The sequence below is a fragment of the Conger conger genome, chromosome 15, assembly GCF_963514075.1.
Source record: "Conger conger chromosome 15, fConCon1.1, whole genome shotgun sequence".
NCBI lineage: Eukaryota > Metazoa > Chordata > Actinopteri > Anguilliformes > Congridae > Conger > Conger conger.
Window position 1 is genome coordinate 18752847 of NC_083774.1, and position 144179 is coordinate 18897025.

At 41.1% G+C, this 144179-nt stretch overlaps 1 protein-coding gene across 3 annotated transcripts; it reads right to left on the minus strand.

Annotated features, from left to right (window-relative positions):
- Nucleotides 1-23722: 23722 nt before the first annotated feature.
- On the minus strand, nt 23723-83066 carry LOC133111367 (phosphorylase b kinase regulatory subunit beta-like). Of its 3 annotated transcripts, XM_061221648.1 has the most exons (32): nt 82834-83065; nt 80385-80491; nt 79181-79267; nt 75514-75652; nt 73805-73904; nt 66664-66771; nt 65992-66072; nt 63743-63858; nt 59897-59960; nt 56535-56630; nt 55534-55731; nt 52358-52415; nt 51821-51898; nt 51033-51191; nt 50664-50758; nt 40728-40783; nt 40193-40286; nt 36924-37007; nt 36141-36245; nt 35670-35752; nt 35237-35327; nt 33244-33305; nt 32953-33115; nt 32206-32287; nt 31471-31528; nt 30916-31006; nt 27909-28111; nt 26592-26726; nt 25851-25980; nt 25181-25288; nt 24905-25045; nt 23723-24471 (listed from the first exon to the last, which is right to left on the minus strand). In XM_061221648.1, the coding sequence occupies exons 2-32, from the start codon at nt 80437-80439 to the stop codon at nt 24337-24339; spliced, it is 3255 nt and encodes a 1084-aa protein (XP_061077632.1). In that variant the 5' UTR covers nt 80440-80491; nt 82834-83065; the 3' UTR covers nt 23723-24336. The 3 variants fall into 3 exon arrangements, with proteins under 3 accessions (XP_061077632.1, XP_061077633.1, XP_061077631.1); XM_061221649.1 differs by lacking the exons at nt 30916-31006; nt 80385-80491 and adding an exon at nt 29260-29350 and having other exon boundaries at nt 82834-83066; XM_061221647.1 differs by lacking the exon at nt 80385-80491 and having other exon boundaries at nt 82834-83064.
- Nucleotides 83067-144179: the final 61113 nt, after the last annotated feature.

The window sequence follows — 144179 nt, forward strand, 5'->3', positions numbered from 1 at the left end:
TACAATAGAGGAGCGTGAACTTCTGACCCCCGCATGAAGAAGGTCTGCACACAAGATTATTGGATTGTTGATTTTCCAGCTCGCCCCCATTGTTCCGGGGTCTATGTAAACCATGGGGCGAGGGGGAACTTTGCTTGTGAAACCTGACATGACATGATGGCTCAGCTCATCAGCGCTTCATTGACGGATTGGCCAAAGGAACGGTGAGATCATTCAGTGTCGCGGTGTGAACAGGGACATTGTCTCCACCTCCGCCCCACGCTCCCAGGGAAGGCCAAGTTTGGGCCTTGTGACCCTTTCTCCCCCCCGAGAGCAGGAAAGAGGATATTGAGACAGCATGTGGTCTTCTCACTTTGAATGGGGCCTTCATTAAGTCCACTTAAAATCTGATTATCTCCCTGCTCTCTTTATGGCAGCAGGTCACTGCAATGCTGTAGCACAATCACACAGGACAAAGAGGAAACAGGAAGCTATTGAGATGCAAGAGAGGAAGAGTTCACTGTGAAAGAGCACAAGGTTATCTTAACTGTTGTCTTTGACTTTTGAATGTTTTCACAAAGGCCAGTCTTCACACACGGGCATGGCCTCTTTGCTTATGCTATGGCTTTAATGACACAATGAATAAAAAACAATGGAAACAAATGTGAAAATACAATAATGTGATTTTATGAAACAGTAACTACTGAAACACGCTCATTATTTTACAGCGAGGTGAATTATTTTGATTATGGCTATTTAACCGTTTTGACTACTTACTTAATTATACTTTGATCAAACTATGCTCTAGCGCATGGTTACCTGCAACTATGTTAAGTGCTTTAAAGACCTTTCACACATACTCAGCTAAATGCACACCTGTAACTTACCCTATAATTAAAAAGAAGAGGTTACAATGAAGCTCATTCCAGTTCTTCTCTTTGCCAGGGCATGTTCCTCTCACACGATAGGCCTTCACCCAGATTTTTAATTAGAAGGGAATGCTACTTCTCAGGTGACAAATAATTAAAAATCAAAATCAAAATAATCACAAATGGTAAACACTGATATTCTACATTGGCAAGATTAATTATTTTATTGTGTGATCAATATTCCCAGTTTGTTTGCATGGAATAAACACAGGCCTTTCCCCAGATGAATGAAAGAGGAGTTCATGAGTATGTTTGATATAAATCTAGCTACTATGGTTTTATTTTTGTTTGCTCATTCAGAATAAGGATTTGCTTATATACCTGTAAAGGACTGCACTTCATTATGGATTTTCATTTCATCCATTTGACTGTTAGCCAAATTTTTTGTTCTGCAATACCACAGAATGTGAATTATCTGGTGAAGACATATATACAGTTTTAAAAGTATAAAAGGGATGGACTATAATTTTGAGTGGACATGTTTTTGGCTTCTAGTTGCATTTCCAGTGCTCGTTTTAGGCACATCTGCACAAAACACGTTGCTGCATGTTCCAAATGCAGGTAAAACCTAAGGCTTTGTCTGCTTTGCATTTCATTGTGTTCTTCTGTAAGCCATTCATTGTATTCTTAATCTCTTGTAATATTAAAATTATATGAATTTGTCAAGTACATACTGTACGTTCATTTGTCTTTGTATTGAGGAGGCTTGTAATGCTCAGTCTATACCTATTGTTTGTAAAAAAAAAAATACAGTACTGTGCAGAGGTCTTAGGCACCCTAGACTTTATTATATGTATGTTCATTTTTTTATGTGTGTTAGTATAAAAGAACACATTTGAGATTTCCAAACATTCATTTTCCAAAAGACATTTCACAGAGACATTTTTGTATTTAATTTAAAAAAGTAACATATTTATGTAAGCAATTGACTACTTTTTACATAACTTGATCAAGGCTGTCTGAGATCAGAAGCAAGGAGCCAACCAAAGTCTGCAGAAGAACTGTGGCAAGTTCTCCAATATGCTTGGAACAACCTCCCTGCTGATTGTCTTATAGAACTGCAGGACAGTGTTGGCTGTCTCAGAGAAGTGATGCCGTTTTAACGGGTGGTCACAAAAAATATTGATTTGATTCCGTTTTTAACTATTCTGCCAAATTACTGAAATGTAATGTAAAATGTATAGTATGTTTATTTAGGACCTCTCATTGAATTGTTTTTGAAAGAAACTTATATGTATAGAATGTTATGCAGGTGCCTAAGACTTTTGCACAGGACTGTATGTTTTCAGAAAAGTAATAAAATCAATATTTATAATATCAGTTCAGTGTGTTAGAGTTCATTGTGATTGTTTTTGTAGAGATCATGTGTGACTGGCATACACTCATGTTTAATGCATGTACATACACCCTTCTCCTCAGTGCCATCCACTGGCCACCCACAACTACTTGCATCGAATGAGAAAATCTGCTGATAGTCTATAGGGCTACTAAAGAGACTGCTCCTTTATACCTTTAGAAAATCATAACCATACACACCTGCCCGATCCCTCTACTCTGCAATCTCAAGATGTCTGACTCCTCCCCTGCCTTTCAGACACTGCACCTCTCAGTCAAAGCTGTCGTCTGCTCTGGCTTTTCACTTGCGGAATGAGGTTCCCACGGAAGTCAGATGGCCATTGTTTTGGAAATCTTTCAGCACAAGCTTCAGACCCACCTTGTCAGACTGTACCCTGGGTCCTCCACCATGACTCTCTCTAGCATATATACCAAGCCTCTAGTTGGGCGTCTTATTTTTATAGCCTGTGGTTTGTTGAAGGTAGATTAATGTTCATTAGGGAAGTTTTGTTCTTGTTAGTATGACTTGGTGAAAACACTTTTGTATAGCATATTTCCCCCTCTAGGGATTTGATTTGCACAAAAATAAAAAGATATATAAGATATATAAGCATATAAGATACATAAGATGCAAGACAATTTGTGTGGGAGAGGAATTAAACCGTAATAGGCTTATAAGAGTCCCCTATATTATTAACATATGCAAGAGGAGGGGGAAACAACAAATGGATTTGATCCACTGTTTGCTTTGCACTTGTGTTTACAGTGTTAAGTCACTGAGTACATGTAAGAGTGTCTACTGATATCAAGTAACGCTGCTACAGCACTGGAAATAAAATGGATTTTAGGCCAACTTGCATTGCTGAATTGGGAATCATCATTTCCATTCCATTCTGATTCTGTAGAAACTCCCCCCAGCCCACTGACTTATCCCAGCACATAGTATATGAAAAAGACAAGCTGTTCCATGATTACTAGGATGCTGTGTGTGGGAGTCTCTCTATGTTCCCAGCACAAAAGCAGAGACATGATTGCCTATGACAGCAGACAGCTCTAATACAGGAACATCTGCCCAAAGAACATTTGACCCTGATAATAGGACTCTGAGCCCCAGATTCATTTGGACAAAGATTTGGCTAATTCTCACATGGCAAATTTAAATAGATTATTTACCTTACGTTGTGCCATTTCTCATGTATATACTCTATGTATTAGGTCTTTGTCTTTAAAAGGGCAGCTGGCTTTACTTGCAAATGCTGACAAAGGAAAATAACAAAATAAAGATAAAGAAGATCAGACTACGGCTACAATACATTGCTATGTTTGTCTATTTCTCTCAGAATGCACTCCTTTGAAAATTATATCACCTTCTATTAAAGGTGTAAAATCGAAAACTAATCGAAACCTAAACGAAAACATGAAAACAAAATATGATATTTCAATTCTCTAGCATAATACATTCCATTGGTTAAACTAACCTTAAACTATTTCTCTTAAACTACACAATGAAACTTGCAACTTGAAATGTGACTTCACCCAAAATGTCAAACAGTATTTGCTCTTTTCACTATTTAATAATGAATATCAAAATTTTCTGAGAATTCTTAATCTCCTTCTATGTGAATACCATGTGATGATAGCTGTGCATGGCAGTGCCCTAGTCTAATTAATGACTGTTGAATGGTTATCGATCCTTCCAATCAAGACTGCATTCCCCACTCATCTCCAAATGTACAGAAGAAAGTTGTGTTTTTAACCATTTAATAGAGATGGAAAAGGCCTTCACTCTCACCCTTGTACTGTGTATGGTGAACAACACTTAGAATGGGGGAGATTGGTTTGGACCTCTGTGCTGTGGTTATGAACACATAACACGGTGATTGTGTGTTTTACACCGCTGTCGCTACACAATGCATATCACACAGTCACAATGAAGCAGATAAACAGCAGGACCGCAGGATGTCCAGCGTAGTTTGTTTTCCCATTGGTCGTGTAGCTACACGTACTTTCCCCCCACAAGTCAATGGCTTTATTGAACTGAAAGCGCATCTCTCCAGCCTCTCGTTGTGAAAATGCCGCCTTTGTTTCATCCCCGTACAGCGGGGCCCAGCTGCTCTACTCCAGCCTACCCTCGATGGTTGCGAGCGCAAATGTTTACAAGCCTTTCTGAGCGCAACACTTTCATGTCGGCACAATGAAAACGTCAAATTACCTCATTACACTCCCCCACCCCCTCCCCGGCATAAGCGCCGCAATTATTGATTTCAAAGAGATGACATTTGTGTCCGAATGATCCGTTACAATGGCCGCTGTTTGCTTTGAGCCACGTGGGCTCTTTCAAAGGCTTCCAAGGCAAGGGAAACAGTGAGCGCAGCAGGCCCACAGTCTGAAGGAAGTCCAGGGCAGGCCCTTGTCTGCGATTTTCCGCCCTGATTAGTGCCAATGAGCAGTAAGAGTGTTTGGATATGTCAGTTAAAGTCCACTGCTCTCTGTCTGGGCATAACTGATATGTTATAGCGAATGATTCAAATGATGCAAACGTACTGAATTAAAGATGTGACATGGTGTTACACACTAGCTACGTACGTGTGGAAAATGTATTATTTATTGTTAATGACTGTAACATCATTATCATTATATCATTCAAAAATACATTACGTGCGTGTGCATGCATGAATATGAGCATGCATGCCTGTGTGTTTGTGTGTGTGTGTGCACACAAAATGACAGATATGACTATTATCTTTGCTCAGAATATAATTTGCTTCCAGTTGCACCTATTGTGACAGCCATGGGCACATTGTTAGTAGGGGATAGGACTAACAGAAGAGGGGCTTGGAGTATTCCATTCCAAAAGGTAGTTTGCTAAACTTACACAAACTCTTGTCTTGTGAAAACATTTGAAGAACTGTACTCAGAGGGGGAATTAATCAATTTACTCTAATATTGGATGAGTTATTGATTACCATATTTACAATGTTCAGGAAAGCAATGCATACCACTAACCATGGGGCGACATGGCTCAGGCAGTAAGAGCAGTCGTCTGGCAGTCGGAGGGTTTGCCGGTTCGATCCCCCGCCCGGGCTGTGTCGAAGTGTCCCTGAGCAAGACACTTAACCCCCAAATGCTCCTGACGATCTGGTCGGTGCCTTGCATGGCAGCCGATCGCCGTCGGTGTGTGAGTGTGTGTATGAATGGGTGAATGAGAAGCATGAATTGTACAGCGCTTTGGATAAAGGCGCTATATAAATGCCAACCATTTACCATTTACTAACAGTGCAGCAGTGCAGCAGCATGGGAAGGGAACTCTCATGACTCTCAGGGTCCATGCCAAGCTGGGGCACTTCTGGTGTACCTAGAACAAATGACTCAACCTAAATTGTTCCAGTAAATATCTTGCAGCATACATGGATTGTATGTAGATACTGTAAGCTGTGTAAGGTCAGCTTAATACCCAAAAGCCAAATGTAATAGCATTTACTGTATGTACAGTACAAGTGAAGACAGAAACCCACAAGAGGTGGGGATATGAGGTTTTGCACAAAAGCCCTGGACTTGTCCAGCTTTGCAGAAAAAAAAACAAGTTGTTGAGGGATAAATTCAGCATGACATCACCATTACTAGTGTTAACGGCTACCACTAACTATCACGCTAACATCAGCAGACATGCAACTCCCTATTCAAAGCAAACACAAGAGAACAATGGACAAAAGAGCAAGCAATATCATTTTGCTATCACACACGGCCACCTGCATACATAATCACCTCCAAAAACTCCACAGTCCACATATACAATATCTACCAATATAATAGGATGTTATCTTTTTAGTGAGAACTTCCATTTCTACAAAAGCTACTACTATGACTATGGCTACTACTACTGATAAAAATAAAGTAGTAATACTGTATTTTAGTAGTAGTGTCAGTGGTAGTATCATCAATCAATTATTCAGAGGAGAACAAGATTTAAACATGGCCAGTTATCACATAACATGGGCAGCCTCATTACCCTCCAGTCAGAGGAAACTAAAGTATGAATCTGTATTTTTTGAAGGTTTGGCATACAAAAAAAAGTGAACCAAAGAGAACACAATCAGCATTCGCTGCAGAACTGAAAGGGAGCTACTTTCTGGAACATTCTCAAAGAGAGGTGGATTGACTGCCCAGGTTGAGAGATAGATATTCGGAAGGCTGATTCAACCGCAGCGAGTAGAGAAAAGGTAAAATCCTTCTCAATGATCCTCACACCATTCAGGGTGACTTAGCTTTTATTGTGAATAAAAGCACAGCTGTTCTATTCCTGCCATTAAATATGCCCTCCATTTACAGGTGATCTTGAAGACAGCACATTCTAAGGCTGAGTGTGCAGCTGTTCTCAGTATATTCACACCCATGGATAACTGAGATTAGCTGAGTTTTCCAAAAATAGGCAAATAGGCACCAATTATGTGTAACAGGGAATTGGATCTGAACCACCCCTAAATTGTATCTATAGTGAGAAACAGATGGATGCTTGAGAGTAAATGCTTTGCTACTGTCTGTAACACAGATTTTCCAACCGTGCATTATTTCCAACCTTGCATGCTGCCATAGCCACACACCAAACACATTTTCCAACAGAAGATATGTATAATTTAATAAGGCCTACATGTCCTCAATGCCCATACAGAATGTTCAGAAAGTACAGATATACACTCACTGAGCACTTTATTAGGAACACCTGTACACCTACATATTCATGCGATTACATGATCAGCCAATCACATGGCAGCAGTGCAATGCATAAAATGATGCAGATGTGGGTCAGGAGCTTCAGTTAATCTGCATCAGTGATTTCGATCAGTGATTTCAACCATGGCATGATTGTTGGTGCCAGACGGGCTGGTTTGAGTATTTCTGTAACTGCTGATCTCCTGGGATTTTCATGCACAACAGTTTGCAGAGAATGGTGCATAAAACAAAAAATATCCAGTGAGCAGCAGTTCTGTGGGCAGAAACACATTGTTAATGAGAGAGGTCAGAGGAGAAGGGCCAGGCTGGTTGAAACTGAGTGGAAGGTCACACATCAAACCTCTAAGTATTTATCCAACTGTGAATTTATAGCTTTATCTATTCAATCTTACAACAAATCTGCCAGGAACTGCAATACACATATGAAATAGAATCCGCAATGAATGTTAAAAGCAATGTTGTACCCAACCTCATGTTAACAGCTGCATTCCATGGCACACAAGCAGAAAACGTCTAAGATGCCTAACCTCAGATGAACTGCAACCAACTCTGACAGACCAGAGTAAACCATCTTCATTTAATTATTTCCATAATTCTGAATCGTGAGCCCTGCCACCACTTGCCTCCTCTCTCAGCACCGCCCCGCTCCAAAACATCTTAGGATGAGTTACAACTCATATCCTTCTCTGCGCACAGGAAAGGACAGGAAGTAAAGGACTTATTGGGACCCATGACCAGCAATTAAAAAAAAGAAAAGAAAATGAGTCAATTAAAAAAGATCCTTTAAGCTTATTGTCACCAGTCAGAAGAAAGAGGACACATTTGTAGTCACTCTTCTCCGCCTTCTTTGGTCCTGAAAGTCATTTATCTGAGGACATGAACTTTCTTTGCCAGGCAATCTCCAAAGATTTCATGGTGGGATGGAAGCAGCAGAAAGGAAGCTGACTCACATTAAATCAAAAACATTCAGAACTTTTTTTAAAATAAACATATATGTATGTTACTGTATATCTATAGCATATGTGTCTGTTTTTTCTTCGTCCCACCAGTTTTCCATATTCATGTCTCTCATTTTCACAGAACACATGGTAACTAATATGCAACTGACAGGGAATGTAGGCTGGGGGACTGCATGAGACGATTGCCATTTCTTTATTGATTCAGTATATGAAAACATGGACAGACGTGGTGGATTCCTGCGCTTCAAAGGGGGACAGAGTCAGATGTGTTACACTGTTAACACAGGAAGAAAACAGGAATGTGTCAAAAAAGACATTGTCCAGAACAGAAATTGTGAATCTAATTAAAAACCAATGTCTTAACAATATACAATTCCATCCCACAAAAAACGGCTATGCATTATAAAAAAGGAAAACAGATGACAGCAAACATGGTATACCCGAGTGTTACATCCTGGCCTAATTGTATTAGCAGCAATGGCATAAGCTAGTGTGGTTTGCAATCAACTGCAGCAACTGCACATTAAGACAATGTAATGAAAAAAGCCATTCGTGTCCTTAAGGCTAACATGGGATTGCATGCATTGGATGGCATTTATTACTGCACTGAATATGCTATGTGCACCTGTTTAGGCATATTGTTTTATTTTATTCATTAAAAAGCATAGTGAACTCAGTCTCACTGTATCTTATCCTATGTGTACAAAGATTACATTTTTTTTTAAAAACCATTTATGAAAATGAGTGTAGAAACAGACACATTCCATATATTTTGAGTATCTAAACAATGTAATTAAACCCAATAAGGCAACTGAGGTCATGGTGTATCTTGAATATGGGCACAGCTTGAGGGTTATGGTTACTTTTAGCTCCGCCTTATTTAGGTTTAGTTTCCCCATATACCAAACATTCATGACTTCAATATAGAGGTGAGTTTGTGAAGATGATTTCAAATGACCTGGCTCTTATTTACACACTAAATAAATGTTCAAAATCCGCTTTTACTAAATAGGCCTAGGTATCCATAGTTAAAAAAAAAAGTTGCTTTGGGGATATAAAGTTCAAAGTATTTCAGACCAAGAGCCATGAAGATAATTGTATTCTGTGTTTGACTAATCATTCAGTCTCCTCCAGTGCTTTGAGATAGTGGAGGGCAGACCATACAGAGTGGCTAGCTTGGACCATACAGAGTTACAGAGTGGCTAGCTTGGACCATACAGGGTTGCAGAGTGGATAGCTTGGACCATACTGGGTTGCAGAGTGGCTAGCTTGGACCATACAGGGTTGCAGAGTGGCTAGCTTGGACCATACAGGGTTGCAGAGTGGCTAGCTTGGACCATACAGGGTTGCAGAGTGGCTAGCTTGGACCATACAGAGTTACAGAGTGGCTAGCTTGGACCGTACAGAGTTACAGAGTGACTAGCTTGGACATCAGTAGTGCATCGTAATGGATTGATGCTGCTGAAGCAGTCTTGATTAGTTATGTTTCCTGGGCATTATATTGCATAATACATCCTAATTATTGTAGCTGAATTCATTGGTTCTTTCATTAGTTAGTATGTTTGTTTCTTCATATTTTCAAACCCAGTGATGCCATGAAATAATCTGCATCATACCAATAGGTCATCCGGAACCAATGTAAAGGAACTTTGCAAATGGTTGCTTGGCACTGCCATCTTGTGGTAGCTGACAGAATTGTTGCCAAGAACATGATTTTTAATGGACAGTCTGTCTAATGTTTTATATTACTTAGTAAGCTTAATATGGCCATACTTTTATTATCCGAGGGTAGGCCATGCCACGCAAGTGTAAGTAATGCCAGGAAAGGTTAATAGCCCATCTGAATGCTACAGTGCATTAATTTATATGATACAGCTAAGCTTTTAACACCTCAACTGGATTTAGATTTTAAAACTATCAGCCATTTTTCATCCCTTTCATATTACTACAGCCAGGTTGCTTTCACAAAGATTAGGGTATATTCACGCATATACATTTCTCGGTATAGTTCTGGTTTTATCAGGGCGAGTCCTATTTTTTCATGTGAAAAAGCACTTGAGCTCATATGATGAACGAAGTGGAGGAGGGAAAGGTCATGCTTTATCTGTCATATTTGGTGCTGTGGATACAGAACAGGGGGACGTCTCCCTCCTTTGTCTGTATTCCCATTATCCCTCTCCCCCCCACTCTTCTCATTCTGCTCACTCGTTCTTCTTCTCTGTCGGAGAAGGGGGGAGCTGGAGTGTGTAGTGTCAAGCTGCCAGCACCTCAGACAAGAGAATGGGGTGTCGGGTGTGGAGTCACTGGAAGACAGAGTGTTTCCAGACTGGCATGTCCTCCTCTGACCAGGAGAGGATAGACAAGGAGAAATAACACACACACCCACACATGCACAAGACCGCTCTTCCTTTTCCATGACGAAAACCATGTAAGAGCCTTTCCAAAGATGTCCCCGGTACTATGTGACGAAGCAGCCCAAAATGCCCTTCCTTACTCCCGCTGAGCAGGCCATCCGTCAGGCCTGGGGCCTCCAGGCTTCCTCCATCTCCCACGGTTTCCATGCCTCACACAACGGGATATTGGTATAAACATCAACAGGATCGCCCTCCCCCCAGCCCACATGTGCAGAAAATATTACCGGATTTCTCCACTACAAGGGCCAGAGGGGCCTGTTTGGGCAAATGTCAGATAGTGGTACAGTGCCTTCATCAACAAACATGAGAAACCTGCTTTCAGTGACTACAGTATGCCCTGAAGACATGGGATCTACTGTAAGTGCTAAGCATTTCTGAGCGACTCAGAGCTCTCAAACATGCTATAGAAATCAATATGCAAATGAAAACTGTAATTCTACCAAATAGATATCAGATTCCCAGCATCCTATAATGCATCACAAAATGGTTCCAGTTGACTACTTCCCTGCATTTCCTTGGACTTGAAACTATTGTATCCATTAGAAATAGACAAGAGACGACCTGTACAGTAGGTAACAAAGTGTAATAGCTAACAAGACTAAAATCCCCTCAGACAGTAACATACTGTGGTGATACAACAGGGGAGCTCTCCAAGTGGTTTACATCTAACCTGTCATTAAATGTGGCTGGCCGTGTTGTGGCAAGCATAAATTCAGACCTACCTGAAAGCAAACTATTGCTTTCACTTAGCACAGCAGTAATAGAACATTACCGCACCCAAATGCCTCTTCACCACAACACATCCTGTGGAAGAAGGTAGTGTACAGTATGTGTTCTGTTTACTTCCTGTGTGCAGTGCTTCTTTGATAGCACTAGTCCACTCCATCAGTAATTCCATTTGGTCCATCAGATGGATCTCAGCACACTGTGTAGATTGACCTGGCACTGTGCCATACAGTAGTTTACACCCTTTCTGTTGTTTTAAAACGTGACAGAACGGACACTACAAGAAATATGTCATATTGATCTGGGTGTAAGGAAGACAATTAACCTGAAATGTATTGAAGAAACCTTCAAGCAAAGTACATTATGCATGACACTTTCCTGCTGGCTCATGTATCCATACATGTGCTCCTCAAAGTCAAATAAGCAGGTTCCTACTGGTAAAAAAGTGTTGTAGAGAAACTAGTATCATTCTCCCGGAGTTACAGTATTTTACAGTCCTCGTTTGCATCAGTGCCCAGCAGCAGATAGTTCACAAATACAATGCGTATCTAATCTGTTTGCCTTTATCACTGTGTGTCTGTTCAAAGTCATTACGATGACATCAGCTCTGCTGTTATGCACAGTGCAGGGTTTAAAGAACATTAAGGCCTATTCAGCCTGCTAAACTGTGAGCAGGCTGTTTGAGTTATTTGTGATTCACATCAAAGAGTGCATGCTTGGGGTATAGGTGGGGTGGGGGTGGTAATTTCTGTTGTTTTCTGTAGTCTGTTGAATATTTTTCTCTGAACAAAAGTAAAAATTGTTTGAAAGCACGCTTCAATGGAAACATGGAAATTATACTCAATGGGCAGTGACCACTGAGATGTTGTCTGGTGCAAAAGGATGTCTACAGCTGTCCCACCACATATAAAGGCATTTTAATTGAGCATTGTATCGTATGGCCAGTTTTTTGGACAGCAGAGTTCAAGTAAAACAGCATGAAAGAACAGCATGAAAATGTGATTTTGTGGTGTCGGGAAACACACCACAAAATGGAGTGTATTTGTATTTTTTATTATTCCTGAATGTCTAAGATAGAATGCGAAATATAAAGCCTTTATGTAAGATGTGTCTATAAAATTGATGTGTCCTGACTGACTTTTAAGAGTGGAAACAGACTATGTGGTCTGTGGGGTACTAAGACAATCAGAAAACAATATGTTCCGCGAGTGCTTTTGATGTGTCGGTGTCCATGGTGCAATGTAAAATCCCAATCAAAGTAACTCCAAAAAGGCTGTTTCCAATTTCTAAACCGAAATGCAAAAAAAAAAAAAGAAGATAAATTGCTGTTGTGACATAAAAAACAAGCCTTATATTCTATATGTCATTCTATTTTTGGTAGGGTCTGCAATCAAACCATTTGATACCATTTTGATAAAGAAAAAAGTGTAGGCATGTGGATCTGTAGAAATAGTGGGCAACCACTGGTGATTCAGAAGTTCATTACAGGAAACTAAATACTATATATTACATTACATTAATGGCATTTGGCAGACGCTCTTATCCAGAGCGACATACAGTTGATTAGACTAAGGAGACAATCCTCCCATGGAGCAATGCAGGGTTGAAGGCCTTGCTCAAGGGCCCAACAGAACCACCGACCTTGTGGGTCCCAGTCATGTACCGTAACCATTACGCTACAGGCCGCCCGTAAATCATATTACTAAATCATATTCCGTGTCCCAGAGGCAGTAAAAACGATTTCACAAAAATGTATTGTTGGTTGAAGATGTAGGTTTCGCCATCATTGTGAAGTCAGTTGACTTGATATTGCACCAGCTTTGCTGAAAAAGATTTCAGTGAGCTAAATGTGTGCTCAATGAAAATGTGGTGCCATCACCTGGCACCTGTTATTCGGTGCTGATTTCATTGATGCAGGTATGAATTTGGTGCAGCCTCTTCCTTCTAAAGTTCATTGCAGCTTTGTGATACTCCAAAACTGAAGGATTACTACATTTATTTGACCCCTTTATCCACAGAGATGTGCAAAAGGTGCATGTGGAAGGTTGTTGGAACAACTACAGAACATAGATCAGACAAGGTACAATTCACATAAAATATCAGTTATCCATAGCCATGAACATCAAGCCTAGTTCAGTCAAAGTCAGTACATTTACATTTTTACATTTGTCATTTGGCAGACACTTATAATCCAAAGCGACTTACAAGTGCATAGGTTCTTCCACAAGTTAAAGCATCACATCCATAACTCGTAAAATACACATGAAGTGTTGTTCTAAACATACAGTCATCATAAGTGCAATTTTTTTTTTTTGGGGGGGGTTAGACAAGAGGGATAGCGATATCAGAAAGGGGGCGGGGGACATCAGGAGGGAGGACTAAGGTAGAGTTTGAAAAGGTGGGTTTTGAGTCTGTGTCAAAATAGGGGGAGGGATTCTGCTGTCCTGACAGTGGTAGGCAAGTCATTCCACCACTGAGGAACCAGAACGGAAAACAGGCGTGAACGTGCAGCTCGACCGCCAGGTGCACGTAGAGAGGGAACCGTAAGGCGACCAGAGCTGGCAGACCGGAGTGGTCTAGCTGGGGAGTAGGGAGTGATTAAGGATTGTATGTAAGGTAGGGCAATCCCCTTAGCAGCCTGAAATGCCAACACTAGGGCCTTGATTCGGATGCGTGCGGCAATAGGAAGCCAGTGGAGGCCAATGAGGAGCGGGGTGACATGAGCCGACCTGGGCTGACTGGTGATCAGGTGGGCTGCAGAATTCTGGACCAGCTGGAGGGGCTTGATGGCACAAGCTGAGAGACCGGCTAGGAGGGAGTTGCAGTAATCCAGGCAGGAAATGACGAGCGCATCAGACGCATCAGTGTAAGACGCATCAGATACCTATCCTACATCCTATTCAATGTATATATTAACTTCCTGTGCTATCTTTACATTGACATAATTATGTTTCTTCTTTCCTAGGGATTTCTCTAAATCTCTAATTCGCTAAATAGCATTCCAAAACAGAAGTTACACAGATGGACGGTCATGTACAGGAACACCAACAGCTCATCGGTCTACAGAGTGATTCATCATAAATGAGGACACATTTTAGATTCTAGATTTTTGTACCAAGACATGGAGCCAAACCAAACATTGGCTTCCTCACATTGTAACTGTACATTGTTTCCAGTACGATTATCTTGTGAAAGCAGGTCCTGTCTGGAGCATGTGCCAAGACATTATATTTATTTAGTGTCCCTATGAGTACAATAAATTAAAAAATAAAACAGACTGAATAGGGATCAGGCAGTTCCATATCCATTCACAGAAACACCAGTATGGATGTCAGTGCAGGTTACAAAGAGATAAAAATGAAGCTGTCCATTTGGTGGAGGGAATTTCTGGCATGAGTTGGCTGAGTAGACTCAAGTGCAAGACCAGGAGGGAGGACTGAGGAGGATTGACAAGGAGGACTGACAGGGGGCCTCAGTACTCCTGGGGCCACACTAACTGAGCCTAATACGCCTTCCTCCCAAAGGTAGCTTTCAGACAACCTGGAAATAAACAAAACTAAATGACTAATAGTCAATGAGAGCTGCATGCGAAAAGGGTGCAGTAAACACAAAACCCTAACACTCGGTTAAGACAGAAGCAAGCTGCTAAGGGGGTCTCATATCCCAGAGAAATCCCATCTTCCAACTGTCGTGTGTCTGACATTTGTGCGTAAAACAAAATGTGCGGGTGACTGTCCTCACTACCCCAAGGTAACAAAGGGGTCGCTGCGTGTTCAGCTCCCACACCCTCTAGCCACAACAGGTAAATGAGAACCGCCAGTGACAAACCTCACTCAGCATATGACTGCAAAGTAAAACAACGTGAAATGGAGAATTCAACAAACAAGCGCCAAGTCGTGGAAAGACTGGACTTATATAGAAAGACACAGCTGACCTCAATTGGTAATCAGACCACACGCGGAAGACAATTGAAATCAGTCATCAGCATGAGGGAATTGATTACCTAATCTCCATTCATTGCCAAAGTGAAGTTAATTACCAAATTGGCAGAAATGCGACAAGGGCAACAAGCGGAGCAAAAAGGTAGTGCCTAGAAATATATTAGAAAAGAGCTCAGAACCGTTACAGAAGGAGGTCATGAAACACAGATGCAAATAATGAACTACTAATCATGCAGCAAGCAAATAACAAACCAGGGGCCCTGTCAAGCAGAAAAAAAATGTGGTACATTTTCTGTGTGGAAAGATATGTTTCCTCCCCACGGTGTGCAATGTTTTGCAACAGCTTTGAAATATGTTCGCTCCCGTTTGTTGGGTGTGTTGGGGGTGTAGCCTGAATCAATAATGATGAAGACCTAAGCCTTAAAGCCTGCAGAACGCCTTCTCAGATGCCATAGGAGCAAACCATATGCTACTCTATGTTAGTCAGTCCGCCCACAGCAACAAGATGTTCAACATGCCACCATTTCCGTTCAAATAAATGTTCTGCTACATTTGTTTGGATTGAATCTGGCCCAGGTAAAAAATAAAACCAATTAGCAAATAAAACAATCAGGGAAAATAAACAGAAACAGGTGAACCAACTCCAAAGGTGAAAGTGAGGAAATTAAAAGAAGCAACATAAGCAAAACCAGAAACGGATTCTGATATGTACGTACACACACGCACACACAAGACAATAACCCATTATTCACCCATAGCCTCCACATGTCTCATGGGATTCTGGAGGTAGTAGCCACCACAGATTAAGGATATGGTGTAGTTGCTTGTAATAAAGTGGAGTTATGGGCTTATATCATATATTAAACTTGAAGAAAAGATCCATAGTACAGTAATGCTGTGGGGAAACGCTGGTGACCGCTGAGAAAAATGTTTGAGCTAAAAATCATATAAAATTATCCAGCTGGGATGTGAATCAGAATGAATCACTGATCTAAATCACTTCTCCATTATGCGTGCCTGTGCGTGTGTTTGTTAAAAATACACTTACTGAGCACTTTATCAGGAACACCTGTACACCTACTTTTGCATGAGATTATCTAATCAGCCAATCATGTGTCAGCAGCACAATCCAGAAAATCATGCGGATACGGGTCAGGAGCTTCAGTTAATGTTCACATCAACTTTCAGAAAGGGGAAAAAATTGTGAAAACATTTTCATGCAAAACAGTCTCTAGAGTTTACTCAGAATGGTGCAGAAAACAAAAAACTTCCAGTGAGCGGCAGTTCTGCAGGCAAAAACACGTTAATGAGAGGTCAGAGGAGAAGGGCCAGACTGGTCAAAGCTGACAGGAAGGTGACAGTAACACAAATAATCATGCATTACAACAGTGCTATGCAGAAGAGCATCTATGAACATGCAATGCATCATAACCCTAAGTGGATAGGCTACAGCAGTTGAAGTCTAATAAAAAAAAAGTCTAATACATACCTAAAAAAGTGCTCACTGAGTTTGTTTTGCCTAACAACTGGGAAACGTAAGGAAACTAAATAAAATATTTAAAAACATATATATATTTTTGATACTTTATTACTGCAGGTAGTAAAATAAAACCCATGGTGTCTTTCAACACTGTCTGTTACACTGACAGCGTTCATTCTCATTTTAATTATGTTTGCAGTCCTAGCCTTCCACACTCACTCTAGTGGGACTGCACTACGCAATGTGTAGCTGACTGAACATTTCCTAATACTCTCCCGAATGTCTGATGCTAAGAGAAAGAAGCAGAAATCATGGACATTTACCACCAAGGTTACGACAGGACACCGAAGAATGAAATGTCCTCTCCAATTCGTATTGTGTGTCAGATCCTCAAATCCTCAAAACTTCCAATAAGTGCATCTCAGGGTGTGATATGAAAACCCTCCATTTGGATCACAAAACCCTTTACATATGAAAATTTTAGTTTGCCTATATCTGGAATGTTCTTTGTTTTCTTAAAATCCTTTGAGAAATGTTTTGAATGGAACGAATATAATAAATTGTATAGCTCTTACTGGACGACTTTCAATGTTGGCATATGACAAATAGTGCTTCATCTTGGGAGATTAATGTGCTTACAACATCATAATACCTTTGTACTAATAGACACAATAGTAAGCTGTTGAACTGAGTGTTGAGAAATTCTGTCTCTGGTGTATATTTGGAGAAGCACAAGCATCAGCACATACTTTATACTCCGCATACATCATTATTATAAAAAAATAAACAGGATTTCGAAAAATGGTATTTATGTATACCCTTGGAGAGCCACAGGGTGTATATTTTATAACTGTACGTTTTAGCTGATCAGACACATAAAATTCCTTCTGATAGCTTTTTTTATTTGTTGGAAGGCAAGTTTCAGGAACAATTTTGTCCTTTAAAAACATTTACCTGAACGATAGATGGTTGATGTGGTTGAGTGGGAATGTCAAATTAACATTAAGAAAAGGACTAGAGATTAAGTTCTTGTCTGTATATCATCAAATAATATTCAGATATTCTTCATAGCTAATCTTTGCTGCCCTCTGATGGATAAGTAGTAGATCAACAATCTTCATTTAACCACTGATTTGTGGACATTTGTGAAACTACCATGAAATGCAAATAATAATGTTGGCCATTATTAAATGTTTACCAAAGCAGACACAATAAGCCAGAAAATAAATTCTTGTATCTGATATTAACATACTTATTTGGATTCACCAATGGATACATTTGAATTCCTTTCAATATATATAATTATTTTTGGCTATTTTAAACTGTTGCCAATTTAAAATACACTGCCAATGCATAGAGCTGCACATTGTTATTTTGAGTTCACATGCTAACAGAAAAACAAACTTTGCAAGAACAAAAAAGGTGCCCAGAAAGTAAATGCATCATTCTGGAGACATTTCAACCTATCAGAGCATTAGCAGCACAGCATTCACAAGCATTAAACAGAACAGACGTTAATGGGGTTAAATTGGCCTCACCTAAAAGGCAGCCATCAAGCAGGTGAGCACACTCCCAAGCACACAGGGTACAATTTAGCATCAATTAGTGACAAAAAACACAAATATGGTAAGAAAAGGTATCCATTATATTAAATTACCACATTACCAGTTAATTACAGAGCTGAGAACACAAGATAGCTCAAAATCTCAAAAGGAACAAGTGTCACAAATAATGTAAACAGGTAATCAGAATGGAAATGCCTTCAAAATCATTCAGCCACAAAGTGCCACAAACATCACAATCTAATCAACAATGCAAATCACTGTCTTGCCTGAAACATATTGTCAATGAGCATTAACAAGCATTACTATCCCCTTTTTGTTAAAAATATGTGAACCATATTCAGGTATTTGTATTTGAAAACCGCTCACGATGTTCAGATTTACATATAAAGTGTAATTACACTGCGTTTAGTTTCCTCTAGCTGTAATCAGCATTAGTAAAGCAATAAGATTAAAACTTAAGAACCATTCACTGCAGATGTGGCCAATTTTATTTTAATTTCAAGTATTTTTTTTGTGATTCTTGGTTATATATCACTTACAACATGCTTACCAAAATGCATTCAATGACATTACAGCCACACTTCCAATTGATTATGCTTGAGTAAGACCAAGATCACTGAGTTCATGTAGTCCAAAAGATGTCCACTGGATGACAGCAGAGAGCCTTGGGTATATTTTCCTAATAACATGACTCCATGACAGGAACAGCACACAGTTGTACATAAGTGAAGTAAGATGACATTAAACAGCAGATGACATTTACCATTAAACCTCTGCTACCCTGATCCTAGACAGCTGCAGGTTTAACATATGGGATTCTACAAATATGTGTCCTTACCTTTTACTAAAAATCATGTCATAATGACCTTACAACCTTCCCTTTCTAACAAATGCTGCAAAAGATTAATGAAAAAAAGCGAAAGAGAGGCTCAATAATTGAACTTGATTGTGTTTCTTGCTTCAGCTCGAGGGATTTGCTTACCATGTGAAATAAACTATTGGAATTACCTTTGGTTGAAAGTGTTAAAAGATTTATCCAGTTCACTTTCAGGGCAGCAGGCCAACATCAAAAGGGAGTTTTCTGAGTCTGCAGAGCTTCTCAACACAATCCTTCTGAAGCGCCGTCCAGAAATGAGTTGAGCCGTGTCAAAAACAGCACTGTGACTTTGTGAAAACACTGGTTGCGTGATGTCCACATGTATGCAATAGTCGTCCATATAAGATGTAATAATACTGCAAAAGAGTGAAATTGCCCCTCATCTACATGCAGGGATTACAGGCGGTGAATGGCTCATTGGTGAATGAAAGCGATATCATTCATTGGTTGATTGTTCAGCTGCAGTCTGCTTCCTTCCTTCCCAGGTGTTGCAGGCAAATATAATTTTATCTTTCGTAATTACTTCTTTGTTGAGCATTATTTTCTTGATTAGTTTAAAAAAAAAATCAACAGTATTTTTATTCAATCTTCATGGACACATTCGTGGTTATTATTCTTTATTTTCTTTAAATAAATTGTAATGAGCCTTTTGAAAGCTGGATTGAAAGAATGTTGGGTGACAAAAATAACATAGAAACACATTAAAATAGAAGCATATTTGGAACAAAAAGTGTAGAGCAAGCTATTTATTTGATGCATTCTACAGACTTAAATAAACAGACATCTAATTATGTGTTTCCTTACCATTTTTGTGTTTCTGTCCCCCTAAATTTGTATGTTATTAAACCTGTGATTTTAACTTTCTCGAAGGCATTAACCCCATAACACGCATACTATTTACAGAGAATATGAACTAAACATTTCTTGCAAGAAATATGCTACTTGTGATATTGCATAAAATAGCACAATTACATTAGCTAGTCAAGTTAAGTTGCTGCACTGTATCTAGTCCTGCTTAAGTGATTATTCTCGGCTGCTGTATTACGACTTGTCCTGAAGGGAGAAATATAATCTAAATTAGTTATTTAAACCCAAAAAAGTGGTCTTATATTTGGCAGATACAAATAGATGTAATAGATTAAACATATTCTGTTGCCAGGCAACCAGAACCTAATAATATTTCTCTCTTTTTCTTTTCTTTTCTGACCCTATCTGTGCCTTCTTGCTTCAAGTAAAATTCTCTCTCCTCCCTTTCCAGAATCTGATTGGAAGGTCAAGATTTCATTTCACTCATTTCTTTAACACTGACATCAGTAGACTCTAACACAGAAAATTGCCTTTTCCCTTCAATCTATAAAGTGCTAAATGTCTAATGTAGATGTCAAGATTTGTTAGCACTTGCGTACAGTATGTTACTGATTCAAAGGGGCAGATCATCTTTTTGAGTTCCAGTCCCTAGTCTTACATGTAGTCTTGCATTTAACATAAACTCTGATTGATCAGTTTTCAACAGGATTGAGGATTCAACAATCGACAGGCTTGTCCTTGTCACATTATTCAAGGCTGACTTCCGAACAATTGGGTGCTGTCTTTTTAATTTTACACAGTGATATGTTGTTAACTGAAAGCATGTCCTAGCAAATCAAGTATGGCATTTAGGCCACTGTTATACACATGAAGCCTAATATTTCACAATTGCAGTCTACCCATCCATCCATTATCTTAACCCACTTATCCTGAACAGGGTCGCGGGGGGGCTGGAGCCTATCCCAGCATACATTGGGCGAAAGGCAGGAATACACCCTGGACAGGTCGCCAGTCCATCGCAGGGCACACACACACCATTCACTCACACACTCATACTTATGGGCAATTTAGACTCCAATCAGCCTAACCTGCATGTCTTTGGACTGTGGGAGGAAACCGGAATACCCGGAGGAAACCCATGCAACATGGGGAGAACATGCAAACTCCACACAGAGAGGCCAGGACCTCCTTGCTGTGAGGCGGCAATGCTACACACTGCACCATCCGTGCCTCCCACAATCACAGTCTAATCTCTACAATATTATAACTGAATCACAATAAAAAACTGCAACAATTACTATTCAAAGAGGTCATGTCTGTATTACCAAAGTTAATTAACTTTTGTAGTGGCCTGATGCACAGTAGATCACTGTAGCAGCACATAATGCACTGTATTGTGGCATAAAAAAACATCCACCTCATTGCAACATGTTGAGACCAGAGTTTACGGAAGGGCAAAGATACATCAATCTTGGATCTTGGGGAATTCCTCCATGAGTAGAAATGATAAACACTGTAATTACTGTGTGACCAATTTCTTTTGTACTTCATGGATTTCATTGCTGAACTGGCAGAGCTGAACATAAGTCATTTGAAAGGATAATTGAAATGTTTATGATCAAAATCCATATCCACCTCCAAAATGTCTCCCTCCATGAATCAAAAAGGAGAGAGGACTGAGGCAGACAGATCAAATTTGCATGTGTGCTATGAATCTTAATATCATGAAAAGTTACTTGATTCTGCACCATTTATAGCCTTGGTAGCCATGTGTACACAAACCAGTAACACAAAAACTGACACATAAAACAGCTAAGTCCGTGGAGTTGGCCGTTAAAATACTTTTAAATTATGCTATAAGACAGTTTAAATATTAACAAGAAATGGTTAGTTATCAAGGAAGTGGGCTTCTTAGTTGTCCAGGACCCATGATATTGTATCTCAATTTATCTCCTCTTTAAAGTTTTCAAATGTAAGCCCATCCACACTAACCATACTAACTGGACAGATCAAAGCATGTCAGTTCTAGCGATGCACCCAGTATTCATCCAAGATAATAACAAAATAAATTATAATGATAAAGTAATAAATATTAATAGTTGCATGGACGCAGAACTGAGGCAGAGCTAACTTGATGATGGCACGTTGTCAAGACTGTTGTGACGGTATGAATTATGAAATGAAGTATCTATCTAGAAGGATTATGTGAAATACTTTGTCTCAATTAGAGACTAAAAAGACAGCTATGCATTTGCGGTCTTGTAGGAAATGTAATTTTGAGTCAACTGTGCTGTTCTGCAAAGCTGTTCACTCAGTGAGGGAGAGTACGTGACTGTGGTGGGAGCCAAGAGCAGTAAAACTTTCAATATGCAAAATGTCACGATACCCCTTTAAACAGCCTGATTAATGCTGAACAGGGAACATGTTTACAGCAGGGTCTACCCAGAAGATGCCCCCACAACCCTTTCCACTTGCCTTCAACCTGAGGACCCCTAGATCCAATGCTATTGCCCTAAAATTGATAACAGACTGGCAAAAAGTCTGTAATATTTATCTGCGGTGTGGTTGGAATATAAGAAATGTAATGTACTCTGAATTATGGGTGTTTTCTCCCCATTTTAATTTTCAGGGCATTAAGCTCTGACGCGAGGAGATTTGCAGTGGATTGGCACGCAGCTTTAGTCAGCTTTGTGCATGCTGTAAATCCTCGAGAAGCACTCAGCTCTCAGAACTTCTTCATTGCAGTATCCTTCAATATAAATATAAATGATTTTGGAGTTCAACTTGAATTACCTTGCCATTTGGTGTGGGCTGTTTCTGGTTGTCAGGCCGCCATGTTCTTCTGGCACAAGTGATTATCAGTGACTGGATTTAATATGTTGATGGTTCATTCACGGCCAAGCCGGCAGTTGTGAATAAATATGGCATTTGCAGTCATAAAAATGTAAATGTATTGTTATAGTACTGTCGGAAATGCCTTATTTATTACAGTATATTATAACCATATACATTTTATTCACAACCATCTGTTTGGCCCTGAATGAACCACCAGGGTGTTAAATCCAGTCACTGATAATCACTTGTGCCAGTAGAACCCTTATTTATTTCCACCATACAATTCACTGCCTGGTAAGAAATTAAATGAAGACAGCACTAGGATCTTTATCAATTATCTTTACGAATATTTTCCAATGTCCTATTAGGGTAAACGGTTCTTAAACGGGGGATTAATGGTGTCTAAGAAGCTTTTAAGAAACTTTGTTGATCAAATCTTCTGCAGAGTATCTTATTTCCCTATTGTTTGTTTGGATTTGAAAACATTCTGATTTCAAAGGCAAACTTTGATCTGTTCAAGTTGGCCTTTCAGACTTGCAATACAGGTAACTCAAGTGCTTTTGTTGCTACATTTAATTAAATAAAGAGGGCAAGACATAGAAACTTTGTCCCCTGTATACATAAATTCTTATTTGCTATACATTGTATGTACTGTACAACGTATGCTGTCAGTTTAGGCGAATATGCAATCAATATGAGTGAATCCTCATGTTACATAGCACTGGGAATATTTACATGCACATATATTCCAATATTATTCGGAATAAAACAATATGATAGGCGTCATATAAAGTCTATTCTGATTTAAAAAACCCAAAATACTGTGAGGTATTATTCTTATTGACATAATCCAATTAAGTATAGCATATGGTCATTTTATTTGGCTTATTAGAGCACTATTTGGGCATGTGTAGAGCTTATTCAGAATAGCCATCTCGATCTGGATTTTTTACGACAGTTTGCAACACGGCCTGAAGGTTGTGTACGGTAAGCACTGCTGTTGCTAGGCTACCCACTGTTTTCATATGAGCCAGACAGCTAGCAGCGCATATGTTACAAGGATGGAAAGCTCTGCAAGAAAGACACATTTTTGAATGGAGAGAGAAATCATCCTACTACATACATAAGAATACAAGGACACCAATTAGGTTGTAACAATTTCACATACTTTACTTTCATGCATTTCAGTCATGTGCAGCAAAACTACAGTGATTCCCTGCAAATAATAATTATCAAGGGGATATGGGGATGCAAAATAAAATAAAACATTTGTTTACTGAAAACTAGCCACTAGACAATCACAACAGGTGCCACTGCATCAAGCAATATGTAATACAGGCACACGGCTTGTAGATTTGTTGTATCAACAAATGAATCATTCTCAATAATAAAACTGAATCAAAACCACATCCAGAAAAAGGTAACCACTAAGCTTAAGAACAATCCCTTCTCAGCCCTACTTAAGGAGCTCAAAATTAAGGCGGAGGTGGATGCAGTACAAACATGCGGTTGCCAAGTCACCGGCAGAACCTCTTTAAAGCCGTGTTCATAAAGCTGAATATCCAAAGCACCAACAAACCTGTCTTAGCTTGCCTTTACTGGAATCACGCCGCAAACGGCCAACAAAGGTATAGTCTCGCCATGCAAAAATGCCCAGGTGTTATACAAAAGGATTTGTGAAGGGTGGGGTGTTCTGGGATTCAGCCTCTCCCAGTGTGACTGTGCTGCTCATGCCCAGGGCAGGGCTTAGCAAGGGGTTTAGCTGACGGAGCAGGGGTCATCCTTGAACTTCAGCTCTCCCTGCAGCAGTTGGATCATCACAGCCTTGGTGAGGTAACAGGAAGTCCCGCGCTTGCCCAGCGGTGGGCTGTTGTAGAACGCCTCCATGTCCTCCTGCAGAACACACGGCGGGGTGACCCGTTTGTAGGTTCTGTTATCATGCTTTCAAAGACCTTTTCCACTGCAATTCAGATGCATGAATGCAACAAGCCATATTTCAATGTAATAAATAGAATTATATTATGCAAAAATTTCAATATACAGAATCTACAATAAAAGGTTCACAACTCTAGTTACTATGGGAAATTATGGCTTATTGAAACAAATCACTCTCAATGGCAAACCCCTTCTCCACTCAAGTGGAGAGAAAAAAAAACCACAGACAAATAGATGCATGTGTTCTCTACAAATACATGCAAATGAAAGTGGTGAAAGATTAGTGATTAAAACATCCTGAATTCTGATACACACGCGGTGAAGCAGTACTAAACTCTTACTGTTCTGTCAGCTCCATTTTCAGAGGTGTAGCTCAGAGAGCAGTACTCACCGGTTGTTTAGACCCAGCTGGCCGGCCATGGTCCCTCTGGAAGTCATTAAAGGCCTCTTTCACCAGAAAGTCCAGGTTGACTTTCTCCTGGAACTCCAGCTCTGGGTTTCTCTCCAGGACAATGGACACCACCATTATGAGCTACAATCACATGGATGGAAAGTAAGCCTAAAGACCTGAACCATCCTCCTTCCTTTTTTCAGAGGCATTTTGTCTTCTGGAGTGGGGATATACAGTGTATCCCATTCTGAATGAGAGCACAAAATGGCGTCCTACCTCCACAATGATCTGCCTGTACTCCGGCTGGTCAATGTGCTTCAACATGTCCTCCACCAGCAGAGAGAAGTTCATCTCATACATGGTCATGTCCGACAGTGTGGGTTGCTGTATGCACATACAAGTGACAATATAAATTATATAAAACTATTTTATTTACCAAACAAAGTAATTGATGAGAACTAGCATCAACCAACTTGAAATGTTGACATTCAATGTCCATGGCCAATATGAGATTTCTGGAAGCATCTTTGACAATCTATGGATGTGATCTAAGCTTAACTTCTCTACCAACCTGCTTCCTCTCCAACCTGGCTTTAAAATGTGATTTTATTTCTGCTCACACCCTGCTCTTGGCAAGCAGCCTGGATTCAGCTCATTTTAAAAACTGGTCTGGCTGAGCGGTTGCCACCGCTACATTACAAAAATGATAACAGGCTGTTATGAGTATACAATGTCTTTCCAGGCACATATGGGATATGTTAATCGTCTGTGCGTCACCCCTAGAACACATTTATTTCATTAGAAACTAATGAAACCTTACACTCGGGCAGCTTGCTGCATTACAATCACATTGTATATTACTGGCTGACTATTTCATCAAGAATCTTATGCTAATGAATAAAAACGAACATAGTGAACAAGGAACCAGTATTATTATAATATGTACCTGTGGGAGGTGCACACCAGCAACTACGATACCATTGGGAGTCCTCTCCAAAATCTGCCACACCCGGTCATAGAATCCCTGGGGTGTTCGATTGAGAGAGCCGTCAATCTGGCGCCTGTTCAACCAGGACCTGCAGAAACCAGGCAGGAACAAAAGCTACTGACCCAGGCTCCTACCATCTACAGACACATGCATGTCTACTGTTTCATGTTGCTTGGCCAACCTTGTGTTTGAACATTGTCAGTCAGTCAGTATGAAGGCCAACCTTGTGTCTGAACGTGGTCAGTCAGTCAGTGCGATGGCCAGCCTTATGTCTGAACATTGTCAGTCAGTCAGTGTGACGGCCAGACTTGTGTCTGAACGTCGTCAGTCAGTAAGAAGGCCAACCTTGTGTCTGAACGTGGTCAGTCAGTCAGTGCGTTGGCCAACCTTGTGTCTGAACGTTGTCAGTCAGTCAGTATGAAGGCCAACCTTGTGTCTGAACGTGGTCAGTCAGTCAGTATGAAGGCCAACCTTGTGTCTGAACGTGGTCAGTCAGTCAGTATGAAGGCCAACCTTGTGTCTGAACGTTGTCAGTCAGTCAGTATGAAGGACAACCTTGTGTCTGAACATTGTCAGTCAGTATGAAGGCCAACCTTGTGTCTGAACATGGTCAGTCAGTCAGTGTGACGGCCAATCTTGTGTCTGAAGGTGTCAGTCAGTGCGGGTGTCCACAGTGACCGGTGACTGGCAGTGGCTCACCTCCCGCTTTGCTCTGGCTGAAGCACGTCCAGCAGCAGCTGCTTCACGTCGCTGGGGGACAGCTGGAACACGTCCTGAGGTGGCATGTTCCCGGCTCTAATCTTCAGCTCATGCTTCATAGCCTGAACAATCCAGCTACACCACAATCGATACGTTATTGAGTGAACATTAACACTGAACGTTTAACATTGATGAAACATTGAGAGTGTTGCGTGAGTTTTCGAATGATCCCAGCAGACTGCAGAGGTTCAGACTGTATTAAGAAGAGTGGAATAAGGAGCATGGCTAGAAAACCAAGCAACAATAAATACACATGAATTACAAATTAACATCAGACACATTCACACACACTTGCGCACACATAAGCACAGGCACTCTACGTTAGTGCAACTCAACTCCACGTCCTGCGGGCTGCAGTGTCTGCAGGCATTTGCTTCAACCGTGTGCTACACCAACTGACTTCACTAATTAGCTTATTCTCTGAACCAAGCAGGTAAAATAATTAGAGAAATCAGGCGGTGTAGTGCACGGTAGGTACAGAACACTGCGGACATGAAGTTCAGAACCACTGGTCTATGTGGAGAAATAGAAATACATATCTTTCCTTCCCACGCTCCCTCTCTCCCTCTCCCTCCCTCATCTCTCCCCTCCTCTTCTCTCCCCCTCTCCCTCCCTCCCTCTCTCCCTCCCTCATCTCTCCCCTCCTCTTCTCTCCCCCTCTCGCTCCCTCTCTCTCCCCCTCCTTCTCCCCTCTCTCCCTTTCTCCCTCCCTTTCTCTCAGCCTTTCTCTCTCCCTCCCTCTACCTCTCCCCCTCCTTCTCCCCCTCTCTCCCCCTTCCTCCCTCTCTCCCCCCTCCCTCCCTCTCCCTCCCCCCCTCCATCTCTCCCTCCCTCCCTCCCTCTCTCTCCCTCTCTCCCCCTCCCTCCCTCTCCCTCTCCCTCCCCCTCTCCCTCCCTCATCTCTCCCCTCCTCTTCTCTCCCCCTCTCGCTCCCTCTCTCTCCCCCTCCTTCTCCCCTCTCTCCCTTTCTCCCTCCCTTTCTCTCAGCCTTTCTCTCTCCCTCCCTCTACCTCTCCCCCTCCTTCTCCCCCTCTCCCTCCCTCCCTTTCTCTCTCCCTCCCCCCCTCCATCTCTCCCTCCCTCCCTCTCTCTCCCTCTCTCCCCCTCCCTCCCTCTCCCTCCCCCTCCCTCCCCCCTCCCTCTCCCTCTCCCTCCCCCCTCCATCTCTCCCTCCCCCTCCCCCCTCCATCTCTCCCTCCCTCCCTCCCTCTCTCTCCCTCTCTCTCCCTCTCCCTCCCTCTCCCTCCCCCTCCCTACCCGACGCGGATCTTGAGCATGCCGCTGAAGAGCTCGGGGCTGTTGGAGATGATCCAGCCGATGTGGATGACCAGCTCCTGCTGCAGCACGCCCTCGCGCTCCCCGTGCGGGCTGCACTGGCTGTAGATGATGTCTTTGATCACTCCCGGAGAGAGCGGGTTGGAGATCACCACCTCCTCCTGCCCGAATATCCCCAGGGTCACCTGGCAACGCACAGCCACGCCCAGCCTCCATCACCCGAGCTTCACCTCCCTTTTCATTTCACTCAGCAAAGTGTGTCTCACAGCTTTTACTTACAACAGGCTAAGCACTTACAGTTTGTTTCCCAGAGAAATGCAAATGTAAGGCCCGCAAGCATTGCTATAGCTGTAAGCTTTGCAGGGAGCTGACTTGTTGTTTAAAACGTTATTTTGCATTAAACATTGACAAAAGATCTTTAGAACATTTTCACCTGGAAGCTGATTCAACTGCTAACCTTTTTTCCCCTTTTTTAACACAGGGGTTTTTTATATTTGAAAGAATAAGTCATGAATGTTTGTACAGAAGATAAGTCCCAATTGTTGGCACATAAAGATGTGAAGAAGTCTAAAGATTTTGTCGATGCTTTTGCATTTTCAAAACGTATAGAGGAACGTACGTGGAATCCACAACATGGATTCTAATGTGCAATGAGAATTGGAGCGATGAAAGATCCTCACATAAATACACAAAGCAAACAGGCTGACTGCAAAACCTCACGTAAATGTGTTATTCAATGTTAAAAGGAAAATGATTTCCATTTTTAAAAAATATTCCTCATCTGCCCCATCTGATTGCACTGCCTGGGGATGCAATCTAAATGCAGATTCACATCTCCTGTAGGTACTCATCGCTAATGGCTCACTCCAAAGCTCTTCAAAAAATGAGGCCAATAGCCTTTGGAAGATCAGATGGCTATTAACCTTCATCAAGCCAAATCACGAGGATGAGGAGAGACTGCATTAGTTAAGAAGCGACATTGTGTTATTAAAACATTAAAAAAAAACAATGGGAAATGTAGAGGGTTAAAACGGATGGGTTACTGAATGGAGAAAACCAGCGTGAAAGAGACAGAAGCAGCTGAAGTTAGCAGGCAACGGAGGGCACATGCACAACTCCTACCAGATCTTTGTTTAATATGGTTAATCTCTCAGTTTCAATTGCAGAAACTGCAAAAAAAAATAATTATAAAGCGACTGATTTGATCTTTAGCATATTAGTGAACATTAAAATGACCACCCCGTCAAATTCTTTCCTTGGAATGAATTAAAATGGTTAAGAAAACCATTTATTGCGGTGATTTGTAAGTTTCGGTCTATAATTTTCAACTTACCTGTTTACCATGAACTAAAACACTAGTAATAGCGGGGGCGATGCTGTCCACCAGCTTAGTTAAGAGACTGGCAGCCAGTCGTACAACAGACCTGGTGGACAAGAAAAACAGTACATCCTCACAAAGATCCAAACACTTCCACCAGCCTGGAGAGACGCAGTGCACAGTGGAGCCAAGATCAACAGCATCAATCTCAACTGTATAACTGAGGTGTATAACTGAACTGTATTGCTGAACTGTACTACAGAACTGTATGGCTGAACTGTATAACTGAACTGTATTACTGAACTGTATAACTGAACTGTATTACAGAACTGTATAACTGCAGTGTATAACTGAACTGTATTACTGAACTGTGTAACTGAACTGTATTACAGAACTGCGTTACAGAGCTGTATAACTGAACTGCATTACAGAACTGTATAACTGAACTGTATACCTGAACTATATTACAGAACTGAACTGTATACCTGAACTATATTACAGAACTGATCTGTGTAACTGAAGTGTATAACTGAGGTGTATAACTTTAGTGCAAACACTTCAATTATACATATTCTGGACCTCTGACAACAAAACTATTTTTGTTTGTTTTTTAATCTTAATCTGAATCTGTAGAGATGGACTTCATACAGAGTATCAAATTATAGTCAATACTTTTATAAGATACTCAGAATTCTTCAAAAAGGTTACCGCCAACTTTAAGATTTTACATTATGTGTCATGTTAATTAAACTGAACCCTGAAACTGAGTGTGGCATATTTTAATATTAAATAATTTATCTGGTCTGATTACAAATATGGAAAAAATGCTATTTAAAAGCAAGTCTCCTGAGGGTGGCATTATAATTAGCAAGTCTAAAGACTTTTTATCCGAAAAGCCAGTGTCTCACATTCCAAAATCCTACAGTATGTCAGTTTAGTCTCCTCAAATTCATTTTCACAGTAATCAGAATATGCATGTACTGTTTGGTTTTTAATATGCATAATATGCAAAATATTTTAATGTTCACTAATGGATCATAAAAAAAGCAAGGATGACGGCATATTATGCATTGTTCTGTAGCTGCTTAATTCACACTTCAAATAAAGCAACAGTCATAAACAAAGAATCTGTGTTTTTTCAGTAGCATGAAGCTGATAGGGGCACAATGCTTCACATAGAAGAATAATAATAACACTGACACTAAAAATGTAATTTGGAGAATTGCCAAAGTAATGCAACATAGCTGGGTCAAGCAATAGATTCTAGAAAAAAGCATCCGGATTATACTTAACGTGTATTGATAAAATATCTCAATCTCCAGATATCCATGCTGAATTATAATTAAAATAAGCGGATTTACTGAATTGAACAGTGCCCATTCACACTAGAGGTTCCTTGTATCACACACTGGTTTGTGAAAGAACAGACATAACGATGAGGAAGTATGACAGTGGCACACAGAGGCGTAAAACACAACAGCAGTGCACAAGCTCAGAGTTAATGCTGCTGGCATCCAGCTGTTGCTTTGCTGAGTGTGAAACAGGAGCTACAAATGCTAAAGACCCATGACGACAGGGAAGTGCACTCTTGGTTAATGGGGATAGGGAGCAGTTGTGAATAAAATAATCACACCACACATGCTAACGCAGATGCTCACTCTCCTCCATTACCTGCTTGCCATGAACCACCAGTGTGGTAATATGAGGTGCAAGAGAACTGGCAACCTTCTTGGTTAATGCGGCAGCATAACGCACTGCCACCCTACGTGGGGTTTGGTATATTTTTAGGATAAATTGTTGATGGGTATTTAAACGTACAAAGACAAAAACAGCAAAAGAATGAGAAAAAAGGATTAGTACTGGAGCATTACACAACTATTCAACAAGCTAAAATATGAAGGAAATGCTGTGTTACTGAAAAATATGAAAGCATTTCACAGTCAACTTCAAAGATGTGGTCATGGTGAAGTCTTCAAACATGTGGACATGATCGATTCAGATTGATATACAGCATAATGTAATAAATACTACAACTACTACTAATAATCATGATAATAATTATAACTAATAATAATTAATACATTTATTGATATAATCATAATAATTATATGAGCAGACATGTTAATTCACAATTGCACATGATCAAGATGTATTTACTTTTACATGTAAGTGTGAATGGCGGTCAATCGGAATGAAATCGACACAGATAGGTTAAATGATTCTGACCAAAGTTTTCGGGTGCCAGCTCTTCTGTAGATACGCTCCAGTTCTTCTAAGAGGCTTACTGCAAACACAAACAAATAACATTACCCAAGGAACCTGAGTGTAGTGACTTTAACAGATGATCAACTCTTGTTTACAAAAGTTAAATTGGAAGGGTTCAAAGTTACATTCCCAAGCTTTCATCCAGAAAAAAATCCAGGCAGGATAAAATTTTAAATGCTATGATTTCACTGCCAAATTCAATTATCCTCTGAACTCAAGACATGCATCTGAAATGTCAGCTATCAAAAGAATTTCACAGCTTGAGCAAAGCAACAGTTTCACAACCCTTTAAATGTTAGAGCCCTCCCTGTAAAATCAGTGGATTATTAAAATGATTTCTGCCTGGCAAAATTGAATGGTCAAACCAATACACGGCCCTTTATGTTGGTTGCCCCGTTTTATTTTAAAAAGAGAGAAAAGCTATTCCAGTAACAATTGCAGAGCTGTATGGTGATAGATGTATTAAGTCCTGGTCATCTAATTTACAGTGGCTTTACTTGAAGTTGTTTCCATTCTGTGGAAGAAGATGTGGCCTTCATGCATTCAAAGTTTTGGGACCCAAACAGTTTGTGCTGTAGCCAAGGAAAATTGGTCAAATACAGTAAAAAGACCAAGTAGTTTTTTTGTCCCATTCTTCTAAATGGGGGCTTCTGTCTGACTAAAACATACAGCAATAACATTTCAAATTGTACACACCGTCGTTTTCAATAAAATCCGGTCCCTCTTTCTTTAGGAGAATGCGAGCCAGCTGGGCCTGGCTGACCAGGCAATTACAGTCCTGAAGGATAAGAACGTCAAAGCAAAAAGGAAATAAAAACAGTCATTTCCAGACATCTATTTGTTCTGTTTGGTAACACAAGGATGTATTCTGTGTTCTCTGAAGCTCTTCAGGCTTCTTATAATGCCTTTCCACTACAATTTTCAAAGGTCATAGGCTATAGAAATTTCACTGTAATGACCGAAATCTATAAGCTCAGACAGCACGGAAATTAAGCATGTTTTCAAAGAACCTGATGGTGACCAAGAACCAGTAAGAACAGGTTTGACAAAATGTCATGCTTATTAAATTTAATCAAAACAGATTTAAGCAATTTTGTTTGTTTTTAAGCGCAGCAAAGAAGAGTGAGACTTCAGCCTTCAAAGTCGCGCCTACAAAGACTTTGCAGTTGGACAGAATGAAGAGGCTCTCCTTCATATCCTGTGTGCATGGAGACTGGTTAGAGAAGGAGGCTCTCCTCCATATCCTCTGTACATGGAGACTGGTTAGAGAAGGAAGCTCTCCTCCATATCCTGTGTGCATGGAGACTGGTTAGAGAAGGAGGCTCTCCTCCATATCCTCTGTACATGGAGACTGGTTAGAGAAGGAGGCTCTCCTTCATATCCTGTGTGCATGGAGACTGGTGAGAGGCCCAGGCAGGCGTGCATGCCAGGCGTGCGGCTCACGTGAAACTTCTGCAGGACTTCGGCAGTGGTCTTCTGGACCCACTCATCCATGTCGATATCAGGCTGCTGTTCCAGGTCCGAAACGTTGGGCGTGCTGCTCTGCCTCTTCACCTTCGAGTGCCGGGGCAACTCCAGCTCCTCGAAGCTCCTAAACTCCGGGATCCTTCCAAAAGGGAGACAAATAACCTCAGCCGCACTCAGCATTTCCCTTTCCTCCACACGCACAAAGTTAATTTTCCAGTGATCACCCACGATAGCAAAAACAAAACAAAAACAGACAGGGTTGCTTACTCGTCGACTTCATTTATGCGAAGAAAGTCCAGCTGCTCCAACACCGCGCCAGATATGAGTGTCTGGAAGATTGATACAGAGAGTGAATGATCGTGACTCAAACACAGCAGCAAGAGACATTAAGGCTCCCAGTAACCAAGCCCTTTTCATATGCAAGGGTGTAAATTTGATGGATGCATAAATTATAACGAGCTAGGGCTGGTGCACTGAACCGTTTTACTTCTTTCGATTGAGAAAAAAGTATGTGGAGAAAATATTGTGCGTACGTGTTTGTTTCAGCCACAGGTGCACAGGACAATAACCTTGTTAATATCACACGCAATAAACTCTTGCGCACTGTTAGCTCTTGGAAAATGTATGTTTATTCACAGGATGCACCCTACCCTACACACCTATGTGTCTGTAATTTCACAGTTCTCACAAGTCGGAAGAGCCTTGGCCAGTAGAAGCGCAGGACTAGAAATACCTGGAGCAACGTGTGTCCTTTTTAGGGGGAATGGGATTGCTAAGCAATGTTATTGCTGTTATATATCATCCAAACACAGAGAGAGCAGGACAAAAAGGGAAGTCACGTGTTGCTACTCCTGCTTTCAGTTCATGCAGGCTATGTCCACATTGTTCAAACTGACTGCTGGATATCATTTCTCATTATTTTTCTTGTGATCACGTGTTTGTTCATATCTATATACCGTAAATGAAACACTGCAGATTGATTCTTATTCACAACCTGAGCTGAAGTCTTGTGCAACAGGTGCCAAATTCTGTGATTTGCTATATAATGGTGGATTGGTGGATGGGTACTGCACTGATCCGGAGTATTCAACAATGAAGTGAGAAGAATATCTAACAGTGGCCCATACAAGGAAGAACACTTTAAAGGTCATAGACTATGTCACTGTGAAAATGAGTCTCTTATGTGAAAATAAACGCTTTACCTCAATTAAATTTTCTACTATTTCTACTATATTCTATTTTTTATGCTTCCCCTTTCCCTTCCTCCAGGCACACTCAAAATGTATTTGGGATAATATATGGCAACCCAGAATGAGGTTGTCAATATTGCAGAGGAGCAAGTGTTCTGGGAGCCTGGCTCTTCCTGATTTGAGTCTGTACCTCTGCATTTCAGACTGGTGCATTGAAAACGAGGATGGACAATGAGTCGAAAGTCCCCTGCCACTCAAATGAAGCTGGCTGCATTAGTTCAACCTTATAGACTTCAGGACCTGCCCTACGCTGGCGTCAGTCGAGAGAATGTTAACCTTAGTTTGGCTCCATTCTTCCTCTCTGAGGGCATGGTGCGCCGCTGAGAAAATAATCGGTGGGCGCGTGAAAATTTAAAAACCTCGCCCATATGGCACAACTCCAATCTTTAATTGGGAGGGCAACCTTTTACACATCCACCTGGTGAGTTAAAGTCATATTCACCATGGGGAGTATATTTAATGATTCTGGTTTGTGTTCCTTTATGGATATGAAAGACAAATTCTCGCTCCCAGGTACATATTTTATTTATTTGAGACTCAGCAAAGCGAGCAATACCTGCTCATGGCAGAATGGATTGAACCGATGTTTAAAAAGCAAAGAATATGTATAATATGTTGGTAGATAGTTCTTGCAATTTGCTTCCTATAATATCACTGTGGGACAGAGAACAGGGGTTTGGTCCGAACTGGGAAAATATTTGGTCTAATTTGGATAGTACCTCAACTAACTTGGCTCACCGACTCATTCATTTCAAATTCATACACAGGATATATCCCACGCCATATATAAGATTTAAAATGGGAATTATTTCCAGTTCATGCTGTACTATTTATAATAACAATTTTGCTGTTTTGTTTTGGTTTTAACGTGATTTATTGGTAATTATTAATTATTAATAATTTGCTTTCAGAAAAAAACTTTGATCAAAAAAAAAGTTCATACGCTATGCGGGGATAAACACGTACTGTATGGTTTTTATAAATTGATAAATAAACGGCAAGAGAGGCACCTGCAGTCTGTCCACATGGACCTTCACCCCCCCGATGTTCCCCTTTTTAAACGAGGCCAACATGTCCAGGACCGGGTTGAAACGGCTACCCCTGCAGCGCAGAAACATTGCGTAGTGTGAGGTTTAGACAACAGACAGCCTATGCAAACATGCTTTACTCAACAGTACCAACAATGAAACATGAATTATAGCATTGGGCGAGTTTAATAAAAGCGTGCTTTCAACATGGCTACCCCCTTTGGTTTCAACACGCCCGTGTGTCTCCTTATTAATTCATGTATTCATTTATTCATTGACTTATTTATTCATTCATTTATTTCTAAAATTATATTCATTTAGAGGTGGTTTCAGTTGTTTAGTCGAATGCCTTATAGACCGCTTCAGTTGTTCAGTTGAATATCTTATATGATTGATTGAGCTTGACCAATCTTACTTGATGTTGTCTTCTCTAATGAGAACCAGGAATAATGGCCGCCCAGGCATTTTCCAGGAAAGTTTGATGAACTGCAAGGCATTCTGAAAACACAAAAATGGTAATATTGCACACAGCCCACACATCAAGACACCACGATGAAAGCACTGGTGGTGAAATTCAAATGTTTGTATTTCCATCACAAACACTTTAGAGAGTTCAGTGATCCCCAAAACTAACTTACCGAACAGAGAAGAAAAACAATCATATTTTTTGTAAACTCAAGTCGAGGAAATATTAGATGAAATCCTGTTCTTTTGCCATTTTATGCAAATATGTACAAATGCTTTTCCAAAACCCGTTGCCTTGAGTACCTCTGAGTGAATTTAACGTCTGAACAAGGCCAGCAGTGTAGCTGCTTAAAGTGAATTTTTGTTTTCTGAATAAAAATGATTGATGAAATCTGTAAAATAAGTATTAAAAATGGCTCACCTTGATGTCATCGATCAATAGCATAACGTCCTGAGACAAGTAGAAATCGCTCAAATCAAACACGATCGGGTAGCAAACGACAGTCTTCCCCAGGATCCTATAAATCTTTGGGGAACAGAACAGAGGCAGAATCTTGAAAAGCAAGATTAATGACACGACAAACAGAAATATGCATTCTAAGAGACCTAAACTATCGATTCTGACAGAGAACACACGGACGCACACCAACCACCACAAGCGCACAAAGGCAATGACCACATGTGTCCCTACAGACTTCTCCGTTATATTACAACAAATCAACAATTCTATCCGTTTTCCTTCTAGAATAGACCACTTTGGACTGCTTTCACAGGCTTGTATTTCCTCGTCTTTCACCTTGAAGAAATTCTGCTCATAGCCAACGGCCCTGTGAAGACCTTCACTGAAGACAGGTAAACATGCTCTCTATGTACTATGCGCATGGTCAAGCTTATGTGAACACGGGTCAGGATTAGCCCCATGTAACTATTACAATGCATGACATTTTTCATTCGCTTGGTTTTCCTAAGAGTATGGGTATCATTTACGCCAAAGTGATGTAGACGGTAAATTGGAAATGGATTTCAGAAGGGGAGAATTCATGAATAAACAACAGAAATGCACAGCAGCTGTGTATGCGCCCGGAAGGCACTGGCAAATAACCTGACAAGCTCACTCGCAAAGCTATACGAATGATTGCTGGAAAACAAGGGTGAGGATGATAGGATCCAAACAACCAGCCCCCCACCCCAAGAAAAAGCTTACCTTGCTGGTTCCTAGGCAGCCTATCGGCCTCTCTGGCCGGCCACTCAGTCCCAGTTTCGTGTTGGCTGCCAGGAAGCGGTAGGCCTGAAGGAGGAACACGAGCACTCAGTAATGTCCCTCTCTCTGTCTCCTGTCCTCCACAGTGACTCAGTAATGTCCCTCTCTCTGTCTCCAGCCCCCCACAGTGACTCAGTAATGTCCCTCTCTCTGTCTCCTGCCCCCCACAGTGACTCAGCAATGTCCCTCTCTCTGTCCCCCACAGTGACTCAGTAATGTCCCTTTCTCTGTCCTCCACAGTGACTCAGTGATGTCCCTCTCTGTGCCCTGTCCTCCACAGTGACTCAGTAATGTCCCTCTCTCTGTCTCCAGCCCCCCACAGTGACTCAGTAATGTCCCTCTCTCTGTCCCCCACAGTGACTCAGTAATGCCCCTCTCTCTGTCCCCTGTCCCCCACAGTGACTCAGTAATGTCCCTCTCTGTGCCCTGTCCTCCACAGTGACTCAGTAATGTCCCTCTCTGTGCCCTGTCCTCCACAGTGACTCAGTAATGTCCCTCTCTCTGTCCCCTGTCCCCCACAGTGACTCAGTAATGTCCCTCTCTCTGTCCCCTGTAACCCCCACAGTGACTCAGTAATGTCCCTCTCTGTGCCCTGTCCCCCACAGTGACTCAGTAATATCCCGCTCTCTGTCCCCTGTCCCCCACAGTGACTCAGTAATGTCCCTCTCTCTGTCTCTCAGCCCCCCACAGTGACTCAGTAATGTCCCTCTATCTGTCCCCAGCCCCCCACAGTGACTCAGTAATGCCTCTCTCTGTCCCCCACAGTGACTCAGTAATGCCTCTCTCTGTCCCCCACAGTGACTCAGTAATGTCCCTCTCTCTGTCTCCTGTCCCCCACAGTGACTCAGTAATGTCCCGCTCTCTGTCTCCTGTCCCCCACAGTGACTCCACTTTCAGCAAATGGTGGAATTCCCTTCTGCAGTCAACGGCAACTCGAGAAGAACGAGCTGGCCTACAAGCAAAAACCGACAGAAGCCTTCAAAAGATAGCATCTGTATTCACTGTTGTTCAGGAGGCTGCGATTTGTACTGTGGGAAAAACACACTGACAGCAGTGCGTTGGATTCTTTCGATAAACAAAAATGAGTCACTGCTGAAATGCAACTGAATAAAAATGAACTGGACTTTTTGGAGAACTTTTTCAGAGCTCAATAAACTACCCGCCCCCCCTCCACACCCCCATTGCTGAAAAGTCCAATATCAATTTGAGAAGTTACCCATTTGCAGCAATTGCCTAACTGCTGAGATGGTTACTGTGTTAGAGAAGTGCACAACTGATGCATGCCGACCACAGGCACATGATTAACCAGAGGTGTGTTTGTGAGTGTGTGTGTGTGTGTGTGTGTGTGTCTATGCGTGTGCTTGGGGCAGCTGGGGGGGATATCCTGTTGCCTTAAACCCTCCCTCCTTGATCCCTGCCATGGTCAAATAGGCACCACTCATCACTGTTTCTGTAAACAAGCTTGTGGCCACGTTCGCCGACAGCCCCGACGCGCTGACATTTTGATATTATTCCGATTGCAACCTTTCTCCCTCCGGGGAAGATGAAGGCGGCCTGTGAAACAGCCCCGCTGTTTGAGCGTAACAGTCGCTCTGAAGGTCAGCGGGGGAAGACGCACCGCGGGGCCACGGCGAAGCTCCAGGTGGTTGCTTCAGCGACTCTGCCCACAAATGATTCACTTTCATGTTTCACTCCTTTTGAAATGGTAACGGGCAGCAGCGCCAGTCTGCCTCTGGCTCAAGGCTGCTATTTCATCTCTCCATATTAAACACAAAGGTAAAGAACAGGGGGGAGAGCTGCAGTGCACTAATGCATGCACAGTTATCCAGTGAGCAGATGTAAAGGCTCCTCTAGAGGTTAGTCTAAACATGTTGGGTTTTAGTTTTGTGTTTGCATTTTCTGATAGGGAGGGACTTTCTGCATTGATTTCCTACAGTATGAAAGAGCGTATAGGCGCAGTGAATAGCCAAAGACTTCTTTGTAAACCATGCATGAAAACTACACCTCGAAAACTAGCCTCGAATCCCTTCTCCCAGGCAAAGCAACAGCATACAACACAGGTTCATAAAATTGAACATTAAATTGTGTAAGTTGAAAAAGGTTTTAGGAAGAGTAGTGTTCTCCCCTGTCTCACTGATGGCACGTTCCAGAGTGACAAGGTATAGCATTTCGACAGTAATCTCTCTCCCGCTCATCCACCATGTACAAATAACCAGTGTTTTTACTACGGAACGTCCTCTTTATCCTCTCCAACCTGAGTCCACAGCCCGCCAGTTCAGCAGCCCCACCCAGCCCCACGAAACACAGCCAGGTGAGTGATCGCACACCGCAGGCTAACCTGGCAGGAGGGAGAGATCAAGAGAGACCCGCCAGGCAGCGTGGGACAGGCAGGGGTAGGTAACAGACCACCGCTGACTTTATTGTAAACCACCCAGCGTGAGAGGTGGAGGGGAAAAGCAGGTCTTAACCAGTGAGGAGTCAGCAAAACATCCACCCACGGTCTGCCATTGACCACAGAACTAAAACAGAATGTGCAGCCCTAATTAATTAAGGCAGAACAGCCCCTGAATTATCAGGCAGGGGAAAAGTTGTAAATGTTAATTATGCTCGCACATCAATCAGTGAGGAAAAAACGTAAACGTGCGCTGATCGATAGGTGCAGGCCCCGGCTGGGTAAGGCAGGAGCCGAAAGATGCAAAACTCCATAATTCAAGAAATATTAATGCGGAGCTGAATCATGGCACTAGCGCAGGAATTCTGTGTCAAAAAATGTGTCTATTTCATTCAGACTGACACTAGGTGGCACCCTACACCCCACAGAAGCACTTCTCAGGAAGTCGGAAAGGTATTCCAGATAAGAAATGCAAATTCAAAAGTCGCCAAATAAGGCAATTAAAGTAGTGAAAATAAAAACTGAAACATTAATTCAGAATTAATCACATGTCAAATTACATTGCCAGTGGCACTGTGGAATGTTCGAAGATAAGTGTGTTTTGGAGCTGAACACCTTTCAAATGCTCCATGTGCAGAATACTAATAAGAATAAAAAAAAGGACCGGCACAACCTAGCGTTAGACCCTTTCATGGAGGAATATAAACATATAAGTGGTCTGCCAGCCACAGTGGGTGCTAGTGCAGTCGTACTGGTACAGCTCCTTAACACGATGAGCCACTGGTGGTGGATTAATTGAGTGATGTATCGATGGCATTACCTTCACCAGCTCCTTTTGGGCCCAGATCTGGATGGGCTCCACTTGCTGGGGCGTCTGGGTCTGGATGCCATAGGTGTTGAGGAAGACCTGCAGTCTAAATGAAGAGAGCAGCTGGTTAATAGGCTTCTCTTGGCCACGTGTGCACACAGGAAAATGAGGGAACCTATAAATCACGACTGAACACTGGGCCAACATTTAATGAGCTGCCTGAATTTATAGCACAAACTCTCCACAAAAAGAGAGTGGAAAAGACCTGCTTCATCACCTACTACTACTACTACTATTACTAACACAGTACTACTACTGCTACTGCTAGTACTGCTACTACTACTGCTGCTACTACTGCTACTGCTGCTACTACTACTGCTGCTATACTGCTACTACTACTGCTACAACTACTACTATGCACACATGCACAGTAAAACTATGAGCTGATAGGCTGGATATTTTAGGCAGCAAATATATTTTCCCAGCCTGAATATAGCCTGTTTACTGAAAACACATACTTGGGGGAATGAGATAAACCTGTACCTACCGCTGACTCTCAGCAACCAGTGCCACATGGACCACCACATCATTCTCAATGGGGCCCTGGAAACAAATAAAACACATACATAACCCTGAAAACAAATAACATACACACACACAACCCTGGAAACAAATAACATACACACACACAACCCTGGAAACAAATAAAACACACACATAACACTGGAAACAAATAACACATACACACACAACCCTGGAAACAAATAAAACACACACATAACCATGAAAACAAATAACACATACACACACAACCCCGGAAACACATCAAACACACACATGAACCTGGAAACAAATAACACACACACATAACCCTGGAAACAAATAAAGCACACACACATAACCCGTGGAAACAAATTAAACACACATATGAACCCAAATGAGTCCACCCTGTGCTCAGCTAAAGTCTGTAAAGGCGCCCTTAGTTAAATGTGGAAAAACAGGAAGAGACAGGACGTAAATCTAGTTTTGTAAGTTGCAGACGGGATTGCAGACATGCTCCCTTAGAAAGGTTTAAAAGAGCATTTAATCAGCCTGGATGTCCAGGCCGGATAACTGCGTGGCCAGGGACTGAACACTGTAAATCTGCTGCTGGACAGTGCATTCAGGCACCTTAAGGACAGAGAGGAAAGCTGGGTAAATGCTGCTCTGAGAAGGAAGAGAAAGAGAGAGATAAAGAAAGAGAGAGAGAGAGACAGAGAGAGAGAGAGAGAGAGAGAGAGAGAGAGAGAGAGAGAGAGAGAGACAGAGAGAGAGAGAGAGAAAGATGACAGACCAAGACAGATATATACATTCAGTAAGCACTTTAATAGTTATTTATTGGACATATTTGTTTAAGACTTCTACTGCTGTAGCCTATCCACTTAAGAGTTATGATGCATTTTCAGAAATGCATGTTTAGAAATGCTCTTCTGCATACCACTGTTGTAATGTGTGGTTATTTGGGTTACTGTCACCATCCTGTCAGTTTTGACCAGTCTGGCCATTCAAACTCTAGAGACTAGTGTGCATGAAAATCCCAGGAGATCAGTAGTTTCTGAGACAGCAAAACCACCAACGATCATTTCACAGTCAAAGTCACTTAGAGCACATTTTTTCCCCATTCTGATGGTTGATATGATCATTTACACTTTTACGTACTCAAAGTGTGTGTGTGTGGTACAGAAAATGTGAAATGTTTACATTTTATGTATTCAACTTAAAATAAAACTAATCTTAAATAATTGATTCTTTTAGCCTGTCGGAAAATAAATAAAAACCTTGGTTTTGGGATGTTGAGAGTGCCTTTTATACCAGTGTGATGCGAGTTTATCGCTCTGAACCGTGTCTTTAATTTCGCACAGTCGGGGCCTTGACGATGAATGGGGGGGAAGTGATTATATTTTGACAAAAAGAGAGGGTTTATCATCCTCGTTATAATCAGCACAGCTCAATGCCTGTAGAGGGGAGAGCCTCGCTCTTGATTAATTGCCAACAGAAGCCTTCAATGAAACAATGGAACAATGGAAAACTGCCATATTAATGTTCTGCTTTTAAAAACTCATTTTCAACAAAAACAATTTAAAAATGTGACACATGGGTGCATTGAGTTCTACTTTTGAACCAGTTATGTCTGAAACTGTAGATTCTAGAGCAGGAGTACATCAAACCTGACCCCAGACCAGGGCCCAAAAGTTTTTATTTCAGCTGCAAGTATAGATATATTCTGCCTTAAAAGAAGCAACTCATCCTGTCCTCCCTACACAGAGATGGTCAGCTCCCAGCAGGAGAGGCAGTGCAGACTTTCAGAAACCAGCCAAAAGCAAAGAGACCCTTAGCCCCAGTGGCAGTAGTGCTGTGGCACAGCTGGGCTGGTACAGGACACAGCGGGGGGAGGACAGCCCCACCATGCCCTGAACTTCTGACCATGATTAATAATAATATCCTCTGCCAAAGTTAACTTTGTAAGAGAGGACCAAGAAGACAAATTACACATGCAAAAAAAACAAAACAAAACCTTGCACACACACGTGTACACACACTCACTCCCTGCCTCTCTCTCTCTCTCTCGCTCTCTTTCACGCACACACACAGACACACATAAATACAGTATTTGCAGTCCACTACAAACAGACAGTAATTAATGATATTTTAACAAAACTACTGTCTATGTTTTAATCTGTATTTGTGTTTTCTTAGTAAGGACAATCTCCATGGCAGAGTTCCTCTCCATTGATAATGCCATTAAGAAATAGGGTATGGTGGCAACAGAAAAAACATCTCATAAATGTGAACAAAAATTGCTCCTACACTCCTTGCCAGAGAGAAAAAGCATAAATCAACAGTTGTGATGCCTTCACTGACTCAACCAATTTATATTAGCAATATTCCTAATTAAACTGTAAGGACAAAATAACAAAATATTTCCCATTTGCAAACAAGATGTGTCAAGAGTTATTAGAATTCAAAGCCGTTTTAGTTTGAATTTTCAAACGAATTGCATTAATACTGAGCTTGATTGATATGAAGACTGACTCATTGATCTGAAGACTCCAGGACAGCCTGGATTTCATCGAACAGCTCAATGCCTCAATGCTGTATTGACCTTGTACTATATGTTAGGTAATACATGTAAACGTATGCAATTCATAAGGAAGTACACGTAGAGCTGCTGTTGTGTCCTGCAGGGCACTTATTTTCCTTATGCTCGACCTTCAGCTAATTCCCAGTTACATAAACGGTGGTGTCAAATATAGTGCATCTGAATGGCCTAGCATATTAACCAAGGCATGACAATGTGCAGCTAGACACAATGAGCTGTTTACTGACAAGAACTGGTATCTGTGGGAAACATCAGTATTTCATTTCATTAACATTTTTAAAAAAGGCAATTTTTTCAATTTTGAAAAATAGTGACTGCTGACCACCTGAGCCTTTCTTTCAATTGACAGCTTACGATGTAATTACGATGTAACTGTCTTTGTTTCGGTGAGACTGAGGACCAGATATAATGAAGCTCTATGTGTGCTTTTCAAAAACAGGCAGTAATGGCAGCAGAACTATGGAATAGTCAATAATATGAAAAAGATTAAAAGCACTTTTTTTGACATTATTTTACATACTGTATGCGGCATGTACTGTATCTTAATTGTGCATATTTCTGTAAGCTGGGTTCACCAAGTACTGTACACAGTTGAATAAAATCTTATCTTCCTATTCTTAGTCTTATTCAGCACAATGCTCATACTTTGCATGTAGATGAAAACATCTGAGACATCACATCAATGAGGTGAAAGTATTTTACATGCATTACTTGCGTGGTAAAAAAATATGAAGCATCCTTTCATCCTGACAAACCAATTTACCATCCAGCGCAGCAAAATAATGGTGTATCATACTAGCAAATCAGACCTGGTTCAAAAACATAATTTGAAATAATGCATCCATGTATCTATTTAATGTATATCTAATGCTGGATTCCATTCTTGCATGGTATCCTATATGCACAGCTCAACATTTAAACAATTCCTCTGTTGTTCATATTGTTATTCCTACATAATACTATGACTGACAGAATTCCAAGTTTTCCTCTGATGCTGTGATGTTTCTTTTCCAACCCTCAAATGTTTTTGCATTGGATTATCATGCCTTTTGCCCTACTGCCCATTCTGTTTTAGCTGTATGCTGCAAAATACAGACAAAATTCAAAATTTTCAGACTGACTGTGCTATAAGCATTATAGGATGTGCTTCAATTAGAATGAGTCAAATTGCTATTGCATATTTTGGTTTTGTATCTAAACGTACGACTACAACAAGTATTTTCTGTCAACTACATATTTGATGCAAGTTTAAAATACAAAAATATGCTCCAGCTAAACAAAATGTAATATCAGGAGTGTGTGCATGTGTGAGTGCTTTTGAATGAGTGCATTTGTGTGTGTGCGTGCACGTGTTGGTGTGTGTAGGTTAGCACAGCTTTAAGTGAATGCTAAAATAAATAAAACTGCACATTGGACATTTCCCCTCTGGAATCACTGAATTATTGGGTATGGGCTTCGAGAATAAATCTGCATATATTTCATACAAGTGAGTACACTACGATTTTTTCCACCTACCCTAAAATGGCTTGCTTTCATTTAATGGCAATGCCATTTCAGAGCACAACTTCAATTACGTGTTAATGATAGTAAGAGTGGTGCTGTGGAATTAAAGTTCAAGGTTTATTAAATAAATGCACTTCATACCACGGACATTGAACTATCATATAGCAGCATTCAGATTACCATAGAAACCATTTTACGATAAACGTAATGGATGATGTGCAAAGCGAATGGTTTGTTAACATGCTTTTATGGAAATGTGTTCGGATCCTTCAGCGTCCAATTGTGTGAGTAATTATACTTTATAAAGCAACCAGTCAGTATTACTAATGTAGGGAATTGGAGTGCATATAACACAATATAGACATATACAAACACACTTCCACCAACCCATATGTATAACAAAGCATTAAGTGCAGATACTTGTGATATTACAGTAGCTGAATATGGAACGTGATTCAGGTCAACTGAAACCATTCTGGTTTAGTGTATGTGTAGTCAACTTCTCAGCATTAAAATATAAAATATATTTGGCAGTATACTGTAGGTACATAGTACTTTTTCTACAGTATGTGAAGTATGGCTGAAGAATTGAACCTTTATGACATAGGCCTAGTACGCATGAAGCATAAACAGCCGCTAATGCTAGCCTGTAAAACAATTTACCCTGAGCCATTTACAGAGAATAATGCTCCCATCAATACTCTCAATCTGATAGTGACAAAGGCAAGAACAAAAGATCAGGGTGAGGATTATAGCCACAAATGCACACAGGAAACAGAATGGCCTTTGAGTCAATTGAAAACCTTCACCTCACCGGGAACACCAATGTCTTGAGTTTCTCTGGTCATAATAATTTTGCAATAAGAACAGAAACAGAACATTACAACTGAACTAATTTGCCAATAAAATCTATTACTTATTTGGTTGGGCACATATACTATATCCCTATAGGATCAAGGTATTCATCTTCCCTTTAAAGACTCTTGAGATACAAAGACAAAATGGCAGTATATTGAAAATGGCTTTCAAAGCCCTCCATGACAGATGCTGTATACTCCAGAACTGAGCATTTTTATGATTCCAAAAATGAGTTTTCTCCCTCCTGGTACAAGTACTGTGTTCAGAGAGGTCAGCTGTGGTCTATTTGAATTGAGTGCTGAAAATGACAGCTTGTAAACAGTCGGCAGTTCAATTTGGGGATCAAGATCAGCACAGGCATTTTAGAAATACACTGGGAAAAAAAGCAAAGCTGAAATCTTGAAGAGCAGTGCTGTCTTGTAATGCAGCAATGAATTATACTGAACAGAGCATTAACATACTTTTAGCTGCAGTCTTGAGCTTGCTTGGAAGGGACAGGATTCAGCACCTTAACCAGCTCTTAATGCACACATTTTGTACCACATTCTTTTAGTCAATGATGGAAAAAATAAATATATTAAGGAAGGCCTAAATCAGATAGGTCTGAATTGACCTTTTCCAGTATTCTCTCTGCCACAGACTCTGATTGCATTGCCATCTAACACAGAACATTTCTGTTTTTATTCTCTAAAACGATATTGCACAAAAAAATCACACAAATCTACACAATTTCAATGACTTTTCCTGTATTCCTGTCAGATTAGTAGCTAACCCTGTTCAACTCTGGCCCTGTGAGGTACTGTATTCAACTCTCACTGAAACTAAATAAAAAGCAAGGCTCTATAAATTCAAAATGAAGCCACTGTTGCTGAAATTAATTGCGTCAAAATTGCAGGATGCCGCAATTAATGACATCATTAATTTCATGATTCAAAACTAACATATCAATTAGCAGACCACTTTTAACAGTCAAGCCTTTATGCGCCAAATATTTAATACAGCAAATACCAGTAGTAATGTTTCATAGCAAATATCAAATGAACCAGCAATCGATCCTGGAGAAACTGTCCATGGAATACTATAGGCCAATGTACTGTATTAAACCAGACTGGGGGAGGAGAGGGGACGAGCTCCACAGCTAATGCTTTAGGCAAAACCAAAAGGTTAAACAGGGACAATCTTTTTGGAAGAACGGAAGGAAATAAATGTGTGAAAATGCCTTTACTGAAAATGACCAGGGCATTTCAGCCAAGTACTTTACTCAGAGGTCTAACAGTACTGCCCATTCCACCATTTAGCCAAGTTCTCTGAACACTATGTCACTCTCGTTCTCATGACTCTCAGCAACTTTCCGAGCCTTCCACAACAATTTTTAACACCCCTGTCCATCCATCAGTTAGAATCCATTACTGCAGCTTTTGATTTGTGTTAGGGTCACGACACACTGCAGGTAAACGCTTTCATCCGTGTAAGTGGCGTGTATGAGCCGCCATTATCTTTATCTTTCCTACATAGAGTGATGCAGAGGGGTAGGAGAGACTCTTTCAGGTGGGCGAGGGTTGTGACGGGGAGCTCATCTCACCCACACACACACCTGCACAACGCCACACTCCACCGCTAAATGCGGCTTCCGGTGTCTCTTGCTTTGAAAGGGGCTGATTTATTGCTTTGCTCCCGGACAACCGATTCTTCGCTCCCGACTCGCAGCTGCAAAGCAAAATGCATGGGCGGGTGCCTGAACCTGGCACCTACAGCGCTCTGGAGTTTTTCCCATTAACCTTGTTGAAAAATCACTTGGTAATTGAAAGTATTCTTCAAAAGAGTGAAGAGCGGCAGGCTCGCCCACAAAGAAACGGAGCCGGCGCTGGTAATGTCAATGTAGCTATGTGTATGGCAGAGATTATTGTGTGTATCATCTCTCTGGCTCGGGCCGCTCCTGCGCTTTCAAATGGAGAATGTTTTGAAACCCTGTTACGTGAGGCTGGCCTGTGACCTCAGAGCTTTGGCTGTATATTGAATTTGGAACTTGCAGAAAAGCGGTTTACCGCTCAATACAAAGGCTTTCATTAAATATGCTATCAAATGATTGAAAGCTTGGATATTTACGTAGGAATCCAGACAAATATGTGAATACACCAAGTAGTACAAATTATTTTGGAATAGTTTTAGGATAGTTAATTTGACAATAATAAAAGATACACACATGCCTACAATCCTGACATACATTTAAAATGGAGGATAAAATACACAAAGGCTTACTATTGCCATTGTGGTCCTCTAGTATAAAGGTTTGAATGGGTATGCATTATGAAAGACATGAAAATATATAGTTTTACTATCTATGGGACTTATAAAAATGAACATACAGCAAATTACACAAAATCATTTGCATTACAAATATACATGTCTTTTGAAATGAAAGGGCACTCTACCACAAAGCCGTCTTCAAAATTCACATTCTGTTATGAGATTTCATCCCATTTTGAGATTTCATCACATTTTGAGATTTCACCATTATAAATTATAAGAGTCAAACTTCCCTGGTGAGCCCACACTCACATGCATACGCAGTTATACTTCATACTGGAGGAAAACAGATCAGAAATCACACACAATATAATATTATTTGTGACTACTGGACCATATTATATTTGAGCAAAATGCAATTTCAGCCAAGTGCTTTCGACAAGAGCTGCAGTTGCTCAAGCTGTGAAATCAAAAGGGATTTCAGCATGTTTCCTAACTCATTTGAAGATATGAATATACAGTGGTGTGAGGAAATTTGGCCACCCCTGGTCAAAAAGCCTTTTACAATTAGTATCTAAGTGGACAGAAGCCAACCTGACCTCTCAATGGCACAATGTTAAACACGACACATTTATTTTCAAATTTAAAAGCAAGATTACTATTTATACATTTTTTACAGGTTCAAAATATAAAAAAAAGGAAAAAGTTTGGGAACCTGGTCAGTTTGTACTTTGTAACTTTGTACGTCGCTCTGGATAAGAGCGTCTGCCAAATGCCAAAAATGTAATGTATATATGTAACTATAATTGAAAATTCTTCCTGGCAAAACACCTCCAACTCGGAAATATTCTTCAACCTCCTTGCACGTGCAACATGTTTGATATCTCTCCACAGATTTTCAATAATATTGAAGTCTGGAGACTGTGGTGGCCATTCCAAAACCTTCATCTGTCTTTTCTGGAGGTACTTCATGGTTGATTTCGCGGTATGTTTCGGATCATTGTCTAAATGGAATATCCAAGCTCTCTTAAACTTCAATATCTGGACTGTCTGACCTTCGAATATTAATCTCTAGAATTTATTGATATTTGGTGGAATCCATTCTTCCTTCCACTTGCACAATATTTCCTGTGCCCCCAGTTGCCACATAATCCCAAAGCATAATGGATCCACCTCCATGCTTCACAGTTGGCAAGGTGTTCTTCTCGACAAAGGCTTCTCTCTTTTTATCGAAAAAGTTCAATTTTGGTTTTGCCAGTCCAAAGCACATTCCAAGTTCCAAAAGGCTTCCCAATATTTTACAAATTACATGACTCATGTTGTTTAAAGTAAGTTGTATTGTTGTCTTGTGCACAGCTAGACCCAAATGTCTTACGAGCATTTCTCACCAGGTCTCGGGCCATTCTATCTGAAATCTTTTGTGGTCTGCCTTGACTTCAACTGTTCCATTTAACTTCCATTTTCTAATAATGTTCCTGACAGTGGGAAAGGGTAGTTTGAAACATTGGGAGTTTTTGTAGCTCCTTCTTGGTGGAAATGAACCATGCTCAAAACCTTGGACAACTGTTTAGAGGAACCCATGTTGTTAACACCATACAGTCACTGCAGGCGGATACTTTTGAAGGCATGGAGTTATTTCAGAATAAAAAGTTCAGCCCTGGAATTATATTTACCTGATTCACTGAAACCCTAATAAGTATATCACCTGGGTCTGGGCCTTAGTAATCATCTTTTTTTAAAGTAAGAATAATCCAAAAGGGTTCCCAAACTTTTGAACAGTAAAACATGTAAATAAAACAGTAAAAAATGAAAATAAAAAGCAATCTTGCTTTACAATTTGCAGAAAGGTCTCAAGATTAATGCAGTACCATTTAGAGTCCAGGTTTATTTTCGATCATGGGCGATCAGTCATTGTAACCGACATTTAAACCATGTGTGCCCGAACTGTTGCACCCCACTGTATGTAAGGTTGCACAAAGGGAAGACAATCTAGGCAATGAGCTGGCTACCATGATACTGTATGTACTGGATGCCTACATAGGTTTTACTACTGGCTGTTTTAACATCCTACTCAGATTACAACTGTTCAGTAGCTAGTAATTACTGTATGATTCATTCAGGACTTTGTTCTCCCATTTAAAATTTGTGTTTAAAAATCTACTCTACAGTACGTTGCCACAGAACATTTAATTAAGTTTGACACTTTAAGTGACCGTTGTTTTACTTATCTAAGAAGATTTGCCCTTGATTTGGGTTTCCGCCAAACACATTAATAATAGTAATATATTGTGTGCATTTCTACTGCTATAAATACTTTAAAAAGACTGCTTAAAGGCTGCTTTAAAAACTAGAAATCTACTCAACTGCAGGGATAAAAGCAGAAGAATCTGGCGCCAACAGTGAGTTAAAGCACCCATATCATATACTCACTGTGAAAATTCACAACCACACAACATTTGGGTATAAAATGAACCGATGTGAAGATGTTTGTAATGCAAAGGAGCAACCAGCTTGACTTAAAACACAAACACTTAAATGAAAACAAAATTGTGTACTGAAGAACAATGTATGGGTGTGTGCGCTAAACTGCCCAAAGCAACATTTCTACATCCAAATAGATGTTCTACTGTGTATGCTGTCTCTGTTTCTTCAGTGCCTGAATAGGAACTTACCCCACAAAAACTCAAATTTGTCCATGTACAGAATCTCGGAGTCACGTGACTGTAAACAGCGTACCTGATTGGAGTATCTCAGGCTGACATTCCTCTGCTCCTCACTCGGCACGTAGCGGCGAACAGGGTCAATCTCCATGGGGCTAATCAGGCCATCCACTGAAAACAAGACGTGCACACCAGCACACAACAGTCATTAAAACACAGGCAATCCGTGCTGTTCCTCCCCAGTTACCATTACTATTTCCAGCTCTGAAAAGCCTGCTACTGATATTTTATTCCATCCTTCAAGGATAAGATAATGTAGCACTCATTTATTTAAGTCAGAAAATCTGTATTTTTGCACTTAAATAACAAATTACAAAATAATGGTGGAGAAAGAAGATGCCAGTGGCTACTTAAACCTAGTATTGATTAAGTTTAGGGGGCTGACCCAGCAGCCTGGCGATGTTGTAGAGGGCTTGTCCCCAGAGGAAGAGTTTTCCATCTCGTCCCGAGTTGCTGGGGAAACGCTTCTGGCTCCCGTGCTTCCTCTGTTCCCCCTCCACGAAGTCGGCCGGCACGTAGTAGTACTTGGGGATGACCGCGTGTCCTGTCAACAGGTGTTAAACATCTCACAGAGGGTGGGTGCCGTGAATTTATTTTCTCCACGAAAGAACAAACAGTTCACACAAGGCACAGCCATGTGCTCCGTGTCTTACTCCGACAGAGAGAGCAGCGATGATCGACTGCTCTTACATCACTCATGGTGTCGTGGGATTTACGACGAGCCGTAACTCTAAAGGCTTACTGAGGCTAGCTGTTTTGCGGTTTATAGTGTGATAATATATGGTACTGTAGCTGCCTTTACGACATTTTGGTTTACTCTTTCCTGCACTGCCATCTTGAAATTGTAAGGCTGCTTGCTCCAAAGGTGAGTGAAAAGATTTTTTCCCACTTCAGCGGGAATGCCACTTCAAGGAGTAAAATGTGAAATTGCACTCCACTCCACAGAAACATTCACTGGATCAAGCAAGCGAAATGTTCTCTGTGAGTATTTGATTGCATCTCCAGAAGGCTTTATAACTACAAAGCAATGCTCTGATCAGGTGCATCTCAAAGACATGGGGACTGCAGACCACCTAAAGATGGGACTGTGACCTTGATTTGGGGGCTGAGGGGTGCTTTTGAAAATTAATGTAAACAAAAAACACAAACAGAGAACTACATATTAGCTCTTACCTTCAAATGACTGGAAAATGATAGGTTGTAATAAGGCTTCATACTCCTTGACTTGAGCTGAATTCCCTCTGAACACGCCTAGAATGGAAGAAAATGCAATGATGAGGCTGGCAATTATATTTATTCTGAATCCCGCTTTTTAGCACCACAACTGTTGCCATTAATTTTTTGAGTTTCCAGTATATTCCCCCCAAAAAGTACAGCGCCCATAAAAACAGAAAGAGAATGAGATTACAGTGATATCAATACATACATCCATGTGTAAATACAACCCATAGCATCAGTGAAAATAATTAGAGGCAGTGTATTTCAACTCCAGGGAGAAAAGATACATCACTGGCACAATTAATTGCTTGAAACAAACAGTTTAATTACTGAATCACTTCAGGGCTGAGGCACCAGAATCTAAATAAAGACAGACTCTGCCACATACTGCATGGCACTCTGAAAATTAAGCTGATGAGTCACTTTACAATGATTTTGATTAATCATTGCACTCGCTCAGATCGTACATCACAACCCGTCCATGTGACTTACCGTCAATCATCATGTAAATGAAAAATATGGGGAACTCGCATTCAATTCCGTCGAAAAGCTGAGAAAAAACAGAAGCACATCTTGAAAATGCTTAGCAGTGACAATATCTTCCAGGGCAAATTAATGCATAATAACATAATATAAGGCTTCTTTGTTGTTCAATTATATTCCTAGACAAACAGATTCAGCTGATTCTCTGGTGCATAATGAATCGCAGAGCACTTGAGTAATTAAGACAGCAGAGAGGCTGTTACACTGTATGAATAGCAGCCCTGAGATACTGACTTAAAATATATCACAAAGGAGAACTGAATATAGTAACAACCCACATCTTTAATCCCGTACCATTGACCAAGCTTCAATTCCATCCTCTGTGTCTCCACTACAAAGGCACACTTCCACAATTTGACCTATTGGAAATCATCACCGTACAAAATAAAATAGAACTAATTGTCTTAATAAATGAAGGTGAAGAAAGGTTAAAGTAAATTAATTATTCAGTCATCTGGGTTTTGTGCTTGTGCTCTACACAATAGAATATGGTTATGCTGAATAAAACAGTTAGAATGATCAGAATGTACATAGGTGCTCTGACAGAGGTTACACATAGGATTTGTGAAGTGACTGTAAACATATAATGTACTATAAAACCTGTATTAAACGCACCTCAAGTTGTTTTCAGGGTAAACATAACACATAATTAAATATTCATACTTTTCCCTGATGTAATATCTTGTAATAGGATTTATTCCTTCATGGTTATAATCAGGATTTATAAAATCCACCCAGAAAATAACAGATTTGATCAAATGTATCATAGCTCTGTGGCAATCTCAACTGTTAAAACATCTGTATGATGGGTTCACCGTAAACCTGTTTTAAATTCCAAGTGAGATAAAAAAAATTATTTGCGAAAATAATCTAATCGTGTGAATGGCAAATATTCACCTCGCCATACTAAAATGGAGTCAACATCTGGAATCAATTTATTAGCTGCATTTTCACAACTAGCGTTGAATGAAATGCCCCGTCTGCTTAGCTCTTCCGTGATAAACCGTAATGAGAAGCTGTGCTTTTGCTATAACTGATCTGAGCAGACAATCTGCACAGTAATGAGTGATAAATGAGAAATTAATGAAACAGTGCAATGTGCTATTAAAGGCTGACAGCTTTTCCCGTCTCGCGTCTTCACTGGAATTTTGTTATATTGAAGGCGAGGCATGCCCAGGCGTGTGAAATCTGGTCCAGAAGTGAAGCCATAGCCTCCGATCACAATGTATTAGCTGTGTGCCTAATGGAAACATGCCCATCATGACTATTCATGTTCGTCCCTCTAATTAAGAGCAGTCCAGCAGCTACCTCGGCAATACAGGAACCACAACAAGACACTGCTTAGCCCTCCGGTAAAATAAAGGATCACAAATCTTCTCTGGCTAGGTCATTAGATAAAGCAGCCAGTGGCAAGATCGATCCTGTTTACATCTGAGGCGTTCTAAAGATGCTGCTTCTTGAAAATCACTACATAGCAGGACAAACAGAAATTAAATAAACCAGTTAAACCTCTTCCATAGGTTAACAGTATCTCACAAAATACGTTTAATGCTGGAAAAGCACGTCTACTTTAACTGAACATTCAAGTTAATTAATTGATTAATTAATGTATCTATTTATTTATACATGTACACACTGAGCACTTTATTAGGAACACTACACTAATACTGGGTAGGGCCTCCCTTTGTTCTCAAAACAGCCTCAATTCTTTGTTGCATGGAAGCAGTCTGGCCATTCTCCGTTGATCTCTCTCATCAACAAGGTGTTTTCATCCACAGAACTGCCCCTCACTGGATGTTTTTTTGTTTTTCGCACCATTTGGAGGAAACTCTAGACTGATGTGTGTGAAATCCCAGGAGACTATCAGTCCCCAAAATACTTGGCACCAAAAAATCACCAAAAATCAACATTTTTTCCACATTCTGATGGTTGATGTGAACATTACCTGAAGCTCCTGCCCGTATCTGCATGATGTTATGCAATGCACTGCTGCCACACAATTGGCTGATTAGATAATCGCATGAATTAGTAGGTGTACAGGCGTTCCTAACAAAGTGCTCAGTGAGGGTATGTATTTATTCATTTAAATGGCGCTCACACAGAAAGAATGCCTGCCTTTCCAGTGAGCACCACAGATGCCCTGTGGGTTTTATTCAACAAGGACTAAACAGCTTTCATCAGTGTATCATCACAAACCATACTTCTACTCTAGATCAGTTATTAAATCATTTGCTAAAAAAAACATCAACAAGCTTATCACTTTTTTAATCAAAGACATCAGTAAATAATTGAATTAAATAATAGCAATTGTATGCATTTGCCCCACAGATGCCTCTTATCCAGGGTAACTTACATATAATACATTGTATATATGATCTGTTTACAATAGAATATTTACTGAAGCATTTCCAGTCAAAGTGGGCTCCACACTCAGGGGTAGAATACCAACAACCAGCCTTTTTCTAACATGTACATTTCCTATGCCTGCGCATGAATATTCATAAATTCTCATCAATAGTAATGTAGCACTTATGAATATGCTCTAGATACATTCAACCTAAATAAAACTGCTTCCAGGAAAGGGACACCAGAAATATCATAACCTGTATTGTGAAAAATGTTTATGTATTCATGTGAGTCTGAGGTTCTAAAGGCTATTTTCTTAGCCTATACGTCTTATTTGCAAACAAGGGTGCATTAACAACTTCATGTTACATTTATATCAAACCAAGGCTCATTAATTTTGAATAGCACAGCTAAAACAACCTTTCGCTGAGTGCAAATAGCTGTCCTGGCCTGAATTAAGAATGAGAGCATAGAGTACCACCAAAGATCATATCCAATAAGTGTGTGGGATCAAGTGGGATATACTAGCAGAGGGCAGAGTCTTAGCGCTCCAGTCAGCAAAAATGACGGAATTAAATCTTCACAGAAAACTATATAACAAAGTACACCTGCTAATGTAAAGAAAAAAGAGACTACATGTATTCTCTCTATGATACAGACAACTTGCCACTTGGCTTTAAATTCAGAATTTGAGCGACAGAGCTGAATAAGGGTAAGCAGATTAGAACGAATTACGGCTTTGGCTAAGCGTGTTTAAAAGGGCAAGGCTTACGGCCTACCTTCATTTCCGCCGGTTTGTAGTATCTCCTCTCCTTGTCCTCGTTGGCGGTCCTGTAGCCGTCTCGCAGGTAACGCTTGAACCCGTACTTCCCCTTCAGCTTGCGGACGATCTTGTCCAGGGTCTGGCCGTAGAGGGCGTCGTCGTCCACCGCAAAGGCCGGGTAGCTGATACACGGCAGGAGGGCAGCGTCCGTGTTCTACAGGGCAGGAGGACAAAATGTCCGCCGCGACCGTGCGGAGACGTCACTACGCACTCAGCGATGGTTAATCCGGTTCGGTAACAGTTAATCAAACTTCCTGTTCGTAAACAGCATCACTCTGCACACAAACCGTCACTTACAGTTAATATTACAAAATAATGATCTCAGTATGGTGAAACTATTTTCTAAAAGCAATATGGCACTGAGGGCCTTGCTGTATTGTGACTACAGTCGATGCTACAGTTAGAAAATTGAATGAATAAGCATGATGAATGCTTTTTGTCAAATGCCCCTTCATCTCAGGACATTGGACCCTCATGTTCAACAGTACATTAGTTACATGCTCACATATAATTACTTACGTACGTAAGACCCCCCGCCCCCCAACCCCCTACCCCATGGTGTAATTACATAGGAAGGAAAGCTATTCAAAATGATTTCATTTAATCATTCCTAATTAAACTAATTTACTACCTCTTGACAGACATCTCTCTACCCTAGTTGTTCACAGTGGGAAGTCATAGAGGTTATTTTATTTTCAGGAAAGTTTGAAGCATTTTCAGGTGCATATGCTCTGCGTTGGGTATATTTGTAACTTTTGAAAGGGAAGGGATTCACTACGCACAACAGATTCAAGTTGATTTATAAATGTTGTTAGGTTGCTGAAGTGAGAGAAGAAGGGCATAAATTAAAGAAAGCCCAGGACTTTCAGTTCTTTGTAGGTAAATAGCTGCTCATTTTCTTTTCGAGAAACAGCAGTCTCTGCGATAAATAAACCATTGGTTCACGCGGTCACTTACGTGGGATCTCGACTCTCTCGGAAGCAAGGAGAAGAACGTTTGTCGGTTTCGGTTGTGAGCGTCGATGTCCACGAAAATGACTGACCAAGAGCAACCCTACAGAGAAGTGACAAAGACATACACAACTCAGCACTTATTATCAATATTTTTAAATAAAGTCCTTCAACACCATGATTAACATTGTACTGTATGTACAGTAATTACCATCAATGAATGGATACAAATATAGACGAACAATGAATGTCAAATCTGTAAAATTCCATAAATGTTGATAATAATGGTATGAATTAATCAGTGTCATCTAAAAAAAACATAAAAAGCACATAAAATGGCCATTTAATCTTGCTATTCTTTCATCTAGGTATTGTGATTATTAAGTGGGGCTTAGTAAAGCTGCCATGACCCCTTGGTGTCGGGAAATGGCAGCAGCTTGGTGTGACTCTGCACCAGACACACAAGCCTTCCACCTCCAGCAGCTGTCACAATGATTTCAAGTCACTTTCACAACTAAATGCCGTGCAGGCAAAAGGAAGTGCAAACATTGCACTCCTCTCTACACACGCTCAGCAGGTCCTGTTAACTGAGCTAATGGGATTTCGCCCCACTTTTTTATCCCTCTCTTTTTTCTTTTTTCTGTTCGGATATTCATCCGGAGAGTTGTCTTCTGAGCTGGTCTGGACAGATCTTAGTGATATGTTCAGGGCTATCCTTATACAGCAGGATAAAACAACAATATAAGAGTTATATTTTGCTGCAGAATTTTATTACAGCGGCTTTATTTTTTTAACACTCAGCCTTGCTATCGTCATACATTCCAGAACAGGAGAGTAGGGAATTAATCAACTGCAATATCACACAAAAACTGTCAGAAATGCCAACCCATAATGATTAGCAATTCTAATACTGTTCCATCAGTTGTCAATGAGCAGCTGTTTTATGATATGACGGTGCTGGTGTCTTAAAGGCATTCACTCCCACGCAGTAACACCGCTTTCCTGGTTATTAATGGTCATGATACTGGGCTTGCTTTGACATATTAATTGCACCTTCCTGATACATGGGACAAGCTGGCAATACAATCAAAGGTAGATAGCTAGGTGCAACATATAGAAACAATTCAATGATGACACAATATTATTTTCTAATATTATTTGTAAGTTTGTGTGCAGCATGATACTTTTTACAAACTGATTACTGTATCAGATTTACAATCACCGTACTGTGGTCTCAGCCAACTGGCATCCAGGATTGAAACAACTCATTTTGTAATATCCATTTTGTTATACATTACATGACTGACATTTAGCAGACACTCTAGTCCAGAGTGATTTAGACAACCTTTTGCATTTATTCAAGTACCTTTCTCAAGGTTACAAGAGTGTCCTACACGGGAATAAAACCTGCATCCTTTAGGCTCCCTACCCATTTTACTATACTGCTGTTTAAGCAGTGTTTTCCATGAAGTAATTTCAGAATTACATAGTTGAATTTTGTCTAATGTTGAAGTACAGTTCACCAGTAACATATGTTTTATTTATAGATTCATATTTGTTGACCTAGTTATTCAACCTAGACAAATGTGTCAGCGGATATAATTTTTTGTTCACAGTAATTTGCATACGGCAGGAGTTTGGGCTGTAATGAAATCAGCTGTGACTTGCGTCGGACCCTGTGGAGTGAGCCTTGTGTGTGCCTTCCACACTTCACAGTGATTCCCTTCCGCTCTCGAATGGAGTGGAGTAAAAGTCACTCAGGAAATTAAGCCAGGAATAGCTCATTAATAAACCCATCTGAGTCACAGAAATGGAGTCCTTACAGCAAAAACACAGACCTCCCATTAACAAATAAAGGAACAGTATCATAATTCAGTTTTCAGTCCAAAGTATTTTATGCACCACAAACAGATTTAATAGTTTACACACGTCCTTATTTTAAAAAATGGCAAAATAATTCCCAAATTGTTAGCAATAGTATGTCTAATCAAATGACATGACAATGTAGGATCAAAACAAATGAAGTCATTAATGTTTGTTCTTTTCCCATTTTATATTCGCAAAATTACCTTCTTGAGTAAATTCCACAACATGTACAGTAAGATTAAAGGTACAATAGGTAAGATTATTGTGTTAAAACATTACAAGACCATTCCCTTCCCTCCCTATCATTGAAAAAGGCTCACTGACATGTTGACTCACCCTCTGCCTGTGTTTATAGTCCTTAAATTCAGGTTTCAAAGTGTACATTTGTCGAGCTGTCACTCTGTATCAATACATTGTACAGCTGTGCAGCAATTCAAGCTTATTGGTTGAAAATTGCCACAGCCAATGCCGTGGGGGCTTATTCTGATTGTTTGTGTAGCTGCAGAAATTGCACTCCAGAAAAGTGATCGCTGAAACTCTGTATACTATTGCTAATTATCCAAGTGAAGACTAAATATCTAATTATAAAACCATACCAGTTTGTTATTGGGAGCAACAAGCAAATTAGTTCTATTTAGCTTTACGAATTTACAAATATCCACTTACGATAAAATATAGGCAATACGAACATAGAAGCAATTGCACAAGCCTTGTGCTTCAGGTGGATATTTTTAAATTCGGGAAGCTAACTAGTAATAGCTCATTTGCTTGTTGTTACTGATAGCGAACTGGTATTGTTTTCTAACTGTATAAGAAATAGTATACAGTTTCAGTGATCATTGTCTGGAGTCTAATTTGGGCAGCTACACATTCCTTTTATCTCTTTACGTGTTCAATCATCCTTGTTTAGCTAAACCTTTATTTCTCTGAAACTGTAAGTAACAGTTGCATCGTTTATGGTGGACTATCATATCTTAGTTATATAGCCAGCTAGTTACGTAGCCAAACTTGCTTGGTCACAATATATTTGGTTAGCTAAACTGAAAACTGCAAAAAGACAAAAAATATGAATAGTGTTGTGTAGCACACCAAAGTAAAAATTTCATAAAGTCACCTTTTCTCATGAAAACACCACAAAAAGACGGCAGGCTCTGTTGCGTTTGTCACTAACAGCTTTCCAAAACAGTTCACGAGAGCACTGATCTGTATAGTAAAGCCATATATTATGTATTGTATTTATAGACTGTGGGAAGCTTAAACAGTGTTGTGGTGTGAGGTTGTTTGTTGTTGCAATTCCTCTCTTGACCGTTAGGAGTACGAAATTACCTATTGTGCCTTTAAGTGTCTGCCCAAAAACAGGAACTAAGTGGCCTTCTCAGGGTCTGTGAGGTTTTTTTGCTCATAGTCATCTGTCACCTTCAGAACAATCACCATGGTGATTAGAATAAGAATGAGAGTGCTTCAGACATGAAATATGAATGCGGAAGTAGGGCAAGTACCTACCTGGTTTCCAAACAGGTTGAATCCATTGATAGCTTCAAGTGCTGCTTTGGCAAGCCCGACAGAACTGTTGGGGAGAAGAAAAAGCAATAGTCATCTTAAATGCTGCAATTACCAGACTGTAAGTAACTTCCCGTTTGAGCTACAATTGTAGAGTCATGGACTACTTCATTCAACATACGATATTACCTTCTAAAAGCAACTAATTTATCAAATTGAATTGCATCCAACTCCATAAGGAAAAAAAGTCTATTACTGACTGCTGGGTTTTGTACAGAATATGTCTACTCACTACTGTAGCCATACCTGACCTAGTGTAATGCCATTGTATCTAGTATGTTGTGAATTTTGCTGTCACACTACATAGCCCTGTATTATCTGATCATTTCTTTATTATGGTTGTACAGGCAACCAACCCTTAAAATGGAACTATACATTATTATGGGTGATTAATTCATTCCATGGTTTATAAATATGCTCCCAGAGTCTCCAGTAAAGAAAAGGCTGACAAAATAGACTTTGAGCCTGGGAGGGGGTCCCAGCAAAGAAAGTCCCAGCACGAAACTGAACTGAAGTGAACAAAATAACCCCCCCAAAAACCCAAAAGTTTAGAACTGTGGATAAATTGACTAAAAAAACAATCATTAGAATGATCCATTTATCCCTCTGATTAAAATAGCAATGATTTAATGATTTTTTGTAATCAGAAGATTGAAGCTATTAGAGAACAGATCTCCAAAATTTCTCCAGGCATCACTCCTGCCAAGAACAGCCCAGCACTTAGAAGATATGCCAAATGTTTACAACCACTGATATGGATGAGCTGTCTAAACTAGCCCTCTAACTAACCGACTATCTGTCAGCTCAATCAGTGGACAGCACATACTAAAAAATAATTAACACATCAGAGTAACAGGGTATGTCCCAGACCCAGATTTAAAAATGGTTATTTAGCCATTATTTTAAAAACATATCACAAATCTGACAATGTGGAAAACTATCACTATCTCAAATTAGATTTTTAAAAATCAAAATTATTAGAGAAAGCTCTTAAAACCAACCTTAGCTGGAACCATATGAAATATTACAGTCACAAGTTAGACCCTGCTGTGAGACTGCACAAAAGGTTCTAACCAATTTAATATTGTGAGCAGACTGTAAGAGAAGTGTCCATCTACTCAGAGGTGAAATATGATATTCCACAAGGATCAGTGCTAGGACCAGTATCTTTTCCCATGGTGTAAAATGCGTCCTGGTGATTTAATTCAGATACATTGTATAGAATCCTCTTGATTTGTGGACAATACACATATACATTTAACTGAAACCTGGTGAAGCATTACCACTTTCTCTGTCAGTGGCTATTGCAGATATTAAGGTTTGGCTGTTGCTCTTGGTTTTAGGTCAGAATCCGTCAACACTTATTCTACATTTTGATGGTTGTTTAGTTGCATCAGTTATGCCACTGAAAGACTACCTAAATCCAACTCCACACATAAAAACATATCCAGTGTGGGTCTCCATTACAGAAGATAGCTAAAACAACATTTCTTATCATTACTTAATGCAGATAAATCGATTAATGCATGTGTCACATCTAGGCCAGACTACTGTAATGCCCTATCTGGCTGCCCTAATACCTCGCTGAAAAATCTCCAGCTTGTTCATAATACTGCCGCACAAATCTGGATGAGAAGCAAGAAGTATGAGCATATTATCTCAGAGCTAGCATCGCTTCGCTGGCTACTGATTAAGTGTAGGATAGATTTAAAGAAGGCGCTTCTGATTTTTAAAGCTTTGCATGGGCTTGTGCCAGGCAACATAACTAAAATGTGTCTTCCCTATAAGCCCACAAGGTGACTTCATTCTCAAGATGCAGGCTATGTAGTAGTCACAGGAATACCCCAAAGCCTGATGGACAGTAGAGCTTGCTCCTGCAGAGCTCCACTACTGTGGAACACCCTTCACAAATTTAGAAGGGAGTGACACGCAGAGTCAATATTTAAGTCTAGATAAAAAATGCACCTTTATGATCCGTTATAGTGTGGAGACAGGGCAGGAGAAACCTGCAGCCATAGAGCATTGTGGGGCTGGCCTCCTTGGCTGACTATCACCTGTCAACAGCTCTAATCCTACTTTTCCTGGGCTAACTCTTGATGGGTAAGGTTGTTTCTCTTGCATGACTGCATCCAGAACGGGAGGACAGGCAGCAGAGGAAGAGGAGGCTGCTACAATGTATATATTTCTCAGTACTGTATTGCTGTTTACTGTGTAATAAAGAGGCAATTTATTGAAGTAAATATGCTGTGCGTTTCATGCGCTCAGATGGACCACAGTGGAAATAAGTGACATTCTGTGCTATCCTTGATGATTTTAAGATGCATGCATTGAGAACTGTGAAATTAACTAAAGGTTCTCAAACTCTATTCTAGTAGCTCTGCAGGTATATAAAACTCTTGGCAGGGTCACTTATGTGGAGTATTGCATTCACCTCCCGCATTCTCTCTGAAATGCAATTATTACAGCTTTTAACACTTTTAATATGAATAAAAATACTCATGTCACTACTTCCCATAAATCAAATTGTGCATTTAACTTTCACCTTATAATGAAAACTCTCTCTTTTATCTCTTTTAATCAGGATACTTGCATGTTCTCATTTACTTTTATTGCCAGACCTGAGTATCATTATTTTGCCATTTGTGAACTGACACAGATATAGAACGCAGGCTAGAGACTGCCAGGCATTTTATTTTTTTGTTGGTTGGCAGTGGGACTAAACATTAAGTGCTTACATTACTAATGCTCTTGCATTGGAATTGTAACATTGCTTACTTTAATGTAGGCTGTTTCTGTTTCACATATATTCTTATTTTAAATCAGATTACCTAGACTTCATATCTGTCAAATAAAAATATAGATAAAAACACTGAAAAACAACCTTAACCTTTGGTCACAACAGAATGCAATGCATTTTATTTTGAAAGGCAATATTCTTTGTTGTTTAGCCATGTTAAAGTAAGGGTCAGAGTTCACAGTGATTTCTGTCAGCTGTAAAGGTGATATAAGAGAATCTTGAGCTCACATCATGGCATGCCACTCAGACACTGCAATGCTTCTCTTCCCTTCCAACAGAGAGGCTGTGCCAAGATGCTGCCAAGATGAAACGCTCTCAGAAATGCAAGGTTTTCAGAGAGAGCGCAGAGCTTCAGGTGAAGGAAAATCATTATGCGCCCGACGTGGAGGATAAGGTAGAGCCACTGTTCAAACGACTGGACATCGATACATTCTCTAAAAAAGATCAGTCTCGAAGAGCGCCCTTAAATCCCAGCGTCTCTCCGATCCGTCCTGTGTGCTCTGAATGACGTCGCCCTGGAAGAATATCACTCCCGACATTGACTTTCCTGTCTGTCACTCCCAGATAGTGGCCTCTCTCATAGCCTGCCAATCATATGCGACCATTTGCCGAATCGATCCACCATAATGCAGAAGAAAATCCTCAACATGGCCCTTTAAGGACCTCCTCCCTCCCCTCCCCTTCCTTCCATCCATTTTTTTGCTATTTGCTATGCACATATTTGTATTATTGTATCTCACTTGCGTTATGTCCTCCACATTACTTATGGTTCATTTAAAAAATAAAAATAAAAATGCATGTCCTTTCAGATTCCAAATAGTATATATCAGTTTGCTCATGCACTGTGAGCCTTAATGACATAACCTACAAATAATACTACTAATAATAAGCATAATGATAATAATAATAATCATAATCATAATAATAAGAATAATACGAATAATAATCATCATCATCATCATCTTCATCACCATCGGCAATAACCTTATTACCTCGAATGCAGCTCAGTGCTCCCGTTATTATATTTGCTCCCTCTTTCCCACATGCCAAAGTCAGGCACTCTGTATGCCCTCTCCACGCAGAAGACCAGGTTCTGTATGAACGACACCTTCGAACAAAAAGAGAAAATGTCTTCAGTTTCTCGTGTTCAAGTGAAGTGATGCCCTGCCTCTCTTTACCAATCCAAATAACTTTATAATACACACACTACTCTGTTCATGTTGCCTGACTTGGACCAATCAGTTTACCATACATAATAGGTACATACATAATCAGAGGTTCGTAACTGATCTTTAGTTACCTATATACTGTATGAATTCAAAAAGCAAGAACTACAGCACAGTTTATACAAGTCATGGCAGACAGGACCAGGTATAAACAGCAACATATGAAATTCAATAACAATAACAAAACAATGATGGAGAAGATTTGGAAATGTATGTAATTTTACCGTTTCTTGACGGAAGACAGGTATATACCCACATGCATGTGCACACATAATTTGGGTGCTTTTGGATTTACTTTCACTTACACAAAAATGTCTGAATTAATTGTCACAATATTTGTGAAATATCCACATTTTTATAACAAATAGGTTTTAGTTTAGAAATCAGGAACTGTATATCACAGATAATCCACACATTTTCAACATGTGTATTATGTACTGCTAATCAGCATTAACTGCAAGTAATATCAACTCTTATAAAATGTGCAAATAAACCGTTTCCCAGAGAATCAAACAGCTCATTTCACACAATGCAATGTAATGGTGTCTCCTGACTTGGATAAGTAGTCTTATCCTGCATGTCCCAATAAATTAAAAGAAAAGCAACCAAGGAAACCAGAGAAATGCCAACATTTCATCCTCCTGCTTTGCCTTAGTTCATTTGTGCAGCCTTTTTGCAGTGCACATACAGGAGAAAAGGAGATCTAACCGTATACGGTAGGATAAAGTACGCTGCATTTGAACACTAAGCACTCATGCTCTGCGGATGAGCAAATTGGTGAGCATCAAGGGAAAGATGAGAGACAGTGTGTTTAATCTAACATGGAGAAACAGCCCACGAGTGTGTTCAGCTGGGGTGGAGAGGAGGAGGAGAGGAGGCAGCTGGGCTCATTTTGGGGTAGATGAATAACACCAGCCACTTTACCATGCCTTAAACACTGCTAATGGCCCTCGACCACGTGTCAAACTCCAGTCCTGGAGGGCCGCAGTGTCAGCTGGTTTTCAGGTCGTTCCTGTCACCCGCGGTTCATTTAAGTCACTGACTGACTAAATAACCGACACACCTTGTTCTCAAGGCTTTAATTGACAGCTGATTGAAAGGAAACCACAAAAACACTACAGACACTGCGGCACCCTGGGAATTCAGTTTGACACCCCTGCCCTCGGTGATACCATGGTTTTTGTTGTCCTCTCTGTGTCTGGGTAGGTTGCGAGAGTCAGTTTACAGGAGATAGAATACATAACAGCTCAGAGACAGTCCTTTTTGCCCACTTTCAATGCACTGTGAAGTGTGACCCAACCGGAATCATCCGTCAGCGTTACACTGTGAGAGGCGAGTCTCCCAGGTGTGTGGAGAGGTGATTTTCCCTCACTGTTGGTTCACAAATAAATCCATGGAGGGGGTAGGAAAGATTAAACTTTTTACCAAAGTGCCACAGCTGGGGTAATGAGATAAGGAGACGGTGGGCGGAAATAACACAAATAATGACTCCTATTTCCTGCCCATTTGTTATGGCTTACGTTAATAAAAGGATAAACATTGTCATGTTCATGCTCTTTAATTGTGTTAGGCAGTCCAATAAGCAGGGTTTTAAAATGCAAATGAAGGATGCTTTTCTAGTAATCACTATGCCAGAAAAGCCACACAGGCACCACAGAAGAATAACTTGTCATTGGGGAAAAATAGCTGGCAAGATTCATTAACTGTTGTCTCAGTAAACAAAATAAATATATGCCCCCGGACCATCTATGGAAATTTACTGTTACTGTTTAATAACAGGATTTCCTATTACATGGTTTTACAGATAAGCTTAAAAACCCAAGGCAAATAAACATGCATGAGAACACATTTCAGAAGGCTATTATTCCACATCAGTGTTTCTATCACAGAATAAAACTGTAAAAAAAGAATATTGTTTATCTATAGTTCCGTTGCATAACTGAATATGTAAAGGCACAGATATGCTGATTCCAGCTTGAGTGTGGCCTATGCAGGGTCATGTGATCCGCTTTTACCTCATCTGTGTTGTAGATGATCTGAAGGCCAGAAGAGATCATCTCCACGAGGTAGAGCAGGAAGAGGGAGACCGCATCAATCTGCAGGGCGAGAGAGAGAGGAAGGTGTCAGGTCTTTGAGCTAAGGAAGACCCTTATAGCCACTGAGATTCTAGAAGCATCTACAGGGTCCTCCCAGTGGATGCTAAATTACTGGTGCAAGGAGTGTCTGAATTATCACACGTTAGAGGACTAAATTATAATCTGTACATGAAGGCTCCAAAACAGGAAACCGTGCAGAACGAGCAAACACCAATCTGCAATTAACCATCCAGGGGTTGCATATTTAAGACCATCATAATAACACAATAGAGAATGCAAATGTCATTTTCTTCTTTTCCGCAGGTGGCTGATAATGCTGCCATGACATAAACACACTCATTACATTCAAATTGGAAGAACTCCCACAAGGACTACAAGAACTACAAAACAGAAATAAGTGCAGCAGTTGTGATAAAACAGCAGGTGACGGTAATAAAACATGCAATATAACATTTCCCTTTAGAGCTATTGGCACAAGTCAATTCTCAACTAAATCTGGTGAAATAAATGCATTAAAATAACATCATCAAATCTGAAACCAATTCCTGAAATTCGCCTCCACATTTCATTCAAATTGAGTAGCGTTATTACCTGGAGGTGACTGTAGTCCTCATAGGTGTGTACCTCATCCCCTGTGTGAACATCGAATACTGAATGCAGGCATTTCAATGGACTGGGGTCCTGCTTAAACTGCTCCACCTTAGAAAGAGAGCGAGTATCAGTGAGTGAGTATGAGTGAGAGAGTATGAGTGAGTATGAGAGTGAGAGTGTATGAGTGAGTATGAGAGTGAGAGAGAGAGAGAGAATGAGTGAGTATGAGAGTGAGTGAGTATGAGTATGAGAGTGAGAGTGTATGAGTGAGTATGAGAGTGAGAGTGAGAGAGTATGAGTGAGTATGAGAGTGAGAGTGTATGAGTGAGTATGAGAGTGAGAGAGTATGAGTGAGTATGAATGAGAGTGTATGAGAGAGTATGAGAGTGAGAGTGTATGAGTATGAGAGAGTGAGTGAGTATGAGTGATTATGAGAGTGAGAGTATGAGTGAGAGTATGAGTGAGAGAGTATGAGTATGAGTGAGAGTATGAGTGAGTATGAGTGAGTGAGAGTATGAGAGAGTATGAGTGAGAGAGTGAGAGTATGAGTGAGAGAGAGTATGCGTGAGTATGAGAGTGAGAGATTGTGAGTATGAGAATGTATCTGTATTATCTGTGTGAATGTCATAATAATTATGCCATTTACATTTACATATGTTAAGTTATAACATTTACTTGCGTGTAAATGTGTATGTGTATGAGTGAAAAAGAAACAGGTTAACATTGCTGTTCTCTGTCACAACTTGGGAGTAAGAGACTGCACGGAAAGACATGTTCACTGGAATGCCACATAACATTCTCCACATTTCCTGTTCTATGCACACAAACTGGCATATAAGGATCCCTCCAAGGTAGAAAGAGCTTACATGTGTTGCATAGCACATTACTGTAATTTAACTATGAAACGTGCCGGCCTGCTTACTACACAAAGTGCATCACTGGGCAAATCTGTGCAAAGCGTTAGCAGGATGTTATAAATACGTGGCCTACTTTTTCGTTTTTTTGGCCCAGTCTTGGTAATTCATCAGGTCAATGCATCTGCCCTTCTGTCCCAGATTCACACTGTGCTTAACTATTAGCCTGTCTGCTAACTGCATAACAAGAGGGCTGGGAGTCAGGCTGAGCGCAGGGCTGGGGCTCAGAGACTTGTAGTGCTTCTGGGCATAGCGTTTCACACATTTGTGAATCTCTTCTGGCTTCAGTATTAAACAAAACAACCAGCGCGCGCGTGTCTACGGGGAATCCCTCATTACGCGTGTCGTGGAGAAAGAAGATCAGCCTTCATAGAGAGAAATGATTTCCTCTTTTGTTTCTTAAAAAAAAAAACACTCTATTTGCACACATCCACTGAACACAACAAATATCACAAGGAAACAAATTGTGCTCACAGTGTAAATATATGGTTGTGTTAAATTATTTTAGAGGAGTGCTTTATCCGTTTTTTCAGATTGAATGTAATGGAAAACATATTTTTTTGGAAATGCAGAATTATTCAATGTATATTTTTCTCTTTCTGTTTCTGAGAATATGAGCTTGCACAATGAGTGCTTTCTCTATTGCACTCAAAAATGGAGACCATACTAAGACAAAAATTGCACTGTTGTCTAGGAAACTGGTGCAGTGGAGAAAATAATATAATTGATCATTCTCAGCCTTGTGAAGGTTGGAAATAAATACTGTAATTCCAATATAAAAACTGCTTTATGCAACTGAACATGTAAGGTATGAGGCCCTGCATATGAAGAAATGCAATGCATTCGTAAACTAAAATGCAAGTGCAACTATCTATGTTGTTGATTTTTCAAGACACTCTTTTGTGAAAAATATTTGATGTACAGGATGATGTCTAATTTCTGGGAAGACAAATATGTATTAATGTATACTGTATATTGTAGATGTAAGGAGAAAATTGCAGGATAAGCAGTTCTAACAAATTAAGCACAAATTAAGTGTCCGAGTCTGAGCTGGGAATGTGTGTGTGTGTATGTGGCTATGTGTGCGTGTGCGTGGGTGTGTGTGTGTGTGTGTGTGTGTGTGTGTGCATGGGTGAGTGTGTGTGTGTGGCTGTGTGTGGATGGGTGAGTATGTGTGTGTGTGTATATGGCTGTGTGTGCGTGGGTGTGTGTGTGTATGTGGCTATGTGTGTGTGTGTGGGTGTGTGTGTGTGTGTATGTGGCTGTTTGTGCATGGATGAGTGTGTGTGTGTATATGGCTGTGTGACTGTGTGTGCATGGGTGTGGGTGTGTGTGTGGCTATGAGTACATGGGTGTGTGTGTGTGTGTGTGTGTGTGTGTCTATGTGTGCATGGGTGCGTGGGTGCGTGGGTGTGTGTGTTTGTGCAGGGGAGAGGGAGGGGGGAGGGAAGGACAGTGTGATACCCCTAATGTCTGGAGTTCCCTTCCTGGAATGAACACACAATGCTCTCATTAATCATCGCACTTAACAGTGCGTTTGTTTTTCTGCCTGATATTTATAAGGAGCATTCAATTCCTGTCAGGAAAATGTGCAGACTCTGTTCCACCGCCGTCCCCTTGCTCTTCATCACATGCTCTTCTGATAGCCTCTCAGCACGGTGTGCACATTAAAACAGCTTGTTCTTCTTTAGCACTTTATAATTAACAACACATGAAAGACCCTAAATTAGGCCTGTGAGGTCATGAGTAAATTAAACAGAGCAACTTTAAGCCAAAAAAAAGACTTAATTAAAGAACAGAATAAAAAGCAGGACTGTTGAGGTAGGTTGTTAGAACGGTTGCCTTCAGGAAAGAGAGGGCGAAGATAAATTATATTGAGCGCAGCATCAGACTGAAGACTGATGCTTCCATATTTTCCCTAGTGACAAAATAATCCATCTAGCCTAGATATGGTCTCTGAAGAGCACACAAAGTACAAAGTTGTGGATTCATCAGAATACAAAACAAAGAAATCTATCACATTTTTGTTTTCAGTTGAGCATGGTTTATCTGAGGAAAAAAGGAAACAACAGAAAGAAAAAAGAAAAGGAAGACAACACACCACATCCACAAACCCAAGCAACCATGTAAACCAGGCAGAACTAACAACGCTGTTCAGAACACAAGTTGTCCATTCTGCAAGAATCCCTAAAAGGGATGCTAAATGAACCAGCTTTCATTGTAGTAGGACCAGTAGTATTTGGAACCAGCTTGTGGTGTAGGAACAAAAAACGATCCCTGTAACTGTTACTAAAGCATAAACTCTAGAATCAACACATCATCACAGCAACAATGTCTGCTCTAATAGCAACAGACTCACTATCTCAATCTTACACATCTGCACAAGCAAATTACAGGCTGGAGAACATTCTGGCAAAACACCAAGCCATCTCAGCTCCGCCTGTGTGCCTCCCAGTGGACACGGGTCCAGCCATTTGTCACAGCACATTACCTCCGATGCGCTTCCATTTAACACCACAGCTAATTAATAACGCACTGTGTGGGAGAGCAGAGCTATGCTACAGCACATCCATCCATCCATCCATTATCCTAACCTGCTTATCCTTAACAGGGTCGCAGGGGGGCTGGAGCCTATCCTAGCATACATTGGGCGAAAGGCAGGAATACACCCTGGACAGGTCGCCAGTCCATCGCAGGGCACACACACCATTCACTCACACACTCATACCTACAGGGCAATTTAGACTCTCCAATCAGCCTAACCTGCATGTCTTTGGACTGTGGGAGGAAACCGGAGTACCCGGAGGAAACCCACGCAGACACGGGGAGAATATGCAAACTCCGTACAGAGAGGTCCCGGCCGACGGGGATTCGAACCTAGGACCTCCTTGCTGCTACAGCGCAGTCCAGCCCATATATTTTTACCCCACAAAAAAATCACCTCCAAGTATCGCCCATTTTCTTAACACAAGCTTGAAAATTACTTACCCAAAATCAAACGGTTACTATTCTTTAACCGCTTTCACTGCGGGCATAATCCTGGTCTCTGAAAGGTAACCCTTTTGGGATTGTTTTCCAAGAGTCAGAATTACTCTAAATATGAATAAAAAAAGTTATAGAAGCTCAAACACAGTAAAAGTGGAAGCTATTTTGAGCAGATACAGATTATTGTGGCTGTGGCTGATGTGCTTAGAAACAGCCATCACGAGGCGCGGTGGTGCATGGCTAAAGTAACGGACCTTGATGCTGGCATCAGTTCGTTACAGTGGTACACGGAGGACTGGGGTTCATGTCCTGGTCCTGCCAAAGCCGTGTTTTGCTGGCTCACTTGGAGTATAATTGGCTCGCCAGTCCGAGGGAGGGATTCGACAGGGGTTAGTAGGATCGCTGCATACAACAGTGCTCCTTTAAGAAGGCGTGTCGCACTCTGGATCACCAGATCTCTCCGGGCCACCAAGGTTCAGGGTCGTAAGTGGTGCATCCCCAGCTAACGCAAATAATTGGAATAGATAGGGTACAACTGACTACCAAATTGGGGGAAAATGGGAAAAATTTGTAACAAATTTATTTAAACAGGCTTACTTCAATATCATATCATATCCCATATCCATGACATTCTATTAAGGTTTCTCTGAGTTATCACATTTTTAGAATTATAAACTATTATGCATTTGATTCCCTGGACTCGCATTTGCTGTGAAAATGACACTGACATGACCTTATTTCTTGTAGTCTCTGCAGAGAAGGTGAGGTCCCCCCACGCTTGCTTTTCCACCCACATGATTCAAAATAAGGAACTGTTGTCGCTAAAGCGATGGTATCTTAAAATAGGTTATACAAATATAACCATGAGTTTTAACGCTTTCAAATGGCATACACCCATTGAGCACTAAGTACTTTAAGTATACATTAAGTATTTATTAGCCTATCCACTTTAGTTACGATACGTTGTGAGTTCAGAGACGCTCTTCTGCATACCACCGTTGTAATGTGTGGTTATTTAAGTTATTGTCACTTTCCTGTCAGCTTTGACAAGTTTGGCCATTCTCCTCTGACGTCTCTCATTAACAAGATGTTTCTGTCTGCAGGACTGCTGCTCACTGGATTTTCTTCTTGTTTTTTGCACCATTATTTGCAAACTCTAGAGACTAGTGTGTGTGAAAATCCCAGAATATCCTGTCTGCCGCTAACAATCTTTCCAAAGTCACATTTTTTCCCCATTCTGGTGGTTGATGTGAACATTACCTGAAGCTCCTGACCCGTATCTACATGATTGCATTCATTGCACCACTGCCACACAATTGGCTGATTAGATAATCACATCAATAAGTAGGTGTAATAAAGTAAAAATGTTACATTCACCTAATAGTGCTCGGTGAGTGTATCTCGTTACCATAGTGATTGAAAATCGCACCATGAAAAAAGGAATGAATGCAAAAAAAGCCCACACTGGCCCAGCCCTCAGTTAAAATGAACTTGGGATTCACAAAGCAAACACAGTGGATAGAAAGCACGTAAAACTGCACTGCCAGAGGAACAGAATTGCATATTTTAACTGTGTTATCTGCATAGATTTCTATTTCACATTTTTTTACGGAAATGGTGCTCAATAAAGAGCCTGTTTGACTCACAAAGAACCCAAATTGCCACTTGCAATAAGCATGGGTATTTAAAGATGTCATGGATGCGGGCTTTTATTTAAATGGAATGCAATATGTAAACTTGTCAGTGACCACAGCAACTGTCATAGCTGCAAGAGGAAGTCTCCGCTGTCGTGCAAGAAACTTCATCTTCCTTACAAGTGTATTCCTCCTGAGGTTGACAGAGACAGACATTATTAATCATTAGAGGCGCACTAGAATCGTTTGACGTCAAAGATGACAATGAACTTAGGCCCGCGATTTTCTTTCCAATATAATTTAAGGAGGCCATTTCATTACACGGAGACAAATATTTATGACAGCCTGTAGCCTCATGGTTAAGGTACAAGACTGGGACAGGCAAAGTTGGTGGTGCACTCTCCGTTGTAGCCATGATAAGATCCGCACAGCTGTTGGGCCCTTGAGCAAGGCCCTTAACCCCACATTGCTCCAGGAGCATTCTCTCCTTAGTCTAATCAACTGTAAGTCTCTTTGGATAAAAGCGTCAGATGGTAAATGGTAAATGGTTGGCATTTATATAGCGCCTTTATCCAAAGCACTGTACAATTGATGCTTCTCATTCACCCATTCATAGACACACTCACACACCAACGGCGATTGGCTGCCATGCAAGGCACCGACCAGCTCATCAGGAACATTTGGGGGTTAGGTGTCAATGCCTCACTCAGAATACAAAATGAACGCTGATCTGATGGCTGAAATGTCCTATTCTGAAACTAAAAAATACATATTATTGTACTAGTGACCTGGGTTCACAAACTATTTGAATGTGCCTGCATGGCTAGTTGATTCTTATGCCTACTTTTGTGGATCAGGTGAGGATAGTATCCATAGCTGCTCAATCTTTTTTTATGAATCTACCCATCGGTCTTCACACACAACTATTAAAATTCAAGAAATGTAATAAATAAATGGTATTAAGATTTTACTACTAAGTTTCAAACCCAACATTTTCTAATAGCCTTTGGTTGAAAACTTGTTCCAAACAAGTTCAAAACTCATCTCTGGCAACAAAGGTCTCCAAATACTGTCATTCTTTCACAATCTATAATTGACTTTGCTCAAAATAATATAAACTGAGAAAATGTAATTGCTGAAACTAAATCATTATGCAAGTCATTCGGTCCCCCAAGTCATTTGGTTTATAGAATAGAATAATTCAATACTGTTATGATCCATCAAATCTTGAAACACAATATGTGGCATCTATTAAACAAAAAAAAAACCAGTAAGACAATAAGTGTTCATGAAAGAAATGCTATGTCATTCTGTAACATTGAGCTGTGGAAGTGAACAGTGGTATTCAACCTGTGGTTCACAAGCCACACAAGTTTGCATAATTGTGGAGCCCCACATACAAGCTGATGAAGGCACTTCATTAACCTGCCAACTTGTGCTTAAAAGAAACAACACAAGCAAACAAATCAGACACCATCTGGACCTTTTTTTTTCCGCTTTGAAAAATTTACAGGAGAAATATTCAACATTGTGCAAATCAGACTAACCCACGTGTGAAAGTGTGTGGGCTGTGAACAGCCGGTGAATACTGTAGTGCGCGGTCCTCACCTTGTCCGACTGACGCATGTAGCAGTACAGGATGCCCCTCATGCACTTTATGGCGGAGTGCTCCAGCTCGTGAGTGCGCCCCATGTCGTCATCGATACGCCTGCGCCAGTCAGAAAACAGGCAGGGGATGGGGAGAAGGGCCAAATGACACCACAAACACCCGGCAGACATTATAAAGGCTAACTGCCTGCTGGGTCTACATGCCAGTACATAAACCACACCTCAGGCTGCAGTCTAAAATGCTAGAGACTTTAATGCATCCTACTCTCATTCATCTTTAATGTGATACTACTTTTGTACTATGTAATATGATTTTCCTTAACGGACCCCAAGGAAATGTATCCAGTACGTAACAAATCAAGGCTGTTTACTTGTAATTTTTTTATTTGGCATGTCCAAACAGACACTTTCCTTCTGTTTTCTGTTACACCTGATACCAGAAATCATAAAGGTAATTTTTTCAACAAAGACTGAAATAGCATGCTTTCTTCTGTCTACTTGAAATTAATTATTATTTTGAATTGTTATTCAAATGTTTTGTCTGAGGCGACCTGAGCAAGATCCACAATGTGTCACGCACTCACAATAACAGAAGGATTTATCAAGATCAAGTGTCCTTGAAAACATTTAAGAACCAAGCTACCACAGAAAGATGAGACACACAGAGCAAAAAACAGCAAGGTTCCTCACTGGCTTGATTTATGAATCACACTACCAAGAAATGTGTTGAAAAATGATTTGCACATACACTGGAGTGAATAAAATTGATTGGCAGACAGAAGGTACAAATGTGAAATGAATCAGAAATCTTACATCCATAACTTACATATCCTTAATGCTTGTTTTTGGGTTAGATAAATGGGTAAACTGCAGACATTTGTAAGACAGATAGTAGTAGTATTCATGAATGTCCATTTGGACTTGACTCCAGTATGCCCATATGACTTGAGTAATGGAAGTGGAGAATGAGTACTGTTTTAGAATCATGCAAATTAGATTCCACCGCCGATGCTAACCATGACTGATAACAGGCTCCTGTGTTTTACTCTCACACTGCACAACTAGTGTTTTCACCTCACACCTGGCTGAAGGGCGATCTGTAGCATAGTGGTTAAGGTACATGACTGGGACACACAAGGTTGTTGGTTCGATCCCTGGTGTAGCCAGGTCCGCACAGCCATTGGGCCCGTGAGCAAGGCCCTTAACCCTGCATTGCTCCAGGGGAGGAGTGTCTCCTGCTCAGTCTAATCAACTGTACATCGCTCTAGATTAGAACGTCTGCCAAATGCCTCTAATGTAATGTAATGAAGGCAACTTCTGAGTCTGTGGAAACATCAATAGAGTGGAGCACAGTGGCTTGCTAATATATATTTTTTCCCAATGTAATATTCAGAAGCATACTTAGATGGTAGCACACACTAATAAGGTAGCAGAATTGTGCAATGGCAGCAGTTTATATTTGAATAATTTAAAATTCCACCTGACTGTTGAGGGGTTATATATTTAATGACATACAGTACAGGTGATGTGTTTCGAAGGCTATGATGTAAGGCTGTGACTTACTTGTGCACGGAAGTGCAGATGACCCAAATGTAATGGCAACAGGGAGACATTTGCAGATGTCAATTTTAGATGAAGCAGAAGAAACAGAACATGGCTTTAAGATAGCAAGAGGAGCTTGTGCACATTTAATGTGAACTGAGGCTGACCTGTATGCCAGAGCCAAGGCCCAGGCACTGGCTGCACAGTAGAGGGAGTCTCGCACTTTTGCCTCTTTGCAGTCGGAGTAAGTCTTTACCGGGAACAGACCGGTCGTCGGGCTCTGGTAATTAAGGATGGTTGCCTTCACTGGGTTGAGGGGGTGGTGGGGCGGGTAGTGAGAGGAAGAGATAACACAGGAAAGGCAATTTATAACTTGAATAAAAAGTGCCAACTGAATTGCAAGGGTTAGCCTGAACTGCATTCTTATACAGAACATTCTGGAAAAAGATGCAAATGAATAAATAAACATGCGCACCCACACACAGTAAAGAAATAATGAATGTTTATCATGTCTATTCACAGTTCAGTTTAAAGAGTGATCAAAAAAGATACTGTATATTATTAATGGGCGGCACGGATGGTGCAGTGGGTAGCACTGCCGCCTCACAGCAAGGAGGTCCTGGGTTCGAATCCCCGTCGGCCGGGGCCTCTCTGTGTGGAGTTTGCATGTTCTCCCCGTGTCTGCGTGGGTTTCCTCCGGGTACTCCGGTTTCCTCCCACAGTCCAAAGACATGCACGTTAGGCTGATTGGAGAGTCTAAATTGCCCGTAGGCATGAGTGTGAGTGTGTGAGTGAATGGTGTGTGTGCCCTGCGATAAACTGGCGACCTGTCCAGGGTGTATTCCTGCCTTTCGCCCAATGTATGCTGGGATAGGCTCCAGCCCCCCTGCGACCCTGATCAGGATAAGCGGGTTCAGATAATGGATGGATGGATGGATGGATATTATTAATGGAGGAGCTTACATATTCCTCATGAGAAATATAATGAATGTCTGGGAGATAATATGACCAACTACATGATGTCTTTTGATCCAAGAAAAAACTATGTGATTTCTCCTGAAACCATTTATTACTGCATATTATTATATTTATCAAAGTACATTTAGTTTTGGCAGACAACATTTAATTTCATCTCATTTAATAAATTATCACAACAGAAGAAACCATGGTCAGTTATACAGCACTGCAGCAATCTCTCCCATGGCCAGCACCATTAGTAATGCATAATCTGCCTGAATGATGCAGTACATTTGTCATCGCCATATTATGTCACCACAAATGAAAGAGATGTTTGTTTCCAGCCCTGGTCAATTCAGAGAGGCAAAGGCAGGAGCACTTGTACAATGTCAGAACGTGGGAGAATCCATCAGAATATTAGAAAATGTATTCACATTCCACAGATATGACACTTGAGAAATATTCTCAGCCAATATCCCTCCAGAGGGTGGGGGGTGGGGTGAGGTGGGCACTAGGGGGCTGATGGCATCAGACTCTATCTATCTATACATGAGAACATTTCAAACTTTTATGGGCCAGTGATGCAGTGTGGTTGAGTGACTCCATGTGAGATTCTGTTGGGCGTACACATGTGTGATTAGCATCTATGGTTGCTGCATACCATCTACCAGAAGCAGAAGCAGAGGATGCATATGTTCTTACTACCAAAAAATGGATTGGTTGGATGTTGACTTAAACCACTCCCAGTCATCGACAATCACAATGAGTATTTATCAGCCCTTCATCACCTTCATGAAAACATAAAGATCGCAATTTTACTATTTTTGCTGGTTTCCAGATATTTAAAAAATCATAAACTTTACCATAGTCTCTGAAACATGTTTGGGTAGGAAAGAAGGCACACAGTAACAATATCAATTATGCATGTAATATCTGGCGGTGGAATTATTTTGATGGTTACCTCAACTGGGAGATGAGAGGGTCATGTAAAAGTCAACTTAAGTTCACAACCAAGCACCACAGGTAATAAGCCAAGAGACACAACCATGTTCAGCCTAATTGTGTTACGTTAAGAAATTTAATCAGATTTTTGCACATTTAGTGTGGTGTGCTACTCCAATGGTCTGAGGGAAACTGCACCATAATAGTAGTGGACGACACCCTGTGACAAATGATGCGATCTTAACAAGGTCCGGTTGACCTTGGTCCCACTTATGACGGCCATTTTCTGTAGTCTTTGCAGCACATTTCTATTCAATATGCTACACTGAACTTATCTGACATTGCCTGTGTCGCAGAGATATGGGTAATGACAAAGACAACAATAATTATAATAGAAATGGAAAATTCTGTGATTCAGTTTTTGTCATTGTGCAACTATGAATCGGCCTTATTCATTCCCAGGTTTCATCTACTTGACTTTTCTTAGCCTTCTCATTACAACCTTGGCAACCTACATAATTTCAGATGCTTTTTGGGAATAGCTTTTCTGAAGTATTTAAGTATGAACAGTGAATTTAGTTCAGTCAAATTAATGTTTTTCTTCTTGTCATCCTCAGGAAAATAACGTAAACTCACCGTGTTCCGAACACCAAGTTAAGTCACCTTGTTCCGAACAGTGCAACTTTCATGACGAATAACGAAAAAAAAAAAACTTCCAGATCAGCTTTGGTTTTTGTGTGTGTGTGTGTGTGTGTGTGTAAAGTATAATTCCATTTTTATAATTTCCGTTTTCATAAAAATACAATGACATGGTAATAGTGCTCCACTGTGACACTGTGGTGGGAACAACCTGGGCAGCTTATACAGACCATCGTGAGCTAACACGGTCTTCCGAACATAGGGACGTTGTGCAGTTATATACTATTTTCTCTATAATTATTGCTCCAATTTACATCAAAGTGTTTTAGTGTCTGAGATAGTCAATAAGCAACCATAATCATAAACCACATTCCTCAGGTGAAAAAACTACCATTAAACGGACATTAACTTCCCTTCCCTGTGTTCTGTTATGGTGAGTTTACGTTACACTTTATCGAGAAGAGCAGACAGAGCTTTATGAACTTCTCAAAGAAAGCAGACAAATGAATTGTTTCTGCCAAAAAAATCAAAGCAAAGCATATTCAAACACAATAATATGTATATTCACTCCATATTATATATTCAAATAACCACTGCTAATATTCTATACTTTTTGACAAAAACGTAATTATTTTACAACTGACATACAGTATGTGTAGTTTTAAAACAAGATGTGCAACTTTTTGGAGTTTAAAAGCAAAACTATTAACTTGTTTGTATTCGGGGCTGCCACAGGATAATTCAACAGAGGACAAAAAGGCATTCAGCATTTCAGTTTCGGGCAAAGCTTTAATAGCTTTGAAACAATCCATTTTATGACATAATTAATTGATTATATGAAACAGGAGACATTAAAAACTGCTGAGCGAGGACAGACTGCCATTAATGACATAAAGCAGACATAATTCACAGCATATAACTGACCGAAACAGGGCTCTCGGGTGAATTCTACTTACAAGCTGCCATCAGTGTAAAACTACAGAGAGAGCAGCAGCCTTTGAACAAAGTGAGTCAAAACCATTTGCAATGTCACCCACAGATGACGCTCCTGCCTTTCCTCCCTGACATGAAAGGTCACAAAGGTGAATTGTCCTTCCATCAAGCAGTTAAGCGAGAGGTTGAACTAAAAAACTGTTGGGATGAGAAAGTTTGGGGTAAAAAAAAAAAAGCACGCAAGCAGAACACAGAGACATGGGTTCGAAGCGTAATAATATCTTTGATTTACACTACTGCGATTTATTTGCTTTTTAAATAAGGCCAGTACCCTAGCATTACGCCACACTGCCGACTGCTTACCCGCACTGTAGTAGCGGTCCAGCTTCTCCCACAAGGGCTCATCTTCCCGATGGAGGAAGGAGAGTTTGAGCGGTTCATAGATGGAGCCTGTAGAAATAAAAACATAATTAATTTCTCTCTCCAGTCATCTGACTGGGAGATTATCACACACAGCAGGTTTCAGGTTGCTCCTCTGCCAGTTGTTATATTGCAGCCTTATGTAGAAGACATTTAAATGAAATGTATCAACAACTGCCACTGCTGCAAAGTTACATTCATTACTGTGTTTTTCCCTATTCTGGAGACCATGCAATTTGAGCCAGTTTTGGGGTTGAAATGAAACGTAAAAGAAAACATGCACATGACTCCGGAATTTTTTTTAGAATTGTAAATATACACTTATATTATTCAAACATGAGCACTAGATTCGAAAGGCACGGTTCTCTAAGTGCAGGGCAGATTGAGTCAATCAGACAACAGCAAAATCTTACACCTTCAAGAATGGGGGAGAAAAGTAATTTTCCCACCATTCACAGTGGAAAATTACAGGCATGTGATGTTGACATTCAGTGAAATGAGTAAAAAAATGAGGTGGGATCAAAAGCAACCAACAACAAAGCATGAGGCACAGCAAGCCATTGCCCAAAATGCAATGCTTCATCAAAGCAAACATTGCAGACAGAGCATTGTACTGACTGTGATTACAAATAAAGGAAGGGAACAGTGACTCCAAATAATCAAAACCGCCACCAGCTAATTCACCCCTTATTCTTGGCAAAGCAAATTTCAGCAGAAAAAAAATATAGACTATAATTTGTTGAACCAAATTTATTTCAGAGACATGTAAGTTTGGAGCAATTTGCATTTTAATGGAATCGACCGTAGCGCAACACTTTAGGCGGTGGAACTCATGTAAGGACAAGAAAATCATCATTTTCATCAGCTCTTCAAGCAGGCACAAAAGCATCACTTTTAAGGTAGCGATGTAATGCAATGTGCCTGGAGGACTGAAAATAAAGGCTTGTCCTTTTATTCTGCGTGTAGCCTACCTTGTTTTGATGGGAATCTCATACACCTACAATTCAACTACAATTCAATGAAATGGTTGATAATGGTTGATGTAAATAATATAAATCATATATATGGCAAAATATATGGTCCAATCAGATATTACAGATGATTTAAGATGATAAAAATACATTTTGCAATATATATAACCACTTACCATATCTTTGAAGTTTATGACGGACTCCGGACACCTTATTTTCTGAGCAGGCCATTTTCAAAAGGTGTAGTATAGGGCAATGATCTTTCAGCTAAACTACAAAACTACTGCAATTCAAATGGTTAGTAAGGCGTTATAGGAAATCAACAAGGAATTACATAGCAAGCACATTCAGCACGGTTAATTTGGAGATGGTCATTTAATGCATCACACAGCAGTTGAATGCATGTTTTCAGTTTTTACATTAGGTTCTCATTTTAGGCTCAAAGGCACGGGGCATTGCAAACTGTGAAGGCAGAAGGAGATGCAAGTCTGTTTCTCTGAATATTATGATCATTATAACGGTCTTGGTTTTCATGAAAATATGTCTGGATCTTTAAAGTGACCTGTACATAAGTCAGCCTAATTAAAACCCCAGGGTACACGAGACACACACATACGGACACGTACACTGTACATATGGACGCACAAGGTTTATTTGTAACAGCCTGATACAACACATCCAACAGTTTCCCTGAATTCTACTTTCCCATAAAACCAACTTAATTCATTGTCTTAAACTTCTTCAATTTCAACATCCAAGCATATTATCTGTTGAAATTAGCCTGCCTTTTTAATTGGATTAGCTAAATATTAGGTTGACCAGCAGTTCCCTGTCAAGTCAGACATGAGACATCCTTCAAAATAATTAGATATAATAATTATATTATTATTATGGTACTCTCTAGACATGGTTCTAGTATAGTCTTTTGTGTCATCTATTCTTATTTTTCATGGAAAACAAATTGTGGAGATGATATGATCGCACTGCATTAATACAGACATGGATATACATGGAAAGAGTATTGCTATATGCTGATGTACACACTCAAGTATGCCTGCATTACTAGCAGAGCATTCTAGCTACAGCCTTGCAATATTTAAGTTTGTCATCCATCTGAACTGCTTTAGGCCAAAGTGACAGGCTCAATCTCAGAAATAGCCACTGGAAAAATTAGTCATACAGGATACAAAGGTTACAAAGGTGATAGCTAACTCTTATTTACCGTAACATCAACAGACTCCAGAGCAAATCATTATTAACTCCAGCTGATTGAATGAAGGATTTTATTTTCTTGAAGAGGCAGAGGTGTTGCATCCTAAGTTCTGAATATATTTATTAGAAAGGGCTCCAAAATGAAGGGCTGTAAATCCAGTGATAAATCCCAGGAATTCTGAACTTTAGTACTCCTCAGAGTACAACTTTTTTCACAAGAACACAAAACTGCATGGAGACTAGTAGGCTAGTCACTGTTGAAACTGCATCTGCCTTTTTTTTTTTTTTTAAATACCTCCAGGCAGAAAATGCATTGTGGACTTGAATACACATTGCAGTGCAATAGGAAAAGTGTAATTTGTGATCATTCATGATCAATTGTCATTTCACATTTTTTCTCTCTCTTTCTCTAATCTTGTTCAAGCAACTTGATTGCCCTAAAAGGTCCCCTGGCCTCAATGTGAAATCAGATCCTCATAATTGATACCACTGTCACAAACTTTGGAGATACAGATGGAGTCAACCACAAATTAATAGATCACAGGAAAACAGATATTTTTATTTAAAAAATAAGAGTACTGAAGAAAAAGCACCTGACAACTCTTCAACCAGTGGTTCTCAAGTTTGGTTCTGGGGGACCCCTGTGTATGCTGTTTTTTGTTCCAACCACAACTGCAATCCCAGAATTTGAACAAGCTGTTGTTTTTCTTACGGTTCATTATGTCAGAAATAGGCATGCCATGATAAATAAAAGTCCCATATTCACACTGATCTATATTGCAATTACATAGAGGTAATCATAATAATAATAATAATAATAATAATAATAATAATAATAATAATTCCATGGCTCTGAACTGACATGGCATGTGGATACACGGCCAATAGATTGGTTGGAAAGAAACCCAGCATACAGAGGGTTCCCCAGGAGGAAACTTGAGAACCAACTACTGCTAAACACAATCTAACTCAGCAGCCGAACTAACAAAGGGACGTCCTGGGAACATTAAGCGACGTCCCCATACGTGGATTTATAGAACCTTATTGAAAGTCCTACCCATGGTTGATACATATAACGGTTCGGTAAGTTTCAACCACTGTCAACAAGTCATTGCTAGCTAGATAGTTAGTATTTGAATATCTGTTACATTTGATTGTGAAATACATTTTGCTCAACTGTAGTGGAGGCAAAATGCAGCTAGGCAAAAGCTACTATGGAGCGCTAAAAATAGGGCCTGAACTTTATAGGACTGACCTTTACGTGATCAGCCCCTATCTGCGAGTAGCCAGGCCAGCTTATTTCTTATTTATTATAGGGCTCACGCAAAATTTAAACAGTGACTTGCATCACACATGCAATACACGCGTAAAGGAAGAAGTACAACACCATGCAATTTAGCTAATAATTCCAACCTGAACGTTTTGATCTGGTTTTGAACTCCAACAGCTTCCAGCCAACATCCGCCAAGTTAGCCATATTTACTGAAGCGACTGATAATAATAACAACACAGCGCGACATATCGTACAGTAGAATGCGCTGTGATGTCACCAGGGACTATGCAGGAGCTCGTTGATGTCGCTTCAGCTGAACTATGTTGGATTGTTCGCCGTCTATATTTCTAACACGTGTCAAACCTACTCCGCTTTACAGTATTATGCGTGTACTCTGCCATGTCATCTGTTGCTTAATAATGGAACGCAGACCTTTTTAGTCCCGTTCCTCGCTGCCGTAAAGCATTTCGTGTTACATCGCTTGTACAACATGCACATTCAGCTTAGCACAAGCGTTAGGATGTGAGGAAATATGTTTTGTTTTAATTTCTTTCGCAGTATTTTCATTTGGACCCCGTTCTGTTATCGCTGTTCAGCAAGTAACCGCTGATTTGTTCCGGTCTGGATATCATGGCACAGTTGCTGAATTTGATAACTGTAATAATGACTAGCAAACCGATTTTTTCATCATTAGAGAACGGTAGTAACTTATAATGCTGTGGGCGTTGGTGATGCAGAAGGATAACGATGCATTTAAGTAACATTGTGTGATTGATGGATAGTTTTTGATACTGTTTCTGGTCGTAATTATTGGTAATTCGTTGTCAGCAAAATAATTTACATAGCCTATTACCCTGAATGTGGAAAAATGTTGGACTGAGTAACTTTAAAATTCCAATTTTCTGGTTCCTGCTTTTTCAACAGTTGACACATTTGTGATATTCCTGGCAGATTTGAAAGCCCATACTTCAAGCCAAAAGTCTAGGATACATTTATGGTAGGGTATATTTAGGTGTAGGTGACAGGTTGCACATGGATCTTTGATGTTTTGTTTTTGTGATGCTGTCATCAGTAGTGTGGTTCCTGGTGACCACAATGGAGATTCCCAGATGGATGTCACAACTCATACCAGGAGCAAGGGCTATGTAAAGACAATCATCCATGTTATTTGGGGAAATAATTAAGCCTTAGGTCAATACAAATATACATTCTAGTTTTGTGGCCCTTTTCATGGCATTTATAATAGACATTATTATTTTAAATGCACATGAATATACATGTTGATGCTGTAGTAGAGACAGTGAATGATGAACCTCTTGTAATTTGGAGAAGAAAGCTGAGGAGGGTCTTTAGTTCCTATAGTAGTACCTATAGTAGTCCTTTAGTTCATCAACAAATTAAGTTGTGTGCCTTGCATGTTTATGACCATGAAGTGTCTTTGCTCAAACACACTGACATTCACCCCGTGAGCCTAATGTTTTAAAGTCTCACTATTTTGCTTTGCAATGTTGCAAATAAAATAGCTGTATTTATATTTTAAATAATTCCAGGAACACAGTGGTATAGTTCTAAATGTAGCCATAATGATCAATTGCATAGCAGGGATATTTGCAACAACAACAACAATAATCATGGCAAATTATATAATCTTAGATCTTTGCGGTTTCACATGCGGTTTCAATGGTGACATGATTCCGGATATTTTTGGTGTCACCAGCACAGATTCTTCAGGCCAAGTCTGCTATCTCAAAGGAAGATATGTGTGGTGTAGCTGCATTTGTGATTAAAGAATGTTTATTTCATCATTGTGCTCTAAAATATGAAGAATAATGGTGAAATGGGACCTCAAATGTTTTCATTATTTTAAGCATGGTGTATTACTTTAATTGCCTGCATTTATTTAATGCTGAATACAGTATATTACTGTATATGTATTAATAATACATAATAATAAAATATGAAATATTAATAGTACATTTTTTTCATTTAAATAATAAAATTGTTCAATTACACTGTACCTGTGATTACCTCAATAACCAAAAATATGTTTTGGAACTACTGCATAATGAAATATCCTTTTTTATTTGGTTATTTCATTTTCCAATGGAAATAATTTGTTTATCCATTTATGTGAATTTTCCAATGCAAATAATTAGTTTTTCCATTTCTTTGTCACTGGTAATACTTTATTATGGCTAATACTGTGGCTTCTCAGTTCAAAATATTTGTGTGATTTTATTGTTACTTTTTAGACATTTAATGTAACAGTACATTAGTACATTACAGTGCCCCCAGTGTTTCTGCCTGTTGTAATATGTAACATTGTGAGCAATTAGGTATTGCATACTTGAATTGTGAAGACAAGGTAACAGTCTGTTTAATGGACCATATTGCTGATTTAAATGTGAGGTGTATGCACTAAGCACTGCCATTAAGCAGTGTGGGATTAACAGACAGACACTATTCATGTAGCATATTTTTCCCAGTAAAATAAAACCCAAGATTTCGATTTCCTTCTTCTGAACATGTTAATATATGGCATGAATGCTTGAGTTTAGTGATGATATCTAGCCATGCCATCCTATGATTTAACAGATATCTTGGTTGATGTATTTGTCTTCTCTTCCTACTTTTTGTGGAAGTGAGTTTTGGAGAGATGGAAAATGTGAAAAGAAAATGTGCAAGCTCCTGCACCCATGTGAGCACTCTGAACACACACTCACAAATGCAATAAAACATCTGAGGATGTCAAATAAATGCCAAGGTACTGTATTATGCACATTAACAAACATGTCACACAGCTTGATTTTTATGATTTGTGCAATGAAAATAATTGCACCTTTGGGAAAGCTATCTTTAAAAAATATTTTCAGAGTGGAGAAACTTGCGTGTGGAATGTACAATTGCACACAATTCATTCGATCGTTGGTTGGGCTGTCTATGGGTCCCTAAGTGTTCTTCAAGACCCTTACAATCGGATGATATTGTAACAATTTTCAAGTTGAGAGAGTTTCCTATTTTCTTAACCAGTGAATAAATCTCTTTCATCCTCTGGATTGTAACCTTATTGCTTTCGTTAAATGTCACTCCCTTACCTGCTGCTTAGAACGGATTCAGCTCTCCTCACCAAAATGTGAAAATGGGATATTTTAACAACATCCGCGACCATTGTGCTGTGACCTGTGGGATAATCCTCCTATAACTCCAGGCCACTGGTCTATGTGTACAAATGAGCATAAATACACAAGATGCTGGGGAAAAAGTAATAAAACAATATTTATTGTCTGCATGCCTTGTCTGAATCAGGACGTTCACATTCATAAACGCGATTGTATCAGGACTATTTCGGATGCAGGATTCTACCAGAGCAAGGAAAATGAACGTCGTGCCCCCCTGCTCACTGTACGCCCTCACTCGTGAGATGATTTTGGGATGCGATAATGTTTGATGCGATCCGGTGTGACTCGAGGTGTTCCTTTTCCTTATCTAATGACCAAGGCTGCACGGGAACAGCTTTCCCTGGATTTCAGTCACAGCAGGCCCCAGCTACCATATCCGCTTGGCACCTTCAATGCGCTGCCTTTACTTATGGAGACAGCGTCGCCTTGTGACCTCCCAACATGAAAATTATGACAACTGCATGCATTAACTGGGATCTGTTTTTATCTGTGGCAAAACACAGCTGCCAGTTCCTGAGTCAGGCTAAGCAGGGCTCAGAAATGATCTGGAAAGCGTCCTGATTCTGTGGAAAACAGGCCGCTGCTCTCCAGTTGGCAGCACCGAAGAATAGAGCTTTCTAAATCTGTGCAGCTGGAGAGAAATTGCTATAGATTAACAAAACTGAAGGCTGCTCTGCAATTATAGCTGTCTGTGCAGAGCTTTTTTTATGGGTATGTGGATTTTGTGGGTTTGGGGGGATGGTCGGAGGGTGGGGATTGCAATTTTAACAAATTAGTTTTTTAATGTTATTTTATTTTTATTTTTTTCTCCATCTGTGAAACTAGCTTACCATGTCCAGATTGGTAGAAGACAATTAGGTATATTTGCTTTTGCTTTTGAAGGTGACACTACAGGCTACAATACTTATTAAAATAAACCCCAGGCTTTGATATATGCATATGTCAGATGATAACCTATTAGTAATGTTTAAGAGAACATCTTCTTCTGCTTTGTTATGAACTTAACAGGCTTTTCATTTGCGAATGCTTGAGTATGAAGAGATGGCAGATTCCATTGTACCTTCATTACATTCTCTGGAGGATGTGTTAGTTCCCAAAACAAAAACTGAAGGGGCTTTGAGCAAAGGTCCAGCCAAAAGTCGTGCGTTCAATGTCAGTCATGTGGGAACATTTGTGCAAACATCTTGGCTGTGCTTATCAACTGCTGATAAAGTATGTGAAATTGGTTCCCCTCTTGTGTCAAGGCCTCATTTTAGTTCTAAATTGTAGAATACACTTCCTTCCTGTCACTGTGTTAGAGACTTTTCCTTTCATGATTCACATACAGGTGCAGGGCTAATGTCAGTAGAATGACTAGTGGATAAAAGCTGTTCAGCTTTCAGAATGGGCTAATGTGTTTTTGTATGAGTGAGACATAGCTGAGTGACATTGTACTGCTAAGTCCATATCACTTACACTGAAGGAGTAAAGTAAACTTGGGAAGAAAGTTAGTTTGCATCATCTAACTTAGAAAATGACCCAGTGGAAAATTAGATTTTTCAGCTGGAAGCCCACAAAGCTACTCTAAAATGTTTATTTGCACCGTGATAAGTTCCACTCAGCCTTGGTAAAAAGAAAAAATGTTGTCCAAAGTAATTTGCTTATATAATGTGGTTATAGCCAAGCAATTATAGAAAAAAAATCATTGTTACATATTACAAATGTGCACGTAGATAATGATAATACAGTGGGACTAGTTGCTAAGCAGCACGACTACTTTGCTCTTTGTGGCAACTGTTTAAACAGTCTATTTTGTGGGAATGACAAGATAATTGTTATGTCTTATGTGTTGTAAGGAAAATAGATGTGCCATATTAAGAGGTTACTGGAGGGGGAGTTCATTAAAGGATTTATGGCAGATGGAAATTACAGCTCAGAAAGTTGTGGAAACTGTCTCAAAGTCCACAATCTTGCAAAACTGAGGACAATCAGTTTCAGGTGAGAAGAAAATAGTCTCTAGACATGTGGCATCCTTCCTGTGAGGATTATTATTATTATTGTTATTGTCAGACAGTGAGAGGGTCACTGATCGAGAGCAAGAGAAGGATGTCAGACAGTGAGAGGGTCACTGATCGAGAGCAAGAGAAGGATGTCAGACAGTGAGAGGGTCACTGATCGAGAGCAAGAGAAGGATGTCAGACAGTGAGAGGGTCACTGATCGAGAGCAAGAGAAGAATGTCAGACAGGCAGTGAGAAGGTCACTGATTGTGAGAGAGAGAAAGACACCACATGTGCCAAATAGTGTGCTGTGTTGATGAAGGGATGAGTCTGGAACTCACAGATATACAGTGAACAAATTGCAAAAAAAAGTTACATTATCTATTTTTGACAATATAGTAAATGTTTGTATCAGAGTCAATAATAATAACACAATAAAGCTATATATCCATGAGCTCCAGACTTATTGCTCCATTTCAGAAGGAGAAGGACATCATTATTAAGAATTAAGTATGAATTAAGGCTTATTAAGCTGACAGTAGATGAATATATACCCAACACAAGACATGGCATTTAGACACCCCCGGATGTACCGGTCAAAGCTTTGGACAGGGAGCTGATCTCAACTAGAGTTTCAGTGCTAGCATCAACCCTACCTGGAATGCTGTCAAACACCTGTCAATATTTTAAGTATCCTTCAGCAGATAGAAAGATGACTGCTTGGGCCAATGACAAAATATATGTGAAAACTTAAATAATATAAAAAAAATATCTATTCTAAAGCACTTTTGTAGGCATGCGATGAGTCAGGATGGGCTGAAGTGCCAGTTCTTATGAACATAAGCTTCATAAGAAATATGTGCTTACAAAGTGTTCTAATGAAGCTCTAGACTAGACTTCAGTCCGTGAGCAGGAAGGTTTGTCATGCTTCTTTTGTCACAAAGTGTGGAGAGAAATAGGCGGGGAATATCAATAGCACATCAATTGCTCACAGAAGAAATAGGAAATAAATGAGAACACAAAGTACAGGGATGTGGTCCAGGTCCAAGATGGTGTTGAATGTCAATCAATGTTTGGTTCCCGTTTTACGATGTGTATATGCTGCCAGTTGAACTAATTATCCAGAAACTTTTCCTTTCACTTCAATGCAAATGAAACTCAATTATACCTGTCTGTCAAGCCTGGTGACTCTTGTATAATAGCTGTTCTTTATTATTGCTTTACCAGAAAAAAATAGATAACATAGAACTCCTCTCCTGCAAAATTCAGATAAAACTGAAGTCCTTAAATGCCCACAAAGCTGAGTTTTGAGAAATACATGCAGAACACATGACAGGTTGGGTCCAACCAAATAAGAATATACTCCATTCTAAGCCACTTGATTAGTTTTTGAATACATTTTGATATTTTATTGATTACATGTAAAGCCTTAAACAGACAAGGCCCTGCGTAGTTACTTACTCCCTGCCAACTGACAGATCCTCAGATATTCAGGAAAGGCTTTTTTTTATGTCCCCACTACACAATTACAAACCAATGGTGATCACCTGGTCCAGGTCCAGGCCTTGTATGAGATGTTCTGTAAATTGTTTTCTTATTATTAGTAATCGTAGTAGTATTATGAGTCATATATTTTATTCTTATTATTGTTGTTGGTCTGGGCATTACATTACATTACATTAATGGCATTTGGCAGATGCTCTTATCCAGAGCGACGTACAGTTGATTAGACCAAGCAGGAGACAATCCTCCCCTGGAGCAATGCTGGGTTAAGGGCCTTGCTCAAGGGCCCAACATTACATTAATGGCATTTGGCAGACGCTCTTATCCAGAGCGACGTGCAGTTGATTAGGCTAAGCAGGTGACAATCTTCCCCTTGAGGAATGCAGGATTAAGGGCCTTGCTCAAGGGCCCAACATTACATTACATTACATTAATGACATTTGACAGAGGTTCTTATCCAGAGCGACGTGCAGTCGATTAGACTAAGCAGGTGACAATCTTCCCCTGGAGGAATGCAGGGTTAAGGACCTTTTAGCCACAATAAGAACCTGCGGATCTCGCGGCTCCCAGTCATGTACCTCAACCACTACGCTACAAGCTGCCCATGGTATGCGGAATGTTGTGTATGAAATAACTTTAAGTTTTTCTCTCCTGATGGAATTCAAAGCATTCTTTCATACTTAATCAGGGACTTGGTAGTACTATTTTAACCATTTTCAGAATCGTTCATGATGGTGTTGTTGAAGCCATGAACAAATAATGGCGTCACAGTCACGTGACACCTTTGTTTCAAAATCAGAAATCAGGTTAGTATATCGGTTAAACCGGGGAAAAAATGAATAATTACAATACAATTCTGTCTTAATGCTGCTTTACATCTGTAAACATAAATGCCTAGATTTGAAATTTAAATTTCTGTGTTTATGTTTGTACTAAAAATGCACAGAATGTTCTGGCAAAGGACCAACCATAGACTTGATTTTTAAACAGCAGGCCAAGTGCTGGCAGAGAATTGTATAATTAACAATGATAAACACTTGTTTCTTTTTTATTTTATTTTTTATGAACCCAGTATAATACTGATAAAATACTGTCTTCTAGCTACTTTTATTTATATTTCTTTATCTATTTACCAGGGACAGTGCACATTAATCAACATTTCAGTTTCCACATCAATGTAAATGAGTTAGCTAATGGGCTCATTTTCATCTATAGTCCCTGGGCAGGTTATTACAAATTAGTGGCCTAATGTTATCAATACAATGCTTCAACAAGCACTACAACACAACACAATACAATACAATAAAATACAATACAATACGTAAATATATAATGCAAAAGTAACAGATATACTGTATACAAAAACAATGAGAGTATGTCGAGGCAGTGTGAGAGATGAGGTAGTATGAGGTAGTATTCATGATTGCAAGTTTGGTATGCTTTAAGCCATCTCTTAAGTTTATGTTTAAAGGTTAGGTAATTAGTGCTCTCTCTTAATTTAATAGAATGACTATTCCAGTAGTGGGTGTGTGGTATTTTACAACACAGTCCCCTCTGCTAGTTGCACTTGTTGCCCTGCTGCTGCTATCTTTCTGCATTATGAACTGACTCAGTGGGGCAGGTGCAAGCCCATGTAAAACCTTAAAGATGAGGCAAGCATCTGCAAAACTATAAAAAAAGTAATAAATTGTTTTATTTTGTTAAATTGTTAAATCTTTTTAAATCTTTGTTAAATCTTTTGTACTGTATGGCAGTGGTGATAGCTCTTGGCTTTTCAGTCAAGTGTTTTTAGGTTCTATTTGTAAAGGGACTCAATTTGTTTTAGAGTTGTCATGCTTGCTTGTGACCAGCTTGTAAAACACTATGTTATGTGGGAAAAGACCATTGCGTGCATAAAGAGGTTAGCTGCCTCTGTTGTTTGGTATGGTCTTATATGCCTAAAGTTTGCCAGGTTGAATTTAATAATATTGCCCACCTTTTTAACATAGATTTGGAGACTCAGGTTGGTGAGTCTCTGTGGGATTCTGTGAGAAAAAAACATTCAGACAGTTGTATTCATGTTCAGGTGGAAACATGAATTGTTTAACCAATCAGATACATGGACCACGGCTGCAGTTAGTTTGTTTTCAGCTTGTTGCTTGTTTTTAGCATGTACATGAAGAATGGTGTGATCAGCATACATTTGTATATTGACAGACTAATGGCAGGTCATTAACATATAAGCTGAGCAAAATAGGGCCTAGTATTGATCCTTGAGGAACACCAATGTTACAGTTAATGTAAGGTGATTGAGTATTGCCAATATGTACACTTTGCTTCCTGTTTGTTAGATATGAGTTCATCCATTTAATGGCATCAGTAGAAAAAAAAAAAAAGATAGTTTTGACAGGAGTACCTCATGATTCACAGTATCAAAAGCCTCCATTCAACCCAAAAAAACGCACCTATTTCACCTTTTACTATGTGAATTATCTAGTTCCTGGTCTCCACACCCTGTTATCCTCCCCAGAACAGAACACACAGTCCAATGCAAAATTATAGGGACAGTTACACATTTTTTTTGTTGTTTTGCCTCTGTTCTCCCAATGCATTTGATTTGAAATAAAGCAATGAATATGAAATTAAAATGCATCAGAGCATTTGAATATTTACACTATTTCATTAGTTTATCAAATTTATTCATATTATGCCATTTTTATTTTTCATTTTGGTCACTAACAAGTAATTCCACAATGACTTTAGATTGAAGTAAGGCTTGGATGTAAATCAATACATTATTATTATTATGTTTTTTATTTTTTTTTGCGAATGTGCACACAATGCACAACAAAAATCTCCTCAAACTTAACGGATGCCAATTGCATCAATATTTTTTTATTCCATCAAAGACCTACAGTTAGATCAGTAATGCAATCTGCAATCCCTTTTTTGGGGTAATTTATTTTACAGATTTACATTATAGAACTTCAGTCTTCTATGGTATCTAAAACCATACCTGAGGACAAGATGACTTGTTGACAAAGTCCTGATCCTTTACATGCATAGGCTCTGAAAATATGTGTCTCTCATCTGATAAAGCCATGTTAGTGTTGCCCAGGGCGCACAAATGATTTTAAGCCTCAGTTGTGCGTAAGGGGAAAGCTGTTCCACTCTCAGAGGGATATTAATTCCCTATTATCAGTAAGCTTGCCATAGAAAAAATATGAATAGATGTAGAAATGTGTAACCTCCCTTTTGTAATGGCACAACATCAGACAGTTTCTGTTGTTCCAAGGAAAATGCATTTTACTATTAAGTAAATTAATTCATTTTTTTCTCCCATTCCATTGTTAATTTTCACCCCAGTTCTCTCCAATGGACTTAGATTTGACCTCATTTACCAATACATTTATACAGTTGGAAGTTTACATTGGCATTTGGTAGACGCTCTTATCCAGAGCGACGTACAGTTGATTAGACTAAGCAGGAGACAATCCTCCCCTGGAGCAATGCGGAGTTAAGAGACTTGCTCAACGGCTGTGTGGATTGTGGCTACACTGGGGATCCAACCACCGACCTTGCAGGTCCCATTCATGTACCTTCACCACTACGCTATAGGCCACGCTTTGCATTTCTCAAGGCTTGGAGAGATGTGCCCTATCCAGTATTTGAATGCTGTTCCACACTACTACTGTAAGCTAAGTCTCAGCACCCTGCTGGCTGTGATATAGAGTCCAGTCATCTGGAAGATCTGCTCTGCGTGTTTCTCCCAGTGTCCCATATGTTTTACTCTAGTCCAAACCTCATAACAGAGTGCATATCCCATACAGATATGTTTTTTTTTTTTTTAAACAATACTGAATTGCTTAACTTCTGCAATCATCGCCTTTTGCATACAGTACATATGGATCTGGTTTAACTCAGAGCTCAGTTTGGCTCAGAGGACATGGGGATTTGCTAGACCCCCTATGGGGAAAAGTGCATTCATTAAATGGAGATGGGCACAGATTCCAGGGATGTCTCTCATATTCTGCATTTAATTTTGGATGCTGAAACTCTCACTCTGTTCATGTTCCAGTTGGTACCAGTGCCCCTGTTATGGAATATATTCACTTTTGGAATTTACAGTATGTCACTGAAAGTAAGTTTGTTTCACTTGATAGACATGTTGATCAAAATAATAATATAATAATAATTTGTTATTTAGCCAACACTTTTATCCAAAGCAAGTTGATTAGGCTAAGCAGGGGACAATCCCTCCTTGAGCAATGCGGGGTTAAGGGCCTTGCTCAAGGGCCCAACATAGTTATTATGACATAGTAGTTGACGGTAGCAATTATGTCCAGCAGCTCGGCACAATCAAATTAATTCTACTCGCTACTTGAGTTTATTTTTTTATGGGAAATTTTTTGTAAGACATTTCAAGTGAAATGCAGAATACTTTTGTTGTAATTTGGTCTCAGTCCCTGGATGAAACTATGAATAGTGAATCGGGTCCGTTGTCGTTCTCATTGACTGCGTGCTTTTCCTGCATCTGATCTCATCTGCATGGGACTTCCACACTCATCGTGCTGAGGGCAAACGTCTCCCGAGAGTAATCTTTCAATGACATCAGAAATTATAGTTCAGTGTTATGTTCATGTAGAAGGTAAATTGACCTTTTTAAGTACAGGTGTATGTGGATTTATCATTTAATGGGAAGGAAAATAGAAACATGGCCATGTTTGAAGTAAAACATTGTCGCCTCCCTACTCTCTATTAACACTCTCTCGTAGTGCATGTGCATGTACACACACTCCTGTCGTGGTTTATTTTAATTATTGATTTATTGATTTAAATCTTTATTTAACCAGGGGAGGTTAATTGAGAACGTGTTTCTCTTTTACAAGGCTGCAATGGGAGAAATGCCAGAGAGGGCAGTTGGGGTGACAGAGAGGGAGTGTAGGGGTAAAGCCCTGGAGCAGTTTTTGGCTTAATGTGCCCTTATTTGCGTTCAGTTACTCTGGCCCTCTTGAGTAAAAAGGTTGACTCACAAGTGCTGTCAGGACAGGAAGTATTGCAAATGTAACATTTATGACCTTTGAATAAATTAAAGGATTGATTATTAAATCTGTTTGATGACCTCAGTTTCTTTGTTCCTGTGCCAATTTATTTATGAAATGCACTACAATGTCTTGTCTTCTGAAAAAATGACTGGAAGTTTCTTGAATTTCCTGCGTGTATAGACCACTATGAGTGTCTTTATGTTATTCGAAGATTAGTAAAACTGTTCATCTTGTCCCCTTCGTCCCATTTTATAAATTATTAATGCGATGTTACTTTACCAACCAAAATTAGCCTAAGGAAGCCCAAATTTAGCCCAAATAAACATCTTAAAATGCATTTTACTGGCAACAGTACATTTCTTTAGTTACCACTGTGGCAACACCAGGTTGTAAATTAATGATCAGCACAAAATACACCTGTCCTCATATCTTGAGAAAGTGTTAGCTGCTACTGTAATAGCTTATGATTTAACAGCTCCTGAGTCACGGCAGAATGTGCAGGGGAGTGACACAGCAGATGCCGTTCCCTATCTGGAAGAAAGAAAAGAGAAACCGTGGAAAAAAAAAACTAATTGGACCAGTGTTTTTTTGTTGTTGTTCATTGATTTTTATGCCCCTGTAGAGGGCTGAGACCCTGAGGCTGTAGACTTGCGTTGTTTATGACAACAGAGCTTGAAGTCGATACAAGAGGGAAGTTGAGAGTATAGTGGGTGGAGGTGTCCTGCTATCACACTAAGGGCGAAACCACACATCCTCTGACGAGAAGCAAATTCCTCAGCCGATGACATCGCCTCGATTCCTTTTCAATGAAAGGTGATTGTTTGCGTCTGCAAGGCATGCTAGGATAGCTGACAAAGTGAGGCACGCCAGATTAAGGATCCGACTCGTGAATTGTCCCCCGTGTCGAATTTCATCACGCCCACAAGCAACCGAACCGATTGTGGGAGGTAAGAGCAATGTCAGGCGATTTGATCTGAGGATGTATGGCTTCACCCTACTGGTGTGGTGTGTTCAGTATCAACTCAGCAAACAATGAAAACACACACACTCACATACACGCACACACACACACAGAGCTTTTGTCTCAAAGGCCTCCTGGTCTTTGTCTCTGTGCTGTCCTTCTTACACTGTCCAGTGCAAACAGGAAAAAAACAATGGAGACCCGCTCAGTTTTAGAGGTAACAATGAAACTCAATGCAAATTGCCTCATTTCTGATCCTATCACCACACCAGGGTAATACACATTCATTCTGTAATTTGTCACTGTCTGGGATTAGACGCTGCAGCCTGTCAGTTATGCGAAGGCCTAACAAATTAGTCCACTCAAAGACACGAGACTGGGGAGAAGAGAACGCAAGCCTGTCCTCTTCTCGGCGAATAGACTGAGGCGTGAGGAGATGGGCGGGGTGGTATCTGCAGACAGGTGGAATGAGTAGGACCCCGCGTCTCGATACACGCTAATGCGGATTTTCAGCAGGGAACGCCAAGACCAGTTCATGTATCTGTCCTAGTGACAGCCTTGCATTCATTGGTTTGTGTAATTGTTTGTTTGTTTTTTGGGGGGTTAATAGTGTCATCTGAATACCCCCACAGTGTTTTCACAGCTGCAAGGTACAGAAAAATGGATAGAGATAGTGTCGTATTTTTGACTGGTGACTAATTGCTAGTTAGAAGTGGCACAGGTACTCTTTATATTATTAATCTGGGCTCCATGCCTATATGAATGAATGATTTCCTGATATGTCTCAAGCTTACAGCACTCCATCTTGTTTTGTGGCAGCACAGATTGTGCAGTGGGTAGCACTGCTGCCTCACAGCAAGGAGGTCCTGGGTTCGAATCCCGGTCGGCCGGGGCCTCTCTGTGTGGAGTTTGCATGTTCTCCCCGTGTTTGCGTGGGTTTCCTCCGGGTACTCCGGTTTCCTCCCACAGTCCAAAGACATGCAGGTTAGGGTGATTGGAGAGTCAGGTATGAGTGTGTGAGTGAATGGTGTGTGTGCCCTGCAATGGACTGGCAACCTGTCCAGGGTGTATTCCTGCCTTTCGCCCACTGTCTGCTGGGATAGGCTCCTGCGACCCTGTTCAGGATAAACGGGTTAAGATAATGGATGGATGGGTTTGTTGTTTGATACAGAAACATCAGACACAGAGATTTGCTGGCTCCATGTGAGCTCCCATTAAGGAAACTCATTTTGGGTAGAACGTGTTTAAGAGCAGTGTCTTTATGAAGAAATCAAACAGCATGCTACTCGGGAAAGGATGAGATTGTTTAGCACTGATGTGTCAGTATTGTCTGATAATGATCCAGAGAGAAATCTGAATGCACTAATTAAGCCCTGGAGCATGCCTCTACTCTACCAAATTTGTCATTGTGTGGTCATTAGGAGACCCTGTTTATTTTCATTTATTTGTAGAGAATATGGTAAATTGCAATGTCATACCATTTAAAGCAAATAAGAGAAGAAATATTATTTGTTTACAGCAAGGCTAACGTGTACTTTTTTAACTCGGGTCTTGAGTTGTGTGCCTCAGAACTCTCTGGGTTTGCAGCTTCCCAGTCAGAAAGGCCTGGAGAGCAGTTAGCAGATAGCTTATATCCAGCATCCCAGAGATGGGCAACTCATTACAGTGTTTCAAACCGGAGTGAGGGGCTGACAGCTGGTCCTGCCAACATAATTCTCCTAAATGAGTTGCTGCCCTGCACCGATAGAGAGATTAGAATGCGGCAGTGGGAGACTGCGTTCTGCCCACTCCTGACAGCTCAGAACCAGCGAGAGCAGCTCACGTAACCGCTATCTCATGCCAGTGTGGCAGTTCAGGTTTATCGGGAGGGACGTTGGGGGTTGTCTGCTGGTACAGAGGTAGTTTCCATGATACTTGATTGACACGAAAGAGATATAAAGATATTTTTAATGCGGTTTGATTCAACTCCATCGCTGAGGCTGAAGCAGAAGAGAGGAACAGCCATGTTTAAGCCATGTTTTTGTTTCCCCTTAAACCGATGTTCAACAATAAGTTTTCGTGAATTATTTTGAAAATGCAGAGCTAGACTGTGCTTGGAAGACTGTTGTATGAATTACGCCAAGGATATGGTTACAGTGGAGTAAAAGGTCCTTTAAACAGATAGTCTATGAAGATATTTGCTAGAGTAAGACTGACTCTCTTCTCATATCAAAGTCTGTATGATGTGCTTCAAGGATGGAATTGGTCACAGGAAATTAAATGAACATTGGCAGCCAAGGAAAACAGAAAATAAATATCGGCCATCGATGAAAGTCTGCTTGAGTGTGCATATGGGTTTATCTGTATAGCCAATTTGTCATTCGTTGCAGATATATGCATTTTTAGTCTTGTCTTGTGGCACACAATATTATTCAAGCTTCAATCATTTATCAAGTCGATCCTTAAGCATGTATTAAGCTACCGAAAACAATTTAATTGATGCAGATGCAGCACCTTAGAAGTTGAGACGAATTACAAATAACTAAATAAGCAAAAAAGCCTCTTAAAACTCTTAAAAAGAAGTATTGAACCATGCTGACCATCTGTCTGTTCCTCAGAATGACCGGAATGCATTGGCAATGATTTCAGTCCTCAGTTATTCAAGACAGAACTTTTTGTTCCATCTGTTCCAGGCTGATTCACCCTTTACCGGAATAATCCCATCAAATCATTCTCTCTGTCGAGCTGCGGTGGACAGCGTTAATTTCTGATGCTCTTCAGCACAGACACGGTTAATGCAGAGAGAACTGCTGTTTTAGTGCCGTTGAGATTCCTGTGATTCACTGCCTTCCCTTGGCTCTGTTATTCCACGGCACACAGGAGGCCCTGCTTCAAGCCGCAGCGAGAGAGTGTGCAAACGCATATGAGCATCTAATGCCATGGGCACTGACAGCCTCTGCTGCAGTTTGTCTCTGTTAAATGCTCTCATTAAACTCGTTAGAAAGTCTCCAGGGTAACAGTGGCACACGGAGGAAAAGTTTGCTTTAACAACAGAGGATTCTGCCTAACTGCATTGTGCATTTTGACATTGCACATGTTATTTAGGTGATGTCTTTTCCAAAGCAACTTGCAGGTTATTAGACTAAGCAAGGTACAAACCCCCCTGGAGCAATGTGGGGTTAAGAGCCTTGCTCAAGGGCCCAACAGCTGTATAGATCTTATTGTGGTTTCACCAGGGCTTGAACCACCAACATTCTGCGTCCCAGTCATGTACCTTAGCCGCTATGCTACAGGCCGCAGGACACCAAAGATGCCGTTCAGGCGGGGAGAAAGTAGAGCGGGTCATGCTTAGAGAAAGGATTAAAAGGTGGCATGTGGGGGACTGAACCCCCCAACCATGCAGGAGGGACTGGTACAGCATATGGGCTTGAGAGATAGCAGCCCTGCAGACTGTGTGACATGTCTCCCTGTTATTTATTTATTTATAACGTGGATAAAACTTGGATTCTAACGCAATAAAGTTTATTTAGTTCAACTTTATTGCCCAATACTGAATTCCCAGTCATACTGCATGCTCTCCCCATGTTCTAGAATAGTCGGGTGCACAATACCACGGATAGTGGGGCGACATGGCTCAGGCAGTAAGAGCAGTCGTTTGGCAGTCGGAGGGTTGCCGGTTCGATCCCCCGCCTGGGCTGTGTCGAAGTGTCCCTGAGCAAGACGCCTAACCCCTAAATGCTCCTGACGAGCTGGTCGGTGCCTTGCATGGCAGCCAATCGCCGTCGGTATGTGACTGTGTGTATGAATGGGTGAATGAGAAGCATCAATTGTACAGTGCTTTGGATAAAAGGCGCTATATAAAAGTCAACCATTTACCATTTACCATGTCCTCCCGAACACAGGCGTCCTCTAGAACACGGACGTACTCTAGAACACAGGTGTCCTTTCAAACACAGGGGTCCTTTCAAACACAGGGGTCTTCCGGAACACAGGCATCCTCTGGAACACAGGCTTTCTCCGACACGGTGAGGCGCTGCTTCTTTCCCCTCTGCCATCCCCCAGAGCACTGCCTGCACAGCAACATCAGACTGACAGCAGGCATTCTTTTGCCCAAAAGTACTGAGACTGAATGATTAGGCAGGATTACCCTGCAAAACTGCAAACCTGTAATGTAATGTAATATGTCACAGTGGGCATTGACAATGGTCTGGTTTTATTAATTTAACTTTACTTTTCATTATGCCTCCATTTATTTAAGCCAATGACCACCACACTAATCATGTACTGTTAGCACTGACAGAAAAATAGGACTCTTAGCAAACTAACCTTGTAAAAAATACAAGCCATATTTTTATGGGCCATAAACCAACAGGCAGTGTGCTATATTGTGAGGATGCTGATATTTTTAACAGCCATTTTAATGAGCCCACTTTTAAGGCCACATTATGCACAACGATTGAAATTCTGTGCAGTAGAATAGCGTTGTTCCAGAGTACAGTAGACCTTCTGTTCCGTCTTACGTGATATTTTGAAAGAAATTAGATTTCTGAGTTGCATTTATTTTCCTGGGATGGGAGTTGTGTAATTGCTTCCATTCACTTTACTACATGACCTTTTGTGATTTGAAATGTTCAAAGATTTTATACTACTGCGAAAGGAAAAATAAATGCTGCACTTACAGTACGTATATAGAACAGTAACGTATGCATGTTTATGGCACTTTCTGCGTCATCCATCTTGCCATGCCATTTCTGTAAAAACAGAGCTTGTAAATATTTGGCCTATTTCTTTTCTTTCCCATAGCCTTTCTTCAAAAAAGCTTGTATCCTTAATTCACTTTATGTCTAAATGCTAGGAGAAAGAACAGATACACAGTAAAAGAGCAAATTAGTCTGACACCGTACAGAGCCTATATATATATTTCTTATTCTCTCTTTCACGGATTGTGAGTTTATTTTATTATAATTCTGTTTAGGTTTCCCACTCAGATGAATGTAAAATTGCGTTGTATTTTGCTCAAAGATATATCTATCTTCTATTACATGAATAATTGCACTATGAGTGCATTTTCAGATGGAGAACCTTCTGTGCCTTTGATTTTTAGATTTTTTCAGATATACTGTAAATGTGCGCATTAATATTTTAATCCCAGGGTTCATTTATAAATATTAATGTTGTAAAGGATGTAGCATACTAAGCAGACCCCTTACCACACCAAAAACCAAACACTGAGCTATTCTCAGGTGTTTATACCTCTGAGAATGCGTCAAATTATGAGGTATAATCCTGTAACACGGTACAGTTTTATAAAATTTTAATCGGATCATAAATTTGTTAATACCTTTATATATAAACAACAGCTTCATGGTGAATTTGTTTATTGAAATGTGTTTATTATGTATTGGAAATAAACCGCTGTCTCTCAACATGCAGTATACTCGCACCTGGGGTAATGGTTCAGTCCAAGGCAAAGCCATGGGCCATTACAATCATTACCATTATACAGTTTATAAATAAATATAATTAAATAAAATGTTTCATAAATGCATTGTAAATGGTAATGCTGTCAATAAAGTGCTTTGTGATAATCGGATTTTTAAAATATTGAAACATAAATGCAATGTATGTTTGCAACAAGTATTTATGTGTATTTTTTCATTTTGCCTAATTTAACTTGGTGTTCTCTGAATTTGACAGTTATAAACAAACATACATTTTATCTTCTGTATGAATATTTACATATTATAACTATGTTTACTATGTTTAGTGTAAATATATGTATGCATGTTTTAATGTTGTGATTACCATGAGTGAGGTAGAATATGTCCTTTCAGAGACGCTTAATGTGATTGTGAACAGCCCTCTAGGTTGTCATCATCATGTCACATTCTGTAACATTTCTAAACTTCTGATCTTGTGGGCTGAGGATAACCTTGGCAGAAATCTTGCCCACAAGCGTTTAGGATTCATGGGAGGAGGGTGACAGATCATGTCAGTTTAATTCTGGGGCATTCTTTTATTTCTGAATGAATCACCTGCAGGATGCCCTCTCCATAACGTCTACAGCCTGACTGCAAATCATCTCCTTTGTAACAAAAATGTCGCTGGTTACTGGTATAGGATCATTCCTGCAGAATGATCAAGTGCATTACTTTCTTCAGTAACATATACAGTACATGGATGGTATTTATACTGGGTAAAGAGAAGCAAAACAGTACTGATGTGAGCCTGGGAGGACTATGTACAAACAGGGATGTAATTCCTACTCAGAATAATCACCTGATATGGATGCAAATGCTTTTAACTTAAAGCTAACAGTCTGCACTTTAATTAACCTCATATTAATTTTATTTAAAGTTATTCAACACCAGAATAACAAAAATGTTATCCCTCCCAATACTTTAGCATTTAACTGCATATACTATAGTGCGACTGCAGGGTGGACACAATTTCACTAATTGAGGGCACAATCAAAACATGTTAGAGATGCTGTTATTGTATAGCTGCCCCATGTAGGATCCACCTCTGGATTGTTTTAGTGACATGCAGTCTATATTTTATAACATTTTTTTTTCATTTGGCGCATTTGACAGATGTTTTGTGAAATGGTTTATATGCTGTACGTACATTTTGATTTGATCCCTGAAATGCAAGAGAAAAAGATTACTTTTACAAATGACTTTTTTTCCATTAAGACTTATGTTATGGCAATGCAGTCAGATTGCAGATAGCATCTTAAATCTGGAAGAAGGCACCAGACATGTACTTCAACTACAATAGAAATGACCAAATAGCTTCAATCATACTGTTCACAAATGCAGACCTAATGTTTTCACTTATCAATCACATTAGTTTATTTTGCTCATACTGCAAGTACACTGGGCAAACTATATGGACACTTGCAATTATTTTGAAATTGAATGTTGAAACCAGGACTATGTTTCCTTCTGGACAAGTTACGGCAGATACAGTTTCTCAATGGTGGTTCAAGGTAACCGCTTCAACATGTTGATTCAGCGGCTGATGAATACGTCAATTTTTGCGAGCTGTGTGAGGATGCATGAAATGCTTACCTGCTGAGACATGTTCTTAAGACTGATGCTTACTGTGGCAACAGAGTTTATGGAGAATCCTGATTGGCATGGATCAAGCTCTGTAACAAACAGATTGCATCTCGTCAGGGAAGGTTCACTCTGCCTTTTTCATTTCAGCTGTGAAGAATACAAAGTGCGTATACGTGATGAATGCATTCGTTTCCTTGGTCTGGCCACAATCTGTATCCTGCTGAGACCGGAAACTGTGAAATGGAGTTATTGCTGTTAAATATGTAATTACACGCTTCGAAATGAAAACGCCCTTCAGTGGACAGTTCACCCACAGCAGGATACAAAGCTGAACAATTCAGTCCGTCGCTGGACGGCACATAAATTATCCAGTATGCTTTTATATGGGACTACTGACATTTTTGCTGCTCATCAGTTTTTGCATTGTGAAATGGATGCTGAACAGAATCAAATTAATGTATTATCCCTTAAAACAGAGCATCTGTCTTGTCTGGCTTGATGATGTGTAAACCATTATTAGTCCATTAAACAAGTATTTGCCTGCTGATGCACATGCCAAATTTCCAAAGCAGTTATTGCTGAGTTGGTCGCAACTTTGTATTGTGATAGTTTGATCAGTTTTGATAACTATTTCCATGCTACCTAGTAGTTGTGTGTTTGCGTGTGTGTATGTGTATCTGCATGCACATGCATATTCCTCCATATAACAACAACATCACAACAGTATAAAAGCTCAAATTAGATAAAGTTGCTGATTTCTTTTCATTATTTTTACGATTATTATTATTATTATTATTATTATTATCTTTGGCTCTTGAGCTGATGCATTTCAAAACTGAATCTGAAAAACTGTAATATGTCCCTGATATAAGGGGTCAAAGTATGAAGAGATATTTGAGAGTCTCTCGCTCTCCCTGTTACAAGTTTGTTCCTCACGACTGTGGACTGAGCTGTGAGCTGTTGATAATATGCACATTCAAAACATGGTAAATCACATCTAAGACAGTTTAGAAAGAAGTTAACAAAGAAAGCTTCTAGTAGCCATTTTGAATTTCCTACAAGATTGATGTGGGTATTATTGTGGTGTTTGCCTGGTGCTCATGAACATTAGCAATGGGCTTGGCACACCATAGCTGATAATATGTTATTGAATTTCTAGTTCCACCAAATCACATCCAGTGGTTGACTTTAGGAGCCAAGAGGGTCTGGCAACATCCAAAGAAATGTAATCATGCAATAATGCAAGTTGCCAACCAGTAGCAGCTGTTTCCTGTAGAAACATGGCAGAGCTCAGGAGGAGAACTGTGGGGAAATAGGTACACTTCCTGAAAAAGAATGGGCCCATGCCAAAAACAGTAATGGGTGATCAGGAACTCACTAAACTGTGGTGACAATGTAAGGGATTATCAGATGTGCCCACAGACACCTGGAGAACTGAGACAAATGGGGGTAAAAACATGCTAAGTAGAACAGTGAAGTCGCCTTGCTGCTGGCTGAACATGATCTTGGAGTTGTATTCAGTCTAACCTTCTTACAGGGAGGACTCAATGACAAGTGATTGACACTGTTTTGAAATCTGAGATTCCAGAGCCCTTGATTTGAGTCATAAATGGTTTGAAATTGAAATATCGCCTGCTTTTCAGTCTCTGCCATTTGCTTTTGCGAGACAACCTACACACGGGCGAACAAAAGCCTTTTGCTTTTAACTAGATGACATTCTAGTCCGTGAAACAGTCACATCCTGCAGACAGGCCACTGCATCTGGCCTTGTTGCTACATTTGGGGCCTGTGTCATTAATGCTGTCTGTGACTTGTAAAGGAAGTACCCCAAGGATCAAACAGAAATGAGAGGAGAGAGCTCTCTCGGGCACTGTGCTGTAAGGACTTCCATTAGTACAGAGAAAGGTCAGGGGAACTTGTAGAATACTTGTCCCTCCTTGTGATCTCCCGGCTGTCTGCTCGTCTTTGAAGCACAGCGAAAATGACTCCTGCCGTCTGTGAAGTCAGTAATCTCCACTCTGATGTCTTCAAGGTGAAAGCAGCTTTGCTCCAGTCTGCCAGGTAAATTTGGAGATTTTAATCCAGGGGATTGGTGAGCAAAGAATGGAATCTATGACACTGTCAAGGACTGGCAAATAATTTGTCTGCTTGACCTGATTTTTAAACATTTTTAAAAACCTGCTGGAGGGGGGGTTTGGGGGGGGTGTAGTGTCCCCACGGCACCCTGGAGCAGATGACCCTGCAGCACGTAGGACTTATTTCAGTGTCGCGCTGCAGTCCGACCACAGTAATCCCCGCTTCCTGACGCATTGGGCACTCTCCTTTAAGCGTGGCTCGTTGTGCTCTGCCGCACACCCTCTTCTCCCTACTTAATTTTAATTGCGTTTCACTAAAACCCACGCGACCATCATTCTGGGCCCGATTACAGAGACAAGCCTCTTGTAATCGTCGTCTAAATTAAAAGCCAGGAAAAAACAACAGGCAGAGCCAGCGTATGCTGAAGATGAGCTAGCCTCCAGCCACTATCACGCATGAAGATATCATCTGTCATTTCCAGACCATTTCAAAGCATTCATTTCCACAAAATAAACAGCAAAGCAAAGTTTAGGCCTCCTGACTGCAGGTATCTATTGTTTATAACGGTGCAAATGAAGACGGTGCATCAAAGTAAAGGAAAACGTGTCTTTGCCAATGAACTGCACATTTTGTTAAGAAATCCCACTTGTGAGCACAGTCTTGACCTCTGCCTGTAAATATTGATGGCCGCAGACTATTGATGAAGCTGTCAGAGCAGACAAATGATCCGTGATCCAGAATCAGACAGAGGAATCAACAAATCAATGCAAACGGCTGAGAATACCTCGTTGTGGTTTTTTTATTCCTATTATCTGACAGCTGTATTAATTTTGGTATCTAATAAACAGCAGCAGCGAGATGGTTCAGTGTCGTTTTATCTTTCTCTCTTCCCTCCCCCTGAGATTGCCATAAATCACTAATGGCCTCATCCAGAGGCTCCCTCCTGACCGCTTGGCTCCTCAGCTTCTGCATCTGCTCCTCTAGAAGGGAAGTGGTGATAACAGGAAATGGCAGACATTTCTTTACACTGAAATTACTCTCAATTTGTGCTTTGTGGAATATTCAAAACCGAGCTTTCCAAATTTGCATTTTGCAGAGGAGGATGAACCCTCCTGGCACTGCTATTTCTCATACCGTGGCGATGCAAATGACATGTAGAATAGTAACACTGCTATAATTATGCGATGCACTGCTGTACGTTTTACGAACAATCTCCGCCTTTAGATTCAGATTCACCGGTAGTTCAAATGTATCCACACCACGGAGACCTATGTTGTGTGACTCCTCATGTTTTGCAGTAGGTGAGGTGAATGTTTGCATTACGCTCTCACATTAATGCTATGTCACAGATGTATGGGGAACAGCAGCTGAGGTTTGTGTAGAGGTCTGTAATTCCCTTGTCTGAAAGCTGTTTTCTGCAGTAATATCCACGAGACACAACAGGACAGCCGTGTCTAGGGGAGAGCGCATCTTTTGCTAACACAGTAGGTACTGTAGCTTGTATGTACCTGGTGAGTAGCTAGGGGGTGCTGATAAAGTGTAACCTGAGGATCCTGGACCAGTCTAATCCCACTATAATCCAGCACTCTAATCCAAAAAAAAAGGGCACTCCAGGTCACCGTTTGACAATGTCATAATGTCAATCCAGACTCGATCTGATGATGTTTTGGCGATAGGGCTAAGCCAAGCTATGCGGCTAGCACCTTTACTAACAGAAGCAGTAAGGGACCGAGAGGTTTCCATTAACTGCCTCTCGTATGTATTCTGCACCTTCAGAATGCTTTGTTTGAGCTGTGAGCTTCTTTCCTGAGCGTGAACCGAGAAAAAAGTTCTGTCATCTGGAGATTGCGACAGCCAGCACAGAACATTGATTTTGTGCTCATTGAACCATTTCCTCGTAGTCTCAGATGTGTGCTTTGGATCACTGCCATGCTGGAATGGCCATTCTTACCCCAGCTGGAGTTTGAAATTTGCAGCCTGCTTTCTAGCAAAAAAGTTTGTAGCAGTGTAACTTTGCACCCCTCTTTCACCATAATTCTTACCACATAATTTTTTTTTCAGAACCGGAAGTTGTCAGTGAAATTCAAATATCACTCAGATATAGCTTGGCAAAACATCACATTTCTCTTTGTTTTGAAGCTTCCAGTATGGTTCCATCTGTTATTCATGCAGTCAATAACAATGTGAATTTTCGAGACACTGGGCTGGATCAACAATCAATCTCTCTAGGTACTCTCTCTATGTACTAATGCTGAACCCATACCAATCTGCCTTCAGGGATGAGCATAGCACCATCACAGCTACTACTTTGGTTGTGAATGATATTGTGTCAGCAGTAGACAAGAGAAAATACTGGGCTGCTCTTTTCGTTGATTTGTTGAAAGCATTTGACACAGTCGACCATAAATTGTTGTTCTAAAGATATTGCTTTTGATTCAGAAGCTTATGGATAGTTTCAGAACAACTTATCTGGGAGGCATCAGTGTGTAAAAATGGGGAATGTACACAAGGCTCCATACTGGCTCCAGTTTTGTTTACTATTTATATGACAACATAATCTCATCCTTAACTGGCTGTCATGCCCACCTTTATATGAATGAAACTATTGTGTATTAGACTTTTCAGTTGGCTGTCATAAACTTGTAAACATCCTTTAATGTTCTGCAAAGTGTGCTAATAGATCTCAGATTGGTTTTGAATGCACATAAAACAAGTTTATGTTATTTAGAGCCATAGCCTGGTGTAAAATCCAGCTATGACCAGATTGAAATGACCAGCTACCAGTTGTTTCAAAGCATAGCTTGAGCTGGTCAAACTAGGTTGAGTGTGGAGCTGGTCTGAACTGGTCAACAAGCTACCAGCTGTTTCAAAACCTAGCTTGAGCTGTTTGTTTGTTTTTCAGCAGGGTAGATATGGACTATGGTAACCTTCACTGTCAATTGAAACAGTATTGAGATAGTTACCTGTGTAGGAGTAGCTACCATACCTGTACAGAATATAAATATATTGGTATCTGGATAGATGAAGCTTACATTTAAATATCTAGACACTTGTGTGAATAAACTATGGGGAAAGATAAGCTCCCTGTACAGAAATAGAGTTAGCTTCTATAATGTTTCAGAAGATCCTCTTCCCTTTCAAACTTTGAAGCACAATTAGATTTATAGAATTAGAAAAAATCCATGTTGTGTCATGCACATTAATTATTTGTGTGAACGCAATGAATATAAAACATACAATATTACTCATTTTAATTGGATTTGAGCATAATCCCATACCTGCATAGTTTTATTTAATCAAGAGTTAATGCTTTTTGGTTTGTAAATTCCTGAACAATCGGTGAGATTCATATTTCAGTTTGAACAGATCAGAGCAGAAACCCATCTCTTGAACACACCTTCAGTAGTTTTGCCATTGATCAGAATGTGAGATATGGATGTGAAGGCTCTGTTCTTTGTCCTGTAACATCACACTCCCCTGGATTGTCAAAGTGTAAGAATCTGTGCGGGTCGGTCTCATCCTCACAGTGCGCAGGGGATGATTAGCTCTCCAGTGAAATGGGCAGATGGCCCTGTGCTCTCATTTTAAAGGGCAGTACCGCCTTTCCCTGGGTATCCCCTTTCCCCGAGCCCGCAGGGAAAGGGTAGAGGTCATGTCCGTGTGCCAGCTCAGGCTAACGAGAGCATGCCACACTGCACTCTGGGGTATTTCTGTCTGTTTCAGGATCATGGACGCGTTCCAATAGTGCTCTCCAGTCCATCAGTAAAATATCCTCGGTTTGACAGCAGTGACTCAACGAACACCTCCCATTGCTCATGGCCCAGGGTTCAAACCACAACAGCCTATCTACATTAAGACCCTCCCGCCCTAAAACTGGGGTAGTTTATAATGGTTAACCTCATTTCCACACACAGATGAGTAAGGCAGTGAAGGATGGCATAGAAATAGAATTGCCAGAATACATTTAAATTAATTAGACAGCCCTTTCCCATGAGATTAAGTCAGAATCTGACAAATCCTAATATTGTTCATTATCCACTGTACAGTATAACCTGTCATGTTTTTTTGTTTTAATGTTTAGGTTTTATTTTCTGGTATTATTTCAAATAATCCCTGTTATACAGCACCACACTATTGAAAAAGACTAATACTCTGAACTTGAACAGCTCCATGGCTACTAAAATCAACCTAATCTTTTTGATTGTAATAACATTGGCATCTCGAGGTATGTGTGAATGCTGTGTGAAACACATACTGTATGTGAAATATGTGCAGCATTCCACTGGAATAGAAATACACATTTTCAGTTGGATTTTCCGGTAGGAAAAGTAGGAATTCAGTAGGAATTCAGAGAATAGAGCGCCTATGCTCTCTGTTGGCACGCTCGTACTCCTGTCTGGCCAACGACAGTTAAGCAGCTCAATGCAGGCCATCACGACAGCACATCACTGGCCTGACCTCGATTAGACCCTTTAAACATCAGCCTTTGAGGCAGTACACAGCCGAAAACACATCCAAAGCATAAGACTCACCCGTTTGTAATGACTAAGTTTGAGAAATGGGGCAGGATCTCCCTTGATTGGATTATCTTTCCTAGTCCCTTACAGAAGGGAAGAATCTGGTAAAACATTGACTAAACACGAGTGGAGCAGTGAATGGGAAAGACGTGGGACTGATGGAGAACAGCTCTACCAGCGTGCTTGCTGCCAATCTCATTCTCTATGGAGCTGTCATTTATTATTTATATATATATTTTTACCACACATAAATTTGTGGAGTTTCTGAGGCTAACTGACATGGGAAACTACACAAACATACAGCAATGAAGTGAATCACAGCCAGCAAGATTGTTTTTCAGGTTTGTATATGCTATTAGTTTCAGTGAAGGGCCATTTGAGCATAAGGCACCGAACCTTGCTTGAATTGGACAGAGTTATTGCGGACCGAAAAGGTCAAAAAATGCAAGCGATAAACATGAATTTTTGAGCTGACCCTACTATCCTTTGTTTAATGCACTACAGTTAGGGTAAAAATTGTGTTGCTACTAAGCATTAGTAAAATCAAATTGATGTTAACTGAGGTTAATTTAACTTAATAGCTAAATGTTGCTTTTGAACCAAAGATTCACAAGAAATTAGGCAACCTCCAAAACACTGAACACCTAAAACAAACTACTTTTTCGACAATCACAGGATCATGGTGTAACTATGGCATATTAAACTGTGCAGATAAATGCTATGAGCTGTTAAAAATAGAGCTGAAGTTTATGCTCATGTTTAATATGACCAGCTTAGATTGCTGTGACAGCTCCAAACAATATTACCAGTGATTAATCATCAGTGCACGGACAGGTAAATTATTATATTCTGTATGTCACAGAATCATGACATCCACCTCTGGTTGTCAAAATGGCTTTGTTGCGTAGCTCATGAAATTGCAGCTTGAGTGTTCCCTTCAAGTATGGCCTACTTCAAAATTGCAGTCATGCAAGCACCTCCACCACATGAAGCACGTAACAATTTGATCCTCTGTGGATAGAGGAGGAAGGAAGGGGGGAATTATGATTGGTCTGCCAGCAAGGGGCCACTTTGTGTATGGAGTCTCCTGCCCCTCCGGAACATTATCAGTGCCGTAGGCATCTGCAAGTTTACTACCTATCAGCACCTGAATCTGTCTCATGAGTGATGGCACTTTGTACTACCTGTCTAATTATGAAATCTCCAGGGTTTCATTCTCTATTATCTGCCTGGACAGCCAAGACCGTTATCTTATTTTCATCAGCTATGGAAAATATCCTGTCTTTACGCTGAAAATAAATGACACGGCTTTATTGAGCAATTTACCAGATTTTTTTGTTTGATTTGTTTTGCTTTTGTTCTGCAGTGAGCACAGAGCTATTCCCAGCACCACGCCACAGTGAGGGTGACTGATTGAAGCATCAAGCTTGTCATGGAGCGTTACGTGCCGTTCCCCTCTCTTCCCGCTATCAGGGCGTGAGCGCGGGTTGATAAAGGGGAGTGACCGCACCTCGCTGGCCCACCCGTGCCATCCCTCTGCAGCTTCTGGTCTCCTCCACCAATTTACCCCCAAACTGCTGCCCGCTGCCCCCCATGGCCCCGCCTGCCCTCCAATCGAAACAGACAGCCTTGACTGTGAGCACACTGGTGTGACTTCTGCCTGTCGGTTACCCATGCACTAGCAAGGGCTGGGTATCATTTTGAAGTTTTCAATACTTCAATAGTTGTGATAGTTGTAATTCGATACTGATACCAAACGAAACTTTTCCTGATACCTACCGTACCTACATTAAATTAACGTGCAACAGCCTAAATATTCCTTTTCTTTTTTCCTTTTTAAAAAAAATAGAAACAATCATAAAGTGTTATTTTGTATTATAAACATGAAGTGTTTACGACTGATAAAACAAGCCCCAGCTGACTGGGTCATGAGTGACTGTCTGCCTGACAGAATTGTTTCTCCACGTGGGTAATGTGAAGAGCCAATGTAATGTCAGTTACAGTTTCAGATTGTTCTGTTGGATGTTTTATTCTTTTCATTAGTACCAAAACCAGGAAACAATCTGACATGTTTTGGTGGTCGGTTAAGGTACATGACTGGGACCCGTAAGGTCACTGGTTCGTTCCCTAGTCTAGCCACAAGAAGCACAGCCGTTGGGCCCTTGAGCCAGGCCCTTAACCCTGCATTGCTCCAGAGGAGGATTGTCTCCTGCTTAGTCTAATCAACTGTACTCTGGTTAAGAGTGTCTACAAAATGCCATTAATGTAATGTTATATAGTCCTGACACCCCTCTCCCACAGCTGGGAGCCTCTTCTCATTCTAAAATGGCTGCACCCTGTGGCAGCCAGGGACACGGCACACTCCAGCCCTCTCTCTAAATACCTCCATTCAATCACAGCCCCTCAGGACTCAGGGCTGAGGATTCTGGGGGATTAATTAACATTCTGTTGTGTGCTGCGTGCACCCGGACAGACAGGGCTGAGGCACCGCTGCTCGTACACCCGAGTCTGCACTGTTCCTTCACTCACAGTCCACGCGAAGGAGACTAAATTAGGTCAAACTTCAGCCATTCCCATCCCCTCAACAACATTTTAATGGTGATAATGAGAAAGGAGAAGTGTTGCGGGGAAAGATGTGCATCCATGTCATTTATGCTTGACATTTACCTGTATTTTTTTTACTTCTATTTCAGCTTCTGTGTACAAGCCCTGGAAATATCAATTTCTCTCAATTGATTTCCCTTATTGATTGATTGCACTTCCCTTATTGTTTTGGGGAGTAGATTATGATTGAGAATAGTGATTATGGAATTGTAAGGCGTGGTCTCTTGCTTTCTGATTGGCTAAGTGTTAAAGGCTTTCTTCCGATCAATAACCTGAGGACTTGGGGAGATGCCTCATGACAGACCAGGCGTGTTTATGTGGATGAATACCTGGTCATAAATAGCTACTCCGTGCCGTCTTGGCCTTAGCATGTTCACAGTTAACCCTCATTCTCTACAATGTCACAACCAGTATGGAGTCACTGGTGTGTGTAATTGGAAAAGTGAATGTCCTATTTTGTCATGTATGTGAAATATGTATGTGCTGAAGCTGTTTTTGCATTTCCATGTCATTCCAATGTAAAGTGAAGTATGAGTTAAAGCCTGTTGCCTCTAGTGAGTGACTAATTCATAATGTAATACAAATTCAATTTGACCTCAGAAGTAGTATATTAGAGTCTAATCCGTTTTTCTTGGCAAAGCAAATTAATTTTGTGGTGTCAGAGGAGGGATGTATATTTTATAGGTTGCTTGGTAAATGGAATGAAAAACCTGTTAACTGCCATTTTGGACATTCCCTATGCTCATTATTATTGACGTAGATTATCCTCTAGAGAAGTGCCATTGTGGGCCTTGTGCATACTGGTTATTATTCTTGCCTCAGATCTTAATTATGAAATTAGTTATAATGTATAACGTATATAAATAGAAATTTGTTATTTGTGTTGTCTAAATAACTAATAACAACTGTTGCTTGTATTCTGTGCTTTAATGCAGTTAAATGCCTACAGCTGAATAAGTATTTAGAAACAGTTAAGGCGGCATTAATTGGTTGGAAGGTAGACCTGCATACAAATAGCCCTCTGTGGCGATATGTTGAGACGATTGCTCTAGGAAAACAATAATATCTCATCTATAATCCTGAAAATGTGAAATAATTCCTTCCATTTTTTGTCAATCATCAGGATGGAAACCTCACCAAAACATTGCCAGACAAGACACCAGGCGTGTAAAGATTTTGGACCAGTCTGCGTTGATTTTGGTAAGACTGTCATGTTCATTCATTCGTTTTTCCTTTTTTTCTTCCTTTTTTTTGCTCTTTACTGAATCCACTATCACTGTGTGATTTGGGTGCATCCATACTCTCACACCCACACGATTGCCCGTGCTTTCAAGTTCCTTGATCCATTTCCCTTTTCACGCTTGTAATTGTAGCCATATACTTCACATACACATTAAACATTAGCTGTTATGATTCACTTTTTTCTTCATTAGCAAGTTGGTTGCTAATAAGCCAACAAAATACCTAATCAAGCCTGTTCAGGCTGCAATTACTGTCACCGTTGTGTGTGAATGCGATAGTTGGATAGCTGTTGCTTGTGTAAGCTAGAGATTGCTGGAACAGTTACAGTACAGTTATGGCAGTGGTCCACAGTCCATGCATGAAAGCAGCTCCATCACTGTCTGGTAGAGCCCTACAGGATTCACGAGCACCTGGCTTGGCTGTGTAAAATATTTGTTTTTTTTCTCTTTCATTTCATATTTTCTGCAGTACTCCAGATAGCACGCTTCTTCTGAACAGGAGTGTCCATTAAATATGTACAATTTAAATGTCACCATCCCAAAAGATCTGTAGCGTGGGCCGCACAGAAACCACAGTGGCAGCATTTAATGTCATTTCAATAATTAACAACAAATGTGAAATGATCTACACTCACTGAGCACTTTATTAGGAATATCTGTACACTTACTTATTCATGCAATTATCTAATCAGCCAATCGTGTGGCAGCAGTGCAATGAAAAAAAACATGCAGATATGGGTCAGGAGCTTCAGTTAATGTTCACATCAACCATCAGAATGGGGGAAAAATGTGACCCAAGTGACTTTTACCTTGGAATGATTGTTGGTGCCAGACAGCGTGGTTTGAGTATCTCTGACATTACAACTGCTGATCTCCTGGGATTTTCACATACAATAATCTCTAGAGTTTGCAGAGAATGATGCAAACAACAAAAAGAAAACATCCAATGAGCAGCAGTTCTGTAGTAATGCATTGTAAATGAGAGAGGTCCGAAGAGAAGGACCAGACTGTTCAAAGCTGACAGGAAGGTGACAGTCATGCAAATAACCGTAACAAATTACAGTTGTATGCAGAAAAGCATCTCTGAACACACAAAAGTGGATAGGCTACAGCAGCAGAAGACTTAATCAAGAAATATGTCTAATAAATGCCTAATAAGGTGTGTGTGCCTGTGTCCGTGTCTGTGTGTGCATGTTTGAATAACTGAACTTATGTTCAAAGCTTATGCTTATATGTGCACATGAGAAGTGTTTATTTCTTAAATATGTCATACTTTGGAAATGTCATCTTAAGCGGTTGCTGTTGTTCTGTCAATCACACCACAGGAGGCTTAATATTTAAACAGACTACTTCCGCAAAGATGATGACTTCCTCCTCTCATTTGGACAGATCTTATTTTGGGCCACAGTTCTCCCACTGAAGCTTCAAAAGCACCCGCAAAAGAGGGTTGATGTCACTTCTTTTTCCCCTTTGTCTGTGTTCTCTGTGTTCTAGCCTCCCCAGTGATTGGATAAATTACAGGGCTGATGCTGCTGTAATTCACTGTGTTATTTTTGGACTGCGTGCTGTCAGACGATTGTTTAGGTTGGATGAAGCCGAAGATCTCTGTAGCTGGCCAGCTCTCAGGCTGCGTTTGCACTCATCTTCCCATATGCCTTTTCCTTAATATGATTTTAGTCATATCTGCTACAGATGGATATCTCAGAAGTAGGGCTAAACAGTATTTACAGTCCAGTTGGGTCGTAGGGTAGATCTAAAGATCATAGGCTGCAATGACTTCTGTCTTCCTTTGCCCCTCTGTCTCTCCCTCATTTTAATCATACTTAATCAACACTGATCATATTAAGAATATTACATCAGTTACTTAGCTGACACTTTTATCCAAAGCGACTTACAGTTGATTTTGACTAATCGGGGGCCAATCCCCCCGGAAGTAATGTGGGGTTGAGGGCCTTGCTCAAGGGTCCGTCAGCTGCACTGATCTTAATGTGGTTATGCTTGGGTTGAACCACCAACCTTCTGGGCCCAAGTCAAGCAACTTACCCACTAGGCTATAGGCTGCCCATTTAATATTTAATAGTGAGAAATCAAATAAATTCATCCAGAAGATGGATTCTTGCCAGGACTGCATATCCACTCTATGAAAGTAAGAAAGCTGTCACAGAATTTTTGCAAGCCCTGCCAATCAATGGCACCCTGGATAAGCATCATTCACGCTAAGGGCCTGGCTCCAGCACCAGAGTAAAGCCTTCCTGCATGACTGAATGAAGCTCCTCCCAAAGGAACGGAGAGAGATTTCTCTGGAAGGAGGAATCAGACATGAAGCAGCCTGTAGTCACGGTGAAGGCTGAGCGCAGAAAACATTTCACTGCGTGTTTACAGAGAAGAGTGCATCATGAGTTATTCTCCCTGATACCATGTCACATATGCATTGCTCTGTACTGCAGGCGATCACACTGTCCGTGATTTCACATTCCTGAACCCAAGTGAACTTGCAGAACTGAATCACTCATGCTAATTAAGCTATGTTCCCCTGTGTGTACCTGCAGGGTGTATAACGGTAGATGTTCACCTCTGGGGAATGGATGGGAGAGAAATAAGTCTTCCATATCCAGTTCGATATGGAAAGAGATTTCCAATGGTGGGGACTGTGATGCGCAGAGAGGACGCAGGAATAATTCCCATCATGCTCCTGAGCTGTCAGCCTTCACTCCCTCTTCCAGCAGTGGCACTGAATACCTGATGGCTCTCCTGCAAAATCTCCTGTGCTAGATTTCACACCCCTGTCAGTTCTCCAAAAAAAGATTGCTCTGTAAATCTGACCATTTCTGTTATGTTTAAAATGAAAATACATTGCTGTTGTTTGAGGGGAAAAAACAGTGATACCTTGATGAAAAGAGTATAGCAACTGCATATCCACACTCACTTATTTCAGTGAAGATGGAGCTAGAATCAGATATTTCAACCTTTTGTCTGCATTACTGCTGAAACTGGCCAGTATTGACCTTTGAAATAATGTAAATTTAAATGCAAGGGTTCAATGGATTAATTTCAGTTTTAAACTTCAACAGATAATGGCACAATCATACTAGTAGTGTAGGACCTGTTCAGTCTCTTATCTGTTCTGTCCCAGTTATAAATAGGCTCTCGTGCCAAAGCATAATGTCATTTTCAGTGGTTAGGGAAAAGTGTTCATTATTATGCTCATCTGCACTCAAACCACCTCTGTTATTTGCAGTAACAGACAGCAGTGGTAGCTGAGGTATAATTTTGCCCAGCGTGCATCTATTTTTGTACATATCTAACCTTAGTGGAATTTTGGTAAATCAGTGGGCGTCTGTCTCTGCCTCAGAGGGGGAAGAGGGAAACCTGTCTCCGGTCCCCTGCAAACGCAACAACCCCTGTGGCTCTCCCACAGCAATGCAGAAGCACATCTCCACCCCCCTCCAGGGTGTCTCTAACCTAGCATAAATCAGACATTTGATAGGATGTTCTTTTCAAAGGAAGGACTCAGCTGTGACTTAATAAAAATTTAAAGGGACATTCTTGCACACACACACATACACATTTCATATTTTCAGAGTCGGTAGACGGCAAGCTGCTCGTTCAGCGAATGTTCATTCCTTGACATAGTGTTAGTGTTCACTAGTCATAAATGTTTGATTTGTGTAGGACATTCCCAGTGTGTGTGCTGTAAACATATCATAAGTGGAAGTAAATGTCCTTCCAGTTTTTGCCATTAAACTCGCTCTGCATCTTCCGAAGTTTGGCTTCATGTATCTCTGTTGACAGTCAAATAAATAATAATGTGCATTTATTCAGCGCACCTGTGTTTTTATGCAGTGGGCGGAGTCACTGATCACAGTGGTTAATCTGCAGCCTTTCATCTAATGCACAGCAGCTGAAGACATAATGTATTCTGTCCATATGCTTGACAAACCATTCCATCTGCTTTATCATGGCATTAATTGCTTCTTTTATTATTGTGACAGGTCCCTGTTGCATAATTCATTAATATGATTTACACAATCAGGGAAAACAGTGACGGGTTTGCCGGCGAGAAGACGGGATGCCGAAAAAAATGTTCCTGTATTATCAACGACGCATTATGCATTCATGTTTTTAATCAGAAGACCCTCCTGCAGTGAAGTGACATTTAAGGTTGCCTAACTGTGTGCATGGACAGCAGTCAGGTTTTACGACGTGGGAAGTTAACAGCGTGAACACTTGTGTGCAGAACTTCCTCTGACGGTAATATGATGAATGGGTGATTACGCATCTAATCTGTAGCCCCATCGTTTCTGGACCCGGTCTGTCGATGTTTCATTTACTGAAGGTGACATTCTCCGGCTGTTCCCTAATTCACTGAAACATCCATGCCAGATTGATTATAATATCGATGATTATGAAAGCTGCTGATGGAAGAGTCACTTCACCTCGTCGTTCCTTTGAGCTGTAAAAGAGGGACTGTGAAAAGATGATTCAGGACAGCGCATATAACTCATGATGTACTGTTCTTTGTAAACACGCGTTCGAAAGGGCTAAATCCGTACCCATCTAAAACCTCCCGCTCTGTATTTAAAGCAGTAATAACAATGTCACCTCAACTTCACCCCTGCCCCCACCCTGTGTGCTGGCTGTGCGCTTCTATATAGGTTCCTCATCCCATTATCGCTACATCGTCTGAGTGCCAAGTGCTTTAACAGCAGCTGCTGGAGGGGCAAGGGGGAAGACCAGGGCTTGTAATTTCCCACTGCGGAGCTCTCCTGGCCTGCTGTGCGATTTGCATTGTTATTGGATTTGTGTTGTGCCCCATGAATGTCAATAAGAACCTCAACCACATGCTGACTACTTTTTTACTCTTTATTACCAACTCCCCTGCTCTCTATCTATCTGCCTCTGTCTCTCTCTCTCTTGCTTTCCAACTTCTCTCTCCTTCGCTCGAACACTTTTCTCTCACACCTCTCACGCAATCTCTCACTTCTCCTCTCTCTTCGTCTCTCTTCAGATGGTGATGGGCACCAGGTCCACCTGCTTCAAGTTTGTATGGACGACGCCTGTCTAGAAAGTGCCATCTACCGGGGCAAGCCTGGGCAAGGGCTGCTTGAATATGAAGGGTGGGGGGATTGGGTGGGTGGGTGTGCAGGATATGGTGACATAAGAAAACTACCGCACCAAAATTATCAACTGACACAGCTCTTATAATCTGGGCCCCCCATTAACATTGAGTTGGTGGTTCCTTCGGCTAGTGAAATACGGTATACTATAATGAGAACCCATTTCAAGTTCACGTTGTGGAATTATTCCATTATTTTATGCAGAACCAAAAGCTACCAAAAGTGATGCAAAATATGCACTAATTTTAATAGGGGGCCCAGGTTTTACATGACACTGGTTGGTGAGTGTGAGATGTTCCAAACTGGCTAAGACAAAGCTTGAAAACAAAGGGCGGCGTTAACTGTTCATGGAGAGCGAAAGCATGTGCTCCCTGCAAATGGCTTTCTCTGAAGGTAGCTTGATGCATCCAGAGAGAGCACTCCAAAACACCCTGTCCTGTAATTATACCCTCGTCTTTAGGCTTGGTGTAACAGCCTTGTAACGTTTTGTCAGCGCTACAATGAGAAATCAGTCATCTCTGAGCAAGGTGGCGCAGACAAATGGAGGTATTAAAGCAAAGATAATCGTACGGCGCGTTGGCTTTTTTGCCAGACGCGTGTAAGACACACCTGCCTTTGTGCGCTTGTCACGGATGACAATGTCCATTCACGGTGCTGTTTGACAGTCTGAAATGAGGACCGGGATGTCACGAGTACGAACAGGAGCCCCACGGTGGGGTGCTGGAGGGTGTCAGATTGCTGACAGGGATGCGTGGCGTTAGCCAGAGCCTCAGCGGGTGATGTAATTGCATCGGAGGTGAGCAGGAGCCACCTCTTCGTAGACTTCCACAGCGGTGCAAAGACCCCTGTCCTCCCCTCTGCTCCCACTCCCATCAGTATGAGGGGATTTACTTAATGTTTAAAACGGCCACGTTAGTGACTGTGCTCATGTGTTAATTGGTAAATTAATTGGTAATTGGTAAATTATCACAGTTTTTTCATCTGATGAGGTTTTTGTTTTTGTCTTGTGGGTAAGATCGCTGGCTCTTCTTTAGATTTTCTCAGGTAACATGTCCGCACTAATAAAAGCTGGCTCTGGGCTCCCTTTTTGTTGCCGTTTCATTGATTCAATCTCAGAATAAACCTTGTTATGACAGGGCCCAGGAGTGTCGAAGTTGACGTTAGCCCCCCTGCTGTCCGACCAGGGGGAGGGGAGATGGGGAGGCTCAGAGAAGCTCAGGGACTCGATTACACCCCAGAACATTTTTTGCAGGGAAAGCCCATCCATAATTGATGGATCCCAGGTGCATCGAGGGCTTCACATTGTCTGAGGGGCAAGCGCTGCAGGGCCTGTGTGCAACAGTAGGATCCCAGCAGACTCCCCCAAAGACCCACTCCCCTTCTCCTTCTCACCCTGAGTAATAGTCTCTTCATCACACTCCTCTAATTAATTTACCATCCCATCTCTGCTCTGAACTGTGGGGTCAGAAGTGAAAGGGTTTTTTGAGAACAGGGCTGTCACTGGAATCATCATAACTGTAGGCTGAACTGTGAACTAGCTCCTGCAGAAAATATCCAATTATCTAGACCACTGCACCATGGAGCAGTGGGCAGGCAACTGGACCTCTGTGTCCAGATTCTGAGCGGGACCCCAGAACTAAATCCTTGCATTGGAGTGGTAAAGGCGTTGCTGTGTATAAATTGTATAACAATGGCTTTCTGGGGTGCCTATATAGATCTCCTATCCCTGGTAAGTGCAAAATGTAGGCCTTATGTGACAAAAATAGAAGCTGGAAAAGTGTTTCTCCCCTGCTGTTCCAGCTTCCGACATCCCAAGGGGATTCAAGAGTAAAGGACCAGCGAGAATGTGTGCGCTTTTTTGCGTGTGCATGCGTGCATGCACGTATGTCTGTGTATGTGCGCATGTGTGTGCATGTGTCTGTATGTGTGCGTTTGCATGTGTGTGAGTGCACGTATGTCAGTGTGTGTGTGCGCATTTGAGTGTACGTGTCTGTATGTGTGTGCGAATGTGTGCATATGTGTGTGTGTGCGTATGTGTGTGTATGTGCATGTGTGTGTACGTGTGTGTGTACGTGTACGTGTGTGTGTGCATGTGTGTGTGTGTATGTGCATGTGTGTGTGTACGTGTGTGTGTATGTGTGTGTATGTGTCTGTATATGTGTGTGTGGGTGTGTGTGTGCGCATGTGTACATATATGTGTGTGTGTGTGTGATTAGCTGCTTGTGTTTAAATCTCAGTCCTGGGAGGAACAGAGTTTGCCGCTGGGGGGCTGCATTTGGAGGTGTTCTGAAGGTTGGGCTCGATGTGTTGTCACGGCGATGCTAATTTCCCCCTGCTCTGCCCGTTGTTACAGTGTCACCTGAGCACCCCACTGCTTTTAATGAGCCATTTGCATGACAGGCTGCCGGAGCGACAGGCTCCAGGGGAGGGGGACAGGGGCCAGGGGAGGGGGACAGTGGCCAGTCGCGACCGCGGTTCAGGCCGCCCCTCTCAGCTCCCCCTGGGGACAAGCCTCCACTGGGGGGCGCTGTCATTAACCGCTTCAGTCGTAAACGCTCATTTTGCATTTCCTCAGGCGCTTTGCCAAGTGTCCCATATTGCTGTCGGGATCTCTGAATGCATAATGTGCCGGCTCAGGGTTCTGGCCCAGAAGGCGCACTCTCCTTCGAGGTGATCAGCCTATCGGGCGTCTGCACGCTTTGTCACCGGTCCGTGTGGCCCGCTCTGTGGCCTGGCAGAGCCGGCTGCTGTTTGGCACGGTGGGTTTAGGAGTGCCTCTGCCTAGGGGGAGCGCAAGTGCTGTTACACACTCGAGCAGCAGGGGGAGAAACGTGGTACTGCCTAGAGTCTAGGAATGGTGCAAGCATTGGTCTACAGGAGACACCAGTGAAATAAGATCTTTCATTTAGACATAGGGTACCTTCACAAGTGTCACAGTGCTGAGATAAATGCTAAGCAGCAAAATAAACATTTTGTCTCTGCTACGTATGTACATAGAATGTGTGCTCGTGCTTGTGTGCACTTGTGTGTGTGCAGTGTGTGTTGGTATATCTGCATGAGGAGACGTGTATGATACTGTACGCATTTGTATGCGTGTGTATCTGCTATCTTTCTATAGATGTGTGTGCGTGTGTACATGTGTGCACTCATGTGTTTGCGTGTGCAGTATGAGTGTTGGTATATCTGCATAAGGGGGAAATGTGTATGATTCTTTGCACATTTGTATGCATGTGTGTCTCTGCTATCTTTCTACTGTATATCTGTATACGTGTGTGCATGCGTGCGTGCGCTTGTGTTTGTGTGTGCAGTATGAATGTTGGTATATTTGCGTGAGGGGAAGTTTGTATGATACTGTGCGCATTTGTATGCGTGTGTGCCTCTGCTATCCTTCTATAGCTATAGGTGTGTGTGCAGCGGGCATGTGTGTGCGTGTGCATGTGCGTGTATGCACGTGTGTGTGTGCGTGCATGCATGTGCGTCCGTGTGTGTTTTCCTCTCAGATCTGTCTGGTTATGTTCATGCTGCCTGAAAGATGCAGCTGTGCTGGGTTTATCCCTCTCCCCAGTGAATGGCCACTCTTCTCATCTCCCCTCACTCGTTTCTTCAGACCAGCGTTGTGAGCCGTTCTCCACACCAGACGCTCACTCAAGCGTATCCCTCAGGCTACATACCTGGTTTTATGTTAATATTCCCTACCGTGCTGTCCAACATAGTGTTATCATTCAAACCATGCGTATTACGCTCTTATATTAGAGCAGTCTGCAAATGCCTGCATCAGCACTGTCATAATCCCACTGTATGTGTTAAGAAAGGGACAGGACATACATTATGAAGCAGAAACTCAAGTTTAGATAGTTTCTCTTATGTTCTTTTGCTAGTTTCTATAGGCAATAGTAAGATCGTTGCTCCGTTGAACATTGTAATTTGAATTAAGTAAGGAACTGCTCTGATGATGATGTAAATGGAAGAATATAAAGCCAGGAGTGCATTAATGGCCTTTCTGAACATCTGTCAAAGCGTCCTAAAGAAGCCGCCTTTCCCGGACAGAGCTGCATTAATATAGTTGCGTTCATTCTGCTATTTTTATTGCAGGCTTCTGAAATTTTAATTTCTTGGCCTAATGAACCATACGCCACATTGGAAAGAATTGATAGAAGTGCAATCTGCTTGCATTATGGCTTTCTCGCTTTGATAAACAAAGGGATTAGAGCAAGGAGCGGTGCAGAGTGAAGCCGGTTTGAAGGATTAATATGTGCCATTTGTATTGCCCCTACTTCTTCTCCTCTCCTGAAAAAAAGACAATTGCTGGCAGAGGGAAATGGCTTCAGACTCGGATCCCCTTCCATTCACGGTCACATTCTGGTCTGCGCCCTCATTGTAAGTCAATGTCGTTTAATTGAAGCATATGCTTAGAGTGATTCAGAAGGTGCCGGAAAAAGTGTGGGAGAGGAATTACAGCAGATCACGTAATGACTCAGGTCAGAACTCAAATGTTTTTTTCAGTGCACATTGTGCGGGTTTCATGGGTCACTTTGTATAATATAATTGAAATTATTACGGTATGCTTTTCTTTCCGTAATTTTTCATGTGAAAGATATTTTAGATATTTATAGAAATAATAATTGCCGGCACTGGGGCATTCAGTGGCCATGGTGTTAAGCTAGAAAATATACTTCAAGTAACTCCAAAGCTGCTTGTTGAATCACTGTATGATCTCATATTTCCTCTGGTTCATGCAACTTGAGAAGCATTTGCATGAACCCTTTGCATGGACCCTTTATGCATTTGAATTGATTGATTTTTTTTGTATTCTGTCACTTTACCTCACATTGTTGGTCTAACTATAATCAGTAATGCATTCACATATGCATACCAGTTAGATTCAAAACTGTGGAATGATGCTGGGTGACCCAGATAATCTGTTTCCAGTCTACAGTCCCAGGCTGGGATCCACTGAACCCTGTTATATCACTTTAACAAACAACTAAAAGAAAAGTTTTAGTTTATTATTCACAAACAAATTTAGGCAAACTCAGCATCCGCCTTCACTACAACAAACTGAAGAGTGGGAAGAACAGTGCTTACTTGCAAGTCAAAGTTTAGGGCATGTGTTGATTGAACACCCAGTCTGCCATAATGTCTGAGTCACTACAAGCCTACTCGTCCCTGGTTCTGCAAGTCTCAAATGTCACAGAATTCACCACCTGATGCTAGTCCTCGCTTTCATTGCAAATGATTGCTTTGAAACATTTTACCTTTCCTGTGTTTCAAGTCCCTGTTTGGAGAGCAGGGAAATGTCAGCTCTTTGCATGCGTGCCTTTATCAGTTACCCAGGTCAAACTCTGTGTCACTGGGATTTATCATTGGCCAGTACAGTATTCTGTACAGTATCCTGCCAGGAGTAAAGGGATGTTCATGTCGGTAGGGTTGTAGGCTGGCAGTCGTCATCAGTGAGTGATGCCCATCTCCCCAAACCGGCCCTAGCTCTGGTGTGGGGTGTGAAACACTCCAGCTCCAGCAAGCCGCAGATGGGTAAAACTTGGAAAAATTATTTAGAGAAGGAAAGAGAGTAAGGAGACATGAATAATAGAGGTGGAAACCTGTGGGCTGCAGCTCTCTCTGAGGGGAGAGGTGGTCGGGTGCCCACCCGAGCTCCATTGTGTACCGGCTGGGCGACCCCGCGGGCCGGCACGTCTCCCCAGCCCTGCAGCGGCGTGCTCAGGGGCTCTCCCGCACTCCCGCCACGGCCCTGTTACTTATTCATGACCCTGCTCTCCTGCTTTATTCAACACAGCGCCGGATCTCCTAACCTTTCCCAACACTCGCGGCTCGAATGCGAGCCAACATCTCGCTGTCTGCTCTGGACCCACTTCAAACAGAACAGGACCGCGGCCCGCTCCGTCCTCCCGCGGTTTCTGTCTCTCAAACAGAAACGCAGAGCGTAGGCCGCGTGTCGGCTGAACACAAAGACTGCTGCGTAAACAGCTTTAGTACACGGCTCAATTATATTTACATTGTTTCCAATAATTAGCTATTATAGCAGACATTTTGAGGTTGATGGCAAGTATTGGAAAGTTTGCTGTCGTAGAGGTTGTTTATGTCGGTCTTGTTGTTTAGCTTTTGTATACAGTGCACATATTCCGTTTGTAGTTAACAGCCTGAGAAGATTCTGTCGTGGGTGTGTTCTGAGAGAACGTAACGCCCTGTTACCCGCACCTTGAAAGAAATTATGGCTGTTTTTTAACGGTGTATAATTCTGCTCACGCAGCTCTCAACTAATCAAATGTAATCTTTCATGCTCGTACATATTTATTTCCCAAGGAAATTCTGTTGAATTTACCTGCGGTTCATTAATTACTCACCTCATTGACTTTTATGATATCAATCACCATTCCGTGTAGCAGTGCCTTAGAGTTTCATTTTGATTTCACTGAAATTGTTGCTGCAAGGCCTACTTTGTGACCATATTGATTGAGTGGCTAATCAGAAGGTCTTAAAATCGCAGGCACAGAAAGTGTCTCTTTTCCTTTTTTCACCATTAATCCTGCGGTTTCCCTGAACCTCTTCAAGCTAGACAGCCTTCCTCATACACCAGGAGCAGAAATAAGTATCTATCTTTTTTATGCAGTCTCATCTCTCTTCTCCACATCTTTGGCTGTAAATCCAGGGATGTGCGCATTAAGGTAACGGTTTAAATTTCAGGTGAATCAAAGCGCCGTGAGCAGAGTGTTGGATCTGTGGTGGCTGTGTTTGCGTTGTTCAACATGTTCCGCAGGAAGACGACCTGATAAAACCCCATTCCGACTTACCTTTCCCTGACTACTAAATGATAAAAAATCTCCTAACGGGGAGCTGGGAAAACCTAGCTGTTCAGAGCTCCAGCTTGAAGTGTTAATTCAGGTGATTCTGAACTTGCTCATTTAAAATTAAAGCAAACTGTTTAATAGCCTGTGTCAAAGTTAAGTATAGATGTCGATTGGATCCAGGCCAATATCAATCTGAAACTGTGGTGATGTGGTCCTACGTTGAGGGTTGATTCATCCGTTCAAATTTATTTGGGGCAGTTTGTGCAGAGTCACCATTATTGTCAGCTCCCTCACTCCTCAGTCTTGTCATTTGTCTTCATTGCCGACCGGGCGGTGATGAAAGCCCGCAGAGATCGACTTTAATTACACTTAGTTTGCTGCTATCAGCAGCCAGCCGGGCTGGTGGAGCAGATTGCAGTGTAAATCGCTGGTGAGTCCTCTGCCTCCTCACCGTTACAGCCCGAAGGTCCCAGGCGCTGCGTTACTCTGCTTTTAACAAGGCCGTCTCAATGTCAAAACATCGAAACAGCTTTTCGTCAAACAGTTGTCTTTTCATTACCTGTGTCATCCAACGAATAGCAGCAGTCAGTACAGGCTTCTGTCAGGAATAGTACGTGCTACTAAATGGAATAGCCTTGATTTGAGAAGCAGGCAACCTTCATTGGGAAATATGCTGGCTGATTCTCCTGGCCGGAGTACTGGCAGAATGATTCCCCTTCCACATAGATGAGGGCTTCATCTAGATGTGCAATTGTGAACCTCAATTCCATTTTTTAAGTCATTGACTAAAATGTTATCCCTGAGCCAGTCTATCATTATACTGTAGTCAGCATTGTTCATGTAGTTCTCTCCCTCTCTCTCTCTGTCAGCCATCTTAAAATCATTTATGCAGAGGTGCCTGCTGGCAGAAACTCTATATGCAGTCATTTAGGGCCACCACCATCCATCAGAACAGTTCAAGTTTAAAAATAAAAGTTTCCATTTTTTGGAACACATTTTAATTGTGCGGTATTATTATAGATCGGTGTCCGCGGCGATCGGTTCCATGGTCCGTGATCGTTTCCAGCAGAAGAACCCCTTGACAAAGTCGACGGATGAGAAAATAGAACAACAATGCACGGAAGAAGCAAGGCCATAGACCATGGAGTCACTATTTTACACTGAGATTATTGTAGCGTGACACTCTGCAAAATTATCCACCATGTTCTGCTTTACAGCAACGTGTTCATCTCGGAAAATCTCCAATGTGGATAATAAGAATAATTGGAGATTGAATGTTAGTCACAGAGTATCATTCGGACCCAGCCCTTTACTGGTGAATGGGCCCAGCATGGACACTCAGAATCAGCACTGCATTGTGGACTGGTTGCTTTCATTTGTGTGGGTGGTACAAGCGTAGTTGAATACCGTTATAGTATATTGCCTCTGTATTTCAGGATGCTTCATAATTCCTGTGCAAAATTTATTTTTGACTAATAAACCTGCAGAACAGCAGCTCTCCAGGAACAGGGTTGGGCAACGTTGGTTTAAAGCTTCCTTGTGGTGTAGTGTTCATTATCAGAATTACCACAGCTCTTTGTACTTTTCAAAAGTATATAATTTCTAGTGTACTGTGGCTTTTAAATTCTGCGCACAGTCATAGGTATGATGCCCAGAAAAAAAAATAAAAAAATACAGACATCATACAGTATGTGAGAGAGTGCTGGTAATTGCCGTTATTTTGGGAATTCAGATGGATTTGTGTGGACAGGGTGAGCAGTGGACATTGTAGAAATGAATGTCTTGTCAGATAGGTTTTCTATGTTTTGCAGGTTGGGATTTGGGTTTCTTTTACATTCATGGCTAAGCAATAACTTTGGTCTGAAAGTATGTATTGATGCATGTTTTTGCAGCAATGGCGTGGGACTCTGGAGTCAGTTGAAGAGCACTCTCCATGAATGGCACTGGGCTCTCTCACTGAAACATTAATTCTGTACAGGCAAGTTCTCCCAAACCCACCCAACCCCAGGCATGTGAAGTGGGCTGTTATCTCACTGTTTTACAGCACAGGTTCTCAGCATGGGCGTGCGAGTGATTCCAACCTGTGAAACAACCCCTGGAGAGCTCCACTGATTTCTTTAACAATCGTCACTTAGGACATTTACCAAATGTGCACATGCAACCGTTCAGGGCTTCAAATTCTGTTATGAGTTTTAAGAAAACAGCACAGCAGAAAAATGTGTTTTTTTTCCTCTTTCGCACTTTCACATTAGAAATTCAGCGAGTGTTGATCTTGTCTATACTCCCCATAGTAAAATGATATTAATGGTGATCACACACCTGGTACACTGTTTAATATGCATGAATAGTTAAACCTGAAGCATCTGTGTTCCTTCCGCTCTTAACAAGAACTAATAAATACACATTGTGAACAACATTGTTTGGTGCGAGGAAGAGTTACCCATGCTATTGTACCAGGGCGATCGTAATTCTGTCTAACCTTCGGACAGATGTGTAGAATATTAAGAATATTATGAATAGACCTCGTGAAGTCGTGAGAAATACAATCTGTGGAACGTATTTGGTCTGAGATAACAATAGCTTCTATAAATTATGCCTATAATATACATCCAACTGAACTATCCTTTGTTATAAATAGATAGAATGTTATTTTCCTTTTCCTTTAAAATTTTCATTTTCCACAATTGCAATTTCTTTAGGGTTCCATTTTATGCTTTATGAATTTCAAAGATGAGTCCTGATTCATTCGTGAAATGAATGGCAATTTTATTCTGGATTCATTCAACATCACTCTTTATTTTCTGGATAGCGAAATGAAAGTGGTACATGTGTTGTAACAGTTAACAAATATTTCACTTTATTCACCAAAAAGCACTTGTCTATTTTTTGATACACAGTCCTGTTCTCTCTAATTCCAGTGGACCCCCATCCTAACAGACAGCGGGGCTTTGTGGCACCCCAGCCCCCCAACATAGGAGCTCTATTCCCCCTTCACTCTGCACCTGGGAGACTCCAACCTGGACGGCTTCCCAGATACCCTGGTTATCCTCCGCCACTCCACAGGAAGGTCAGTGACCAGTCACATGGTCTGTTCAGGGGTAGTTCCTCTAACCACTAAAAATAGAAATCAAAGTACCAGTGCAGTTGGTGATGCTTATTGCAAAACAGAGCACACAGTGTCTGTGGCAAATTAATAACTGACTCACTAAGTTTTGATGCAAATCAAGTAACATTTTTATTGGAGTAACTTTCATGATAATTTTAGTTTAAGTAGCCAACTTAAATAAAAATTGTAATGACAAAGACATCTCAAACCTCAACATGTTAGTGGTATCTTCCTACTACAACTATGACAGCTGCCATGGTCATTGACAAGTTTACACATTGCGTGGCTTTAAATTGGTCCATGTTGCCTTTTCGCCAGGGTTCAAGTCGTCTTCGAAATGATTTTGGTCAATTTGACACATTCTGTATTGCACTGCATTTGTATAAAAATTTATAATTTAAACTCTGAAATGTATGTAGGTAACACAACTTAATATGCAGGACCCAGACAGCACTCTGTATTGCTATTTCCCTGGTAGGTGCATATGCTTTCCACCCACCGAGGGTGCTCTATAAATCACTCACATTCTTTCTCCGGTACATATGATCCTTCGCATGGCAGAAAACCGTCACAATCCTTATGTGGATTCTCCTCTCAGAGTCAGTTCCTGGAGGAATATATGCAAACTGGGTCCTTCTTCAGTTCACTGCTCCAGATTCCTTAATTAACTGTCTATACTGATTAAACAGTTAAACACTATTTATGCACATTTCTGAATATTGCATTTTTGCCATTCTCTCTGGAAATATGTCTACTGTAGCTTAAGAAATTAATTTATTAAGCAAATTAGACACCATTGAAATGAGATGTAAAGGAGTATGGGTAACACATGGAATCCCAGGTATTGAGCTTGGGTTCCCTGGCCAAAAGGCCTATCCAAAGGCTCTTAAGATTAATATTATTGTGACTGAAGGTAGTATACATGGGATAACAGCAGGAGGACCTTTGAGTTTGGCTTAAAAAAAGTAAAAACACATGTAGGTGTTTATATACTAGGTACGTATGTATGGATATTTGTGGCCTTTGACTAGACAGACCTGTAAAGAAGGGTACAGGCTGTTTGGACACATGCAGAAGAGCATTCAGTTTTGCCCTGGAAATCCAGATGCAGGACGGATGACTTGGAGCAGAGGGCACACTAATCTCCAAGGCTCTGGAGCTTAGGTCAATATCATCAGCGTATGGTTTAGGCCTTACGTGGGTAGTTTAATCCCAGGGTTCCCCCTGGCGTGACCGTAATGAGAGTTAAATGAGCGGCGTGTTCACACGCTCAAAGCCTCAGAAGCTTAAGACCACCGTGGCCAGTGTGATGATGAATACCATGGCCAGAGGCTTGGTTGATCTTTCCGAACATTGCAAGATAGGAAGATTATTTTTTCTTCTTTAATGCACACAGATGTTCAGTTCTTTACCCCAGACCTTTAATTGCAGCCCTGTTTTGATTTCCACAATCAAGTAACATTTTTATTTATTCCTGTCTTTCACACTGAAAGAGGGAAGGTCATCTCTGCTTCTAACAATGTTCAGTCAAAGAACACATGCACCACCATCATTTTGCACAAAAACATTCTCTATGCATCATCTGAAGTCATGTCAGTTCACTTTTGGATAATTAGCTGGCCAGATCGAGAAAGCGAGGTTGGGAATTTGGTCTCAGTACCAGGGTCCCCTTGGTTCATTTTAAAAAGTGCTATCAGATGGTCAACCAGCCAAGCTACAACAGATTATATGGACATGCTGCGATCAGCTCCTGAAGAAATGGTCTTTATTGATATGCATCTATGTTATATTAGCCTTTGTTTCAACAGAAGTGAATGAACGAGCTTAATCCAGTCTAGGATTAGCATTTTTTGCTTGATTAGATTTTTTTCTTATTAGCAGTGTTACGAGGAAGATGGGCTTCCGTTCCTTTGTGGATTCAGACTGAAGATTTGCACGGGCACCTGTTCCAGCTGGCCCTTGAGTGTTCCCAGGCATGGCACCCAAACGGCAGGTTGCAGAGCTGCAGATGGCAGTCTGTTCTACCACAGTTTTATGGAACAGGAAGGGTCTGGCACATCAAGCCCCTGTAAACGTTCTCAGGAGAATATGGTGAAGCCTGTCAAGCTCACTGTTCTGAGTAATTATTTTTAACCCCTATAGTTACACCCCAGCTGCTTGTGTTCTGGTTCCAGGTCTCAGCTGTAGGGCATCAGCAGGTTCCTTTGTGCAATCAAGTACAAAATTAAGGCAGGTAATTGCATTCTATTTTGATTCGCAGCCTGGCAGGATGTCTCAAGAAGAACATTGTCGTAGTCATGGATGTAAACCTGTCACCAGTGAAAGACCGACTCCACCGGCAGCAGTGTTATTCATGCATGCACCGGTGTGACTAATAAGTGACGGCCAGTCCGAATGTACGGGGTGTGTTCAGTGTGACCGGGTCATTTCATGCTGCTCTCCCCAGTAGCCCGTGCCTGTCCTGTCAACTTTTTATTTCCTCCGCTCATCCCCAGAAGCCACCTGCCAACAGGATCAGGCTTCTCTGTCGGTCTTGTGTCAAGCTGCCGTCCATATAATCACCTCCGCTCTCCTCCGGGGTCAGCTCATCGCTGGGTTTCGGGCCGGATCATATAATGGCCTCCGCTGGTCTTGTGTCGGCACATCCGCCATATAATCACCTCCGCTCCCCCACAGGCCGGATACATCTTCGCCGCATAAACATCTCTGATTCACGGATGGATGTTTATTCTTTATAATACGATCATTTGTAGCTGCATCGGTTCAACGATGGGCCAGACATTCTCCCTCGTTGCGGGGCCCACTGATAAGCCCATTGTTTCCATTATTATCGCCTTGGCTGTCCCAGCTGGCTGAGCAATAGGCTGAGCAATAGGTCCAGCTTCCCCCTCATTATGACCTCTCCTCACTACCATCACTAACAGACATAGGCCTTCACACTGGATCGAACTGGACATCAGCTCTCTAATGGACCGAATAGATTGTATGTATAAAAGAATACATGTATGTTTTCTGTGCTGCTTTTTTTTTTTTGATTATGTGGCTCTCACCATACTGTTGTAGGTGCATTGTTTGACGTATACATACCGCCCATCTCACTGACTGAATGGAATTCAGCACTCAGAATACTGCAAAGAGTGGGCTTTGCTTTCATACAATTGAGAAGTGCTCAGGCCTTCCATTACTGTAGGAGAAAATGGAATGGGGTAAGAGGATTACTCTTTCTACTGAGCAATCTTGAGCACTCTCATGATGGGATTGGTTGTACGAGCAAGAACAGACCAGTGAGATTCTGAAGTGCACAGCATGGGTGCACGATCACAATGGGGACAGTATGGGCCAATGATAACCTGAATGAACCTACTGGCATCGGCCTGATGGTATGGCTGATATGATGACGCAACAAGGATGTGGCAGAGAGTGGACAGAGCTGGTGCAATGTTGATGCTGTACGTCACGTGACACTGAACGAAAAGTCACTGAATCATAGTCATAGCATCATATTACATTACATTACATTATTGGCAGTTGGCAGACGCTCTTATCCAGAACGACGTACAGTTGATTAGACTAAGCAGGAGACAATCCTCCCCTGGAGCAATGCAGGGTTAAGGGCCTTGCTCAAGGGCCCAACGACTGTGCAGATCTTATTGTGGCTACACTGGGATTAGAACCACCGACCTTGCGTGTCCCAGTCATTTACCTTAACCACTACGCTACGCTACAGGCCACCCTAATCAGACACTTTTTTAGCACTTTAGGCATGACTGTCATAGATGGTTGGATGGTATACCACCGTGCCAGAATTGCCAGTTCACAACACATCAGTGATTTTCCCCACCATGATGCAGGTTGCAGGGTTGGTGATATAACATGACATTGGCTATGAATCACGCAAATTAAATTTGTTTGAGATGGTCCTGTTATTCATTTAAGGTAAGTGTGAGCCACACAAATCCATTTGTTTCTCAGATGATGAGTGTATATAAATCTTAGGTTTACATCTAATGAATACAGACATCTCGCAAGATTAAACTGAACTGAACGTCATGATCAATATCCCTGCATTTTTCTTTTCCCTAGTTTGAAAGAGGCAGAAGTTTACAATATTCTCACCAGAGGTCACATTATTGCAATCAGATTTTTGCTATAACAGCATGACTAATAAACAAAGGTATGTGGTTTGAGTGCTATCTTAGAATGCAAGCAATAGTGGCGGATGCCACTCAATGCAGTGTATCACGCTGCACTCAGGTTTATTACTGTTGATAGCTTTAGAACACTGTACATTGTGAGACACCGCCTTGGCCTCTCTTTGTGCTTGAAGAGAATTCCACTGTCTTGTTCCTTTGCAAAGTATTGTCAGATAAGGTGCCATTTTACATCAATTCCCTTGGATTCATAGGATAGCATAGTTCGTTCTCAGCAATATTTTACACTCTGTAACCCTCGTATGAACACTGAATTATTGCGTTTACCTTTAATGTACCTTTTAAATGGACCCAGCTACAGATTACCGTCAAACTGGACATACTGGTAAGCACTGAGGGATTCAGGCTTCTTTAAAATTATGTTTTTCAGGTAATTTGTACTTGCTTAACATATTGTATTTGTACATTTTCATCTTTTAGTGATATTTATAAGTATGTATTGTTTGTTGTTTTTGTTAAATTTGTTACATTGTTACAAATGTGTATTATATCAGCGATGCCTGAGTTCCAATCATGTTGGTCTATCAGATACATTTGTGGGTGAGCAATCGCTGACAGGGGGATGAGATGTTGGGAGATTACAATCGTGGACTGGGGAATGGGTGGCCTACCTTCGATTTCTGGGTGTACCAATCCAGAACTGGCTGTGCCTAGAACTCCCAGTGATTTTTACAATGAAGCTGGTGATGGCAATACTCTTTCGGATGGTTATCATATCCCTACACACATACTATACCATGACATCCCTGTTCTGTGCTCAACAGTAAAGGAAGCCAGTTGAAATATTTTCTTGCACGGGTGGCCTGTAGCGTAGTGGTTGAGGTACATGACTGGGACCCGCAAAGGCGGTGGTTTGAATCCCGGTGTAGCCACAATAACATCCGCATGGCTATTGGATCCTTGAGCAAGGCCCTTAACCCTGCATTGCTCCAGGGGAGGATTGTCTCCTGCTTAGTCTAATCAACTGTATGTCACTCTGGATTAGAGCGTCTGCAAAATGCCAGTAATGTAATCGACATTCGTGAATGTGAAATTTTGTTGTTATTTGCCTGTGAGGTGGCAGTTGGTTTGGTTTGGTTTGGCAGGACAAATATTGGTTATTGATGCTGGCCCAGAATACTGTGCTTCCCTAGTGTCCAGGCTACACTCTGCCAGGGGACCATAGGCCTTAGACTGCCTGTCATTGTGCTTCAAATACATTATTCCCCTGCAAAAAGTGCAGCAACTGTCATTCCTTTTTGTGTATATAAAGTGCTATACATACACATAAACACATATACACACAGTAAATATCACTTTTTAATGTATTTCACCTTTCTTTAATCAGGTAGGTCAATTCAATTCCCATTGGCAGTGAAGACATGGGGAACGAAAGCGGGGACCGAAATTGACTGTGTCAGGGGAATGAACAGGTGGTCAGATGAAATGTGGTGGATTTGTTTGGCCAGGACACCAGGGTTAACACGCCTACTTGCAATACTGAATGAGTGCATTGGCCTTGGCTTAATGTCTCATCCAAAGCATGCTAGCTTCTGCAGCACAGAGCCCCCATCGCTGTGCTGGAATATTTGATTTGTGGGAGGACAATGGGAAGAGTTCCTCTCAGTTCACCCACACCTCTGTCTGACTTCAGCACCTGCCGTCTTAGCGTACACACTCCCTCAGGAATCAGCAGATGCTCCATCATAAGCAGTTTGCCTACACCTTTTATTGTGTGTTTACAGGGGCCTGTGGGCGGCACATAAATGTGGTCCCTCTGGTCTTTATTTTCTTCACTTGAGGGTTTTCCAAAGGGCCAGACAGACTTAAACAGACACAATTATCAGGCTGCCTTGTTTTTCAGCATACAGGGTTCTTCGGTTTAGCATATTTCTCTTCATAGCCGGGCATTTTGGCTTCGTCAGAAAGGCTGAATGACAGCCAACCTCATCGGACAGTTTGTGTGATTGAAAGAGAGTCTTGGACCATCACTCTGCCACGCTTCCCCTCCTGAATAGGCCATTATACGGCATTGTGCGGCAGCACAAGGGGGATCTGATCAGCTCTGCTGGCTGGCTGAGTATCATTTGGCTATTTCACTCTGCTCATATACAGTAATTAAGAAAAATTATTTCTTAGTCTCAAAGTTTCGCCATCGTAGGTTTAGCGGAAAACTCCTGTCTGCAGCAGGGAGCGCCTGCCCCTTGTCCCACAGCAGATCAATCACGGCTTAGTGGATCTGTCTCACCTGGAACTAATTACCTCAATGTCCCATTTTCCCCACGTATCCCTGGTAACAGAGGTTCTGTTCTGCTGCTCTCCTCAGCGTTGTGCGTTCACGTGATATTCATGTGCAATGCACATTTTGCATTTACGCATGCTGCTTTGACAGGCTGCACTTTGTCTCAGTTAACACTGTATGCTGCCTTTAGGAGATACAGAGGCATTCCTTGTTTGCACAATTTTTCCTGGGCTTATTTGGCCCAAAAAGATTGTTAAAGGTAATTCTGCTTCACTTACTCTCAGAAAAACAAAAACCACGATTTAGGTAGACTGTCGGAATGCATTTGTAAGTTTATCAATATCCGCGTGCCAGTTAGGCTCTCTGAAATTAAGTGTTTTTTTTTGTAATAAGAAAATCAACAGTTAGAGGAGGGGTTTGACAGAGGAAGCACCATTATGTCCACATAAATCTTTCAGTTTGCAGGCTTTGTGCACAGGGAGGCTAGCCAGTGGAAAAGCAGGCTTTCTCAGGAGGGATAGCCGATTCCCCACTTTGGCCGAACTGTGATGATATTTTCTGTGTGTGTTTGGATATTTAAAGTGGACTGCTCTCCTTCTGAAAGTACTTCCAGATCGAAGAGATTCATTAAGTGTTTTTTGTGTTCTTTTTTAATTTATTTATTCATTTTTTATTTATTATATACATATGTACATTAAAATCATTATCAAATGGTCATTATACAGCTCATATGATGATCATCCAGGATCCATTCATTTTTGGCCTTTGAAAAGGAGTTTCTGTGTTGCAGGTTGTATATCTGAGCCAGTGTGTGACTGCAGGCTCCATGGCAGAAAGTGACAGTTTGATTTATATTGCTGGGGCACAATGTTCTCAGAAGCCTTTCCCAATGTAGAATCAAGCTTTCAAGTCACAGTGCATTTTATTTGATCTGTTTTATTCAATGTTTTATTTTAGATCATTGCTTCCATCCAGTAATCCCTGCATGTAGTGAATGGAAATATGAAATATGCTTTTATGTTCTGTGGATTTTGACATTATGTCAAAGGTCATGCTTATGAAATTATTGATATGCTTTCAGTGGATTGATACACTTTCAGTTGACCCACACCACAACCAAAACTGTTTGCATAAATTATTGCATTAACAATAAGAACTGAGTGCGAGGTAAAAACATTTTTACCTCATTACATTACATTACATTAATGGCATTTGGCAGACGCTCTTATCCAGAGCCACATACAGTTGATTAGTCTAAGCAGGGGACAATCCTCCCCTGGAGCAATGCAGGGTTAAGGGCCTTGCTCAAGGGCCCAACAGCTGTGCGGATGTCATTGTGGCTACACTGGGATTCGAACCACCAACCTTGCCTGTCCTAGTCATATACCTTAACCACTAAGCTATAGGCTGCCCTACCATGTCCTACTATGCTCTCTGGGAAATGTCCTCTGTCAAGTGCTGTGCAGCAACCTGGCGGTAGACATGTATATTGTGCTGAGTTAATCCTCGCACAAAATTAGACTTGGGAGTTGTCGCGGGAGTCCCCCAGCCATGCCCAAATTGTGTGGGTCGTCTAAGCGTCGTCTTCCTCCCATGACGTGGTCTCCGTTTCCCCCAAGCCAGCTGCTTTCCGCTGTCACTCAGAGCCCGATCGATTGCAGAGAGAGCAGGCCACGTTTGAACTGCAAATGAGGCTTGTTTACCTTATTGAATTTTAACAGGCGATCCCCTTAAGTTTTGTCCCCCTCCGCAGATGGAATAAATGAATGGGTAATCAGATCGATACAGAGATGAATCAGCCGATGCGAGTGTGCCCTGGGGCTCTCCCTGCAGGAGGCTCAGCGGTTGCCACGGTTGCCGCGCGCGGGAGAGAGGCCCCTTCGCTCCGGCTGCGTGGCGCGACGCTGTAGATTTCCATTAGCGGTAGCTGAAAGAGCGCGCGGAGAAGGGCTGCCGGTCCCCTACGCAAATCCGCATTCTGATATCCCCCCCAACCCCCATGCTCCCCTCCCACAGTCCCGCTGGACCCGTTTTAATGTGCTTAAGCGGGAAATGATTTCATGATTCTGAAGTGGTATTTCCTCAGCCGCGGTGGCGTAACCCTAACCCTAACCCTGAGGCATCGGACCTTGATGCAGGCAGCAGTTTGATGCAGTCGCACACCGAACTGCACTGCCAAAGCTGAGTACAGCCAGCGCACAAGCGCATAATTGGACCACCGCTCCGAGGGTGGGGGGAGGGACTCGACAGGGAGGATCGGCGTGTACGAAAGTTCCCCGGAATCGGCGGACGGGTTCGTAGCGCTGTTTCCTCAACTAACATGGCCAATAGAAATATACAGGGTACAATTGGCAATGGGAAAATGGGAATAAAATCAGAAAGTTGTATTTTCCCCGAGGTTGGGAGCAGTGGAGCTGGCAGTAAAGAGCATGTCGGGTCGGAAGGAGGCATCCCCTGGGGTTTTAACCAGGGTCCTCACTTCGAATCAGTGGGAAGCCGTTTTAAAATGTTACGGCTCATCAGCGAAATTATCTGAAATGTATCATGTCTGCGCACGGGAGGCCTTGACACATGCACTTTTAGAAAGGCCCTTAGCTTTAATCATAAAACATTTGGAACAACCAAAACAACTTTTTGTTTTGCATTTCTGATTACATTTGATTGCATTCCTGGCTGTGCCTTTCTAAATCTGTGTCATTTTGAGATGTATTTCTGTCAGTGATCGTGTGTGTGTGTGTAGTATGATTAACTTTTAGCTATGTGGGTTGATATATTCTAAGATTGCTTCATCATATTTCTTTTAGAATATACCTGTACATCTGGGTGTTTATGTATGCTCATGTGTGAGTATGTCTTATTGCTCTTTTCTGAAACTCACAGATATAAGTCGATTGAACTGCTGTTTATTTTCTGTTTTCGTTTGTTCTCTTCAGTCCCACATTTTGATTTATGAGGAGTCCTCACCCCTCAAAAAAACACACATCCAGCCTTCCTCTGATTTTGTCTAGAAGTGGGAAATCCTCCCCAAAACTAATTTAAAAGTACAGCAAACACTGGTCATCACAAATTCAATTTGTTTCAGAGAGTCTCGAGCCTTATCAGCCCAAGCAGGCTTCTATATTTCACTGCCTCTTTGTGTTGGGGTGTAAGAGGATGCTTTTGAGTGAGTACAGGGATTTGTTCAGCTTTAACCAATCAGAGGAAGCCATCTTCTGACATCATACTGCACCAATGGGCCTTGGGTATTCTCTTCCCCACACCACAGGTTAGAAAGGGGTTCTCCCAAAGCAGTCACCCAGCAGGAAAAGAAGACCTCGACCTGAGATAAGGGTGCCATACCTCTGAGGCAGGATCCAACAGCCAGAAGCCAACACAATGTGGTCTCTGTCCTTTTCAATATTCAATGCTGCTCCAGCAATGGCCATCCACTGTATTCAGAGACCTCTTAAAAACAACCTTCAAATGCCACGTCTCTTCCCGTGATGGGAGTTGGGGGGGGGGGAGTTGGGGCCAAAATAAAGAGAGAGGGAAAACAGATGAACGAGTAAAGGAAGTAACTGCCATCTGCTGTCTTCCAGAATGTCCAAACAGGCATGACCAACATACCAAGCAGTGTTAATTCAGAGGAGAAAATAAATAACTGTGATTTTATAAAGCAGTGGCAGCTGGGGCATAATTATTGTTACCTTTGCTTTAGTGAGGCGACAGCTTCGGGTTTCTCTGTAGCCTCGTCGTTCGGGCTGGCTGTTGTACAGAGATTGTTTAAGCATCGCTCAGTGCACAGCGTGACGGTGGGAAGCAGGCTGAATGAGCGTAAATAACCCTGTTAAACTTTGACATTTGCAGATTGCTGAAGCACGCAGGGAGTAATGAGGAAGAAATGTGTATTTAACAAGGTGAATCCTACTATCACACAAACTGAGGTGAACCAGCGCTTCTGTAAACAAACCTGCAGACGCTACTCAAGTGCTAATCCCCGAGCTCTACTACAGTTATACTGCTTGTCTCATATACAAATGAATGCTGTGTAACAGTTAAATCGGGGTGTAATTAAGGCATTCAAAAGGTGCATCCCTCTGCATTTCTTTATTTCAATTTTTGAAAACTCTCATCTTCTCTTTTTTAATTTGTTTTCTCCAGCTGTCAGGTGTGCCTCTTGTTTCACAAGGGTGTCTGTTCCCCGCCCACCCCCCCCCCCCTCCCCCAACACCCTTTGTCATCCTTTTCCACACTACTCACAGAGCAACAGCAGGAAAGCTAACACCCATCGCGGCCAGTCACATTGTTGAGAATCCCTGGTTAACTTAATCCCACTCTGTGACTGGCAGAACAAAGTCACCTCTACCCCAGGGAAGTGGAGCCATAGTCAGCCAGGCTCGTTTCATTTTTTAAAATGACTTTTAGCAGTTGACATTTTTAGATTCCCGCAGACATTGTTAATGGAGCTTCTGAATATGATGTAGCCTCAAATATATCACCCTTTTATAACTTACTTTGCTTGTCATACTGAGGGGCTATTTGAAAATTTGAAATAGTGCTCCCAGCTAATACATGCTCAAAATATCACTCTAATTACAAAACAAAGTGGTGGAAAGATTAAAAACATGTTTTGTGGTAACTGGGTAGGAGAGTTTCACTATTTTGATTATGTGATAGCTTCATCTTGTTCCTACCCTCTTTTTCTAGTGTCATACTCTCAGACACTGGCCCTTTGATCTTCTGTTTCTTTTCACAGACCATATAACTCGTGTTTTCTGATCGTGGCTTTATCTGAGCCTTTCTTTAGCTTATGCTGTTGCTAGGTAACCCCTTCATGTAAAGTGTATGGCTTGTAAGAATTAGTAATACGGTATACATTTTACTGATTTTACCTCACGATTTATGATGGGATGAAAGATGGGTACAGAAAATTTTAGTTTCTGCTGAGGAGTCTTTTGTTGTGGAGTTTGCATTTTGCCTCTAAAAAAGAGTGCTGATTGTTTAGCTTTTTCCCACCCTGGGACACCCTGGGTTACGAACCCTGGTCCTATCCCTTTAGTTGGAAGTGACAGAGGCACAGAAGCATGCCGGCCATTACCAATAGTAACACCCACTCTACACCCCTCAGTAACACCCCCTCTACCCCCTCCATCCGCCAAAAATTAGAAGCCGCAGGGATTCCACTTGTCCCAGCTGGCAGTGTCTTACATTTTTCAGGCTACTGCTGAGAAGGCCATTGGAGAAAGTACCGTCAGCTCCTAACCCCAGCCAAATTGCTTTCTGTCAAGAAAGAGTGTTCTGGGGCATTGTGAAGCGAGAGCGAAAGAAAGTCTTAAAAAGAAAGTATTTTTGGCGAGGAAAAGGCAGAATGTTAATGTAATGCCATGCCAAATCGTTATTGACGGCCCTGCTTGCTGCCATAAAAAGGTCCCCCCCCCCTTGTCTGAGCATAGAAACCGGTGGAACGGAAGCTGGGACAACTGAGGTTTTCCGTCTGTTTTCGCTCGCCTGTAATTACCATATCAAGATGCACCTTTTTGTTACCGTCTGGCAGCGTTCAAAGAGACTCCTCTCTGAGGTAGCTGGCGCATGTTGTGAAAAATACAGTGCGTGTCTGTCTCTCCCTCGCTCTGGCTCTGTCTCATTTCCAGCAGCTAATGTTGAGAGAGGGGCTGGTTATGTCCGGTGAGCTGTTAATTACTTGTGGTATGATGCGGTCCCATTGAGGGGAGAGTCTGCGATTCAGGCCAGCGCGTATGAACCTCGGCTGAGGGAGGGGCCGCCGGTCCCCTTCTGTGGGGCCGTCTGTGGCTCCGGGGCCCCTCTCCCACCGTCGCTCCAGTTAGAGGGCATACTGGAGCCGGTTGGAAAATCACGCTGGGCTGCAGGACTCTCGACTCTCTCTGTGCCACGGTTTCCTTCCTTCTTACCATGCTCAAAACGAGTCTTTTCTTGTTAATTATTTTCACTTTTCCAAAAAGTATAGGGGTACGGAGTACAGAACAGATCTTCAAGAAAGACATATTGTGTATGTGATTCCATTTACACCCCCTACAGTCTACACCTAAAGATGCTGTGTATCTATTCTTACTGAAAACAATGCTCACATTTTGCCTGTACAGCTTACATTTTGTTTGTAACGCCATTTTTATTGATATTTAGCCTTCTGTGTACATACAGTAGATGGCTTAATATCAATAAGAATGATGTGACTAACAAAATGTCAATAGTACAGGCAAAATGTGAGCATTGTTTTCAGTTTGGAGACCCTCAGTGTGGAAGCTGACGTGGAGACTAGTTTGTCATAAATGTGATAGCAATATTACACTTGATAACCCAATTTATTTTTGCATGGAGTGGCCATCCTTAGTTCAGTTAGAAGCCATTGTTCTTTCTCAGAGTGAGGACTGACACAGGACAGGTGATACTGTAGCTGACTTATTTTTTTAGACGTATTCATTCTTCTGCTGCTATAGCCTATCCATGTTAGAGGTTTCACACGTTGCACATGCTCTTCTGCATACCACTGTTGTAATGTGTGCTTATTTTACATTACTGTCACTATCCTGTCAGCTTCGACCAGTCTGGCCCTTCTCCTCTGGCCTCTCTCATTAACAAGCCGTTTTTGCCAGTAGAACTGCTGCTCACTGGATAATTTTTGTTTTTCGCACCATTCTCTGCAAACTTGTGTGTGAAAACCATAGGACCATAGGAGATCAGCAGTTTCTGAGATAGCAGTGTCTGTCTGGCACCACCAATCAATCCATGGTCAAAGTCACTTAGTAGATCACATTTCTTCTGCATTTGGTCTGAAAACCGGTGAACCTCTTAACCATATCTGCATGCTTTTATACCTTTATTTGCTGCCACATGATTGGCTGATTAAATATTTTCATGAACAAGCTGGTGTACGGGTCTACCGAATACTCGCCCCTGGACTTTCCCTCTTCAGCTGAAGTGGGCTGAAGATCACTTACCTCCCTGCTTGTTCATGGCTGTGTCGCAGTGCAGTTAGCAGCTGTGTGTCACCACAGCGATGCCATAATTCAGGTAAAGAGAATGAGCAGGTGACTCAGAGAGCAGAGGCTTCCTACAGTGTGGCTGGCGCATATGTATGCACATGCACTTGTGTGTGGATGTGTGCGGGTGTGCTCATTCCTGTATCTGTGCAGGATTACTGTATGAGTGTGTCAGTGTATGTTGTGTGTGTGTGTGTGTATATATTTGTGTGCCTGTATGTACTTGTATGCATGTAGTTCACTGTGTGTGCTCCACTCACTCAGAAAGCCTTTTCACTTGGAAAATATTTTCTTTTTTTCCCCACAATTATCTGATGCTGCAGTAACAGACAAAAACAGACTATTTGCATTGCATTGTAAAAATATTGAGGTGGATTCTGTCTGTGTGAAATTGGAATGGTAAAACCAGTACCCAGCATTTGACAAGACAATATTGAGCTTATGCCTTACACCAAAAAATATATAGTTTGTGAGTCACTTGCTGCATTATAAAGTACATATTTTGTGAACCAACAAAACTACAGCGAAGTAGTATTTATTGGCTCTCAAAAGAGTTCTTCAAACTTCAATGATTTGCTTGCTATTAGCTTATTTTATTAGTCTCACCCGGACCCAATGGGAGTATTTGGCTGCCTGTTTGATGATAATGTAGTCTTTCTGGCTGCTCTCGTTAGATGAGTCACTTTTGCATCTATGGGACTCTTCTCAGGCCATCTTAAATCTATTAAGTGAGAATCCCTCTTCAACGGACTCTGGATGCTGCAATGATTCTGGCCATCTTCGCCTGTTTTACGCAGTCTGAACACATCAGGTTGATACACTGGCTGTCTGTCTGCCTGCCCCTGTGAGTGTATGTGTGTGTGTGCGTGTGTGTGTGTGTGTGTGTGTGTGCATCTATGTGTGTGTGAGGGAGGGAGAGAGAGACCTAAACACGGCTCATATCTCCCAGTGAGTGGGGTTGCAGTTATATTCTTGAGAGTCTTCACCTTCATCCCCTCCTGTACCTTCTCAAACCAAAACTCTCTTCTCGTTAAAGTCCACTAAGTCCCCTCTGTAGCTGATGCCGACTGGCAGTGAATAACACCCCTGCTACACAAAGGCCTCAGTGGACTGGAGGAACATGAAATGCTTTTCCTTAACTCTGGTAACTATTTCAGTGTGTATTTAAAGGACACACAGGGCTGAGGATTAGGTCAGCACTCACAATGATCAAGCAGTACGCTTAACTGAGCTCAAAACTTTCAGCTTTATCCATATGCTGTAAACCCAAACTAAGAGCCTTTTGTTTTCAAACTATTTCTATTCTAGTGTTTCACAGACTCCCTTGATGCGGGCTGGTATTTTGACTAGAAGCTGGATTTCTCCTGGTTGCAGTAAGCTGGAGCCTTTTTAGGAGGGCACTATGGTTCATTAAGGGGGCTCCTGGCTAATTTTCTTTTTGGTAAAAGAAAAACGTACAAAAATGGTTCCAGAGAATATAACACCACAGCGAAGTAGTTTTAAAAAGGTGACACTGAACTATGTATTATAGTAAAGACAATGCAGCACTTTGAATGTACTTGTAACCATAGCCAGCTACAAGCTTTTTTATCAAACCCAGGAATAATTAAGTTTAAGTGCTTCTGACCATAACTAATACAGGTCAATTTAACTGCTTATCAACACAGCCGGTGCATTACAACGTCAATTAACTGCTTAAATCTGTTGTCAGATTTAATAAAACAGTGTCATCTCATGGTTTCTTTTAGGAGGGGTGTCTTCACACCTGTCTTTCATTGTTTCGAACAGACCATCACTTCAGATAAACACAATTTGTAATAATCCAGGAACATGTACTTCATGCTGCTATCATCTATCTCTCTCACTCTCGTAGATACACAGACACACACATATGCTTGCACGCACACACACACACACACACACACACACACACGCACACAGACAGATCAGTGTTTGTCTCTTGTTGCCTGCATGACCAGGTCATTCCCTATGGTCACTGACTCTATCAGCCTAATGGTCACACACAGCTTCTCACTCCCGCTCTGTGCAGGGCTTCTGCAGTCAGGTGACTGAAATGGAAGGAAAGATAGACACCGTGAAGAAAGAAACACCTTACTGCTCTTCTATTTTTAGAGTGAGCTTCCATCAGCCGGACACTTGGGAGAAAATCTGAGGCAGCAAGAGTGGCTCACACAGGAAGTAAGGTGAAAAATTATGAGTGGAGTGGTCTGGCTGTCACCATCAGCATTCAAGCTTTGGGGGAAAATGAATGATAATTGAATCAATTTAAGCAGTTGTGATTCTGTCTTGCATGCATTTAGTTATACTCACCTTGGGACAGTGGTTACAAATGACTGTCAGAGCTACTGTAGATTTACTTTAGCACACATCTAAAATACATCTGCTCAATGTGTACGACTTCAATATGCCACCGTTTCTGAGCTTGTCAAATAATATATAGATATTACAGATTAAACCTGTTCTTTAGTTTGGTCTAATGACCTTGACATTAAATTTTACTCAAAAAACGTTGCTTAAAAAAGCATCAATAAAAATGTAATGTAAATATGATCAAAATTAATAAATACAATAAAGAAATAATTATTTTAAATGATAATTGTGTGTTTTGTGTTTGTTCCGGAAGGCCAGAGCTGTGCCCGACACCTTCTTCCAAATCTTCTGTACGAGGAAGTGAGCTCCACCTAGCTTTACCGAGGACTTCCCCCCCACCCCTTTCAGCTAACCGCATTTCACAACATCTCCACACAGAGAGATTAATAAAAAAGCACTTTGCTTTAGTTCGGAGAATCCTCATTACCAGCGGCTTAAATCTCACAATTAAGCAATTTAGAGGCGTCACGCCGTGTGTGTCCAGCCGGCTCTGGAGCGGCCCTCAGCAAAT

What these genes read in the sequence shown, in the direction of transcription:
- LOC133111367 (XM_061221649.1), bottom strand. Translation starts at nt 82,897, where the DNA reads ATGGCTAACTTGGCGGATGTTGGCTGGAAGCTGTTGGAGTTCAAAACC. An exon ending in GGACCGCTACTACAGTGCGG is followed by an intron (nt 75,653 to 79,180) that starts GTAAGCAGTCGG and finishes CCCTCAACCCAG; the next exon opens with TGAAGGCAACCATCCTTAAT. An exon ending in TCATCTACAACACAGATGAG is followed by an intron (nt 63,859 to 65,991) that starts GTAAAAGCGGAT and finishes TTTTGTTCGAAG; the next exon opens with GTGTCGTTCATACAGAACCT.